Here is a 120897-nt window from a genome sequence, read left to right on the forward strand (position 1 = left end):
CCGGGCCTCAAAGGCAGCCTGGAGGGGGCCCTACCGCCCGCTGGGACGACTGCTCCCCAGATGGCCTCTGAGGCCGGAGCTCAGCACACAAAGCCCAGGCAGCCCGTGGCGAATGAGTTTGTTGCCGCGCACGCGCCTTTTGTGCAGAATGAATGTCCGCAGAGGGGGGTGGATGTGGGAACCCACCCGGAGCGGGCTCCAGCCCAAATGCCCCTCCAGGCAGGGGAGGTAGGCGGGTGCCTGGGGCAGCACACAGCCTCGGTGCCAGCCCCGAGCCCTGACACAGGCAACCAGTGCCGGGCACCCCCTCCCCCACCTCACGCAGACGCTACAGGCGAGGGAGGGCTGAGGGTGGCTCCAGGGTTGGGGAGCTGCCTGATGGGGCTGGAGCCCAGTGGGCTGAGGGCTACTGAGCAGGAGGCTGAACACATTCCCAGGGGCTCCTGGGGCTGGGTCGGGGTGTTGGGGGGAAGCAGGACCTTCTGGAAACTGCCCTGGGCACCTTCAAGTCCAGAGGGTGACTGCCCTCCAGAAGCCAGAGTCTCCCCTGGTTGAAGCCAGGATGCATCTCAGTCCTGAGGGTGGGGACAAGAGGCTGAAGGTCTCTGCCAGACCTAGGAGGCAACTAAAGGAGGAAGCGCAGACTCCCAGAGCCCCCTCCCGTTCCTCCTCTCTCACCGCGGGACCAGCAGAATTCTCGGCCCTGTACCCGGCACAGCACACGGAGCTCACTTAATGAAAAATAGAGGTTCCTGCCCTGCTGGGCTGGCAGCCTGACCTCTCCTCTGCCTAAGCTGGCCAGGCCTCCCCCTCCCTTCCCTCCATCTGTAACAGGGGTGCCATATCCACTGTGCTGCAGCAGGTCCCGGGAGACCCCCATCCGTGGCTGTGGGGGGTGCCCCAGGCATGGGTCCTCCCCGCTGGTCACTGCCGAGGGTCCCCACGCTGGGCTGGAAGCCCCTGCCTGAGACAGCTGGCCCATCGTAATGGGGGTGGTGGTGGGGATGGGAGCCCCACTCGGTACCACACCCCAAATAGAGTGCTGATAAGGGCCAGCATCTCCTGGAAGAGTTGGGGTAGGGGCACAGGGTGAGGGGCACGTCAAGGGAAGGGCTGGGATCCAAGGCTCAGAGAGAAGTGATCACTGGGTCCTGGGGCTTGAGCCCCACATCTGTGGTCTCCCTGGTCCCCCCACACGTGGATGACAGAGGCTCATAGACGGAGGGTCCCCCCACCCTGGCCAGATAGTGCTCGCAGAGCTAGGGCACCAGATGGGGGGTGCTGGCACAGGGGCAGTGCAACAAAGCCAGGGCCACAGGAAGGGCCAAACACCTGCAGGCCAGTGGGACAAGAGAATGGACTTCCAGACCCAGAGTCCCAGAGCTGCCAGACCCCACCCAGGGCTTCCCAGGTAACTGACAACAAGCAGCCCCCCGCCGCCCCCCAGCAGTATGGCCCAGACCCCAGCCCTTCACAGGGCCTAATCTGCTTCAGGAGCAAGCGAGCCCAGGCCGCTGCTCCCCCTGGACTCTGCCCCCCCGCGGAAGACATGTTGACCCCACCCTGTGTCCGTTTGTGGAGACCCAAAGATCAGCCAGGCTACCCTGTCAATAATCAGTTGGGGAAAAAGGCAAAAAGTCAGCCCAGTACCCCAGCGAGTCATGTGGAGTTGCCAGTCTAGCCGGGAGGGGAGCTGGGACGCTTTTCAGTGCAAAGTAGGTCTTTCCCAGTGGTGGAAGAGCAGACCCATGTGCGTGCTCTGCAGCAGGGACCTGAGGAAGTGCCTGTGGCCAGCGTGAGGGCCACATGAGCAAAGCAGGAGCCCGACCCGGGTGGGTGAGGCTGCCCCCCTGCCCTAGCCCAGGATTCTCTCTGGCCTTGGCCTCCACCTGGCAGCTGGGCCCTGGATTTACACGGGCCTCAGTTTGCCACCCTGTCCAATGGGCACGATGACGAAGCCTCAGGATGGTGTGGCCACACTCGAGTGCACACTCACTCAGTCCCCTCCTGAGGCTCCCACATCAGCCCCAGAAGTGAGAGGAATGGGGCACTCCCCTGGGGGCGGTGAGGACAGCGATTGTGGGAGGCTCGGCCTGGCGCAGGTAGTCCTTCACTGTGGGTGGGGCCAGTGCTTATGAAGAGGGCCCAGCAGTAACCACTGCAGGCCACGTGGCCAGGTGTCTGTCCTCCCACGCCACTGGCGTTGCGCCAGGAGGTGGCCTTCCTGGATAGCAGCGGGTGTGGCGCCCGGCTGTGTCTCCGTACAATGTTATTTATGGACGCTGAAACTGGAATTTAATCTTTTTCACAGGTAGTGAAACATCCTTCTTCTCTATTTATTTGTTTCAGCCGGTGCTGAGACTGGGGACCTGTAATCCCAGCTACTCAGGAGGCCAAGGCAGGAGGATCGCTTGAGCCCTGGAGTTCAAGACCAGCCTGGACAACATAGAGAGACTCTGTCTCAAAAAAAAAAAAAAAAAAAAAAGGTAAAAAACACTCTTGGGTGGGGGGTGGGGGGTAGGGGATGGTACAAAATCAGTGAAAGGCCCAGACGCTCACCTCTTTTCTAAAAGTTTTACAAATATTAACGCGTCTGATCCTCCCAAAACCTAGTGAGGGGGCCCTATCACTGTCCCCATTTAACAGAGGAGGAAACTGAGGCACGGGTAGGGTTAAGTGCCCTGCCCGAGGTCCCACAGCTGGGACCCTGGGATTCCTTCCTGCTCCCGCCTCCCCAGCCTCTAAGAACCAGGGATTGTGGGGCTGGGGACAGCCTCCTGAGCATTCCCTTAGCCCCTAACTCGAGAGCCCTCCCGGCCCAGGCGAGCTGGGACGCAGCCCTCCCCACCCCTCCCCACCCCTCCCCACCCCTCCCCAGCTCTCCCCACCCCTCCCCACCCCTCCCCAGCTCTCCGATGCGCGGGTTTCCAAGCCCCTCCCTCCGCCGGGCTGTGGGTTCGGGCTCGCCGGCGGTTCCCACACTGCGCGGGCGGGCGGCGAGGGAAGCGTGCCTGGGCCCCCCCGCGGCATTAGTGCCGGGGTCTGACTCTGAATGAATGAGGGCGGCGGCGGGGGGCGCGGGGGGGCAACTCCCAAAAGACCATCTGGCTCCGCGTTATAATAGAGCAATAAAGGGCTTGTCTGCCTTTCAGAGGTTGGGAACGAGCTGCTCTCTGACACCGCGGGGTTTTTAACCAGCTTGGGACGGCGACCCGGCCCTGCCCCGGGGCGCACGGGGGGTGGGAGGAGACGGGCGGGGCGGGGCGCGCGGCCACGTGGGCCCGGGCGGCCCCTAATCCCCGCGCCCGTGAGACCACGGGCCGCGGGCTTTCCCACCGCCCACCCCTGCGCGCCGGGGGAGTCAACCCCGCAGGTGTCCCCATGGCCTCCACAGCAGTCTGGTTTTACACTAGGGAAACTGAGGCCCAGAAAGCTGGGCAGGGGGAGCCTGAGGTTGTGCCCATGCCCTCTGGGGTGTGGACTCCAGTCCCTTGGAGAAGGTGGGGACTGGAATGGTGCACAATGCTGGGGCCTCAAGCCTGGCCTGGGACTTGGGAAGGCTGCAGTCTGTGGGGGGTGCCCTCATGGGCTACAGGAGTCCCCTCGGCTTCAGGAACACCCACCCCATCTCCACAGATGCCCAGGTGCCCTAGGAGCAGCTGGTGTGCCCTGCGCAGGGGTGTGGGCTGCTGTCTCAGTGGGGGCCCCAGTGGCCTCTCAGGTGTCAGCCCCACCCCAGCAGCCCTGGAGAACTCAGGCCTAAGCCAGGGCACCAAAGGGCTTCAGCTCGGTGGGCCTGGTGCACCCCCAATTCTCCAGCAAGGGCCTTTCCCCCTGAGGTTCTTGGGTCAGGGCTGCGGTGGGGAGCCCACCCACAGGTTCCGGTGGAGGGATGGAGCCTTCCCTTAGTCAGATGAGAAATGGTACCTCCACAGCCCAGCCTAGCCCACCTATAGTGCTCTCACGCAAGGCCTTAGGCCTGCCTTCCCTGTTCAGACCCCACGGGTCCCCGTGTGGCCAGGTTGGTGTGAGATCGGGAGATGGGTAGAGGGCCCTGCCCCTTGACTTGGTGCCCCTGGCCAGGTGCAGTGTGCAGTGCAGGGACTGGGACACCTGTTTGGGCCCACAAGCCATATTACAGGTGAGGATCAGACAGCAGGTGGCCAGCCCCAGCACAGAGTCTCCTGGGCTGGGGCTAACTGGGTATGGGGGTGGTGGGCGCTACTCTGCAGTGCCCCAGCTCTTTCCCCACCATCCTGAGGGTATGTCTCACTTCCAGCAACCTGGAGCCAGGCCTCCCAAGACCAAGATGAGCTTGACAGGGAAAGCCCATTTTATAGACCCCTAAGCTGAGGCTCAGAGAGGAGTGGGGTGTGTCCAACAGTCTCTGAGTGAGAAAGACAAGGGCAGAGCCCAGCCTTGGCCTGGACCTTCTGCTTTCACCAAGCCACTCAGTGCCTGCCCCAGGGCCTCTCGGAAGGAAACACGCTCCCGGGGGACCCCTGCAGGTTCAAGCCGCTCCCAGACTCTGCACCCCAGCTCTGCACCTCAGCGCACCACTGAAATGCTGCAGGAGACTGGGCAGTCTGTCTCCACAGGCACGGAAAGAGCAGGTGTCTGTGTTCCCAGCCTGGGGAGTTGCTGCAGAGTAGGAGCTGAGAGGCTGACCGCCGTGAGAGCCCCAGGAGCACACCTGGGCAGGCCAGTCCCCTCACCTTGTGAAGCCTCAGTTTCTTCATCTGTGCAATGAACTTGATCATCATAATCCAAAATCACAGAGTTGCTGTGCAGATGCGAAGCCCTTCTGGGCTCTGCACACAGGGGATGCTCATTTGGAGGTCAGGCTGTAGAGGCTGCAAGCCCTGTCCCACCGCAGCCCAGCTTCTCAGCTGGGTATCTCACTGGCTGTGACACCCCTGGGTGCTGCCAACAGGTGTTACTCAAGGCAGACTCTCTAACCCACTTGGGATGCTCAGGCCCCCAGGTAGAACTCAGGCCCAAGGGGTGACTGGGGACGGGGGTCTGATGTCCTGACCTCAGCAAATGGGAATACTTCAAGCCCAGGGGAGGCTCCACATACTGGGGGGCTCAGCACACAGAGGATGATCTGCACACAGGAAGGGCTCTGCACATAAGAGGTATCCACACACAGGCATGCTCTCTACACAGTGGGGGCTCTGCACACAGGAGGGGCTCTGCACACAGAGGGGACTCTGCACACATGAGGGACTCTGCACACAGAGGGGACTCTGCACACATGAGGGACTCTCCACACAGAGGGGACTCTGCACACAGGAGGGGCTCTGCACACAGAGGGGACTCTGCACACAGGAGGGACTCTGCACACAGAGGGGACTCTGCACACAGGAGGGGCTCTGCATACAGAGGGGACTCTGCACACAGGAGGGGCTCTGCATACAGAGGGGACTCTGCACACATGAGGGACTCTGCACACAGAGGGGACTCTGCACTCAGGAGGGGCTCTGCACACAGGAGGGGCTCTGCACACAGGAGGGACTGCACACAGGAGGGACTCTGCACACAGGAGGGACTCTCCACACAGGAGGGGCTCTGCACACAGAGGGGACTCTGCACACAGGACGGGCTCTGCACACAGGAGGGACTCAGAAACTGCTATTTACTTTAGCACAGTGTGAACAGGGAGGCCTATCCAGCTTCCACCTTGGATGATGAGAGAGTTCTCAGCCCACCCTCTGACCGAGGTCACTCCACGTCAGGGGTGCAGAGACAGGCCCAGCAGCTCCCAAGGACGTCAGATCCCCCTTCCCCAATCACCCCTTGGGCCTGAATTCTACCCTGGGGCTTGAGCATCCCAAGCGGGTTACAGAGTCTGCCTCATAACACCTGTTGGCATCACCCGGGGGTGTCACAGCCGGTGGGAGACCCAACTGAGAAGCCGGGCTGTGGTGGGACAGGGCTAGCAGTGTCTGCAGCCTGACCTCCACCCCAGGAGAAGGCTCTGACCCTTGCCCACCTTTCCTCGGGCCTCGGCTTCCCGAGTGGACTCTGCATGCCCTGACCCCCCCTGCTGGGTCTGAGCAGCTCACAGCAGCGCCTCCTGTGGGAAGCCAGCGTCAAGGGGAGGAGCAGCTGGTCCTAAGCACTGAGGGCCACACCCTGAGCTCTGTCCCTTCTTGGTTCTGCTGCCAACTGACTGGCAGCATGTCCCTCACCAAGGCCTGCCCCCAGGCATGGTGGTGGGGGGCATGACCGTGAGACCTGGGCAAGTTATTTTGCCCCTCAGCACCTCTGTCCCTCACCTGCAGATAGGGACGCACTTACCTGCCTCGGAGGGCCGCCAGGGGCCTGGATGAGCACGGTTCCTACTGGGCAGGGCGGGGCAGAGGCACTCCTGTCAGGGTTTTTCCCCACAGTCACCCCAGGGCCCAGGGCTCACGTGGCACAGAGCAGTGCTTGGCCAATGCAGGCACTCTGGGAGTTAGGGCAGCGGGGCAGGGTGGGGACGGGTGGCCCAGCTGAGGACATCTGAGCAGGCGTGAGCATTCCGGGCACATGCACGCAGATGCATGCATAGACACACATGGGCACACATGCACACACACACACACTGGTACACACAGACACATGGGCACACACATGTATACAAGCGCACACACTGGTACACGGACACACGGGCGCACGCACACACTGGCACACACAGACACATGGGCACACACACGTACACAAGCGTACACACTGGTACAGGGACACACGGGCGCACGCACACACTGGGACACACAGGCACACGCACACACTCGTACAGACACATGGGCACGCACACACACAGACACAGACACAGGCACACACACGTACTGAAGTGCGCACACGTATACAAGTGCACACACACAAGTACATGCATACAGGCGCACACACACACACGCACAGGTGTATACACAGGAGCCTCCTGGGCTGGGCATGGTGGCTCACGCCTGTAATCCCAGCACTTCGGGAGGCTGAGGCGGGTGGATCACCTGAGGTCAGGAGTTCAAGACCAGCCTGGCCAACATGATAAAACCCTGTCTCTACTAAAAGTACAAAAATTAGCCGGGAGTGGTGGCGCGTGCCTGTAATCCCAGCTACTCAGGAGGCTGAGGCAGGAGAATTGCTTGAACCCAGGAGGCGGAGCTTGCAGTGAGCCCAGATCACACCTTTGCACACCAGCCTGGGCAACAAGCACGAGACTCCATCTCAAAAACAAACAAACAAACAAACAAACAAACAAAAAACCACAGGAGCATCCTTCCAGACTTGGAGATGTCAGTCCTGCTCACCTGGTCTCTCTTGCCCCAAGCTGGTGTCCCTGTAGTGCCCTCTGCCTGGAAGGTGCTTCCCAGAACTCCTCAACCAGAACTCGCCAACACCCTCCTCAGTCACCGTTCCCTCTGGAAGCCCCTCTTGGTCACTCACCTTCCCCTTTGTCCCCACCTCAGGGATTCTTTCTCGCCTCTCTGAAGATGCAATGACTTCCTCCCATAGGAACCTATGCATGTGGATGCACGTATGTGTGTATGTGGGCGTGTGTGTGTCTGTGTGTGCGTGTGTCTGTGTGTGCGTGTGTCTGTGTGTGGAGAAGCCCTTTCAAAAACTGCACAAGTAATAAATGCTCATTCAAGAAAACACAGACTGAAAAATTAACCAAATCTATGCCCCCAAAACTGTGTTGGCTCTGCTGGGGGGCGTGTGGCTGCCCGACTCTGCCACCAGTGTCAGACAGGCTCCAGCTCAGCTGTTGTGCCTGGCTTCACCGCAGGTCCATGCCGGGTCCAGTCTACACCCTCAAGGCATCTCCCACAGGTAAGAGTGTCCCCCACCCCCAGTGCAGGAGCCTCAGTCCCAGCTCAGCATGTGTGCTCAAGCATCTGCTGACCAAGGAAAGAGAAGCTGCCCACCGAGGGGGGCTGGCTGTGGGGAGGAGCTGGAACCAGCCCCATTTCTGGACCCAGGTCTTTGGTCCAGTTCTTCATTTAGGAGGGGAGGGGTGCAAGGAACTGAGGCCACAGGGAGGCCACCACCGGCCTAGCAGAGGGGCCAGGGCGTGGAAAGGGCCGAGGATTTCCTCTTGGCCTCATGGTGGTGCGCCACCCCCACAGAGCACCCCTAAAGACGAGAGCCAAGAGGAGCCGTGCAGCCGGTGGCTCCCACACTCCGCACTCCTGGCGGCCTTCCCTGGCGACAAAGGGCATCGCGCGTGCCTCGCTGGCCGCCTTCATGCTGCAGCCTCCCTTTGTCCGCGCGTCCGTGCAGGCCACCCACCATCTGGAGCTCCAGCTCCCAGCACTGATCGGATCGATGCGCTCTGCCCTCGCCAGAGGGTGGAGGGCTGCAGGGAGCGGGGGAAGCCACACTGTCCCTCACCAATGCCCCCCTCCCCGCCAGAGGGCTCCCCGCACGTGAGCGCCCCAGGCTCCCTCCCCCAGCTCCGCACACTCCTCCCTTCCCACCACCCCACCTCCCTCAGCTCCTCAGGAAGAAGACGGGGCGCACCACCACATATCCCCGTCTCACGTCAGACCCTCACCAGCTGTGTGGTGTGAGCACCTCTCTGCGCTGCAGACTCAGTGTAAACAGAAAATAAACAGTGCCTACCTCCTGGCTTCGTAGTCAAGTCTAAACTGGCAAGTACACATGAAGTGCATAATAAGTACTCGAGTGCTGACTCTTCCTGTTAGCTGACCCAGAGTACATGTGACCTTGGGCACGTCACTTAACCTCTGTGATCCTCTTGCCCCCAGCCCCCCAGCTGGAGACTGAGCACAGGGCCACGCACTTTGCAGGGAGGGCTGTTGTAGGAAGTCAGATTTCCATGTTCCATACCTGCCTGGTGCTTCACAGATGCTCAGCGCCTGGGGACTCTTCCTCCCTCCCCCACCGCAGCTCCTGCCTGGAGCCCCAAGAAGAGATCTCAACCCTCTCCCAGCCACTCTGCCTCCCGTGAACAGGTGTCCTCCCTGGCCGAGGGTGGAGACTCGGAGCCACACCTGGTCCGGCTGCATCTGTTCACAGCTGGGGAAACAAGCTGGGTGCCTCCTTGCAGCAGGTGGACTGGCTGCTGATGCGGGGGGCGGCCTGGCTCCAGGGCAGAGCCCTATGCGTGGATGGGCCCAGGGCAATGGCAGGCAGTGCTGGCCACCGTTCAGGCAGGGGTCCTGGATGTGGGGGAGGCCGCTGTCTCTGAAATCCGGAACGGGGCCATCTTCCTGAACTGACTTCCCAGGCAGCAGGGCGTTTTGCAGACTTCGAGTAGAGTTTCCACCCAGAGGCCCCCAAGCAAGGGCTTCAGGGGCTGGAAGAGGGAAAAGCTGGGAGCTATGGTTACCCTGACCCGCCTTCCCCAGGTCAGCCTGGCTCCTGGCCCCTGCCAGCCCGCCTGCTCCCCACACCCCAAGCTGGAAACCCTTGGGGACAGGAACACCAGGTCGGGGGTGCCCGGCACCACACCTAGTTCCTCTGCTGGAGGCAGGGGTGTGGCCATAAGGAGGCAGGGCCTGGGAGGCATTGGGGGCTGCGACTGCCTGGGTGGGGAGGGGGAAGCAGGAGGGAGTTTGTGGTTCTTCTCCAAAAAAGCTCCTCCTTTTTGTTTTCTCCAGTTGTGGCAAAATATATATAACATAAAACAACCATCTTAGCCATTTCTCAATGTAGAGTTCCATGCCATGAAGAGCATTCGTGATGTGCCACCGTCACCACTGTCCACCTCCAGAAAATGTCCATCTCCCAAGCCGAACCTCTGTCCCCAGGAACGCTTACTGCCTACTCCCTCCCCAGCCCCTGGCACCCACAATTCCACTTTCTGTCTGTGAATCTGACGACTCTAGGGGCCTCCTACAATGGCATCACCTGGGATGGGCCCTTTTGTGACTGCTTTATGTCACTGAGCACAGTGTCCTCAAGGTGCAGGCCTGCTGTGGCCTGCGTCACAACCTCCTTTTCTTCTGAGGCTGAAGAACGGTCCACTGTGTGGAAGGACCACATTTGTTTGTTCACAGACACTGGGGCGGCGACCGCCTCTTGGGCTTGGGAACCGCGCTGCTCTGAAGACAGGGCCCAAATAACTCCCCCAGGTCCTGCTTTCCATTTTCTTGTGCATGGACCTAGAAGTGGAGCTGCTGGGTCCTATGGTTGTTCTGTGCTTCATTTTGGGGGGAACTGCCAAGCTGTTTTCTAGTGTTTGTGCCTTTGACCTTCCCAGCACTACGTCCTGCTTTGGAGCTGGGAGCAAATGCCCCTGGAGCTTCCCACTGCCCCCCACCCCCACAGGCCCCTCCCCTCCGAGGATCTCTTCACTTTGCTGTCAGCCCTGGAGGGAGTGGTGCTGGGCGTGTGGATTATTTAGAAATGGGTCATGGTTCTAGACGCGTGCATTCTAGCTTAATCATGCCCAACTTGTAGGTTTTGCCTGAAGGCCCCCTGCCTCAACAGTTGCTGAGCTGCGGAGGAGAAGAGAGAGTCCATGTTTCGTGGGGACAGAGGTTCGGCTTGGAGAGAAGGACATTTTCTGGAGATGGACAGTGGTGATGGTGGCACAGCATCGTGAATGGAGACAGCAAAGTGCCCTGCCTCAGTGGCTGTGTATGTGGAGGCAGGAGTATTGGCAACTCTAGATGCACCAAACCCACCCCAACTATCAAGCCCCTCAGACTTACTGAGCCCTCCAGGGTTGGGGGCTCAGAGAGGTGCAGGCGGGACAAACTCCCTCTCTCCTCAAAGCCTGGCTGGGGCAAGAACACCCCCATCCCACACTGAGCTGCTGGGGGCAGCCAAGGTGGAGGATCCCAGCCCCCCAACACTTCACAGCGTGTCTGTGTAGCAGAGCCTGCCAGCCTGGAGCAGCCTCCAGCCCTCCCTCCTCCAGCCCCCTCCGCAGCCCACCGTGGATGGTGTGAGCCGGGAGCCTAGTGAGTTTCCCACACTTTGGCCCCATTCACAGTGTTAAACGGCCCACAAAGGCCAGGCGTGTGCCTCGGAGGCCGCCAGAGCTGCCATCTGGCCCGAACTCAGGGAGGGAACCAGCCTTTCATCCGGCCAGGATTCAACACCATTCATTTCATATTTCCCACAACTGAAAATTGGATCAAAGCTGCTCCAGTCCGGGGGGAGGGAGGAAGAGGCGGGAGGCGGCAGCCCCCACACAGCCCACCCACCACCCTCACCTCCGGCAGGCCGCCATCCTGGCCCACTGCGGGTGGGCGGGCCGTGGGGGTGGGGAGGTTGGACCACATCTCTCGGCGGCACGTGTCTCCTGTGGGCTGAGGAGCTGACTCAGGGGAAGGGACCAGGACAGGACACAAGCCCCAGCCACCTGCCCCTCCAAAGCCTGGGGGAGCAGGGCCTGGCCTCAGTGCCACCCCCACATCTGGGCACAGGCCCTGTCCCCGCTGCCAGCAGCCGGGTGGTCAGGGCACACGTGGCTCAGGTTCCGTTTCCTGCTGGCGGAGGTGGTGGCCAGGGCCTGCCTGCGCTGGGGCCGCCTGCCCATGCTCCTGCACTCTAGCCCCTGGCTAAGCACCTCCTTGGTATGGCCGCTGGACCAGCAGGGTATAGGTCCCGGGCACATGGGTGACTTCCTCGTCCTGCCCTCCCCACCCCCAGTCCAACCCCAGGGAGCCCACAGCCAGGCGAGGGACATGCCACAATGTGACTGCCGCCAGCATGAACCCCACTTCGGCTGCGAAATAGCTCCACTGAACACTACCAGATCCCCTGTGTAGCCGGGAGTCCGCAGCCCATAGCCAGTGCCAGCCGCCATCAATGCCCAGAGCTGTGGGAGCCATGGCATGAGCGTGTGGCCTGGACACCCCCACACGGGTTGCCCTCCTGCATCCATCAAAGGCCAGAGTGTTGTGGTGGGACCCCACCTGCTCAGAGATGAGCCCCCAGCAGTCCCAGCCCCCAGTGTCACCGCCTCCCTCTGATAGCCTGGGGCATGAGTCCCCTTCAAGGGAGGTGTTGTGCGAGTCCAGCGGGGGTATGAGGGTGAATAGGGGCTCCCTTCCTGCCACCTCCAAAGTCACCTGATGTTTCCGCCTGGGAGCCTCCCAGCCTAACCCTTCACAATGGCGTCCAGCTGGCCTGTGGGAGGGCCACCCTGCATTGGCTTGAAGTCCTGTCTTCCCCTGCTGTCCCGGCATTGTCCTGGCTGCCCCCTGGACCGTCCATCCTTGTGCTGAGGGCCTCCTGGAGCTAGGCCTACCAAGCGGGTCACTCAGAGCCGGGGGTCACTGCCAAGAGCCTCAGGGTAAGGCTCCTCATTGGACCCTGCCAGCTGGCCAGGGAACCCCACTCCTGGATTCAAACTCTGCCTAACCAGCCCTGATGCCAGCCCCAGCTCTGGGGGCTAAGGCCCTTCCGCTAGGACCCGGCAGGGTCCCAACCTGTCCCTAGGAGCCAGCCCAGCCCCGAATCCTCTCCTAGTCTCTGCTGCAGAGCATCAGAGGAACTGTGACCACAGGCTAGGGGGTGGGGGTCTCCGAAGGGACCCTCCCCTAAGGACCCAGGGTGGGATTCATTGCCCCAAAGTGGCTGCGGGTGCTCAGCTCAGCTGGCCAGGTACCAGGGTTATTAGCTCATCCCGTGGACCGGTGGTGGGGAGGGGGGAGCTAGGGCTGGCATGGCCTCTGATCCTCAAGTCTGCCACCTGGCACCCACTCCCTACCCACTGGCAAAATGCCGGAGGGAAGCAAGCCCTACAAGTGCCCTGGCTGCCAGAGAGACTAGGTGGAGCTGTGGCATGCATAAACAGTGGCCACAGCAAGCATGCCAAGAGCCGAGGCCTCCCGAGCTGCGTGGACGCTGTGGTCAGATCCCTGGCCAGATAGGGGTGGGGAGAGGCCCCTGAGGGACATCTGCCAGCTCGTGGAGCAGCCCCAGTGCTGCTGTGGGTTACAGTGCTCCTGGGAGGACAGGGTGAAGGAAGCGGGGAGAGCTGCTGGGTGCCGGGCTCCACGTGGAGCACGGGCCCCAGCTTCCTGGAGCTGCCCAGAGCCCGGCCAGGAAGGCACAAGGCCCATTTTCTAGGTCTAGAGAAGTCAGGAGTCCCAGGTGACAGTCAGGGGGCTTGTAATATAGGCACGTAGGACTGATCCTAAGAGCGTGGCCCCCTCTGTCCCCCTCCCCTGGAGGGGCAGCAGGTCCCAATCAAGGAAGGTGCCCATCCCCCAGGAAGCCGTGGCACTTGTTCATTCTACAGCTTTTCCCTTATCTGTACCTACGGCCTCTGCCAGCCGGCAGTGGGGAGCCGCTGGGGAGAGGCAGGGGAGGGGAGCGGAGGGGAGGGCGGGGGAGGGGGCCCTCCTTCCTGCCGCCCTCCCCGCTTGGCGGCCTGGGAAAAGGCAGCATATTGAGGCGCGGGGCTCCCGGCATCAGGCCCCGGGATGCTAATGAGGGCGAGCGCGTTCCCACAGCCCGGACATTGTGCCGCGCGGCCCACCTGCTCCTTGGGGAGCGCCCATTGTGCCCGCGCCAATTCACAGGCAATTTAGCGTGCGCTAATGGGCCGGCGCCTTTGTGCGGCCCGCGCGGCCATTGGCCGCGGAGTGTGGGAACGGCCGCGGCGCCCGGACTCCAGGCGCCAGGCCGCCGCCCGCGCCTATATAGGGCGCCGGCGCGCGGGGCCGGTGTCCGCGCCAGCCCGGGACGCGCTCGGCCCTGCTCGCGCCCGCTCGCCTCGTCTCGCCCGGCCTCCCCACGTCGCCTCCTCGCCTGTTCCGCGCCAGGCATGGCCCCCAGCACCGTGGCCGTGGAGCTGCTCAGCCCCAAAGAGAAAAACCGAGTAAGTATCAGGCTCGCCCGGCGCGCTGTCCCCGCGGCCTCCGGTCCTCGGGGGTTCCCGCGCCGTGCCGGGCCAGCCTGACGCCCCCTCCTCCCGCAGCTGCGGAAACCGGTGGTGGAGAAGATGCGCCGCGACCGCATCAACAGCAGCATCGAGCAGCTGAAGCTGCTGCTGGAGCAGGAGTTCGCGCGGCACCAGCCCAACTCCAAGCTGGAGAAGGCCGACATCCTGGAGATGGCTGTCAGCTACCTGAAGCACAGCAAAGGTGAGCGCGCCCGGGCCCCCCGCGCCCCGAGTTCCCACCGCGCCCCGCCGCCCGCTCACCGCCGCCGCGTCTCCCCGCAGCCTTCGTCGCCGCCGCCGGCCCCAAGAGCCTGCACCAGGACTACAGCGAAGGCTACTCGTGGTGCCTGCAGGAGGCCGTGCAGTTCCTGACGCTCCACGCCGCCAGCGACACCCAGATGAAGCTGCTGTACCACTTCCAGCGGCCCCCGGTCGCGCCCGCCGCGCCCGCCAAGGAGCCCAAGGCGCCGGGAGCCGCGCCCCCGCCCGCGCTGTCTGCCAAGGCCACCGCCGCCGCCGCCGCCGCCGCCGCCGCCGCGCGCCAGCCCGCCTGCGGCCTCTGGCGGCCCTGGTGACCCGGCGGGACGTGCGGGCGCGCGGCCCGAGGACCAGAGGGAGAGCCTGCTCCTCTCGCCCGTAGGGAAGCGCCTTACCGCCGTCGTCCGCCCCGGGCTTGGACGCGCCCTCTTCCGGAAGGCTCCGGCCCCAAGCTGGCCGGCCCGCAGGAGCCCCATTCTCAGAGAATGTGTGTGCAGAGTCCCTGCCGTTTTAGGACAATCAGGGCCCATCTTCTGCCGAGTGTCTGACCCCATGGGGTTGTTCTGTGTTTGCATTTAAGCAAGTGACTTCTGGGAAGTCCCCGGCCGCCCGGGGTTCTATGATATTTGTAGTGCCGGGGCTCGCACACTGGTGCCCCCAGCCTGTAGAGGACTTTCTTCAGGGCCCGTAGCTGCTGGGCGCACCCCTGGCAGGCGGGCTGTGCCGCGGGCACATTTGCCTTTTGTGAAGGCCGAACTCGAGCTGTATCCTCATAGGAAACAGTGATCACCCCGGACGGGCGTCCAGGACCCTGAGGGCCATGGCCAAAAGGCTCCGAGTGTGCCCGGTGGTCTGGCTGGGGCTCACGGTGGGCTGTCTGGGGAGGGTGGGTGCCTCCACTATGATCCTTAAAGGATTCCTCTGTGTGGGTGGATGCGTGTGGGCACGACTTTGTACTCAGAAATTGAACTCTCGGTCACGTGGAAGCCACGGGACCGCTCTGAAGCCGCTAATAAAATCTGACTGTTCAGCCCCCGCCAAGGTCTGTCTTCTGCTGTGCCTCACACCTGTCCTTGGCAGCCACAGAGCGGGTCTGCATGGGTAAAGGGGAATGGGCAGGGCCATGGTAGCAGTTAAGCAGGGAGGGACCCCTGCCAGTGGCCCCCTGGACCCAGGAAGAAGGGTGGGGTCCTTGCTCCGGAAGAACAGCGGGAGGGACAGAGAGATGGAGGGAAAGCAGGTGAGGGGCAGGGGGAGGTGGGCTGGAGGGGTGGACATGGTCGGAGCCCTGGGTCTCCCCCCCAGGCCTTTCACTAGCTTCCGGAAGGTAGGGGTGGGGCAAAGTGACAGCGCAGGACCTTAGGCTGTGTCCACTGAGAGGCGACCCAGGGCCACAGCCCGCACTAGACCTCTCGCTACAGCAAAGGGGCTTGGCCGTGGGCCAAACAGGAGAAAACATTTGCCCCTAGTTGCTGCTGCACACTCCCACGGCCTGCAGCGCCAGTCCTGGCATGGGCTCCGGGGACACCTGCCCGCTGGCCACTGTGCCAGGGCAGGATCTGGCAGTCCTGGCAGGAGCCTGCGCAGGGCCATCCCTTGCCTCAGAAAGGGCATGTATTTTTAGGCAGGCCATAGGGTGTTGGCTGAGTCTGCAATAATTGAGGCCTACGGCTCCCAGGGACAAGCTCCCAAGGGGCAAAATCCATCCAGCGAGGATTGGGCCGGAGTGGGCCACGTTCCCACCCCCGCTGAATGGCAGCTGCAGGTGTGGGCCTGCCCTGCCTGCTCCTTCCTGCTCAGCCCCTCTCACTCCGCTCAGCCTTCAGCCCCTTTCTGGCTACTCCACAGGCAATGTCTAGACAGGGTCCCCCCACCAGGCCAACCCAGTGCCTGCCAGTGGCCTCCTGAGGTCCCTACCGAGCCCCCGGCTATGATGGGCAGAGCACTGGGAGGGCCCCCATTCGCCTGCATGTTTCCCGCATGTTCAGTGGGCACACAGGTGGGCGTCCCTCATGGAGGGCACCTCCTGCCAGGCTGGCCCATGGCACACCATGCTGCCAGGGGTCTGAGCTGCCAGAGGTCTAAGCCGCCTGGGGTGTGCTCCACTCTTCCACCCAGGCCTCCCTGGGGCAGGCTCCCCCTCCAGAGCCACACACCCACCCCCTTGGAAAACACAGGCAAGGATGCCTCCTCCCTGAAGCCTTGCCCCGTGCACACAGATGCACTATCCCTGGAGTTTGTGCTGCCCCACAGGCCTGTGCTCCCAGGAGCCCTGCCAGGCAGCTGGTGGCATTCTCCACGTGCAGACAGAGGCTGAGGGCCAGAGACGTGCAGTAATGACCCCGGGTTACCCGGGAGGGGCTGATCTGTCTGCTTCCAACACTGGGCTCTTTCCCAAGGCGCCCAGAGCCTCTGGAGAAGATGCATCTCTTCATGCCAGCAGGGCTTCCCAACCACTCACCCTGGAACCCTGGCCTGCCCCACCTATACCCCTGTCCTGGCTCCAGCTGCTTCCGAGGCTTGTTCCTGCAGCCTCCCAGGCACCTGTCTTGCCCGCAGGCAGTCTGCCTGGCTTTCCCCGACCACAGCACTTTCCACGGATCGCCATTACAGCACACGTCTTCCCTACCCGCAGGTGCATGCCAGGCTGGGGCTCCTCCCAGGCGGGGCAGGGTTCCCCACTCCTCTGGTTTGCATGGGACTTTTAACATTGAAAGTCCCACGCCCCTGGGAAGCCAGGATTGAGTCACCCTAGCAAAGACCGCATCACATTCGCCCTGGCGTGCAGGGCCAAGCTTACAGCAGGCACTCGCTGAAGGGCAGGGCTCTCTGACAGTCTGCAGACCCACGTGCCCCCTTAGAAGCAGGTGGGCGGCCTCTGCGGCCTCCCTCAGCAGGGCTCAGAGCACTTGAGTTAAGCCTGTGGACAGCGCGGTAAAAGAACATCAATCCAGATGTTCTGTGCTGATGCGCGATCTCTGGAGGATAACCACCCGCCCGCCCGCAGTCCGGGGCCTCTCGGACCCCTGCCCAGCGCTGGCCCTAGCCCGCCCTGTAGCGGCCGAGACCTCAGAGGCCGGGGGTGAGGGAGGGAAGGGGCGGGGCCGGCGCCTCATTAACATAATCTATGCGAGGGGGCGTTTGGCAGTCAAATATATGCGCATATATCTCCATGGCTGATGAGCTGGCCGGGCACTTTCAAAATGGCGGAGTGTGGAGCGAGCGGCAGCGGGAGCAGCGGGGACAGTCTGGACAAGAGCATCACGCTGCCCCCCGACGAGATCTTCCGCAACCTGGAGAACGCCAAGCGCTTCGCCATCGACATAGGTAGCCGCAGGCCAGGCGCCGGGAGCGGGCTGCGGGGGCGGGCGGGGCGCCGGCGGTGGGCCGGCGAGCGGGGGCGGCGGGAAGGACGAAGGGCGGGGGCGCGGGCCTCGCGCACAGCCTCACGGGCCTTGTAGTCCGCGGGCCCGCGCACAGCCTCACGGGCCTTGTAGTCCGCAGGGGCGCCAATGCGCGGGCTCGGAGCGACGGCCGGACTACAGCTACCGGCAGGCGCCGCAGGGACCAGAGCGGGGCCTGCCGGGCCTGGTAGTTCGCGCGGCCGCCTGGGAGGCTGTGGGCCGGGGTCCAGCGTTACCCGCCGGAAGGTGGGAGGGTCGGCGGCCAGCCCGGCCCTGGAGCAGACGGAATTTTATGTCTTCGGCCGCATCGGCAGCTTGGCGTCCCGGCTGCGCCGCTTGGCTGGTGGCTGCCCTGAGATTTGGGGTCCTTAGTTCTGGTCGAGGCGAGGACGAGCTCGGCGGGAAGCCCTTGGCAGAGTGGCCCCGAAAAGGCCGCGCGTTCCCGAGGCCTGGCCAGCTGTGGCCCGCGGGCCGGACAGTCCGTGCACAGGCCCCGCTCTCTGGAGAGTGGAGGCCGGGCGTGAGTTTAGGCGGCCGTGGACGTGGGACCTGGGAACTCGTGCCTCTGGTTTAAAAGCCACCCGTGCCTTCCGTGGCCTTTGAGGTGGCCTGCACTTCTGCCCTGGCCTCTCCAGGGTCCGCTGCAGACCCTCCTGCCTGATGGCTGTTTTCTCAGTAATGACGGCGGGCCAGGCTCTGTTCTAGACCCTTTTCCCACGCTCCTGACTCCCGGACACCTCCCAGCCACCCCTAGAGGAGGAACGCATATTACTTCCTTTTCGCAGATGAGGATACTAAGGCCCAGAAAGGTGAACTAAATTGCCCAGGGTCATCGGGCTAGAAAGTGGCAGAACCAGGATTTGAACCAGCCACTCCCTGCTCTCCTACTCTGCCCATGTTTCAGGCATGAGGGCTTCCTGGGGGCAGCTTCACCGGGAGAAACCCCCCTTGAATAGCCGCTGCGGCTTCGCATACCTCTCCCTCTTAGCACTCATCTGGGCTGTAGGCTGAGTCCGCTTGTGTGTGAATCCCACAAGAGCAGCGGTGTGTCTTGTAGCCCCAGCCCCCAAAAGGATGCCTAACCTGTCTTTGCCGCCCAGTAAATACTGGGATGAATGGGCCTGCCGCTGACTGCTTCCCACCTCCCTGGAAAAGTTGGGACTCAGAGAGACCCAGGCCATTCCCTCTGAGCTGTGTGCTCCTGGTGCATCTGACATGTTTGCTGCTGTGGTGTCCTCGGGGTTGTTGGTGTCACCATCTCTCTGAGATGCCCAGCCAGGGAAGGGTGTCCTCTAGGGAAGTGGGGGGCGATGAGAATGGAAGCAGCTGTAGGTCCTGGTTCCCACCTTGCAGTGAGCTTATGAGAGGCAGTGCTTCTTAGGGGGTGTGGCGTGGTGCCAGGTATGAGGACATGTGGGTAGCATCTTTAGGGACCCCTGATAGGACTTGGGACTGACTGGTTATTGGGCTGCAGGTGCTGAGCTTGCAGCCCTAGCCTAGGGGATTGTCTACCGCAGGCTTCGCCAGAGGCTTCCCAGCCATGCTCCTCAGCCTTCTGAGACCTTCAGGCCTGGTAGAGCGTGTGCTCTGCAGGGTTCTGCTGCCCTTACACTGGGGGATTCTGTTACTGGGAACAAGTCGGGACTAAATGTTTCTGAAATGCAATTGCAGTTGACCTGCGTAAGTCACTTGGGGAATGGCCAGGAGAACAGGGCTCACCGTGGATGTTCTATGTGGCCCCGAGAGGCCAGTGAAGCCGCAGAGCTGGGGCTGTCCAGGAAGGGCTGTCGCAGCCCTGGAGGGCCCTGGAGCACCAGCCTGTTCTCCAGGCTGAGCCCAGGGGGTTTCTTGGTAGAAGGACACTCTAAGAGGTCTGTTTAGTGCTGGTATTTATTTCCCCTCTTCACAGTTTCTCCTTGCATCTGGGTCCTGTGTCTCTGGTTCTTAAGAGGACCTGTTGACTGATACTGAGAGAAGACCTTTTGTTTGTTACTCCTGACTGAGCTGCTGGGAGGCCACGGCTCAGGGTGGAGTGTCTTCAACCCAGGAACCTTCAAAGCCAAAGTGCTTGTCAACAGTATTGTTTAAAAGCAGGCTTCTCCCGTTTCCTCTTCCCTTGCCCATGTCTCCGGATCCAGGAAAGCTCACCTGCCCTGTGTTTTGGCAAGCGGTTTTCCTCTCGATGGGACGCTGATGTCTGCTGAGCAGATTCACCTCTTTGAAAGCAGCAGGGACGTTGTATTTCTCAAAACATAACTGCAGCTTTGATCTGATTTTAGGTTTCTGCGGGCCGTGGGGAGGGTTCCTCAGAGGCATGTGAGACAGGAAGGGGCCACGGGGCCGTGGTGTCTGCTGGGCTGTCCTGCCCTCCATTGGTGCCCAAAGAGGGAACACAGGACCAGAGATAATGGCAGAGGGGATGGGGCCTGTGGGACAGGGAGAACTGGAAGGCCATGGCTCAAGTGTGAAGAGCACAGGTGACCAAACCTCTGGGAAGCCCCCTTCCCCCACCAGCTGTTGGCCTCAGGGCAGAGCGCGGGCAGCCTGGAGAGCCGCCAGGGGGCACTCCTGTCACTCCTTGCCAGGCGCAGTTTGCTGTGATTCCAAGGGGTTCCTGAGCTCAGCCCGGAAGGGTCCCCGCCCGCAGATGGTTCCCTCTGCTCTAACAGATCTCCCTGCTGTGTGTGCCGCTCGCGCCCTGGGTGTGGGGAGTAGGAAGATAGAACACTGGCCTTGCTGGGCTTCTCCGTGTAGGGGTCTTGGGGAGGGAGGATGCGTATCTTGGAGAAACCAACCCACCCCCACCGCTGTCCCCACCCCAGTACATCCTGTTTGGGCGTGTATTTAACACAAAGAACCCAGGTCCTGAAACTGGATTTCTGTGACCTGAGAGTTTGTTTATAGTGACTTTTGATGAGTTCTCTTAAAATAGATCTTCATCGTTTTGCATCATCTGTCGTTTTGGAAAACGATTTATTTGCTGAGGTGAGTCGACAGACAACGTGGTGCGTTTTAGTGAGACTTTCCGGGCCTGGCCGGGACTGGGGGCAGGGGAAGGGATAAGGAGGCTTAAAGCCACAGGCCAGGGGATCAGATTGAGCCTGTGACTCGTCCACCAGACTGTACGCCGGCCCTCGGGGAGCCTGCCCTCACCACCAGGCAGGCGGTGCCATGGGACGGCTGTTGTGGGGCCTGGACACGGTGGGTTTTGTTACATGAACAGCATTGGCTGTTTTCTTGGTGTTTCCAAATCTATTTACTGACTTGAGTGTTTTTTCTCAGACATCCTTATAGTATTTTGTCAAAAAACAATAATTTGAAAATAACTTTAGCCTCCTTACTCTCGTGATGTGGGATTTTTGCCTTTTTTTGTCAGGCCCTGTAAGAAATGCACTGTGTTAAATCACTATAGTACCGCGCAGTGCCCTCCGTTAAGTCACCGTAGCACCGCGCGGTGCCCTCCGTTAAGTCACCGTAGCACCGCGAAATGCACTTAAAGTCACACATTTTGTTTCTTTTTCTATTTGTCATTCGTGGAGCTTCAAATCTATGAATACAACTGTAGCCTCAACAATGTCCGTGTTTTTTTTTTTAACTTAGAAGAATTTGTCCTTGAAAAGGCCTTCTCCAAGAATCTTTTCACTTTTCCGTGAACCTGGTTCAGGTGCATAGAGCCCCTTCCATTTCCTGATATTTATTCAACCTTTGATCACAGGCAGCATCCTGGAAGCCCCAGGGCTTCTCGAGAACATCAGAGAGACTTTGGCCTGTGGGGAAAGAGACTTTGGTGGCCTCTGACTTCTGGCTACTTTTGGGGCTGGGGCTGCATTTTCTGCCTGGAGCCTCTCAAGAGTAGCCAGCGGCACCGTTTGCCTCTCCAGGGTAGGGGAGCTGCTCAGGCCCCGTTACTGCTCTGGGCTGTGAGAAGAGCCTCCTTTGTGAGCAGGGACGGTTGAGGGTGTACTTCTTAAAACGAAAACAGCCTGGATTTGTCAGCTTATCGCTTTGGGTTATTAGCAAGATCACTTGAAACTGAATTTTCTTAAAGCAGTGAGGTTAACCAAGGTTACCCAAAGCAAGACAGCTCTCCTTTTCCTCTGCAGGCCTTGGTGCCAAGGGGAAGCAGGACCTCTTGAGCTCAGTTTGGTCAGGGAGCTGAGGAGGAGCAGAATTTGAAAAAGAAAAGCGTACATTTGATTGTTCGTTTTCCCGTCCTCTCTTTTGTGCCCACAGGGTTTTTAAGTTCCAGTAGCCCCAAACCCCTCATCCACAGAGATTTTAGTCTCCAGGACACCCAGAGAGTGTGGGGGATGGACCCCCAGGCCCCGCTGTGACCTGGTCCTGAATCCTGCCCGGTTTGTGTCTCCCCTGCAGGCGGGTCGTTGACCAAGCTGGCCTACTATTCAACGGTACAGCACAAAGTCGCCAAGGTGCGGTCTTTCGACCACTCCGGAAAGGTGAGCCTGCGCGGTGGCCACCCGGGGCGGGGCAGCTGCTTCGCTGTCGTCTTGGACCTGGCGCTTGTCTCTCAGTCATCCCTCTGCTGCAGCAGACCTCGACTTCAATGTCCTGGGAGTTTCTAGCACCGACAGCCTCTCCTGCCTCCCGCCGTGTCCCTTCAAGATCCTTTGGCAGAAACCTGCACCGGCCTGTGCTCCTCCGGGGGAGGCTTCTGCTCCTGCTGGGTGGCCCTGAGGTCGCCGCGGTCCTGGGCTCCTCCCTCTTGCCCAGGATTCTGCCTCAGAGCCCCTCCTGGTTGAAGGCTGGCGTGAACGGCCAGCTCCACTAGGGCAGGGTGTGCACAGCCCGGCCCGGCGCGGTGCCCCACACACATGCGGCCTCCCCTGCTCTCTTTTCTAGGACACAGAACGTGATCATGAGCCGCCCTACGAGATTTCAGTTCAAGAAGAGATCACTGCTCGACTGCACTTCATTAAGTTTGAGAATACCTACATCGAAGCCTGCCTGGACTTCATTAAAGACCATCTCGTCAACACAGAGACCAAGGTCATCCAGGCGACCGGGGGCGGGGCCTACAAGTTCAAGGACCTCATCGAAGAGAAGCTGCGGCTGAAGTGAGTGGGGACCTCAAGGGCGAGAAAGGAACATGTGTCTGCCCCCGAGTCCCTGGGTGTCCCAGAGCCGCGTCCCTGGCGCTCGTGTGTCGGATCGCGCATGGGGCATGGCTGCCCCTTGGGACCAGGCAGGCTTGCATGGTTGCACCTGTCTGCGGCCCAGACTCTTTAAGGGGTTGGCGCTTCCTTTTCAGAGTCGACAAGGAGGACGTGATGACGTGCCTCATTAAGGGGTGCAACTTCGTGCTCAAGAACATCCCCCATGAGGCGTTCGTGTACCAGAAGGATTCCGACCCTGAGTTCCGGTTCCAGACCAACCACCCCCACATTTTCCCCTATCTTCTTGTCAATATCGGCTCTGGAGTCTCCATCGTGAAGGTAAGACCCGGCTTCATGAATGAATGAGTGGATGGTTTAGCCATAGTTTGTTAAGCCCTCGCTGTGTGCGGGAGCCAGGGCTGGGCACATGGACGGGGCCCAGTGGGCGGGGGGCGAGTCCGTGAGCTCAGAGCCGCTGTGGGAGGGGCATCAGCGCCCCCAGGCTTGGCCGTGCGAGTCCTCCCACTGGCGGTTCCAGGGTGGGGGCGGGGCTCACCCCATTGCAGCACACGGGGCGGGGTCGGGGGAGCCTGTGTGGCTGAGGCCCACTGAGCACGCACCTGCACTGGCTCCGCTGCAGGTGGAGACGGAGGACAGGTTCGAGTGGGTCGGTGGCAGCTCCATTGGAGGCGGCACCTTCTGGGGGCTCGGCGCTCTGCTCACCAAAACGAAGGTACGCGGCAGCTGCCAGAGGCCCTCCAGGGTCTGCGGAGATGTCCGCTTCCTTCCCCCCGAAGGCCTGCGGCTGGGAGGTGCAAAAGCTGCTTCCGGGCCTCCCTCCTGACTCGCGTTGGTGGGTCTCTGGCCTCTGCAGCTTCGCTCTTTGCGCCCTGAGGGATGGGTGTCCCAGCAGCCAGAGCTTCTCCTGGCTGGATGGCCCGAGGGTCCCGCTTGCCGCCTCCTGCCTTTGGTCGTACGCGATGAGGGCCCATTCACCCCCTGCCCGCGCGTGCCTCCTGCTGTGGGCTTGGTTTCTGGGGTCGTGGGGATTCCAGCAGCTCCTGGCACCTCACCCGCCCCCTCGCCATGTACCGCAGAAGTTTGACGAGCTCCTGCACCTGGCCTCGAGGGGCCAGCACAGCAATGTGGACATGCTGGTGCGGGACGTCTACGGCGGCGCCCACCAGACGCTCGGGCTGAGCGGGAACCTCATCGCCAGCAGCTTCGGGAAGTCGGCCACCGCCGACCAAGGTGCCCGCCCCGGCCTCTGCCGCCAGAGAGCAGGGTGGTAGGGACACTTGGGGTCTCGCGGACAGGAGCTTCCCCCACCATTGCTTTCCCACACCCGCTCCCTGGAGAGTCGGGGTCTTGGGAGTTAGCCCTGTGACCTCTTCCTGCCGAGTCGCTGCAGCGCAGGCCCAGTGCTCAGGACGTCGTCAAATAAATGCCACGGTCTTGGTTTTGGAAGAAAAAACAGTTTCCCGAGTTAGGAAAAGCAGTTTGGGTTTTTTCCTCCTTGAAAACAAAGCCTAATCCGTCCAGGAATGATTCACACATCACACGCGGCCTCCCGCACTTGGGCTTCAGTTCCCCCACTCAGCTCTCTCTCCCACTCTCCTCCCACTCAGCTCTCTCCCCCTTCCCTCCCGTGCTTGGGCTCCAGTTCCCCCACTCAGCTCTCTCTCCCGCTCCTCTCCTGCTCGCTCTCCCGTCATGCGCTTGCTGTACTTGGAGATGAGTGCCTTTTCCTTTGCTTCCGCAGAGTTTTCCAAAGAAGACATGGCCAAGAGCCTGCTGCACATGATCAGCAATGACATTGGGCAGCTGGCCTGCCTCCATGCGCGGCTGCACAGCCTGGACCGCGTGTACTTTGGAGGCTTCTTTATCCGGGGCCACCCCGTGACCATGCGCACCATCACCTATAGCATCAACTTCTTCTCCAAGGTAACGGACGCGCCACCCTCCCCAGCCTCTAACGCGGACCCCCAGGATCTTCACAATCAGTCATGCTGGTTAGACACCACAGCACCCCCAGGGAGGCCTGGAGGGTGGGGGCCAAGTAGCCCAGCACACCTCCCTTCTGGCAGATTCTGGGCAGCCTACATTTTGTGGCACCGTGGCCACCTGAGTCTGAGCACATCACCAGTGATGAGCATTCTAGAGAGCTCCAGGCGGGCCTGCTGATCTGCGCTGGGGTCAGGGTGCCCCTCCCCCGCAGAGGCGCACCCACCCACGTGCCTGACGCAGAGACTTGTGGGCCAGGGACTCGCTGCATGGGAGAAGCTGTCTCACCCTTAGCTTCCTTCAAACAGCAGCCCACCCTCTGGCGCCAGGCGCGATTCCACTGGCAAGTATGCCGTGGGTGCCGTGGTGCCTCTTCGAGGGTTTGGGCTGCGCAGTGCGAGGCCCGCGCACGTTGAGCTGGTTTGCGGAGGCACCGGGTGTCGTGTGGGGCCGACAGCAGCACGTGTGCTTTGGCCGCGTCAGGGAGAAGTGCAGGCGCTGTTTCTGAGGCACGAAGGCTACCTGGGAGCCATCGGAGCGTTCCTGAAAGGAGCCGAGCAGGACAGTGAGTCGCGGTGCTGGCACCCCCGAGCGGCATGGGGCCTCAGCTGTGGCCTGAGCCTGTGCTCCAGGCCAGGGCAGCCCAGGGTGGAGGTGGGGTTAGGGAGCGTGAGTCCTCAGAAAGTGACAGCAGCGGGCGTGTCTAACATATAACCAATTTAGTTAATAAGCGATTTTATACCCTTTCCTCCTCCACTCTCTTGCTTTTGAATCGAGGGCAAGGTTAACGCAAGTGACCTGGCTTCTTGCTTTCCAGATCCTAACCAGTACAGCTGGGGAGAGAACTATGCAGGCAGCTCCGGGCTGATGAGCACATCACCCGAGCTTGGCCCGGCGCAGCGGGCGCGGAGTGGCACCGTGAGTAGTGGGCTCTGGCCGCCCCAGGCCCCAGGGGAGCAGCCTGTGCTGCACTCACCTCCCCTGCCCCTGAGCGAAGCCTCTCGTGGCTGTCCCGGCTGAAAGGCGCCTCTGCCCATGGCGAATCCTCCCATGGACCTGGGGTATAACTAGGGGCAAGAGAAGGACGCTGTGGCTTGTTTTGCTGTCTCCCTCATTGGGTGCTTTCGTGTTTTGGAAACATTCAGCAGGAATTATGGAGTCTGTGTGATCCGGCCTTGGCAGAGAGATTGCTAAAGTTCAGGGGTGACAGGGGCCTCTCCCCACGCCAGAAGGCCTGTCCACTTTGGAGTTGAAACCCGAAACCGCAGGAGCCACCCAGGGCCCTGCCTAGGACTGTGCGCCCTGCCGCGCGCTCTGGCTGATGGTTACAGTCTGCTTTCCTCGGGGTGTCCTGGCTCATTCCTTGGATCCCCAGTGGGTTTGCCCTGGCCTGAGCTGGGTGGCACTGGCGGGCTAGGAGAAGCACTCCATGTCTGCTGAGTTGGAGCTGCTCCAGAAGGGTCGCCCGCCAGGACCTGCGTCAGCCACATGGGATGCCCCCAGCACAGCCCCACGTGGCAGGAACTGCCCCATGTCACAGGCTGTCAGGGTCCTCGACCGTACCCCCCGCGGGGCTCGTTCCTTTTGTAGCTGTGAGCAGTTAACCTGAGGTCACGCACAAAGCTAGGCGGACCCCTCAGGACAGGCTGCTGGCATTGTTGGCGAGAAGTTGCTTGTCATTTGTAGACATGGGGTTCAGCGTCAGTATTTTCAAGACCGCAACTTGTTGAGTTTTGGCTTCTCAGGAGGGCGCCTCCCTTTTGTGTGGTCCTGCAGTTCACACCAGGCCACAGCCCCGCACGGATGCACCACACTGGCCACAGCCCTGGTCTGCCTTTCCCACTGCCCGCACTAGGCGGGGGAGTGGGGGCGAGGCTCTGGGGGCCTGGCAGAGCCCCAGGCTCTCAGCTTTTGCCCTGGTGTTGGGCAGAGGGGCTTGGTGTCTTCCAGCCTCAGTTTCTGATTTGCCAAGTGTGCATAATTTGCCAAATGTCCTGGACTGTAACCTGGAATGACTGCGTGGGCGGCCACAGTGCTTCGGAGGCCCCGTTCAGGAGGCGCTTGTTACCTATTTGGTTCCCCACCAGTGGCACAGCCCTGCCAGGCAGGAGGGGCCCCCGCCTTACTGAGGATCAAACTGACATGCAGAGAGATGGAGTCATTTATTTCAGTTTCTATTGTCCAAAAAAGTCAAAGCGAAGATTTGAACCCGTTTGTCAGGATAGAAGGAGCCTGCGACCTGGCAAGGCAGCACCAGGCGATCCTGGCTGTGGTCCGTGGTAGTTAACGTGGGGCTCCTGCCACCTTCTGCACTGGCTTTGGGAAGTCACTGGCTTTTTCCACGTGGAGCTTCTGCCCGGCGTGGGCTTCCCACCTGGAAGGCGTCCCCTTTGCTCTGGAGGTCCCTGCCCACCCGGAGGCTGCTTCTCCAGCCCCAGGAGTTGCCGGCAGGGGTGCCCCAGTGGAGAAGGGCAGAGGGCCAGCGTGTGACCTGTGGGGTAGCCACCAGAGGGTGGGAAGAGGCGGCCAGCTACACGGTTCCCCTCATAGCCCCTCTGGTCCCAGAGCAGCGGCTGCTGCAGTGAGCGTGCAGAGAGCCGAGTACTGGTGTGTGCGTCGGCTCAGCTCAGTTCAGTTCCTCCCGGCATGAGGTAGAAAAAGCCAGCAGGGCCCGTGAGCGCGCCTGTGCTGGGTGCAGGTGGCCCCTGGGTGCCCTGGTTGCATAGTGGCCTGGCCTTGCCATAGCCCTTCACAGACGGAACATGCTGGGAGGCCCGGCAGCCGTGGAGGAAGAAGGGTGGGTGCATGTGGGGTGTGGGGGCTGCCTGCCCCGCACGAGGTGGAACACTGCCTGGCGCTTAGGAAAGAACCCCAAACCTCTGTGTGTAGACACGGCCACCTGGAGGACCAGAGGTGGGAACGGCGTGACTGCGGGGGTGACGGGAGGAGGTGAAACTGTAGGGGTGACAGGGAGGGGTGACTGCAGGGAGTTGGTGATGGGGGAGGGAGTTACTATAGGGATGGTGGGGGAGGGGTGATGGGAGGGTGACTGCAGCGGTGATTGGGGAGGCGTGGCTGCAGCGGGGAGGTGATGGGGGCAGGGGGCGTGTGGTGGGAGCAGACGCAACCCCAGTGTCAAACCAGGCCAGGGGGTAAGCCAAGGTATCCGGCTCAGGCCGCTGGGCAGCTGAGAGGGCCCGGTGGGGGTCTCGTCTGTGGCCCAGAGACGTGGCGGAAGAAGGCAGTCCATCTCCCTTCTTAGAGAGAGAGTGGAGCTTCTGAGCGTGGCTTAGGTCGTTCTGAACCATGGTGATGTTTCTACCCTACCACTGCTTGTCTTCCAGTTTGACTTGCTGGAAATGGACCGGCTGGAGAGGCCACTGGTTAACCTGCCGCTCCTCCTGGACCCGCCCTCCTACGTGCCCGACACGGTGGACCTCACTGATGATGCTCTGGCCCGAAAATACTGGCTCACCTGCTTTGAGGAGGCCCTGGATGGGGTGAGGGCTCCGGGTGCCATCTAGACGATTCCAAGGCCATGGCCGGGTTAACCTTCCAAGGCTCCGGGGGCAAAGCCAAGGTGGCGAAGGGGGACAGGCCAGTGTTTTCCAGAAACCCCTCGATCTGCGTCTGAGTGTGAGAGGGGTGATTTCTGTTTCTCAGGCAAAAATACCGCTCCTGGTCACTTGGTGGGTCAGTGAGGACGTGACGTCTTCGAGGCACGTTTCTTTTAAGGGCAGCTGATACTTTTGCTAGCTAGTACAGTCCTTCAAAAAGCAATTTAGTAGACTTTTCTGCTCTTTTGAGGTGTGACTGAGGTGCGGGAGGCATTGTGGGACCCTGACTCTGAGGATGGGGTGAGGCTCAGCCCCAGCAAGCTCCCAGTGAGGCCACCTTGGGGCTCCTGCGTCCCACCTTCTCCAAGGCCGGGCTGGTCCTGTGGAGCAAATGCCAGGCCCTGGGCCACGCTGCCCCTCAGGAGCTCAACTCGGGGCCAGGGAGCCCCAGTAGCAACATGCACTCTTCATGAAGCCCTCGGAGAGGCTGGGTCGTGCCAGGGTTTGTCCTGAGGGAGGAGTCCCAGCCCTGCCCAGGACCCGGAGTGAGCTCTGAGTGTCCAGAGCCCCTTGTCCCCGGCACAGGATGGGGGCTCGAGTGTGAGGACATGGGTCTCGGCCTCGGGTTTCCTGGGTGGTGAGGGACCAAGGTCACTCCTGCTCCTGCCTCCCAGGGCAACTGGGAGGGGCGAATGGCAAAGGGAAGCCTCGGGTGACCGTGAACTGTCAGCGTCAGCCTTTCCTGTTCCAGTAGAAGCTGCCCTGACCACAGCCCAGGCAGCCCCCACCCTGCCCCAGGAAGCCCCCCATAGCTAGCCCCCACCCTGCCCCAAACAGCCCCTGACAGCCGGCTCCCACCCTGTGCCAGGCCTCCTACAGCCGCCCCAACCCTGCCCTGGGCAGCCCCCCATGGGCAGCCCCCACCCTGCCCCAGACAGCCCCCCACAGCTGGCCCCCACCCTGTCCGAGCCTCCCGCTGTCACATGTGGGGACTTCCCAAGCAGCAGGGCCAGCGCTTGACTGATCCCCTCCTTCTGTCGCTGGCAGGTAGTGAAGCGCGCAGTGGCGAGCCAGCCAGACTCTGTGGATGCAGCCGAGAGGGCGGAGAAGTTCCGGCAGAAGTATTGGAACAAGCTTCAGACCCTGAGGCAGCAGCCCTTGTAAGTGCCCAGCACCCCGGTGCGTGGCCACCTCTTCCATCCAGAGGGCCCCTGCACCTCTGAGAAAGTGTCGTGATGTTGGCATTCGGACCCCAGCTCGCTGGGGGTGGGTGTGGGCCCTGGTGGCACAGCCCCCTTGGGCCCCACCTCAAGTGGCGTTTGCACTGCCGGGCTCACGAGGACGTCCGTGGCACAGCCGAGGATGGCAGACGGGCGGGTGTTCGGCCTGCCCTGCTCAGCGCCCTCCGCCGTGTCTGTCCCCAGCGCCTATGGGACCCTGACTGTGCGCAGCCTGCTGGACACCAGGGAGCACTGTCTGAACGAGTTCAACTTCCCGGATCCCTACTCCAAAGTAAGTGCAGTGTGCCCTGGCCTTCCGCTCGCTCCTGTCCCCGTCCCGCTGGCACCGCACGTGCTGTCTCTGTCCCACTGGCTCGGGGCATCCTGTCCTGTCTGAGGCCATGCAGGTTTGGTAGCGGCCCCAACTCCAGCCCTGGCACCACAATAGCCAGGGCCTCTGTTGGCAGCATCTGCTGAGGAGCTGTGTTACCCCCACAGACGCTGGGGCCACTTAGGGGTGGGGACTGCTGTGACTAGAGAAGAAGGGTGTGAACCCCAGTTTGGATGTGTTCCTGAGAGACGCAGGCTGCCTGCCTGCAGGAGCCAAGGGCCTCCCAGCTTCTGCGAGAGTGGGCGATTGTGGTTGGGGACTGCTTTCCCCTCATGGGGAGGGGCTGGACCTCTGGACCACCTCCGTTCCCTCCTAGGAGGCTGGACAATTAAGGAGGCCTCCTATCCCGGCAACGTGCAGGGCCGTGGGAGCCCTCTGAGGTGGGCCTTTCCAGGCGTCCATTTTGCTTCCCCAAGTCTGGCGGCCAGAGCCCTCCTTGGCCCCTTCTGCCAGGAGGCAGCGGGCAGCCGCGGAGGCATGGACTCCTCCTACCTCTTCTGGGAAGGGCCAGCGCCATGCCTCCCTCCCCTCACACACCGAGCCTCGTGACAGGGGAAGTCTGGGTGTTGAGGGTTTTGAGGCCAGGGCTGTGGGTACCTGTGGGGGCCGTGTCCTCCACTCTTGTCCTTCCCTTCACCCACTGCTCAGTCACATGGGGGCTGAAGCTGTCCTGGGCCTCATCCTCAGAGCCCCGTGCAGCTGCGCGCTGGCCGCTGTCCCGGAGCCGATAGGCTTGTGCCTGGTGGGGTCCCGTGGGCCTGGGTCTTTGATCCCGAGGGGTGTGATCTGGAACGGGCTGGGCCTGGCAGGTGTCCAGGGTGGTCTCTGCCGAGGGCCTGTAGAGACGCAGCCTGGCGGAAAGCCAGGAGCAGCCCTGTGGGCTGAGGCCACGTCTCCACTCAGGCCTGGCATCTGGCACTCTCCACAGGTGAAGCAGCGGGAGAACGGCGTGGCGCTGAGGTGCTTCCCCGGGGTCGTGCGCTCCCTGGACGCTCTGGGCTGGGAGGAGCGGCAGCTGGCGCTGGTGAAAGGCCTCCTGGCGGGAAACGTCTTCGACTGGGGGGCCAAAGCCGTGTCTGAGTAGGTGTCTGCGGGCTCGGGGCAGGCTCTGCAGCCTGTGGGTCCCTGTCCTGCCCCAGGCTTGTGTGCAAGGAGGCGGAGCAGGTCCCTCGGGGGTCATGTGGCACTTGGTGGCTTGATGGCTCGGGGCTTTGGGGCCCAGGGGCTGTGCAGAGCCCGGCGCCCTTGTCTGTCCCCTCAGGCTCTGAGGAGGCCCCTTCCTTAAGCACGGGTGCCGCGGAGGCCTAGGGGTGTGGATTTGAAAATCGGGGCTGGCATTTTCTATTGTTGGAATCCAAATTCATGTTTCCTATGCGTGGTAGGAATTAAACATTTCTGATGTGATGATCAAAGGGTGCTTTGCAAAGGAGTCCCCTAGACTGGCCTGTGGGACACGCAGGTGTCTAGCACATGGCGCCGTCTCCTGGGGCTCTGAATCTTGAAAATGAACCATCCCTACCATAATTTACCTTCACTCCCAAAGAAGCTGCTTCCAGTCTCTGGGCCTCCCCAGGCAGCCGCACCACCTCTCGTGGTCCCTGCTTTTTTTCATGTGGGGCTGGAGGGAAATGCCTGGGTTCTCCGCCCTCCCTGGGTCCCACTCGTATCTCCAGACATAGACGAGAACGCCGCCTCCAACCATGGCTGCCCCTCTGGGACACAGGCCCCTCCCGCAACCTGTCAGGAGCGTTGGAGGAGGGTCCTGATGCATGGGATTGGCCTTGTGGCTGGGGTCTCCCCACACCGCCTGCATGGGTGCCGAGCACAGGGACCATACTGCGGTTGCCAGTCACCGATAGGCTTCCCTGGCCCGGTGGCTCCGAGTCCACCTTGAGAAACAGCCTGTGCTCTCTCAGACCTTCGCTTGGTGGCCCCCTGAGCCTTCTGCTGATCACAGCATGTCAAGAACGCTGTATCTGTTCTGCCTGGGAGGGATTTGGGGTCTTCACGTTGAGCAGCTGCCTCTGTCCCGCCTGGGAGGGATTTGGGGTCTTCACGCTGAGCAGCTGCCCCTGTCCCGCCTGGGAGTGATTTGGGGTCTTCACGTTGAGCACTGTAGCTGAAGATTTTCGTTCTGTTGTTTTAATTTTCTTTTCTCCTTCTCCATGCAGTGTCCTTGAATCCGACCCCTGCTTTGGGTTTGAAGAAGCAAAGAGGAAGTTACAAGGTACGGATGGCCAAGTAACCTGGGGCCGTGCCTTGTGCTGGGGCCGCGCCTGGGCGTTCTCTGCAACAGCGAATGCAGTCGCGGTCGGGGTCCAGGCACCTCCCCTGCTCAAGGCCCTGTCAGCTGGGCTTCGGGGGCGGGGAGAACTTGCTTCCTGGAGAGACGAACACCTGAAGATGCATCTCCCTGACCCCTGACCTGGAGCACCGGGCTAATCGTGTGTCCCTCTCTCTGTCTCAGAAAGACCCTGGCTTGTGGATTCCTACAGCGAGTGGCTTCAGAGATTAAAGGTATGTGGAGGGGCCTCCCGCCTCTGCTGCTGGGGACACAGTGGGGCCCAGGGGGGGTGGTCACTGGAAGGAGGTGGGCATGGGCTGCCTCGGGTGGCCCTCCCCTCCTGTTAGAGTCTCACCATCCTGCGAGCCAAGGGTCTTAGCATCCCCTGCTCCACACTTGCCCTCCTGTCGTGACTGCTTCTTAGGTCACCTGCTCTAGGCACAAAGCCTTGCCAGAAGAGACAGGCACTGGCCTCTGCAGGCCAATCCGTCCCTGGCGCCTCTGGGGTCCTGAAGCCCCAGTCTCAGCCCCTGCAGGCTGGCCCGTCCCGGTGCCTCTGGGGTACTGAAGTCCCGGTCTCAGCCCCTGCAGCCCGGCCCAGTCCCGGCACCTCTGGGGCCCTGAAGCCCCTGGTCTCGGCTCCTGTAGGACAGCCCATCCCTGGCACCTCTGGGGCCCTGAAGCCCCCAGTCTCGGCCCCTGCAGGGCAGCATGACGGGTGGTAGGGGTGGGGTCTGACTCGCTTGGATGCGCCTGTTCCCAACTGAACGTCCTGGTTTTGTCTTACAGGGGCCCCCTCATAAATGTGCCTTAATTTTCGCAGATAACAGTGGAATAGACATCATTTTGGGAGTCTTCCCCTTTGTCAGGGAGCTACTCCTTAGAGGGACAGAGGTGAGTGCTGAGGTGGTGGGTGGGGCCCTTCCCCTGGGCTTCTCTGCTCTTGGTGGGGTTGGCGCCGCTGTGGGCCTCTGGCAGTGGTCGGGGCTCCTCCAGACGCAGCAGGTAGGTGCAGGCGGCAGCACGGGGGAGGTGGCCCAGAGCCCTCATCTGATGGGGTGGAGGCTCCCAGCCCCCCCGGGCTCAGGCTGAGGGTCCATGTGCTGAAGCCCAGGGCTGATGCCAGGCTCCTGGAAGGAGCTCACAGCAAGGAGGCTTTGGGGCTGTGACTTCATGCCCATAGGAGACAGGCAGGTCCCAAGGGCAGGTTCTAAACTCGGCTCTGCCCCTTGGCTCAGCTCCCTCCCAGGGGCCACAGAGTGGCAAGGTCAAGCGAGGTCCCTGCTCCTCAGCGGCAGGTGGCTGGCCAGGCCTTCTGGGCACAGCACCCTCACCCAGTCCAGCCACTCGAAGGCCGGGGTGCACGCAGGTGCCATGCTGGGCCAGCACAGGTTCCTAAAGAGCCTGGGCCCTCCTCCTGCAGGTCATCCTGGCGTGCAACTCAGGCCCCGCCCTGAACGACGTGACCCACAGCGAGTCCCTCATCGTGGCAGAGCGCATTGCAGGCATGGACCCTGTCGTGCAGTGAGTGTTGGCGGGCAGTGCTGGGGGGGGCCTTGATGGGGAGGGGCACCAGCTGGGCAGAGTAGGCCATGGGGATTGTCACTGAACTGGGAGCTCCCGGGGGCCACCCTCCTGGGGGCGCTGACCACCTTGTGTCTGGCAGCTCCGCGCTCCGGGAAGAGAGGCTGCTGCTGGTGCAGACGGGCTCCAGCTCCCCATGCCTCGACCTCAGGTAACCCCGCACCCTGCACCTGCTCTCTCCCTCCTGGGCTCTGTGCCCTCTGTGCCATGCACCTGCATCCAGGTGCATGCAGCACACCAACCTCAGGACTGCCCCTGCGGCCTCTCCTGACCCCAGGCCTGGATTGACCTCAGGAGGGGACAGATAAGCCATCCCTGAAAGTGGCCTGGGGAGGGTGAATGGATTCAGGGTCTGAGGTGGCTACACATGGGCTGGTTTGGGGGACTTGGGGCAAGAGGGGCCAGTGTCCCTGTGGCCACTCAGCTGAGGCTGAGGGCGACCTGGGCAGCTGCCTGGTGTCTGTCACCTCCGTGTCCCACATAGATGCCAGGCTCTGTGGTTCTGGAGGTCATTAGTCAATTGTATGTGGTGCTGTCTGTCCTCCTGATTGCAGAGGAGGAAGGAACCCCTTAAATGAGCAGGTTCTGAGTGCCGGGGCCGCTGGTGTGCTCTGCCTGGTGGGATTCTCCAATGCTGGCTTCATCTGTGTCCCAGCCCCACTCTCACCAACAAGGAGGGCGTGAAAATGACAAGGAATCCATCCCTAGAGTTCGCGGGAGATCTAGGGCAGAGTTTCCAAGCTGCAGCTGCTCTGGCCCTGCGTGAGCTGCTGCTCTGAGGAGGCCCCGGGCTGAGGCAGCTACCAGGCGGAGGCTGGGTTTGGAGGCCTCCACATCAGGGAATTGAGTGGTGGGGGTTTCAGCCTTCACGTTGGTCGCTGCGCTGTATGGGAAGTGGGGTCTGGGGTCTGCTTGCCCAGTCTCACTGTCCTCTTCCTCCCCAAAGCCGCCTGGATAAGGGGCTGGCCGCACTGGTGCGGGAGCGTGGCGCGGACCTGGTGGTCATCGAGGGCATGGGCCGTGCCGTCCACACCAACTACCATGCGGCCCTGCGCTGCGAGAGTCTCAAGCTGGCCGTCATCAAGAACGCGTGGCTGGCCGAGCGGCTGGGCGGCCGGCTCTTCAGCGTCATCTTCAAGTACGAGGTCCCGGCCGAGTGAGGCACTGCGGCTGCCGGACTGTTCCGCTTGTCACTTGTCAGGAATGTGTTTTTACCACCACAGGGAAACTGCGTTCAAATCGACATATTTATATTGTGCTACCGTGACACGGCACATACGCCCCAGCCCGCACAGATGCGTGTGGTCGAGAGGCAAGACGCAGCTTTGTCCTGGGGGACATTCGTATAGGAATCTATTTAACTGCTAAAGAACCTTTTATATATATATATATAAATAGAGAGATCTATACAGGTATGCTTGACGGGACGCAGCGCCGTGGGCACGCACCAAATAGAGTTTTTAAAAGAGGCCGGAGCCATCTGCACTGTTTTATTTTGGAGCAGGGGCCCCTCCCGACTCCTCCCATGGTGGGAGCCCAGAGCGGGAGCCCTTCCCTGCACTGCTTCTGGACCTCGTGGGCAACGAGCACCAGCCGCCCCACAGACCCCCTGGCCCCGGGCCCCTGCGTCTCTCACCACTCCGGGCCAGAAGAACCAACTCGGCCACCCTCGTCCCTCCAGCACCCTCCCCCTGCGCCTGCGGGATGTGTGGGTGCTGAGCAGCATTCCTGACTCGAGAGCCTGGGAAAGGAGCCCTCGGCATCGATCACCCTCGAGGGCTCTCAGGCAGCCAGGCGCTGACGTGGACCCGGCTAGGAACTGTGCGGACCGCGTGGGTTTTGTTGCTATGGCCTTGGGACCAGGCTCCCGGGGCCCTGTGCTGTGGCTAGGGTGGGCGTGGCTGGGGGGAGCTGGCAGCAGGGAGGCCGGCTGGGCCTGGCCCCTGGGAGCTCCGAGGCGCCTGGGGGTCCTCCCCCTGAGCCCAGGCGTGGGATTGAGACCACACAGCCTCGTAGAGAGAACAGGAGGGCGCAGAGCTTGCGGAGGCCCTGCTGGGGTGGGCTGGCTGCAGGCCCCCAGCTTTGACTTCATGTGGCGGGAGCTGTTCCTGGTGCTGAGCTGCTGGGCAGGCCCTGAGGAGGCTGAGCTGCTACCTTGCCTCACCACCCCCACCCCTGCTAGGGTCCCCCCCATCTAGAAGCTTCACTGAGCCCCAAGCACAGGCTGTCCTAGGCCGAGGAGGTGGGGTGGCATGGATCAGCTTCCAGACAGCTTTGCTTGGTGGTGTGGAACCTGCAGAGGCTAAGACCCCTCCCTCATGGAGACCTGGCCTGCCCAGAGGTGCCCAGTGGCCATTTCTGGCCCCCACTGTGGTATGTCTTCATGACCTGCCCTTGGAGTCTGCGTGGAGCCTGAGTTCCAACCCTCGTGCAGCGGCCATCAAGGGGGCTCCTGTCGCAGCTGGGCTGTCCTGAGGTTGACTGTCCCCCTGGCTCCAGCTTCTCCCTCCTGTGGGTCCCCAGGGCAGAGGCCCAGTCCCCGGAACCCCATGGGCCCTCACCACTTTCCGGCCCTCTCGGGCCCAGCTCTCTGATGGGGAAGCCCTCCCAGCCTGCATCTCTGTGGCCTTCCCTGGCCCCACTCAGCCCTCCAGCTCTTGCTCCCATACTGGCCTCACCCTCACTGGTGGTGGGTGGCAGCAGTGCCCTGGCCGCTCTGGGCACCCAGGTGTGTGAATGCCTGGCCTGACACCCACAGGGCTTGACCCCAGGGTTGGAGAGTCCATCTGTGCTGGGGACGCACCCACTACAGAGGTTTGGCCTGAGCCTGGCCCAGACAGGATGCGGAGGAGGAGGTGGGGGATGCATAGAGGCCTGGAAGGACAGAGCCAGGACAAGGACATCAGGGCCCAGCCCAGGCTCTCTATGAGCCAGGCACCCCTGTGCCTCCGGGCAACCCCAGCCTCTGTGACTCCAGCCCTTTTCCAGCCTTTTCCCAGCCTTTTCCCAGCCCTTCCCCAGCCCTTTTCCAGCCTTTTCCCTGCCTTTCCCCAGCCCTTTTCCAGCCTTTTCCCAGCCTTTTCCCAGCCCTTCCCCAGCCCTTTTCCAGCCTTTTCCCTGCCTTTCCCCAGCCGTTTTCCAGCCTTTTCCCAGCCCTTCCCCAGCCCTTTTCCAGCCTTTTCCCTGCCCTTTCCCAGCCACAGCCAGAGTAGGAGGGCTCTGGCCTCTGCCTTGTTCCCTTGATGTGGCCATTTCAATGGCGCTTTCCTCAAGACACGATCTGGCCCCAGGCCCTCAGCCCCTCAACTCCCGCAGACCCCCAGCTGGCTCCCCCAGCCCTGCCCTGCCCACAGCCCACTTGGGGGCTCACCAGGAGGCCTCAGTCACCGGGCTGCTGTCAGTGTCACTGCTGGGGGCTCTGTGAGTCCCCTGTCCCAGAGCTGAGAATCCTCAGGCTCAGGTGCTGCCCCGGGCCCCAGGCAACCAGCTCACCACACCCCTGCTCTCGGTGGGGCCGCAGCTGCCCACACGCAAATGTTCTGGGGCTCGAGGATGACGAAGTCTTGCCAGGCTCTCTCTCAGGGGCCTGGTGGGGCTGGGGGAAGGGCGGCACCAGTGGCTCCCCTGCCTGGCTGAGCTGGAGAAGTGGTGACAGCAGTTCCCGTGGCCGCCCACGATCCCCGTCAGTGCAGGAACATGGTGAGGGCAGAGCAGCCCCCCTAGAGCTCCCCCAGCACCCCAGGATCCAGGCCTCATGCCCGCCTTCCCAAGGGCCCTGCCTGGGTGCAACGCAGCCAGGGGTGAGACGGGGTACCCCGACAGAGCAGCACTCATCCGGGTGGTGCGCCCAGCAGGCCCCTTGGGCAGCGGCAGGTGGCAGAGCCTCATGGGGCAGGACATCCCCTGATTTCCCTGGCCACAGGGTGGGCCACACCCACTCCCACTGTTGGGGCAGCAGAGGACGGGCTGCAGCACAGGCTTCCAGAGGCCCGACCAGCACCCCAGCTTTTCTAGGGTAGGGGCCTTTCTGGAACCACCATGCTCTGCAGGCAGAGCAGTCCCCAGGATTGGGGGGCCTGTGGCTCCGGGTTAGGGCCTGCGGCTTTGCAGCCTACCCTGGGAGCCTGTCCAGCTCAGCCCTCTGAGGAGGGGCCGGGTCTTTTCTTGGGGTGTCCTTTGGGCCCGGCGCAGGCTCCGACGGGCACCTGATGAGTGGCACAGGAGGCTGAGCGAACAGGAAGCCTATGCGTGCTGGTGAGCACATTTATCGGAACCACATTTGGGAGCTGACAGAGGCTTAGGCATGATGCAGAGGGTGGCGTGGTTGGAGCAAGGCAGATACAGGCTTCAGGGCGAGGCCCAGACGGCGTCCTGAGCAGCCCTGGTGCCTCACAAGCACCCCAGCCTGTGCCGTGGCCAGGTCAGCCGCGCCTCCCAGGGCAGGCTCAGGACGGGTGCGCACAGATGCACACCACACACACCCGGAGCGAAAAACCAAGTAAAAATGGAAAGGGATTTGGTATCATTTTAATGTCGTATAAGTTTTGCTTCTAAAAATTTAAATATTTCTCTATGTATAGATCCTAAAACGCTGGGAAGACTGCCTGGCGGGGCCAGCCTCGAAGCCCCTCCTGTGGGCCCCGGGCCAGCAGCTTTAGCCTTTCCTCCCTGGGAGCGGGGCAGGAGGGGGGCAGGGGCCGAGGGGACACAGGGCAGCCAGGGACACACAGTTTTGGGGGCCTGGCTGCCCTGTTTCCTGAGCAAACACAACACGCCCACCCCTGCCCTGGGCCTCCAGAGCCGCCCAGGTTCCCACCACTGACAGGGTCAGAGGCGGAGCAGGACCAGGGTTTCAGCGGCCGCGGATGCTGGCCCCGGGGCTCCCTTGGAGGGTGCTGGCGCATCCACACTGCCCTCGTGGCCCACGGAGCAGGCGCCCTCGGGGGTGCCCCGCTCCTCTTCTGGGGGTCCCTGCCGTCCCAGGCCCTGCAGTCTCTGCTGCCGCTCCTGGGCCTGGCGGGCCCGGCTGGCAATGGCACGCACGCGGCTCTGGCTGCGGGAGGAGGAGCGCCGCAGAAAACCAGGACCCCCTGCCACCCCCTCCCCAGCCGGGCCCAGGCTGGTGGGTGACGTGATGTCTCCTGCCTGCTGGAAGACTGTGAGCCAGCGCAGCTGCTCTGTCAGGGCGTCCCGTCTCACCCCCGGCCCCGACACCCGCCGTGTCCCTCCCGGGAGGCCCAGGCTGTGGCTAAGGCTGCGGGAGCCGCCCTCAAAGCTAGGGGCAAAGTCATCAGCAGTGAGGTCCCCCAGGCTCTTGGACTTGGCAGCCACTGGGCAGTCCTGCAGGCCCACCAGGGAAAGGCAGCCCCAGGGAGGCCGGAGAGGGAGGCCAGGCATCCGTGGGGCCAGGGGCCTGGGCCGCAGTTCATCAGGCATGGGAGGCCGCTGACCCGTAGCCCGCAGGTTGGGGTTGGATTTGCTCTTGGTCACAGGTGGCAGGTCTGGGCGGGCGGCTGAAGCCGAGTGGGGCCTGGGAGGCAGGCGTCCCATGTGGGCTCCTGCGAGGCTCTCACGGCTGCGGCCCAGGCCCAGGCTGGGCAGGGAGAGGTCAATGACAGTGTCACTGGATGACATGCTGGAGGAGGAGGAAATGCTGTCTCGGGGGCCACATGGCTCCAGCCGCTGCCACAGCCGGTCACTGCCCGTGGCGTCGGAGTACACAGCAGGGGCTGGGAAGGGACTGGCCAGGGGCCGCCATCCTCCCAGGGGCTCCGTGGGCACCTGCCCCTCACTCTTCACCCTTCTAATCACGGGCAGGTGGCCCGGGGTCCGGGGCTGGCTCCTGCCGTCCGTCTGGCTGCCAGGAGCCCCCTCGTATGCCCCACCGGGGCCCTTGCCGTTGCACGGCCGAGGCCCACTGTCTCGGGGTTCCTCGGTGTCTTCTGGGGGGCTTGCCACATTGGCTCCGGGTCCTGTGAGGTATGGGGGCCGTCCCTGAGAAGAGCTGGTGGGGACGGCCGCTAGTGGCGGGGGGCCAGGGCCTGGGGCGGGCTCCTCAGCAATGGTTTCCAGGCTGCACAGTGCGGGGAGCGGCCGCTGCGTGGAGAGGGGGCGGGTGTCTGTGGGGAGGTGGAGGAGTCAGAGAGAGAGAGAGCCAGAGGGAGAAGCAGAAGAGGGAAAGAGAGGGAGGCAGGGAGAGAGGCGGAGAGGAGTTGGATCAGGGTGGTGTCCCCGGTGCCCTGTGCCGAGGGTCGCCAGGCCCAGCTCCCACCCCGAGGCATCCCCCGGGCGTGGCGGCACACTCAGTGTCCCCACCCTGCTGCTGCTGGGGCCCAGTGCACGCCCTGTGCCGCACACGGGGCCCTCCTTGGGCTGGGACAGTACGGGACACCAGGGCTGGGCCCCGTTACCTGTCACTCGCCGCTCTCAGTTCCTAACTACGGAGGCAGCGTGGGTGGGGGCAGAAAGGAAAGCTCGGTCAGGGGGGTCTGGAGGGGCAGGGTGGTGTGGGGAGGGCTCCGTGTATATCCCTCCCTCCAGGCTAAGGAGACATCCTCCTAGTGGGGCGCTTCAGCCCAAAGCAGCGAAGCCCCGGGGCCCAGGGAATCTACTCCACGCAGTACTCGGCAGGCTCCAGGCATCCTGGGGGCGCAGGAGACGCCCAGCAGCTGCACTGCCTGCCCACATCAGACTTCCCAGTAGGGACCCCCAGAGCCTGCCCTAGAGGGAGGTGGGAATGGGATGGGATGTGGCCCCCAGTCCCAGGAAAGGCATCAGGGGCCATGCAGGTTGCCAGCCGCCCAGGAGGTGAGTTTGGGGAAGCGCTCAGCCGGAGGGGCCCAGCATGTCAGGCCATAGTCCCGGCCCCGGACCCTCAGCAAGAGCAGCTGATTCTTCCCAGCCTGTCGGGCCTCAAACCAGCTCCACCCAAGTCCCAGGGCCTCAGGGTCAGACAGGAGGGCTGGGGCTATGGGCCACAGGCAAGCCAAGGGAGCAGAGTGCCACGGAGACAGTGCCACGGAGACAGAGCCACGAGCACGAGCACACGAGGCGACGCCGTCCACGAAGCAGCAGCAGCAGCAGGTGACCCAGGGCCCAGCCATGCCAGGGGTGTGCGGGAGGACCACGCGGGGCAAGAGGGGCTTACCGGCGGAGAACATGGGGGATTTACTCCTGATCTCCTCCAGCTTTTGAGCAAACAAGGCACTCATTTCTCCCTGCAGGGCCCCCGGTTGCCTGCAGGCACCCTCAGGCCAGCGGGGGGACCTTTCGGGGATGCCTGGGCTGTCTGGGCTGCTGGAGTCCGAGGACATGGAGCCGCCACCGCCTGGACCCTGCCTCCAGGCCCCGGGACCGTTGGGGGCCTCTCTGCTTCTCCCCGGGATAGCTTGAGGGTCCAGGCCATAGCAGGGGGCCCCCAGCGAGTCAGCCCAGGCCCGGGGCTGCTGGCGAATGGCTGCCTGCCTGCTCGCAGGCCCCGGGCTGGGTGGCCGCTCCCTCTGCAGGCCCTCGGTGTTCACGCCGGCGCAGGATCCCACCACACACTTTGTGCATGTGGCGGCCACCCCAGCAGGCCCGGGGCCATCCAGGACACGCGGGGGCCGCACTCGCACAGGGCTCTTCTCTGCCACCGCAGCCGGCGCCTTACCTCGGGGGCTGCCGCTGCCGGGCCCCTCCTGGGCTGGGGCTTCCGGAGCAGGTCCGGGCCCGGGGGGCACCACGTCGTCTGCCACCCCCTTGGAGCCTGCGTCCTGTGCGCCCAGGACCAGCTCCGGGAAGCCCTTGCGGCCTGGCTTCTGGCTCTTGGTCGGGGCGCTGGCCGTGCGCCGCAGGAGCCGCTGGCTAACGGAGGGCCGGGCCAGGGGCCGCCCAGCAGCATGACTGTCCAGTGAGCCGGGCTTTGGGCCTCGGAGGAAGAGGCCTTTTAGGCCCAGAGCCTGCTTGACCTACAAGAGAAGGAGCCCACATAGCTGTTGCCAGGGGTCCCAGCCCAGCTGCACCTGCACCCCTGGGGCCAGCTCTCCAGACTGTGCCACGGACGTGCCGTGCGTGTCTCAGTCCGAGGGACCAGGCCACCTCAGGCTGGGGGCGTGTGGACACACCAGGGCCTTCAGGAGCAGGGTCCCTAGGGCAGCTCTGCCTGGGACAGTGGCTGCTACAGATCTAAGTACAGATGGCCCACCCCACCCTTCCGGCAGAAACTGCCCTCGCCCGAGCTGTCCCGGGCATGTGGGGCCCGTGAGGGGCATGGAGAGAAGGTCCTTCCCTCCGGAGGAGAGACCTCGAGTCCCAGCCTGGCCCACCACAGCCTGCACCTGCTCAGAGGCCCGCAGCCCCCGGCGCTGGCAGGGGACACTGGTGTGGCACTCCCTGGTTGTGTGCGCCCCACCCTCAGGCAGGAGTAGCTGGTCCACAGCAGGAGTAGTCAGGTGCAGCGGGAGGCCCACTTGCCCAGCCCCTGTCCCGCCCACTCCCATGGTGATACTCCTGCCCTAGGAAGTACCACCTCTTCCAGGAAGCCTTCCTGAATTCCCCCAGGCAGCCTTTTCTGGTCTTGCCCTGCCCTCCAGTCGTGTGAGCCCCCAAGGCCCACAGCTGGCTTGCTGCCCCCTGAACCCTGCCAAGATGGGCTCAGGCTCCCAGCCCACCAGCACCTGGCCACAGCCAATCTTCCTGGACAGCTGGGCCCAGGAGGTCCCTGCCTGAGCAGAACAGCTGCTGAGAGGGAGGCAGCCGCATCTCCAGGGCGCAGAGGCCAGAGGGGCCCTCACATGCCAGATGCCCCCGAGACCGGCAGCACCCACTGCGCCCCCATGACGAGCCGTGCTCGTGCAGAGAGTGGCCCAGGCCCAGCAGGTGGGTCACCCCCCCGCAGGGGCGCCTCTGGGCAGATGCGTTCAGATGGCCAGCACTTGAATCAGCTTCCTGATTCAAGATCCCAAATCTACGCATTTGGTCCGTGGCTGGGAAGCCATTTAGAAGCAGATCCGGGATTCTGGCTCGGAGCACCGGCCTCAGGGGTGCCCTCATCCCAGGCACTGGGCATGGTTGGCAAGGACAGGGAGGGAGCGGGAGGGGAACTCAGAACCAACAGCCTGAGGGTCCGAGATGGGGGCAGGAGAGAGAAGGAGGGGGATTAGGAGGGCACAGCGGGGGCTCCAGCGGGCTCCCCGCCAGGGAAGGGGCTGAGGGAGGGGAGGGAGGACTGAGGGAGGGGAGGAGAGGGGAGGCCAGTGAGAAGGCGGCCACCCAGCTGAACCCTGGATCTGCCTCGTAAATGCCACTATGGCTGGGGATGGCCAGGGCCCCCGGAGCCATGTCATGATCCACGTCACATGAGCGACAGTCTCCAAATGCTACCAGGAATCACGGATGCTAATGGGGTGCGGCCTGGCATGCAGGTGCAGCGGGCCACACTGTCCCGCGCACCGGGTACCTTCAAGGCTCCTAACAGAGCTGCGCTTCTAAAAGTAGACTGTGGCCATAGAGAAGCCAACTGCAAGACCAAAGAGACAGAGGGAGCAGGTGAGGCGGCCACAGCAGTGGCGTGGGGAGCCCCGCGGCCTGGGGGACGAGGAACAGATGGGTGGATAGACGGCAGGGGCTGGATGGCACCTCTGGGCCCGAGAGCATGGCAGGAGAGAGTCAGCACTGGGCCTGGGCAGGCCCCTCGTGCTGTGTGTGCGGGGTTCCCCGAGGGCCAGCTGCAGCCAGCAGGACCCAGAAGGCACTGGGCCCCAGCTCAAAGCCAGGGCAACAGGGTTGGCACCAAGACCCCTTCCTGTGGAAGCCGAGGCCCCACCCTGACCTGGGGTAGGGGACAGACATGCTGGGTGTGGAGTCACAGGCAAACCTGGGCAGCTGCCTTCCACGTGACACCAGGAAGTAAGAGGGGTGGGGGGTAGGAGAGGGGAGAGGGGCATCACTCGGTCCTTGCTGAGAAGCCAGATGGCAGCACTGTGGGGGTGGAGGCTGCGAGGCCCCCAAGAGTCTGAGACAGGCATGGGTGACACAGGGCGGGGCAAGGCCCAGAGCACTCGAGACCTGTCCTGCCCGAGATGCCCACAGCCATCCCTGAGATCAGAGGTGGGCACTGGTGGCTCAGGAGCCAGGCCCCCACAGCAGCCCCTGTTGAGATAGAGGAGCAGAGGCCCGGGGAGGGGACCCTAGCCCTCACTGCCTGAGTTCAGGACCCAGCACTGGGGACACATGGGGGGGCATGGGACAAGGGGCTGGTGTGGCCCCCCCCATGATGGCCGGTGGCAGAGGGTGACACTCACCTTACCGCTGACGTCACTGACAGCCACATGTACAAAGATGGAGGCCTCTTCCATCCCCTCCAGGTACACGTGCCTGTAGCCTGGAGCAGTGTGGGTCAGCGGGGTCATGAGGTCACAGCCTCCCAGGGCCCCCACCCGCTCTGCCCCCCACTCTACTTAAAGGTCCCAAGACCCCAGATACAGCCAACAAGCCCAGGCCTGGGGCCTCTGCCTCCTGTGGGCCCAGCACTACACCACCTCCTCCAGGAAGCCCACTGGCATTGCACCAGCCTGCAGGGACCTCTTCCTGGCCCCTCCCCCACAGGCTGTGCCCCTGCCTGACCCGCAGATCCCCAGGCTGGCTGTCGTCCTGTCCTCAGCCCTCTTCCTGGGGGTGACCTCTCCCACACAGGCTGTGTCCCTGTCTGACCCACAGAGCTCCAGGCCGGCTCTCCTTCCGTCCTCAGCTCCTGTGTCTTTGGTGCCAGGTGCAGGCCCACCCACACAGGCACTGACTCGCAGGGGAAAGAGTGCCTGCCCTGCCCTGGGCCCCTCGGCCAGTGTGGGAGGCACCATGTCCACCCCTGCCCACCTGGCATCATGCTGCTGAAGGCCAGCGTCCTCTGGCCAATGAAGTCACGCCCGATGGGATCGTGGTCCCAGATGAGGAAGCGGACCAGCGCGATCTCCGGCATGTGCACCGTGAACACCAGGGTCTCCTCCCAGGTGGGGTTGAACCCTGGGGAAGCAGCGCCAGGAGGAGTGTCCCATGGGGAGGGCCCGGCCCAGCACCGCTCCAGCCTGGAGCCCCCGGCACACACCACTCCCAGTGCCATTCCCGGTGCCGCTTCTGGGACTGCCCACCCAGAGGGGCGCGGCGCCCAGGACTGTCACCGAGGGAGGCCTGGGCAGAGCACCCGGGCACACCAGGTAGCCCCAACCCTCCCCCCTCAGACTTCCATCACAGGTGTGACGGAGCCACTGCCAAGCCTCACCGTTGTCGTCCACCACGCGGGTCTGCTCCCGGCTACAGTCCACGGGGAGCCCGATGATCTCCACCTCCACAAAGGGGTCGATGATCTGCGACACAGGAGTGGGGGTGGCATCGGGGTCCATCGTGATGCCCGGCCCGCCCCCGACTCCCACCCCACCTGCCTGTGCGGGGCTGGCCCCCACCTCCCCGCGGTCCCCCAGCATGGAGTCGCGCGGCTTCGGAAGCTGTTGGCCACTGATGATCCGGAGCACCAGCTGCTTCTTGAGCTGCCCGGGCAGGGGGTCCTCCGAGTTGGGGTTGAACACGCCTGAGGGGATGCCGGGCAGGTGGTCAGTGGCCCAGCCCTCAGCAAGCCCCCTACTTGCTGGGGCATGGCTGCCAACAGCCCCCTCTCGGCCCCCACATAGGAGACTGGAGCCGGTGCCAGGTGGAGGGAGGGAGGCAGTGGTCCAGGGGGGCACCTCGGGGGGCAGGTGCACCTGGCCCAGTATGGATCACCTTTATGGCCACCGCAGCACGTGGGACAGAGCCCGTGCCTCCCACGGCTGAGCCGAGGAGGTCACATGGCTTCCGGGGGTGGGTCTAGGTCCCTGGGGGTATGAGGGGTGGGGTCTCTGGTGACAGTGCCCCCAGGGCCCTAGGGGCTGAGTTCAGGCTGAGAACTCCGAGGAGGGCAAGCCAAGGGCAGAGGTGCAAGCAGCTGGTCCACAGCAGTAGTAGCCTGGTCCAGCGGGAGGCCTGCTCGCCCAGCCTCTGTCCTGCCCTCTCCCATGGTGATAACTCCTGCCAGGGCCACAGGGGGACCAAGCTGGAAGTCATCCACAGCAGACAAAACAGAGGTGTCTGAGAGCCGGGAGGAGGTTCCTCCAAACACCCAGCCCAGACCCAGGTCCTGAGACCCACAGAGGGACCAGGCACAGGGGGCTGGGTCGCTGGCACTGGGGCCCCTCAGACAAGTCCTGCCATGAATCTCATGTGGGGCCCAGGCTCCCCAGTTCTCCATCCCTGGATTCCTGGTGGAACTGGGCCCTTCTTTGCAATGCTAGCAAGGAGGGTTCCCCCACCCACCTCTCCAGCATCCTGGGAGCTTTGTCCCAACCTGACCTTCCAAGGGACTCTGCCAAAGCCGCCCCCAACCCCTTGCTAGCCTGTGGGGCTCCGATCTCTGTTCTGGGAACACCCAGGAGGCCCATCTGAGCCCTGAGCATCCGAGCCCTGAGCGTCCGAGCGCCTCACCCTGGCACATGCACCCAGGCTTGAGTACGTAGCCGCAGCCACCGTTGGCGCTGAACTTGGCTCGGTTCAGCTGCAGCATCCGCCCCTCTGACTGGTAGTTCAGGGCAACTGTGAGGGGGACACAAGGCTGCCCTGGTCAGCATCTGACCTTCCAGGTGTGTGCCCCGCCCACCCACCACCACACGCTAGCCTCCCCTGCACAGCTGCTGTGGATCTGCCATCTGCCCCTCGTTCACCCAATATGAATGGGACTCCAAGTTTCGCACCTGTGCAGGACTGAGGCCAGCACATCCTGGAGGGATGTCCCCGGAGCTGGCGCAGCCAGCCTCGCAGGCAGGTATCCCTGGGGGTACGTGGACAGGCCTGCACCATCGCTCCCACATCCTCCCAAGGCCTGAAGGACCCTGGCCCAGTGCTAGCCTGGTGTCAGTGGCAGCCTGGTGTCAGCAGCGTGCCACAAAGGTGTGGAGGCTCCAAGGGCAATAGAGCCCAGGACAGAACCGAGGCCCCAGTGGGTCCTCACCCCTTGGGCTTCAGGGACCGTCTGAGCCGAGCCCTCCCCACCACACCCAGCACACCATGCCCACACCCACCCATTTGGCAGCCGGCGTTCCAGAAGGGCTGCGGGTTGTAGTTGCTGGAGTCCACGCGGTAGGAGGAGGGGTAGATGCGGGAGAGCTGGTGCTGGTTGAAGCGCAGGTACTGCGCTGGCTTCTGCTGCAGAATCTGGTGGGCCTTGGTCTCGCTGAAGGACGACACCTGCCAGCTGGACGCTGCTGTGGCATGGGTGACCAGGCATCAGACTGCGAGTCCTCGACCTCGCCTGGCGCCCAGCAGCATAGCAGGGTTGGGGGACAGGGAGGCCTCCGCCCGTGGGCCCAGGTCCCCGAGCCGCTCACCCTCCATCTCTATGTTGTGGGTGGCCACGGACTTGGTGTACTTCACCAGGTCAGAGAGGGCCCGGGACAGCTTCATGGTCTTCTTCTGCCGGGTCGCCCTGTGGCAGGTGCAGGGGGTCAGAACCCCTCCCATCCAGGGCCAGCCTGGCACCCAGCTCCGTGAGACGGGCTCCAGGGCTCAGGCAGGTTCATTAATTCACACAGCAGGCCCTGAACCCTCAGAGACGGACGCCAGACTGGGCCACGGGCTGCGGAAACCTGAGTGCCGGGCAGGATGTGGGCTGGCTCGGAGCTACCAGCAGGTGCAAAGGCCCCAGGTACTGTGTGCGGTGGAGGATGATGTGGCCTGCCAAGCGTGGCAGGTGTGGGGGCTTCTGGAAGGTTCTCTCTCTTCAGGGGAGAGCTGGGGTCGGGGCCTGGGTCTGGCCTAGAATCACTATGTGGAGAGGAGGCCGGGGTCCAAGGGGGCCTCCGTGTCGCTCAGGTGGCAGCAACACATGTGGATCAGATGTGTGCTAAGGGCAGAGCCCGGCTGGCATGTGGGACGGGACGGGACAGGAGGGGGCTGTGCCCAGGCGAGGGGCGTGGAGGAACCATTGGGGGACGGAAGTAAGGGGAGACGGCAATAGGAGGGAGTGGGCAGCACGGGGGAGCCCAGGGTCCAGGAGGGGCGGGAGCTCCTTCTGGGCCTGTAGGTTTGAGACCCCGAAGAGACCCCAGACAGTGCTGAGGGAGGCCTCAGACACGGGGGCCTGGACCTTGAATTCAGCCTGACTGGGCGGGAAGTGGGGGGGCCACTTCATGGCAGGCATTTGATGCCCCCTGGGGAGGGCATGAGGCTGGGGGCCTCATAGGAGGAGGCGGCGAGGACTGAGAGCCGACAGCCCAGCAGCATCCAGGCCCGTGGGGACCTGGGCCCTCCAACCACCTGCTCAGCCGCCCCTGCCCCCACTGCCCGCAGCCACCAGCCTGCCCTGCACGCCACACTCCCCACCACTTCCCACTGCTTCCAGGGGCCAAGAAGGGGGTGGGACCTGCCCTGCTCAGGGACGGTCCTGGTGGGGTCACCGCAGAGAAGGGCCCAGCTGGGCCAGGCTCCCAGGAGTGTGCAGGGCCTCCCCATGGGGCAGGGCACGTACCCTCGGCTCTGGCCTCCCGGGGAGTCCTGACCCTCATCTCCCTCCTCCACGCTGGCCGCCTTCTTCAGCTTGCTGCCCTTCTTCTGTGCGGGGGGCAGAGGTGTGAGCTGTAGGGCCCCTGGCCCGGGCCAGGCCTTGGCGAAGGCTGGGGGGTTGGGGAGGGCCTGTCCTCCGGGGTCCCCAGCGGCCCACGCAGCCTCCCGTGTCCATCCTGCCTGGCTGGGCCTGCCAAAGCCTCCTCGGTGCCCTCTCGATCTGGGCTCTGGCAGACTCTCAGGGCAGCCACAAGGCACCTGAGCTTGGGGCGAGGGCCAGCGTGGGCCAGAGAAGGGATGTGAGCCAGCAAGGCACCTGTTCCCAACAGCTCCGAGCCCAGGCTTCTGGCCCAGTCCCTGGCACCTGCAGCCGATAGCTCAGCCTGACTCAGAGGGGATCCTGCGAGCCAGGCTGGGAACCCTGGGGGCTGGAGAAGACCCCCATCTGCTCTGGCTGGGGCAGGGCCCACTGGGGCACTGGGAGCAGGGAGGACGCTGGGCCCAGACCGGGACCCTGGCCTGGGAGCTGCGCCGGACCTTGCGCCTGGAGAAGCTTCCCACGACGAGGCGGCCATTGCGTCTGCTGGCCCCGGCATCCTCCCCAGACTCCACGTCCTCTTCAGCCTTGCTCTGAGTCCAAAGGAGAGACAGGGACAAGGTGAGCCCAGCCTTGAACCAGGCAGGGAGGCCGGGACAGCTCCCTGGTGGCCCCAGAAGGCCTTCCTGGAAGAGGTGGGCTTGAGCCAGCTCTGGAGTAAGGCAGATGGGAGAGGAGGGCAGGGCGGGGACAGGTTGGGGAGCCCCCATGGCCGCCGTTCCCAGTCCACCCTGGGGCAGAGGCAGCTGCCGAGGAGAAGCGGCCTGAAAGGCAGGCCCCAGTGGAAACATTCGCTCACACCTGCCTCAGCATCTCTCATGTGTTGTTTTATACTCATTAAGTTCTGAATCTTTTTTCCCCACCAGTGGTGACTACATAATAACTGCATTTGTGTGCCTGGAATATTGCTCGGCCAGGCCTGCTTGCGCAACACTTTTACTAGCGTTCCGCAGCCCTGCTGCCCTGACCTGTTCCCGCAGTGCGCAGGTATCACCTAATCAGACAAACAGCTCCAGGTGGGCGCTCCCTGAGGCGGGTTCTGAGCTGGGGAACCCCAGGAAGCCACTGTGAGCCTTCCTACCACTGTATAAGCAGCAGACACATCCGGGGCTCCCCTACCTGCCCCCCGCCAAACCCAGGGCAGCATCACAAACTGCTCATTCATCCCAAAGCTCATTCCCAATGGAACCAGCAGAGCCTGTGCCACCACCTGACCCCTGCAGCCCCTTCCACAGACAGCTCCAAAACATGGCCCAGCTGTGCTCAGGAGGGGCTCCCATACCACATCCTGCCCCCACCAAGGGTGGGGGCTACTTTCTTTGAAACACAGCGAAGCAGTGGGCCTGCAGCAGGGGTCCCTGTTAGAGAGGGGCTTCCGCCAGAAGCGGACACATCACCCACCCCTGCACACACACCTTCCCACACCCCCGGATGCTCCCACACTGCTGCAAAGAGGCTACTGCAGCTCTCACGACCACAGACACTCGGCGCTCAGCCACGCCACAGCAAACCGCTCTGACTGCTCCCCGCTCTCCCCAGCCTGGACCTGTGCCTGCCTGGACACTGCCTCACTGGACGCATTGGAAATCAGGGCACATCGTGTCCGCAGGCCCCATGCCAGACGGGCCTCTCAGTCCTCTTGACACGGCCGGGGAGCTCCCGCCACCCTCCCCGTGCTCTGGGTACCATCGCCCAGAGGTCTGCCCTGCTCCTCCTTCACCCTCAGAGGGAGCCAGGATGGGATTGGACGGCCCTTCCCACGGCCCAGAGTGGCCAAGGGGCCTTCCCGTCACCAGGCTGCACTGGCCGGAGCCCGAGGCCCCGCGTGCACCGCAGCAGGAGGCTCCCAGGTTGTCCGGGTCCACATGGCTCTCAGACATACTCGTCTCTCTCCACCTCCAGAAAAGCCAGCCCCGATTTCCTCTTAATTTATTGATGCCACGGCTCCCGGGAGAGGCACTAGGAGCCAGATTCACAGTGCGCCAGGAGCCAGATTCACAGTGCGCCTGGAGCCAGTCGGGGCCTCCACACTTCACAGCTCCTTAAACATCCCCAAAATGCTGCAGTGACCCAGAGCCACGAGCGACTGTAAATCCAGGCATGACCGAGGAGAGGCACACGCTGACCCAGGAGACGGACGGCCAGACACAGCCCGTGCTGCATGGCCAGACCCGCTGTCACCCCTGGGACTCCCAAACAGAGGAGACAGCAAGATCCAACCATGCTCCAAGGGGCTGCGGGCAGCAGAAGGCCCAGGCGAGGAGGCCTGGATGGTGGTGGAGGGTCTCAGCCAGCAGCAGGCCCCCCAGCCCTGCCTCTGTCAGGGAGGCTGGGTGCTGGGCCCCGAGGGGGTGCTCAGGGAAGGGTCCTCATGGGGCGAGGCTGTTGGCAGCACAAGCACTCACTGGGTTGTGCCCAGCTCTCTGGCGGTGGGTCCCCTCCTTACCCATCCGGCTTCTCTCCCCAAGATACCCGTTCCTGCTGCCCCCGGGCCTCGGGGACCCGTGAGTAGAGGCCACACGTCCTCAAGGTTCATGAGCAGAGGGGACACCGGCTAGCCCAGGGGGACAGAGAGGCACAAGTGTCCCTCAGTGGAATTTGCCATCCCCACGACCCCCAGCGCACAGACACCCCCTTTACCTGGGCCACACCCCCCAGTGAGCTCCAGGGCTGAATGCGTCCCAGCCTGGCCTTGGGATCAGCTCCGCCCCTCGCCTGTACCAAAGACTCTGGGACCCTTCTGGGGTGTGTGTCCGCACCAGGCAAGGAGTGCATCTCATCAGGGCGGGATTCCCGCTCCTCCCCCAACCTTAGTGGCTGTGCCTGAGCCCCTCCTCCTCCTGCAGGAAGCCTTCCCTGAGCACAGAACCCCCAGCAGCCGCTCAGACATGAGGTCTGCAGGGGACCACTCTCCTGGACCCGCAGATGCATCTCCAGGTTTTGCACAGGCCCAGCTGGCTGTCCAGCAGAGCCACAGATGGCCACTCTCCCCCACCTAGACACCTTGGGATAAAAATAAAGGAGCGCCTCTCAGCTCGGGCCCCGCGAGAGCCACCTGCACAGGGCATGTTCCTCGAGCTCTCCTGCGGTGTCAGCTGTGCCGAGTGCTCCGAGACCCGTGGGCGGAAACGCAAACACCTGAGTCTAAAAATACTGGTCCTGGAAGGGGACACAGCACCCCCACTTGGCCAGGGAGAAGTCACCTTCCCACCCTCCCCAAGGGTTAGGAAAACAGCAAGGTCCCTGCAGGGACAGGCAGAACGAGCCGGTGCCACAGGGCACGGTAGGGCTCTCCAGGCACCAGGAGACCGTGTCCCCAGCATGGGCAGCCACCAGCACTGTCACCCTGTGGAGGGTCTGTAGGGCTCACCCACACTCCCCACTTGGCCCCACCCACAGCAGGACTGCGGGATCCACCGGCCACAGCTCATGGCTCCTTCGAGGTCTGCAAGGAGGCTCTGTGACTGCAGGACCCAGCCCACCCTGCCTGTCATCTCTCACCTCACACACACTCCATTGTGTCTACCATGCCAGCCCCCGAGGGCCATTCGCTCCACGTGGAAACTTCCCCACGTGGCCACAGGCAGCTCTAGGCGGGGGCGCTGGGCAGGGAAGGCAGTCACGTCCCCCCAGCTGGGCAGCTCCCACGACTGGCTGGGCTTTGAGACCCCGCTGGTAGGTGGGTATGGATCATGCAGGTGTGTGTGCAGAGGTGTGTACAGAGGTATGCTTGTGTGCAGATTTGTGTGTGCACAGGTGTGAGTGCGCACAGACCATACGTTCGGGGGCCCTGGCTGGCCCACAGGCTGGCTGTCGGGGGGTCCTGTCGGCATCAGGGGTGTCACCTTTTTGGCCTCTACCTTGCGTCCGAGTTTTCCAGATGGGGACAGTGTGGAGACGGAGAAGTCGTTGGGGTCCTCACAGTCCCGAATCTTCGACTCCTTGATGAGAGAATCCAGTTTCCTCTTAGCAATGTTTTCTACATGCTTTCGATTGGTGGATGCCTGCAGGAGCCAGAGGTCGGCCTGTTGGCCTCTGTCCCCAGCCCTGCGAGCAGTGGCAATGACAACCCCCGAGTCACAGCATTCTGCCCACCCCAGGCTCAGGGAAGGCGTGTGATTCACCTCAGGGCCTGCAGGCAGCCACAGGCAGAACGGGAACGCAGGCCCACTTGACTCCTCCAGCAGCACGAGGCTGCCCAGGGGCCCCCAGCAGAGCCTGTGCGGCTTCTGGCCCTGTGGCCTGGGAGGTCAGTGCGCCAGCAGGCAGCACAGGGTCTGGAGTCCCACCACTGGCCGCCATGTGCCTCAGGAGATGGCAGGGCCAGGGGCAGACTTCAGGGCAGCCTCTGAGCTGGGTTGGACGCCCTTCCCTGCCAGTGCAGCCCCTCGGGTGCCCCTGATGAACTTGGAATCCTTGAGGGCAGGGTCTGGGACTTGGGTGTCAGATGCCTCTGGTGCCAGGTTGGAGTGGGCACAAAGCCAGGAGCACCGTGGAGCTGCCTTTGTCATCACGTGGCCACACAGAGGCGTGTGCCGCACACCCCAGGCAGGAAGAGTGCTGCTGCCTCAGGAGTTTCTAAAATGGTTGGCCGCATGGCCAGGAGCACGCTGCACAATTATCTCCCCATGCATGGCCCCTCTGGAAGCAACCGCCTTCTCTGCCTCGCAGCAGCGGCCCCAGAGCAGTGTCCAGAGGAGAGGAGACCGGCGCCCCTGAGCCCAACACCTCACAGGACCCTCCTGACTCTGCAGCCCCCCGCCCCAGCCCTGGCGGGGACACAGTGACAGCACTCTGTGGAGGTGACTGCTGGTGGGACCCCCACATCAGAGTTGACCTTAGAGATGGCACTGCTTGGAGATGAGGCCAGCACTGGCCACGGGGGTGGCTGGGCAGGACTACCAGCCACCCAGCGTCCAGCCAGACTTGGTGAGGAAAAGGGCAGGAAGTTGGGAAATCCTGTGCCAGGGCCTGGGTGGGCCAGGTGCTTGTGGGAATGGGGTGGAGTCTGGCGTGGGATCCGGCCCCCAGTGCTGCCCCCACTTACTGAGGGGCCAAGAGGACAGGGCAGGGGGAGTGGATGGTACCCCAAGAGTCAGCTCAAATGTGGGAGCTGAAACTGGGAAGAGGCAGGCCTGCAGCTGTCATGCAGAGGGGTGGGTGGGCAGGGAGGACCCCCCAGGCCCTGGGCCGCTGTGCAAATCTGCCCCAATGTCCCTCTCTCCTGGATGCCTCCCTTTCTAACTCACCCCAACAGCAAGGACGGACAGCTGTTCTTGGGAACTGCAGGCTCCACCTGCCCCCCCACCCCCAGCCCGACTCACATCCCCATTGAGGAGCTTGCAGTCATCGTCAATCTCATCAGCGCTGTCCTCATCAGACACCTCGCCTTCCTCCGCATCCTCGCTGATGTTGGCTGGGAGCTTCTTCCCCTGGGGGAGGAGGTACACGATGGGAGGGGCCCTGGAGAAAATGCTGGGAAGCCAGTACCTGGCACCCACAAAGAGCCGCTGGCCAAGGAGAGGGGCCTTTTCTCAAGCTCAGTTTTGGAATCTCAGCCATAGGGCAGGGGCCAGACTGGCCAGTTCCCTGTGGCTGCAGCAGCATGAAGGGAAAGGCCTGGATGTGCAAGAGGAGGTCCTGAGCCAGAGTGACCACCATGGGGAAATGGAGGCCAGGTCAGGAGCATGGCCAGCCCTCAGCCCCCCAGATATGCCCACAGATGGCATGATGCCCCTGCCTGTCTGGAGCAGGGCACTGCCGCAGGCCCGAGACTCTGTGTGAGCTGGTCCCAGGAGGGCAGGGGGTCACTCACCTTCACGAGGATCTTGCCCTTGAGCATCTGTGGAGAGGGGAGTGTGGTGGCATCTTCACTGCTCACTGATGACAGGTCCAGCTTGTCCCCAAGGATGTCGGTCAGATACTGGGCCATTTTCTTCTGCTGGATGACACTGCAGTGGTTCTCGATGGACAGGATCACTGGGTACCTGTGGCCCCAAGGCAGAAGGAGCAGGATGAGGCCAGGGCCTCAGAGGATGGGTAGGCCCCACCTCCGCAAGAACCCAGGTCATCTAAACCATTGAATGAGGAGGGGTCTTCACCAGGAACCAAGGATAGCTAGGATTATCAGCAGCTCTGGGAGGTGGCCCACCCATCAATGGCTTTGAAAAGCAACAGAGTGGATGGGAAAGGAGCTGGGAGAATCTTAGGGACTGGTAAAGACAGCATGAGCTTATTTCCCCAATAAGAAAAAAAAAACAAAGGCAACGAGAAACTCCAGGAAAACAAAAGTAACGTTGGAAGAAGTCACGGTTTTAGAACGATGTGGACAAAACCAAGGTACAGTGTGAAGCTATAGATAGACTGGGAAATAGAATCCCTTTGACCTAGATACTGGGGACACTGTCCTCTGAATGGCCCTGGGGTCCTGACATTGGTCCCATAAAGGAGACATAAGCCTGGCACACACCATCTGGTGGAACATGGTTATTACCTGCACAGTGCAGAATGGGGAGTATAGCAGGGACTTTTAATTATAAGCTTTTCAGCTTCATTTTTAACTATGTGTATGTTTTACTTGGATTTTTACCAAAAGGCAGCCATGATTCTTTTAGAAAATGTAAGTGACTCAGAACAAGAGGGCATAAACCAGGGCAAGAGATGAGCAAGTCCTGTGATGTGGAGTGGGCAGGAAGGGCACAGGGGCTCATTCCCCTACTTCTCAGGCAAGAAACTGAGGCCTGAAGCCCAGGGCCTGCAGGAGAACATTGTGCCTGCACAGATTACACTGGTCATAGGTGCAACCCTGTCCTGAGATCCCAGCAGGCCCCTGGCTCCTCCCAGCTCATCTCTCCTCCCCCCATCCCCACCCCTGTGCCCTGCAATGCTCTTCTCACCTACAGTCCCAGGGATGGGGCCAGCTGGAGACTGTGACAGCAAGGACCAGCTCTTCCAGGAGAGGCCCATCTACTTCTGTTTCCTAAATCAATCTTGCTTCTCCTCTCTTCCTTCATGCAATTAGCTCCTTGCCCACCTGCGAGCCTCATGTAGCCAAGACTCGAAGGTAACTCAAACCACACGGGGAGGCGGTCTTCTAATTCCAGAAACTAAATTGGATTTTCTTCAATAGTGTCTACAGCCACAGCTGAGTGACAGCAAATTGAGTCTGGACACAGAGTGGCTTCTCAGGGGTGATGAGTGTGGGAGCCACAGCTGCTGTGGGCACTGACACCGGGAGGTGCCACCAGGCGTGTGGACGAGCTGCTCCTGTGAGGCCCCTGCCTAGACCGGCAGCCACACGATCTCCCTGCCCCTCTCTCCTTGACCAGAGATGCCAGAATGAAACCAGCCCCCTGGTCGCCACAGTTACTGCTCCCAAAGAAAGGACATGTGGGTGTGGCAGGAAGAGCTAGAGCCTGGAGACCCTACGCTGCCCACCTCTGGGGCCAGCCCCCGAGGCCCAGCCACTCACTCGTTCTTGATGAAGGCATATTTGTTGATGGTTTCAATGACGTCTTTGAAGAGGATCTTGGAGGTCAGAGTGTAGCCATGGTGCACGATGGGCTCCCCGTCGGGCCCATCCCAGCAGTCCACTGCAGGCGGGCAGGCCTTAGTCAGCCCCAGGGGCCTAGCCACAGTGAGCCCAGGCAGGCTGAGCTTCGACCAAAAGAGGGCCTGTCCCATTGCTCAGTGAAGGACACAGAAGAGGCCTTCCCAACCCCTGCCCAGAGATCCCCCCAGGGGGCTCCTCAGGTGCAGCCCGTCTCCCACAGCAGATACCAGCCCACGACTGCCACCCAAGGTCCAGGGCTCACCCTCCACGCAGCGGCAGCCAGCCTGCAGGACCCAAGCGTACATGTCCGCCCGTGACTGGGACATGAGCTGGTCACCCACGAGGTAGGTGTTGTGGGACGAGGTGATGAAGTAGTGACTCAGTGGCTGCGTCATGTCCTGGTGCACGTGGTGGTGCTCAGGGTTGAAGATGTCACCAGCAGGGCTCCTGGTGTAGTTGGTGAAGCCTGTAGGACGGCGTGGCATAGGGGCCATGTCAGCCCACCACCAGCCTCATCTCATGACCACCTGCCCCCATGCCACACAGAACACAGAGCACCTGTCCCGGCCCACAGGTTGGGCCCTCATTGCCCCTCCAGCATCCCAGGACAGCTGGGCTGAGGGCAGCGCCCCACTCACCATCAATGCCCAGCAGCCCCTTACTCTTGTTTTCTGGGCATGGCTCAAACTGCTCGATGATGTCCTGGCAGCTCTCGAGGGTCACACCCGTCATCTAGGCCAGAGCAGGGGCATGAGCCCAGGTAGCCCATCCCTGGCCTGGGATAGCCTCAGGCAGCTCCCCCATCACCACTGTCCCCCTGCCTGTCTCTGATTACACCAGGGATGACCATGGCGCCCGGGGGCACTGGCCAGCCAGCCTGTGTCACATGACTTGGGACTACCGTGGATCACGTGGCTTTTGGATGGCTTGCTCTGACTGTGAACTCTGACGGCATGGGAGGGGCCTCTGACCTCATCAGCTGGACCACCCCACACCAGTGCGAGAGCTGTGGCCCAGTGGGCCTGGCACGGAGCAAAGGCCATGTGTAGGTGGGTGCAGGAGAGCAAGAATCTTCATGCCCCCTTGGCAGAGCCAGGCAGGCACAGGCACCCCCCTTATCCAGCCCTTCCCACTGTCTGCCCAAGCCCCCACACACTAGCCCTCCCAAGAGATCTGAGCACCACAGTCCGGCCCAGCCCAGGCCGCCCCAGGCATCACAGGCCGAGGGACCTCCAGGGCGCTATGGTGCAGCTGCGCCAGAAGCTGCCCAGCCCACTGACACGGCTTCCTGGAGGTCCCTGGGAACATGGTGAGGTAACGGGTGGGGGAGCCCAGAGCCAGCTGTGGGCCCCTGGGGAGGCCCAGCAACCAGGAGGCCAGGCAAAGGGCACCAGTTGCCGGCTGGAGGACTGTCTGGCTCCTGAGTGCAGGGAGGGTTCCAGAAGGCTTGGAGCAAAGGTCAGGGAGGGAAGGGTCACTTCTGCCTGTCAATCCCCCATCCAGGCCCCGTTCCCACCTCTGCCTTTACTGGGACAGAGGACCTACTGTCTGCAGCCAGGTCACCCACAGACACATGCTGGTGCCGCCCCTGGTGGCCAGGGCACAGGGCATCCGAGACAGTGGGGTCCAGCCAACTGGTGCTAGCTTCCCCTGCCTGGGCCATGCCTCCCGGGCGTCATGCCTGCAGGACTGGAGAAGCGGCTGCCACGGGATGGAGCCTGGCAAGCTGCGCCGGCCAGGTGGGGGCATCCCGGGAGCTCAGGCCCAGGGACAGCCCCAAAGGCCAGCTCTGGGTTTGTGGTAAGCTTGGGGGTGGGGTACTGCTGGGAAATCCTGGGTAAAACCCACCCAGACCCTACCTGGGATTCCCAAGGCTCCTCCCGCCACTCCCATCCTCCCCCTCAGACCATCACCGAGAGACTGACGCAGCGCAGGTGGCCAGTAGAGTGGAGGTCCCTGAGCAGCACCCCCAGGCCAAGGCATCTTGGTCCCCTAAGGCTTGCCCTGTCCCTGCTCTCCTCCCTGAGGAGGGTCCAGGGTCCTCACCTGCACTCCTACGAGGCTGGAGGGTGGCCACACACAGTCTGAGCCCCTCCCACGGATCCCTGTCCCCACTGGGGCTCTGGCCTTCCCCTCCACTGCCTGGCTGGACCTGCAACTCCTGCCACCAGGGCATGCAGTACCCCGTCCCTGCCCAGGCCTGATACAAGATGGCCGGAGCCCTGAACCTCTGGACATGAGGTCCCTGGTCAGTGGGGCAGCGTCCAGAGAGCACCTGGCCTTGGCATTGGTCTCTAAGGATGGCCAGGACTTCTTGGGGTCTAGATAAAGGGCTGAGCATGCCCCTCTGGACTCCAGGAGGCATCTGAGCGTCTGCTGGACAAACAGGTGAGTGGATATTGTGGCGGGCCTGGCGCCCTAGGGGAGCGAGTCAGCCAGACCCGTGTGGCTGGAACACAGGGGCAGGTCTCAAAGGCTGGGCCACAGAACCCTAGTCCACAAGATGCTCAACACCAAGGCAGGAGGCATGGTCAAGCTGTGGGAGGCGCAGGGTGTCCACAGCCAGGACCTAGCCATTCAGAGGCCCCTGGAGGAGAAACCACAAACTTTCCCTACCTGCTTGGCTGCCCCATAGGGCGCACCCTGTAATATCAAAACTAAAGCCAACTTGGGGGGCTCTCAAATGCCAGGCTGTGACCTGCCCCACCCTAATCTCTCCATCTCAGAGCAGGGGCATGAGCCCAGGTAGCCCATCCCTGGCCTGGGATAGCCTCAGGCAGCTCCCCCATCACCACTGTCCCCTGACTGAAGCTCAAAGCTCAGAACAGAAGGTGAGGCCTGATGTCTGGCCTCCCAACACCTGCCCAGGCAGCGCACCTTCTGCTCCACCTGCAGGAAGCGCTGCAGGCTGGCGGCATCCAGGTGGTCCTTGTGGTTGCTGTAGGTCAGCATGAGCAGGTAGAGGTCCCGGCGGGTGGATATCATCTTGTAGAAGGCACAGAACTCTTCAAAACCCAGCGTCCCTTGGTGGTCATCCGTGTCCGCTTCCTGCAATGCAAGGCCTTGGGTCCCCATTGGCACCTTGACCAGGGCTGCATGCACAGGGGTCCTTCAGGACCACCCCGATCCCCAGTCAAGACCAACACACAAGCCCACCCTCCTCTACTCCACTGCCCTTGTCACAGCCTCCAATCACTCCCCAGGGCACGGGCCGACCCACCAAGAGGACTGCCCCAGGAAAATGCAGAACTGACTCACCTGCCTGAAGCCATATGCTTTTCACCTTCAGCCCACAGCCAACTCCATATACTCACCCCACACAGCAGTTAACACCACCCACACGGAAGCCAACACCACCCCACATGGGAGTCAACACCACCCACACAGGTCAACACCCCCTACACAGGTCAACACCCCCTACACGGGTCAACACCCCCCACACGGGAGCCAACACCCCCCACATGGGAGTCAACACCCCTCCACACGGGAGTCAACACCCCTCCACACAGCAGTCAACACCCCCGACACAGGAGTCAACACCCCTCCACACAGCAGTCAACACCACCCACAAGGGAGTCAACACCCCCCACACGGGAGCCAACGCCCCCCACATGGGAGCCAGCGCCCCCCACACGGGAGTCAGCGCCATCCACATGGGAGCCAACACCCACACAGGTTAACACCACCCACACGGAAGCCAACACCACCCACACGGGAGCCAACACCCCCCACACAGCAGCCAACGCCCCCCACATGGGAGCCAACACCCACACAGGTTAACACCACCCACACGGGAGCCAACACCACCCACACGGGAGCCGACGCCCCCACACAGCAGCCAACGCCCCCCACATGGGAGCCAGCGCCCCCCGCACGGGAGCCAGCACCCCCCGCAGAGGAGCCAACGCCACCCACATGGGGGTCAACAACACACCCTGGGCTGGAGGCTGGGCAGCCCAGCAGAAACCCAAGGTGCTGCAGGGGCCATGGGAATCCCATGGCAGCAATAAAGTCCCCGTGGAAGGGGATGCTTGAAATTCTTGAGCCCTAAGGATTGAGGACTTTGCCTCACAAGGGTATGGGAGCTCAGGGCTGGGTAGGGCAGGGTGAGAGCATGACCTGCTTGGAGGTGACATGGCCCCAGTGTGACACCCCAGCTTAGCCCCCACTCACGAGGAACACCAGGCCCAAAGGGACACAGTGCCTAGCCCTGCTCTTCAAGGGGTTCCAGAGTTCAACATTTCAGGCAGGGGCAGCCCTGACAGCTCATTTCACACCTGCCCAGCTGCTCAGCATCTTGAGGGGTCCTACGCTCCCAGTGAGCCGCCTGCTGTCACTTCGGCCCTGGCCCCCCACTGAGGATGTGGCCAGAGATGGGACGGGCTGATCAGATATGCCTTGAAGGCAGGGTTCCGCCCTGTGCCTGCTCACCCCAGGCCTGGCCACACCGACACCCAGCCAGCAGGTGTCCACCTACACTGGCTGAGTCCTCAGGCCTCCACGGAAGCCCCAGACTGGGTGCCCTGAGAAGCAGGAAATACCTCCAAAAGTCGAGGAGGTGGTGCATCCACCACAGCAGTAGTCTAGAGGCTTCGTGATTTGGGCTTCCAGACAAGCCCCACCGGGTCCTCTTCCCAGAGCCCACACAGGCTAAGGACGGCATGCTCTCAGCAGCCCACCCAGGGGCTCCAAGGGGGCCTGCGAGGAGCCCAGAGTGGGGTCGAGGAAGCAGGCTGCAAAGGGCCACCTGCACGCTGGCCATGGCTCTCAGGACAGCTTAATGTCCTGGTCCACATGGGAGGACCCAGGGCCCCACCTCGGCCTGCAGATGTGCCTCAGCTGAGCAGGAACCAGGGCCGGCTCAGCACCATGGACAGCAGCAGCTACCAGCCTGCCCACTGGGGACCAGCCTTGCCTCCTCCCGTGGCCACGATCTGGGGTGGCCAGGGGTGGTGGTGCCAGCTCCCCTAGGATCCCCTCTGAACCAGGGGAGTCACCAGTCAGGTGGCCCCATCAGCCCCTTTGTCCCTGTCCCCAGGGCAGAACCCTGGCTGCCACACGCCCTACACCCACGGCTTGGCATGAAGGTGGGTCAGGACCCCAGGGACAGGCTGTGTGCCCACACCAAGGCAGGGATGAGGCCAGCGTGGCATGAAGGGCCCAGCTAAAGCCACATGCACTGGGGCCCAGCACACACCAGATGAAGCCCCGGGGTGCCTGGTGCGAGGTGTGAGGGTAGCCCCAAGTCTGGGGGTGCCCACTCACTGCACCCAGGACAGCCATGAGGGGAGACACTGCAGCTCAAAGGGCCCCCGTGGGACAGAGCCTGGGCTGATGGCCCTCCCAGGGGCCATGGGACAAAGCCCGGGCCCGAGGCCCTCCCAGGGCCTGTGGCTGAGCTGGGCAGAGATGCGGTCCCCTCCACAGAGTGGCTGTGTGCCAGGTTGAGCCACTCACCACTGAGCAGGAACAAAAATGCTCGGACAGTGAGGCCCTCAGGGGGCCTGAGCCCAACCCTAGAACGCCCCTGACACAGTCACGCGGCATCTTTTCTTTCCACAAAGGGAAGCCACTGCTGTTGAACGTGCACCTTGGCTGAGCCTGCCTCGGTGCCCACCCAGCACACTCTTTGGCAATTAGGCCTCACTGGGTCCAGCCCACTTCCAGCCTTATCTTAAGTTTGATGAAATTAGCCTCAAACCAAGTGTTTATCCACCATGCAGGTCTCTCTGATTAGGCCGTGCCAGGCAATGGGAGCCGTCTCCGGATTTCTCTACAGCGAAGCTGATGCCACTTCTCAGAGCCCCTCCAGCCTGGCTGCAGGCTCCTTCCCTCGGCTCTGCAGGGCCCAGAGAGGATGCAGTACAGATGGGAGGGGAGGCCCAGCACTCTGAAACTGGGGCCGTCTCCAGCTGTCTTGACTACCAAAGACCAGGGCCACTGGGCCTCCACTGCACAGGGCTGGAGTGCCAGGCCGGTGACTTGACAGCAACAGCTACCCTGCCATTCCTCTCCAGAGCCAGCCCTGCAGACTGTCCCTGCCTCCGCCTGCCTGGGTTTCCCTTAGGGAGGTCTGGTTGGACCTTCAGGCCCCAGAAGCCACGCACCCTCGTGCTGGATTCAGTGAGGGGCATCTGTCTCCTCCCACACAGAGGCCACTCTGGAGCCTGTACCCTAAGCCAGCCTGCTGCCTGGGCCCTGGCACAGCCTCAACTCTGTGGAGGGACCTGCTGGCCCCAGAGCTGCCCCTGAGCCCGAAATGTGGCTGGGGATGGCCCCAAGCAGGCAGGGAGAAGGGGCGCAGACGTGCAGACTCAGCCACCTGCCAGCCCCCACAGCCCAGGCAGACTGTGTCCCCACTGGGGCCTTCACGAGCCCCGGGCAGTCCCCAGAGTGTCTGTGAGCACCCAGCCCCTAACTCACGCACACACCCTGTGCTGTGAGCAGGCCAGGCTCCCTTGCTCCAGCCAGGCATGACCAGCCATCTACAGTGAGAACAGGCAGCAGCTGGCAGCAGCTGGCAGGAGCTGGCAGGAGCTGGCAGGAGCTGGCAGGGGCTGGACACGGCGGAGCTGTCAGGCTGTGAGCGTGTGTGTGCGTGTGTGTGTGTGCACGCGTATGTGTGTGTGTGCACGTATGTGCGTGTCAGAGACCCTAGGGCCTGGCACTTGCGCCCACAGAACCCGCTTTCCAAGCTGCAGCAAAGCAGCAAGGCCCCAGGGCCTGGTTTGCTGGCTCAGCCAGCACCATCCGGAACCAGGACCTGCTGACGGGCAGAGTTTCTCTCCCCCAGCCCAGCAGGCTTTCCGGAAACAGAAACTAATTACAGACAATAAAGGCCGCAGCTCAGCTGAAGGCTGCATTTTCATAACTCCTAACATCAGGGTGGTTGGGCAAGGGCGGCATGGGAAGAGTAACAAGAGCTGCTGCGCATCAAACTGGGCCCTGCCAGGGCCGGTGTGCCCCCCTCGAGGCTGCGGGGCTGGGGCCTGGGAAGGGGGTGCAGCTTCATTTGAGCACCTGCCCTGAATGCTCAGTCCACTCACCTGGCAGGGCCTGTGCCAGGTGCCCTGACCACTTTCCCCAGAGCTGGCAGAGCAGCCCCCGGCCTAGCTGCAAAGAGGCGTCACCCGGGCACCCACCTGCCTGCCTGCCATAGGCTGTGGGGTGGCTGGGCAGGCGGCCCCATCCTCAGCAGCCAGCTACCCTGTGCAGCTTGAGGGCACTGCCAGGGTCCCCTCCAGCTCAGTCAGGGCTGGCAGGCTCCCAGCCACACAAGCACAGCCCCCGTGCAGCCCTGGCTCTGAAGCCCAGGTAGGGCTCCCCACAGCTCACCCTGAACATCTGCTTCACCCTCTGCCGGGGCAGGTTCACGTTGAGCTTGTGCAGCAGCTGCAGGACCTCGCCGATGCTCAGGCTGCCGTCCCCATTCTTGTCGGCCTCGTCAAATGTCTGCTTCAGCCACTTTGGTGCCGAGTTAAGGGCCAACGGGATCCACGGGCCCAGCCCTGACACCCCCACCCTCTGGCCTAGGGAGGAAGGAATAGGGGACCCCAGCCTACCAGCCACTTCCCCAGCGTGTGGCCCGGCAAAGGGCAGGGCCCCCCCAGGGTGAGCAGCCAAGGGGCCGGTCCCCGGGTCTGCCCTGCCCGATAGGTGCCCAAGGATATTGGTCCCTGGTGCGCTGGCGGCGAGCCAGGCTGTCCTCGTCGCTGATGCCGGCCATGAGGTAGCGCAGGCCAGTGACCCAGGTGCGTGCCACCTCGCTGCTGGTGGAGACCAGGTCCAGCGACTCGCGGTGGCTGCCGTGGTAGATGCTGAAGCAGCAGTTGGGGTCGAAGCTGCCGTCAGGGTAGCGCTGGAAGACCTCCGACTGCCGCCCCTCACTCACCTCCTGGATGGAGTCGATGGAGACTGCGGGGCGGGGAGGGAGCATGGGTTAGGCTTCCGGGGGCCCAGCGTCCCCTGCTGGCAGCCCCAACACAGCGGAGACCAAGCAGCCGGGAGCTCCTTGCCCACCTATGCGGGACCCTTGGCAGGGCTCAGGGTCCAGAGTTCAAGAACCAAGGGTGAAGATCTGCGAGACTGCACAGCCCCCCACTGCTGACCCGTGTCCCTCCCCCTTTCCCTTTCCTGTGGAAAAGACACGCCCCCACGAGGGAGAGCATTCACCTCCCTCCACCTGCAGTCCCCAGTGCCCGGCTGGCCCAGGGCTCCACGTTTAACCAGCACGTCTCCACGTTCCAAGGAAGCCCCTGGCCACCTCCAGGGCTCCAGCGCCGCAGGTGGGGACAGCGGCTCCAGGGACCTCCAGCTCCACACTCAGGTGCATCGAGGCTTTCGTGACCTCAGGTCCCCCTGGGGGCTCTGCAGCGCGACTCTCTCCAGGGGACCAAAGTGGCTACACGCTTGGCAACTGCTGGGCTGAGGCCTTGCCTGGCATGCCTGGGTCCTGACCGTCAGCAAAGCCAGCGGAGACCCTGGCCACGCCCTGATCCCAGACCTTGAGGACTGACATGTCTCTCCCCAAACTGTGGGACCCTACCCGTTCCCTGTGTGCCTCAACCCTGCCCGCCCACCCCCTGCACAGAGCCTCCATCTCGGGTGGCCCCTGCTCCCTCCAGCGGCCCTGCCCAGTGGCTGCCTGAGCCACTGTTTGCACCCATGCCCATCCATCAGCATACCTCTGTGGGGGTTGTTTCTGTTTATGGGGAGCTGTGACCTCCCCAGCTAGATGGACTATGCTGTGCTCCTCCTTCCAGCCCAGCACTCAGCACAGGGCTGGGCACAGTGCTACTCAGTCCTCACTGAGTCCCAGAGAGCTCTGCCAGGCGGGCAGGGGGCCTGGATCCCTCCCACCCCACAGCCCGAGGTCACTGAGGATCCCCAAGGCCACTGAGTCCAGAGGTGTCCAGGCCTAGGGTCTCGCTGCTCCTCAGCCATCAGTGGCTGCCCTGGGAGGGTCCCTACCCTCGTGTCCCCCCAGGGATGCTGACTTGTCCCCACCCCAGGGCTCCCACTCACTCTTGGCCTTCTCGTTCTTGCGTGAGGGCCTCCAGCGGATGCAGGAGCGGTGCTCGTCCAGGTAGTAGAAGCGGACCAGGCCCTTGGAGCCACCACGCAGCTTCACCATCTGCATCCCCTCTTGCATGGCACCCATGCACCGCTCCACTGGACACGGGAGAGACACGGCTGTCAGCGGAGGCACAGCCACTCCTCGCGGGAGAGACACGGCCGTCAGCGGAGGCACAGCCACTCCTCAAGGGAGAGACACGGCTGTCGGCGGAGGCACAGCCACTCCTCAAGGGAGAGACACAGCCGTCAGCGGAGGCACAGCCACTCCTCAAGGGAGAGACATGGCTGTCGGCGGAGGCACAGCCACTCCTCAAGGGAGAGACACGGCCGTCAGCGGAGGCACAGCCACTCCTCACGGGACAGACATGGCTGTCAGTGGAGGCACGGCCACTCCTCACCTCGCCCAGCCCCGCCAACACCGCCCTGCCAGTGACAGGGCAAAGGCCAGAGCCCAGGGCCACCTCCACCCCAGGTGCCGGCTGGCCTGGGTCACACAGCTCAGCTGGGCCCTGCCACTCCTCCCCAGATGGTCCTGGGAACTGAGGGCCCTGCTCCCCACCCTGCTCGGCCACCTGCCACTCCCACCACCTCCTGGACCAGTCCTAGCAGCCCTGGGAACCGGCGCTGGGCCTGGGGCCCTGACAACCACCACTTAGACGGAGCCAGCACTGAACTCAGCAGTGGGAAGGCCGGGCGCGAGGCAAGACAGATGAGGTGGCTGGGCTGGCTGTCTGGGGCCATAGTGCAGTGGAGGCCCCTTGCCAGGGGCGGGGTGGGCCTAGCAGGCAGCAACCCCATGCCCCTGCCCTGACCCCTGGCCATAGGCGGCTCCTGCCAGCGGTCGCATTCCTGAGTCACATTCCCGAGTACCTGTGCCTCTGCCTGGGGCATCTCCAGGAAAGCTCCCACCCCTCATGTGCAGCAAGGGCCATGAATGGTGCCACGAATGTCCGCGTCCCAGGCCCTGCACAGCAGTATGGACTTGGGAGGCTGTGGTGCTGGATCCAAGCTTCACAACCCCTCCCCTCCCCTCCCCCAGGCCGCCTGCCTTGCTCCTTCTCTCCCCTCCTCTCTCCATTCAGCCTCCTGCTGTAGCTTGTCCTAGGTGAGGGGGCTGCAGGCTCCAGGGAGTCCAGGCCAGAGTCAGCAGTCCCAGCCCAGGAACAGACGGGTCCCACCCGCTCGGTTCCTGCACACCTGCTCACAGAAAGCCCGGGTCCCAGAGGTACCATCTGCTAAAGCACAGAGACGTTAATCCCTACCCCAGGTCTGCACGCTGAGGGACCCTAGCGGGGGCGTTGTGGAAGACCAAGGGCAGTACTGGCCAGGCCTTCTTGGGAAAGCTACTACGTGATCACGAGCAGAGGGGAATTGAAGGGATGGAAGGCATGGCATAGGGGGCTGGGCTCTCCAGGGCACACGGGAGGTAAAGACGCAGGTATGGCTGCAGGGATTTAGGAGAGGGGTGAGGCAGGACACAGGGGCAGGGGGCAGGCAGAGGCCTGCAACAGGGCAGCCTGGACAGGACCCTGTCTGCCGCTGGAGCAGAGAGCCAGCAGGCCAGCCCAGAGCAGGGCCCTCCACAGGCTACCACAAGACACACACTCCACCCTCCCAGCCATGCCCAGCCAGTCTTCTCTGCAGAGTCTCCTAACGGCAAGGGCCCCTATGTCCAGCACCAAGATGCCAGCCCAGCCGCCTGGGCTGCAAGCACCACTGACCCCCAGAGGACAAGGGACCCCTTCAATGAGAGCATTGGAGCCACCTGAGATCCCCCGTCACCCCCTTGGGTTCAGCCCCCAGGCCCTGCAGGTGCCTGGGAGACCGAGGTGTGCTGAGCGCTCCTCTGAGCAGCTGAGGGGCAGGGCCGGCCAACGCTGCTGGACCCACATGATCCCTAGAGCACCCGGGGGGACAGGGGAGGCGAGTGCAGGATGGGATGGAGGCCCAGGCTTCCCCCATCTCCAGGAGCAGCCCCCACCCTCCAGGCACCTGGACAGGGCCAGCACTCAGCCCGGGCCACTCCCCTGCCCCTTCTTACCCAGGGGGCCGAGCTGCCACTCTGAAGACAGCACCACACTCCCTCCAACCCAGAGGAGTACCTCTGCCAGCCAGGCCACCGTTCCCTTGGTCCGGCTGTCGGGGGAGGGCCAGGGGCCAGACATGGCCTGACAACAGCCGGGCCTGCTTCACGGAGGCCCCAGAGGCCCCAGAGGCCCCACCGGCCTTCAGGCAGCAGAGGTCAGGCAGCGGCAGTGCTGGCAGCAGGACCTCCGTGGGGCCTTCTCTCCTCTGCCTCTTCCTCCTCCTCCTCAGGGCCCCCGAAGCCCCCACAGGGCTGTGCCCGGGCCCGGCTGGCATTGGCCTGACCGTCACCTGCTGTCCTGATGGCCCCCAGCCCAGCCTATCCACCCTCCAGGGCCACCAAGGAGTCCCTGACACAGCCACCTCCCCAGGCTGGGGGAGCAAAGGACCTCAGCCCCGCCCAGCCCTGGACCCAATCCCTGTGCTAATCCCAGCTCCAGCCCAGCTGGCGGAGGATTTAGGCCGAGGGAACTCCCAGCTGGGGACCGGAGGGCACTGGGGAGGCAACAGTGTTTCCCAAGGCCCCAGGCCACCAGACCCAGGTCAGGGCTGCGGGACAAGAGCAGGACCAACGGTGGGAGGCCCTCCTGGGACCCAGAGAACGCAACTGGAAGGCCTGCAGGATACTGTCCTCAGAGGACCCTGTGTGGGGTGGGCCTCCCCGCCATGCGCCCACCACAGATGCCGAGGCTGGGCCTGGAGTGGTCCCTGCCCTCACCCCGCATCCCTACTTATGGGGACCTCTGAGTGGATCCCCAAAGTCCAGAGGCAGGTGGCCCAGAGTAGGGGCAGAAGCTCACCTCATCCCCGCAGCGCCCAGCCCCTGTGGCTGGAGAGGGGAGCTGAGCCGGAGCCCTTACAGCGACAACTCCCAGCCCAGGCCCAGGATGTGGGTCCCCGAGCCCGGGTTGGGGATGTGGGTCCCTGAGCCTGGATTGGGGTCTCCATGTCTCCCTCATGCAGCTGCAGCCCCAGCCTGACCTTTCTCCACGGTCACCGAGCTGTGGCAGAGGAGGTGGCCCCATGCCCAGGGCACGTTTGTCCCCACATTCTGCCCTGCAGGGATGACAGCCGTCTGACCTGGAGAGGGGCCACGCCCAAGGAGGACCCACCCCACCGTCTCAGCTCCCACTGAGGTAAGGACTCCAGGTCCCACTGCCACCAGGACCACACAGCCCACCCTGTGTACTGGCCCTGCACTGCAGGACAGCACAGGCTCTCCCATCCCCAAGTCCAGGCCAGGACACCAGGGGCAGCTGTGGGAATGGGAGGTGGGCAGACCCCGGCTGAACACCAGCCACCTGTGTCCTGGCCATGCCCATGCTTCGTGACCACGCTGGGGGGAACCCCGCCCTTCTTCCCACCCACTGCCCAGGCTCTACTGGCTCCAGCAACAAGGACTGGAAGGTCCCGGGCAGCTGCTCGCCTCCCCCCGTACCAGGGGAAGAGTTTGGCCTGCAGAGCCCAGGACAGGGAGGTGCCAGGGCTGGGCATCCTGGCAGAGCCCCGGGGCCAAGGTCAGGCGTGGGAGGTGGCAGTCCCTGAGGAGATGGCCACGCATCTCCAGCTGACCACTGACGACCAGGGCCACACCCAGCCAGATCAGATGCAATCAGCACAGAGCCAACCCAGGCCCCCACCAGGGGCCCCGTCACAGGCTCTGCTGCTCTTGGCGGAAGCAGGTCAGCAGGCGTTTCTGGGCTCTGCCGTGGAATTAGATTAGGGAGCCATGAGCTGCAGGGAGAGGAGAGGGGCTGGAGTCCTGGGCGTCCTCAGGAAGACAGGGCCTCGGCGAAGGCCACCGTGAACGGGGCAGCACAGGGGCCAGGAGGTGGCCTGAGGGCCTGGAGACAGACCAGACGGCCATAGCCCTGGCCCAGGGCCCCTGCTCACCTCACAGCAGGCTGCTGCGGGCTTCCACTCTGACCCAGGGGGTCCAGTTCTCCTTCCTGCACCTCAGAGGCCTCCTGACCTGGGACACACCTGCTCTTCCCTCACCCTGGGCCTGGCCCCAGCTGGGGGTGCTCCCGTCTCTCACCCATCCCTCCTCGAAGCTCCCCAAGGCTGGGCCTCTGCCCCCTCCCTCCCTCCCTTGAGCTCTCAGGCACTAGCTGATCCCCCATCAGCTAAGGTTAGGGCTTGGAGGCCGCCATCTGCCTGGGCAGGGGTTCTGAGAGGGGCCACACGTAGAGTGCCTGGCCCCAGCCCCACAACGTGGGGCCCAGGCTCCTGCACCCCAGGCCCCCTGACCTCCTCAGCAGCAGAGCCGGAATCCTCAACTGTCCAGGCGGGTGGAGGCCTGGGTAATCCTTCCTGACACAGGCCTCTGCCGGGGGCTGCCCTGCTTGCTCTGAGGACCAAAGGGACCGCCCACTCCCCTCCAAAACTCAGGCACACACAGAACCGCAGCTGCAGAGCGAAGCCGGGGGTGCCCCAGGCCAAGAGACGTGGCAGGGGCCCAGGCCCAGGAACTTAAGAACCCCTCCCCACGTGCTGCCTGTGAGCCGGCCCAGGGCCCAGCCCAGCCCCCACACAAGGTCACGGAGGGGGTTGCCCCACCCCCATGCCGGCAGGCGAGCCCAGCCCCACGGCCTGCACTGACCGGCCCTCATGCTCACCCTGCCTGCCCTGAGCCAGGGCCCCGCCATCCCGAAAGTCCACAGGGAGGCTGAAGAAGCCACGCTCTGCTCTGCGGTTCCACACAGGGGCCCAGCCCCCAGCCATGGTCCACACCCATCCCCAGGCCGCCTCAGCCCCTCTCGTGAGCCTGAGCCAGGACACCTGATGTGGGAGCTCAGGTGGGATTGTAGCAACGCACCTGGCTGTGGGCCCACACCGGAGGCCAGACTGGGAGGGGCCGGCAGTCCTGGTCGGGCAGATACAGGCTCCATCGGGGAGAGGAGGGCCCTGGCTCACCTGCTGCTCCCCCAGGTCCCTGCACAGCACAGTGGGGCTCCCTAGTCCTCAGAGCACTGCCTGACCCTGGGACATCCCTGGGGCAGGGACCTCGAAGTGCTCCTCCCTGCTCTGTCCCTGTGAGGCCATGATCCAACACATAGCAGGCGCTGGTTAGACACAGGTGGACAGGGAGGGATGGGCAGGACAGAGGCGGCTAAGGCCACCAGGCCTGCTCTGAGGAGGTGACGGGAGCCGGTATCCACACGGGTGTCCAGGGTCCAGCTCTCAAGGGTCTGGCCAGCTTCAGCCCTGGGCCTGGAGAAGCCTCCCACACAGATGCACCCAGACGGGCAGAAGGGCAGACGGACGGACGGACGGGTAGACGGGACCGCACCCCAGTCGGGGAGAGTGCATGGGAGGGCTCTGCGGGCCCCACGGTGACACGCAGAGGAAGGCACCCGTGATCCCCTGGGCTCGGCCCCCGCACCTGGGCTGCACCGGCCCACCCTGACTGCCTGGCCCTGGTGGCTGCTGGGAAGCAGGGATCCTGGGCCTGCCCCCGACCTTGGGTTGTCCTCCCTGTCTCAGTGCCTCAGTTTCCCCACTGTGAGAAGTTTGCTCCTGCAGCCCCTTCCTTTCTTCCCAAGGCTGGAACCGGGCGGGTGGCAGCTGATTAGAGGAAGAGCGCGTGCTGTCAGAAGCCAGGGCGGTGTTGGCTTAATTTTGTTTTTATGGCGGAGATCGATCTTGTCCTAACACAGCAGGCAGCATGGGCCTCGCGGCTGTCATCAACAAGGGGCCGGCAGTGGCTCAGCATCTCCGCCTCTCCCCTGAGGAAGGCTGGAAAATAATTGACTCTTCCAACAAAACCCACAAATCACACCCACAGGCCTCCCAGCGTGTACACACACACCCGGGGCAGCTTCGGGTACCGCAGCCCCTCCCACGACAGGGGCATGGGGACTACACACGCCCCTCCACCAACCTCTTCCCTTCACAAGCGTGTATGGGACGGGCAGGGGCCCCGCCTCTTCCAGGCCTGTCCAGAGGTGGCCCTGGCTGCCTCTAAGCCTCCTCCTCTCCCGACGCTTGCTGCCTTTCAGCAGGACTTTTCAAAGGACCTCCCTGGGCCCACCCGTGTCTCCCTCCGAAGCCCCCACAGGGCTGTGCCTGGGCCCGGCTGGCATTGGCCTGACCGTCACCTGCTGTCCTGATGGCCCCCAGGCCAGCCTACCCACTCTCCAGGGCCACCAAGAGTCCCTGAGGCAGCCGCATCCCAGGGCTAGGAGAGTAAAGGACCTCAGCAGCAGTGAGGCATGAGGGCCGGATGCTCCTGCAGCCCTTCCTGGCCCTGTCTCTTCCGCGCCCCCCTGCCCTTCGCAGCCCCAGCATCCCCCTCCCTGTGCTGCCCCCAAGGGCCAGCCCAGCATGCAGGAGGGGCTGAGGCTGTGCTTGGGTGGACGGGAGGGAGGAGGAAGTGGCCACCTTGCCCCAGCCACAGTGCCCACTGGAGATCAGCCGGGCCCCTGGACTGGTGCCGCACGGGAGGGAGGGCCGGGCCCACACACATATGGCGGAGATTATTTAAACGTCTGAGAGAAGCGACTTGTCCCCCCGCACGTCTGGGAGCCTCCTCCCCAACTATTTTTATTTTATCAGGAGTGTGAGTCGGTGCCTCGAGCCCTCCCCGCAGGCAGGACCCCAGCGTGGTCGTGCTAGGAGCCCAGGGATCCCAGACCCAGGCTGGGCCTGAGGGGTCCCAGCAAGGGCAGGGGAACCAAGGGCAAGTGCCCGGGGCCCTAGGGGCTGGGGCCACCCTAGACACACCCGGAGGGCACCGCAGGGACAGACGCTCTGCCCTCTCCTCTAGCAGCGCCCTCCCTGTGGCAGCCACTCCAGCTGTCTGCAGGAGGTGGGGGTGTTGTGGAGGGAAGGGCCTGACCCCATGGCAGTACCCAGCTCGGCAGGGGAGCAGGCCAGAGGGGGCCCTGGGGCCTGACTTTGTTCTGCCCCCTTGGGTGGCTCCTGGTCCGTGTGCACAGAGCCCTGGGGGAGCTGGAATGGCCAGTGCCCTGGAGGGTGGGGACAGATTCTCGATGGCCAGCCGTACTCCATCGGCCGCGCCGCCTGACGTGCCCTCCACCTTCCACCGGCCGCAGAGCAGGGGGAGGACAGCAGCCAGGCTCATGCTCCCTGGTGGTCATGCTGCTGCTGAAGGATCCGGCTCCCACAGGGCCCAGAGGGAGGGCCAACAGACACCTTTCCTCTGTCTTCCGGCCACCCAGGGTGCAGGGATGGGCAGGAGGACTTGTGATGGTCACAGGTGTCCAAAGCAGTCCCAGTTGCACAGAAAGGCGCCCCTCGTCAGGAACTTGAGGCCACCGGACCCTCCAAGCAGCCGGAAGTGGCAAGTGGACAGGATGGCCTCTGAGGCCAGGTGACCCGTGCCCCGTACCTTCCCCCAGTGCAGCCCCTTCTTGTGCAGGTGGGCGCCTGCCCAGCCCAGGCCTCCACGCTCTCCAGCTGGCCCGCTATGGCCAAGGGGGCCCCAACATCTGGCCTTTCTCTGGCCTCTTCAGGACAGCCAGGGCCAGGTCCCCATCTCAGTGAGGGTCCCTCCCAGAGTGGGCTCCCCTTCCTGCCCCCTCGCCGTCCCCAGCCGTCCGCAGCTGGTGGCAGCCCAGCTCACAGCAGCGGTATTAATCGCACTTGACAGCCCCGTCAGGAAGGGGACCCTATTAATAGCCCATTTCATAGCTTTCCCCCCAACGCAAGTGTCCCCCATTGGGTGTCCCTGGAGGCTCCTGTCCCTGCCACAAGCCACCGGCCTCTCTGAGGCCCTGGCTGCCTCTCTGCCCTCACTGAGCAGGGCATGGCCAGCAGGGGCATTGCACCCACCTGGCCTGGGGCTCTCTGAAGGCGGGTGCACGGCCTTGCCCCCAGCCACTGTCCAGGACACCCCAGAGGAGCTGCAGAGGGAGCCAGGCTTGTGGCAGCCATGGTGGGGGAGCCTTTCCTGAAAAGTCACCAGATGGAGCCTGGCCTGCCAGCTGGGAGAGAGGGAGCTCCTGCCGAGTGAGGGGAGGGGGCTGCAGCTCCAAGGGGAGGGTCCTCGGGCCAAGTGGGCGGAGCCAGCCCTGCCCCCAGCCCAGAGCCAGGCGCGGGAGGGAGGGTGGCAGCTGGGCCGCTGCCAGGCAGAGCAGGCACGGAGCCCTGGAGGGGCGAGGAAACGGGAGGCTGAGCCCGCCACATCCATCCCGGCACGGGGCTGCTCTTCCCGGCCAGAGCACCCCAGGTCACTGCCAGGCCAGGGAGCAGCTTCCTCGAGCAGCCCCATGAATGCTCTGCCAGAGAGTCTTAGACAGAGAGGGTGTCCTGGAGATGGAGCTGGCCCTCCGAGCTTCCCTGCCTGAAGTTTCTGGCATCTTGTATAGTCGTTCCGTCCCTGTCTGGACCTCCCTGCTCAAGCTGGCCCTGGGGCTGGGCTGGCTGCCCTGTCTCCCACTCCTGCCTTTTGGGAGCCAGTGAGGTGCTCCCTGGGTCGGCCCCCACCCACACACCAGCTGACCCAGGAAGGGCACAGGGCTGCCCCTGAGAACTGGGCCGCCCGAAACCCAGCCCTTGGTCAGCTCCACAACAGGGGCCTGAAAGTCGGAGCAGCCAGGGGCCTGATCAATGTGAAATCAAGACCACTCAAGTCCCTCAGAGGTGTGTTCCTGGGTCGCCAGGTCTGAGCGGTGGAAGGGACCTACTCCCAGGACAGTGTGGCCACCGTCCCCAAGTCAGGGCTGCATCATGGTGCCTGGGACCTGCCTGCTGAAAGAGCCCCCTGTGGCCCTCACCCAGGTGCTGCTCTCTGGGGCAGAGCTGGAGGGGGTTCCACAGTCCCACCAGAGTGGCTCACTTTTGTCTCCAGTGACCGTCAACCACAAGGCCCCCTCTTGGGGTCTTCACCCAGCTAGGATGGAGGCCCCCATGCCTGGGGCCACCGCGGTGAGTGACTTCTCAGGAGCCAGAGGAAACGTCCTGTCCTGGGGATGGTGTCCACCAACTCCACCCTGCCCCCACGCGGGAGGCCCGCGCCCACTCGCCTTTCCCACACAGGAAGTCCGTCCAGCCGGCGGGAGCCCACGTACGCAGTGCTGGGAGCAAAATCCCGGGAAGAAACAGGCACGTTGGATTACTCATCCCCTTCCCCAACTCCTCCCCCAGCCCACCCTCAATGAAGGTGGAACCACTGGGCCTGGGTCCCCGAGAGGGCCCCAGGCACCCCACACACACCTGCCCCAGCAAAGGGCACTGCCTGGGCAGGGCTGGCCCATGGCTTCTCCAGGAGAAGGTGCCAGGAACTGGGACGCCATCGTCATCAGCTCATTAGCTGTGCAGATGGAGGGCTGGACCCAGGACACTGGCCCATCTGCTCCGTCCTTGGCGGCACGTGGAGTCTGTAAGGACCGTTCTGCTGGCTCCCCTCCCTCTGCCCAGAGGACACAGGCACGGAGGGTGGGCTCAGAGCCACTCCCACCACTGCCCCCTCCTAAGACTAGGCCCTTCCCCGGCCAGCTGCAGACCCCAAGTGTGCTGGGTCTCCTGGAACCTGGGGCTTTGGGGCCACCTGGCAGCAGCCAGCCCCTGTCCACAGCAGGCAGGCATCCTGAGCCCAGTGGCCAGCGCAGGGCGGTGACTCCAGGGAGCTCTCTGCAGGCCAGACAGGCAGGAACCAGGGACAATGTGCCCAGGAGAGCCCTGGGATGGGGGCTGCGGTCAGCGAGTGGGTGCACCTGGAGTGACCTGAATATACAGCCCATCCTACAAACTGTCTGCCCAGCAGCCCTGGTTACACCTGCCACTCTATCCTCCATTCAGAGAGGGCACCTCCACTGGGGGTGGGACAGAGGAGGGGACAGGCACCCTGGAGCAGCTGCACAGGCCAGGCACTGCATGACCACTCTGCAGACACGTTTGCTCTGAATGCTCACAGCCACCCTGTGAAAGCACCCCGTGCTATCCCTTTCACCCGTGGAGGCTCAGAGAGGCTCAGTCCCTTGTATGAGATCACACGGTTTATCAGAGACAAAAACTAGCAACCTGTCCCCAGTCTGCCCAGCAGCAATGCCATGTCCCACCCCACGTGTCCATGCCAATCAGAGGGCAGAACAAGCAGGTTCCAAAACACCAGGAGGCAAGCTCCTACTGTCCCTGGAAACCCAGGAAGTTCCTCCTGGTGTCTGGCCTGAGCCACTTCTTCTGCAGCCGTGGCCACTGTCCCCCTTCACGTTTTCCTCTCCCCGCCCCTGGCCCAGAGCTAGCGCTGTGTTTGGGGAGCTGGAGACCCTGCCCCAGCCAGTGCTGAAGGGGCCTGCCCAGGATGCCCTTCGGAAGCTCCCGCTGTGAACAGCCCCGGGGCTCCTGCCACCCCTGCTGCTCTGCTCTGTCTGCGCAGGGCAATGCCCGGCTCCCAGGTCAGGAAAGCGTGACAGACCACAGCAAGAAATCTCCAACCCGGAGTGGAGCGGGATGGGCCAGACCAGAGTGTAACTCCAGGGAACCCTGAGGACGCACAGCAACTGCAGGCACCCAGAGAAAGCAGCAGCTGCCCCTGTCCATGGTGCTGACTGCAGCTCAGGGCCACCTCTGCCAACCTGGATCAGGGGCCGGGGTGGGGTTGGGCCGGGAGAGCCCCCAGAGCCAAAAGCCAGAGCCTACCAGCCCCTGGCACCCCCAGACCTGCCCCCCCACCCGAGCAGTGTGCATCCGCTGGGATCAAGCTGGAGGTCAGGACCCGTGTTGGCATGGCTGAGGGCGCCTCCCCCACCGCCCACCTGGGCTGTGTTGGACCCCTTGCAGGGAGCAGGCCCTCTCGCTTCCAGGTGTCAGCACAGGGGCAGATGAGGCAGGGTGGGGGCGCCAAGGGGTGGGGGCAGCATCCCTCCTCTGGGGCCGAGTCTGAGGGATGTGCAGGTAATGGGGTCACTGGGCCGTGCTCCCGGAGACCCTGCTGGGAGGAGCTCTGCACTGCTCACGAGGGGTCAGTGGGTCACCAGTGAACAGGTCCGGTCCTGGGTGGGTCACCAGTGAACAGGTCCGGTCCTGGGCTCCCCACGGGGACCATCACAGCCCCCTTCTGGGACCCCACCTGCCCCCTTACCTTGGTCCTGGCTGAGCCCACCTGGGGGCCCAGGCTCTTCCATGGCCAGCAGGTGCCAATCCCAGTTACCGGCACGGCCTGAGGGACACCGGGCCCTGTGCTGGCCCCCGGCGTCCCCTGAGCCCCAGCCCGAGCAGGGGCACCCCGCACGCAGAGCCCATGCCGATAGCAGCCCCACACGCTGCCGTGCCTGTGAGGAAGGCGAGGGGAGGGCGGGACGGGGCCGCCACTGGGACCGCCCCTCCCGTGGGAGCCCCGCCCACTTAACCCTTGGCTGCCCAGCCCGGGCCCAGCAGCCTCTGCTGGAGTGGGGAGGGAGGGCACCTGGGCCGGGGTCTCTGGTGGGAGCTGAGCTGGCTCCGCTGAGAGGCCAGAAGGGGAGGCGGGTTGGCTGCTGGCTCTTCCCATAGCAGCTTGAGCGACCACCCACCGTCCATCCGGTCCTCCCTCCCGGCGGGGCTCCTCCTACTGAGGGGTGGCTGCACCCCCAGGACCAGAGCCAAATGCTCCCTGGCTGGCTGCCCCTCCACCACAGGGACCCTCTGGTCATTACACCCCAGGCCCCGCAGGCTGCAGCCAAGAAGAGCCACTCACCCCAGGAGGGCCTCTGGGAAGGGCTGAGCACTGCCAAGGGTCATTGAGGTGACATTTCACTGGCTGCCCTGGGGGGCGTCCAGCGTTGGGGGAGGCTGAGTCCCAGCAGTAGCTCCTGGTGATGGTGACGGTGACGGCTGCAGCCCTGCGTGCTGCTACACCCCTTCCTGTGCTCTCCCAGCCCCTCGCCTCCCCGCCCTGTCTGTCCAGTGCTGAGCTGCCCGCACCGGGGTCCTCTCCCTCGCCGAGCCAGCATTCTGCCTCCCGCTGCACGCACTGCTCCCAGCATCTGAGGGACGTAACATTTTCCAGACAAAAGAGACATCCACCCATGAGGGGTGTTCTGAAAGGTACCACCTCTGCCCCAAAGGGCCTTGAGCCCCCATCCCAGAGCGCGGCCTGGGAGGCTTGTGTGGACGCTGAGCCCCGGATGTGGGCAGGGCAGGCAGGCACGCAGGCCCGAGCAGGAGGATGTGGGGCCGCCTCTGGGCTCTCTGAGCCGCTGCCACCTCAAGGTGTGACCACCTCCTGCCATGTGGAGCCCCAGGTGTGGAGGGGGAGGGGAGCCACCAGCAGCTGCAGTCACCACCTGGGTCCTGCCAGGGAAGGCCCCTGGGCGCAGCTGCCTGGCACCCTTAAAGGAGCTGCCTCCTGCCTTCACCACCACTTAGGGTGGCCTAGGGCCCTCGGCTGGACCAGCCCCTGCTCTGAGCTCTTGGGACCTGCCCTCGTGAATGAATAGTCTCTCATGACCCATTCGGCACAGCCAGGGTCCCAGGGCCTGTGTCCACCTGGCTGGGCACAGCTGCAAGAAGGGAGGGGCGGCCCCCTCCCTCTGGGCCCCAGGTCTCAGTGGGTCCCAGTGCTGAGCTGAGTGGCAGGGCTGAGGGGAGGCCAGGCCACAATGTGGGTTGTCCAGGCAATGACACTGCAGTGCGTGTGTGCCAGAGGCAGCCAGTGGCCCAGGAGCAACTGGTGTCCCAGCATCCCCCACACCTGGGCTCTGCATGTCCCCTGGGATAGTCCACTCAGGAGAGGGCCAGCAGCCCCAAGTCTCAGAAGGGAGAAACTGAGGTGGGGAGAGGAGACAGAAGGCGAAAGCCACAGACACGCCCGAGGGTGGGAAGGAGGGAGAGAGGTGTGAGGGCTGCAGGTCTCGACCCAGCCACGCCTCCTTGGAGTGGACAGAGGCCCCTGAGCCCCCTTCCAGAGGCCAGTGAAACCCAGGTTCAGGTTCTAATGAATAATCCATCCTCAGGGCCAGCCCCGCCCGCCACTCAGCCAGGAGATGATTTCCGTCACCGCGGCCTGCGATTAAAGGCGGTGATTAAAAGCCGCCCGCTGCACATGTTAATTTGCTTAAGATTCTGATCTCCTAAATCTCTTTTCTGGGCATTTAAGCAGAATTCTGTCTTTGAGAGCATTTGGCCCAGCAGGTGGCAGGTGGCAGGCGGCAGGCGGCGGGCGGCAGGCGAGGAGGCACCATGGTGGCAGGGGAGCCAGGTCCCTGGGAGTTTAATTTTCTCGTTTGAAGAAGGCGACTGGAAGGAACAAACGCATCCAGGGACGCAGAGCCAGCTGTGAGCCCGCCAGAGCCCCTGCCCATGGGCCGGCACAACTGGGAGGACCAGACCCAGCTCCTGCCTTGGCCGGGGGGTGGAGGGCAGAGGGCAGAGGGTCCCCACCCTGTGGGCCCAGAGCTGTGTCTCCTCAGCCCCGCTTTCTGGGACTGGTCCTTGCCTTCCAGGTCTGAGAGGCTGCCCCAGTCCCCACAGTCTAATGCTGGATCTGGCCGTGAGCCCTGGCTGGATCTGTCCTTGGGTTCACAGGCATTGCCAGGACAGAGGCCGGAGGACGCCACACCCTGAGACAGGGCGAGCCCAGGCCTTGGCCGGCAGCCCTAGGTTCTCAACTAGGCCTGTAGTGGGCAGAGCTGATCCCCCTTCCCCTGTGCCTCAGTTTCCTTGATGTGCAATGGAAACACTGCACACCTGCTCCCCGGGCCCTGGCTCTGCACACAAAGGCAGCCACTTCCCCTGCCCTCTTGGGCTTCAGTGACACCAAGCCCAGCCTCAGGGCCTGCTGAGCCCCTAACGCCTCCTGCAGAGCCCAGCCTGAGGGTCCCATCTTCAGTCTGTGTGAGCTGACCGAGAGCCCGAGGCCACCTGCACCAGGTGCTGCCCTGACCTGCACGCTGCCCACTCCAGAGTCCGCAGTGTCTCCATCTCATCTCCTTCAGCTGGAGGGGCTTTCTTGCCCTGCAGGCTGGACAGAGGCCCCGAGCAGGCAGGGCACCACCCAGCATCTCACAGTGGTAGGGGTGGGAGGTAGCTGAGTCCGGACAGAGCCCAGGCCCCGGCTTCCCTGCAGTGCACCTTCCATTCCTGCTTTCTCCATTGGCTTGGGGGAGCAGGAGGTGGCCCCTCTCCTCAGCCATGCTGCAGCCAAAGTTCCTTCACCTCTCATCTCCAAAGAAAACCATTTAGGTGGCCCCTGCCCCAGGGCACAGGTTCAGGAAGACACGGCCAGCCCAAAGGCAGGGGCCACTGTAGGCCAGGGTTGCTCCAGGCTCCCAGGCACCCCTGAGGGCCTGTGTGCACTCACGTGCATGCCCAGGGGCCAGGCAAGCGCTCCATGCACCAGCCTGCGTCAGGATTGCCAATTCTGAGCCCGCAGGTGACCCTGTGTTTGAGCAGAAACAGCCCCAGAGAAGGCAGGGATGGAAAGATGGAGATGCACATCGGGAAGACCAGAGTAAGGGCAGAGTGGGGAGGGGAGAAGCTCGTGAAGCCCCCCTGCCAACACTCGAACCCCATGGAAAGAGACTCCACCCTCAGGACTTCCCACAGCCCAGCTGCTCCTGAGCCCCAGAGCCCTCTCCTGGACAGTGGGCAGTACTCTGTGCAGCCAGGGAGGCCAGTGGCCTGGTCACACCCGCAACCAGCTGCCGAGCGATCCCACTGTGCGGGAGCCCAGCACCATGTCCTCTGGGGCTGCTGGCCAGCGAGGGGTGCCCTGAGTGTGTTCCAGAAAATGCCACTGAGCCGGGAAGGGCAGTGCTCCGGCCAGCTCAGGAGACCCCAGTTCACACCCTGGCTCTGCCTGACTCTCTGTGCCCCACGGGAGTTCACTGCCCCTCTGGCTTCAGTTTCCCCGTGTTGAACCAGGGAGGACCAGCAGTTCTCCAAGGGCCTGGCCAGCTGGTGCCTTGGCTCAGGCCGTGGGGGAGGAGGGTTCCCAGAGGAGGGCAGTGGGCACCTTCAGTGGGGTCTGGCGGGGGACATTCTTGCACCAAAGGTCCAAGTGTGATATCCCCCGGGGTGGCCACTGCTGTGAGGAGGGGCTAGGAGCCCTGTTCTCGGGTCGCGGGCTCTGACCAGTCTCCGGGCGGCAGCTGTCTCCCAGCAGCCTCCAGGAGCAGAGCCCTGAGAAACCACCTCCCGCCAGCGGTGTGGGGCCTTCGTGGGGCGCCTCGGTTTCAGCTTCCGAGTTCTGTCCTACATATGTCTCCAAGGAAACGCTTCCCGATGACCTGCTGCAGTAAACAGATTCTCGGCTGCAGCCCCGTTCAGCAAACTTCAGCAGGCAGGGGCTCTGCAGCCTGCCCACCAGCACCAGGGCGACCCGGGGACATCGCGAGGTCCCCCATGTGTCCCTGATTCTGCTCCTCCACCACCTTGGAATGTCTGAGTTAGATGGGCCCCCAGAAACCCCTGGATCCAACCTCTTCACTTTTCAGACAGGGAAACTGAGGCAGGGGAATCTTGCCCGGGGTCTCACAGCCCTGCTGACCCTGCAGCTCCCCCTCCAGGGTGGGCTGGTCCACAACAGTCGCACTGGCCCTGCAGCCCCCTGGAGGTGAGCACCCCAGCCTCCTCATCGTGCACAGAACGTCCTAATTACCTCTCAGAGGTGCCAAGCGCACATTTAAAGACAGAAATGCAGGCCCCTCCAATGACGAGACGGTGCTGACAGCTCTGCGGCTGGGAGAGACACAGCCCAGAAGCCTGTACCTCAGACATTTCATTAATTATTCAACATCAAAGCGAATTCCGTGTTGCTTTCTCGCCTGGTTTAAGAGTTCTGTGGATGTTACAGCTTCGGTTAGGAAACTAAGCCCACTGTGGGGGCCTCGAAGGGCCAGACCCACCCCCACCACCCCGACACACATCTTGGCACTAGGACGGGATGAGCAACCTCCCATCCTGGGCAGTGGCTACGGTGTGGGAGCACAGAGTAAGGCAAGGGATGCCCCTCTAAGGCCCTGCCGTGTCCCCAGCACAAAGATCCCCCTACTGCCTCAGCCCCCAGGGCCCCATGTGAAACCACCCCAGCGATGCCCAGAGCACAGAGCTCGGTTCTGGGGCTCTAAGGTCACAGAGGAGCACGTAGCCTGGCTAAGGAGGAAGACAGACCAGTGAGGACCTGGCCAGACTGACCACGGGCCACCCAGACTGACCACAGTTGCCCCGGATGGACCAAGATGCCTTGGGGTGACCACCTGACAGCAGGTCATGGGGACAAGACCACGCATCAGATGGAGGGGGTGTCAGGCGGAGGGGTGTCAGGCAGGGGGTGTCAGGTGGAGGGGGTATCAGGCAGAGGGGTGTCAGGCAGACGGGGTGTCACAGGAGGTGTCAGGCAGGGGGTGTCAGGCGGAGAGGGTACCAGGTAGAGGGGGTGTCAGGCGGAGGGGGTATCAGGTGGAGGGGGTGTCAGGTGGAGGGGGTGTCAGGCAGAGGGGTGTCAGGCAGAGGGGGTGTCAGGCAGAGGGGGTGTCAGGCAGAGGGGTTGTCAGGTGGAGGGGGTGTTAGAGGGGGCGTCAGGCAGAGGGGTGTCAGGTGGAGCGGTGTCAGGCAGATGGGGTCTCAGGCGGAGGGGTGTCGGGTGTCAGGTGGAGGGTTGTCAGGCGGAGGGGTGTCAGGTGGAGGAGGTGTCGGGCAGAGGTGGTGTCAGGCAGAGGGGCTGCCAAGTGGCACAGCCAGTGCAGGCAGAGTTACGGAGAGGGGGTGCCAGGGGAGGCAGCACTGAGAAAGTGGGACTCAAGCAAACACAAGCTGACGGGACAGGGGGTCCCGGGTGGATGGCCAGGGAAGGCCAGATGCAGAGGCCCTGGGTGGGGATGAGTCTAGTATCCCCAGCTGCCCTTCCCACCTTCCATGGTGCGGTTCCCCAAACAAAGTCCCCAGCCCTGCTCCTGGTCCCCCCAAGGTGGAGGGGAGTTGGCAGACAGGTTCAAAGGGAACGTTGTTAATGCCAAGGCAGAGGCGCAGAAGAAACAAAGAAGACAGAGCAAGAAACAGCTGGATTTGAGGCCCACAGAGGCGGGAGGCATGGGGATGGGGTGTCCAGTAGGCGTCACTGTCCCCACAGTGTTCCCTGTTGTGGGCTGGAGGGGAGCCGAGGCCCCGAGGCTGGGTAACCCAGCAGGGAGCGAAAGCTGGGCCAGCCACAGGGACCAGAGCTTCGGGAAGGCTCCGCCCTGAATCATCTCAGCAGGGCCCACACACCCTGGCCTCCCAGTGCCCAGGGGCCAGGTCCCACGTGGACCGAGCTAAGCCCGCCCTGCTAGCAGCATCCGCAGTCACGGCAGGTGCCCACATGCCTCCCTCCTCCCTGCTGCAGGACAGCCTTGCCAGGGGGTTCAGGCACCACCAGAGGGCCCCGGCCGAGGTCGGTGGGTCAGGTGTCCAGCCCTGGGCTGCAGAGCCCCACTGGACCGTGAGGGAGCAGGCACTGCCCTGGCTGCCCAGCCCTACCCCCCGCACCAGCCTGACCTAGATTCTGTGCCCGCGTGCAGCAGCCATGCAGAGCCTTGGCCAGCCTGGCACGGAGTCCAGTGAGCAGGATTCCAGGACGAACACTGCCGCATGGCCACCAATGCAGCCACGTCCCAGGACACACACCCTCAGCAGGGTCTGTCAGGAGCTGCTGGCCACCTGGCCCCACCCAGGCCCTCCGCATGTGGGGATGTGAGATCCGGCCCCAGAGAGGGGCACTGGGCAGACTCCTGAGCCCCCACCCCACCAGGCTGGCACCCAGCCTCAAGGGCCTGCTGAAGCAAGGGCTGAGAGAGAAGAGGCAAACCCGTGGCTGCTGCCCTGCAGGTGGGGAGTGTCACCCCTGCACTGAGGGGTCTGAGGCTCAGAGAAGCTGCGAGACCTGCTAAGTCCACACAGCCAGTCACTGTGAAACCTGAGCTCGGGTCAGCGCCGTCAGCCCCTGGCTGCTGCTCAAAGGCCCCCACAGCCTTGGCCTCACAGGCAGGCCGGTCCCCACCCCCAGGACCAGGCGCACCTTCAGCCTCACCAGCCTCCACCAGGGTCATCAGGCCCAAGCAGCCCAGCTTACACCTGGGTGCCGCCCCAGGCCTCCCAGCTGCTTGCATCGTTAAAAATATGAAAATCCTTGAAAAAGAAGCAGTGTCCCTTTTATGCCACTAAGCCCCTGCCTTTGGCTCCCAGGATCCCAGTCCTCAGACTCGGTTCTCAGGCCAGAGGGAGCCCACACGGCCCATGTCCCGGGGCCAGGACCTGCCACCCTCTGCGTCCTTCTTTGCCTGTCTCCAGCCCACCTGTTCCATATCCCTAGCCATCAGCCAGGGTTTATTAAGCACCTCCTGTGTGCTGGGCATGGCTTAGAGCTGGGGAGGAAGTGAGGAAACCAGAGGTAGGCCCCGCACCCAGAGGGCTTCTGGTCTGGGAGACACAGAGCAGTGGTCAGTGGTCCTAGCTCTTGGGGGAACCCGGCCTGGGACCCCGGGGCAGCACGGCCTTAGAAAAGCCCTGGAGAGAATGAGCTGCTTTCCTAGACAGCAGGGCCCCTGGGGGCATGAAGGGCCAGTCCCATGGGGGCGCAGGCCCCTCCCTCAGGCCAGGCTAGAGCAGCAAGGGGAGGAAGCGGAGGGCAGAAAGGGCCTGGGCAGGGCTGGACGGCGCCAGCTGGAGCACAGTCACTGCCAGAGCAGAAGAGCGCTTGGCCCAGGTCCCGGCTCAGGGTGCTCGCTTGGAGCCAAACAGGCCAGAGGGGAGCGAACAGAGTGCTGAGGGGCCGATGGACCCCTCCCCTGGCCGCCTGGACCGGCCCCACACTGTGCGAAGAAAACAGCCCCACCATGAGGCGCTGAGCGGAAACTGGCCTCCAAACGCTGCCCACTGTCCACGGCCGGCCGGTCCTGCGTGTGAATGACTCAGGAGCATATTCCCCAGGGCTTTTCTAAGGCAGTGCCCCGGGGTCCCCGCACTGCATTCAGATAAGCGCTGGCTCAGTGTCAGCCCAAGAAAGACAGACCACCGGCCAGGAGGACCACCAGCAAGGAAGATCACTGGGAAGGAGGACCACCAGCAAGGAGGACCACCAGCAAGGAGGACCACCAGCAAGGAAGACCACCGGCGAGGAAGATCACCGGCAAGGAAGACCACTGGCAAGCCTGCAAGGGGCACGTGCATCTCCAACAAGACAAAATAAACAAGCCAGAGAGGGCTTGTCACCAGCGTGGCATTTGTCACCATGTCCTACGCAGGGCCAACAGGAGGCCCTGGGTGGACGCCGAGGGTGCATGGTTTTAGCCCCAGTGAAGCTCCTGGCGGGTGGCAAGAACCCACTGACCACCTGGCATCGCCAAGGCCGCCTCCTGAGCCCCACCTCCAGATGGGGGCAACCCGGCCACCAGGGAGCAGGAATAGGGGCTGAGTCTGCAATGAAGGGGCCAGGTCACTACGAGGCAGTGGCTCAAGAGTGCCCAGGAGCAGCCCCGCTGCAAGACCGGTGTGGCCCAGGCTGCTGAGAAGCAGCACCAGCCCCTCGGGCCGCCATTTGCAAAGACGGCCAAGCACACATCACAGCGCACGGGGACATCCCCAGATGTAGTCACTTTTTACCATGTTGCATAAGCGCAGATTAGAAGCCAGTGAGACTCGGGAGTACAGGAGGCTGATGCGGGAATGAAACGTGGCCTCGAGATCATCCCTGTGCAGATGGGTCTTTGGGGGACTGCCCGTATTGGGGGTGGGCTGCCTGTATGGGCGCGGTCTGGGCGGGAGCTTCCCTGAGGGCGGAGCCAGAGCCTCCTCAGGCATCTCCCTCCGCCACTCAGCCACTGCCTGCTCCAGGGGCACAGATGGAGCCCAGCTTCTCCCCAGGCCCAGGAAGCAGGGGTCACACCGACCTTGTTGGTCCCACTGGGTCCACCCGGCCTGCCAGTTCCTGTGAAAGCAGGAAGGCCACTCAGGCCAGCCTGGCGCCCGTTCCCCGGCCACTCGGCATGTCCAGGTCAAGCCAGGCCAGTGCCCAAGGGGGCCTGTCCAGCCCAGCCTCCAGCCCTTCCTGTGTCATGGGTCCCAGCTGACGGCCCCTGCTGCAGGTGCCCAGCCCCCTGCTAGTGCCCTGCTCCAGGGTCTCTGCCGTCTGCTCCAAGGCAGCCGGATGCCTGCACAAGGTCCCGGTGTCTGGACGGCAGGACACACCGTTGTCCCGTCCTCAGCCTCACGGGGGCTGGGCACTGAGCAGGGCCTTACAGGGACTGATAGGAGTCCCCCCGCCCCAGGCAGCCCGGTGTCCTGCCCTGAGTCCCCACCCAGCCGGCCACCTTCCCTGTGTTGTCAGAGCTCCCGAGGACAGGCCTGGGTGCCCAGAGTGACGGCGTGGCCCACCCCCACTCACACACACAGGCTGGGGCCAGTCAGCCCTGCAGGAATGCACCGGGGAGCCCAGTGCCCACCAGCCCCATGCCTGTGCAGCCTCCTTGGTGCCTGAGGCCCACACGCCACTCTCTGCCCTCCGTACCAGCTGCCCGGTGGACAGCATGGGCCGGGTGGCCATCAGTGCTATGCAGGCTGCAGGCAAATGCTTTTTTTTTTTTTTTTCAGGTCAAAAACAGAAAAGAAGGCAGCCTGCCTATTAGGCGAGAGGAAAGATCATCCAAGGACTGGGAGCCGCTCCCAGCATGCGCCTCCTGGGACCGGGATGGTTCACGTTCCGCGCGAGGCTGTGGGTACCAGGGTGCAGCCAGGACTCGGGGTGAGCCACCTTCGCCTTTGGGGAACTTGTGACTGCCCTGTGGTCAGACACTGAGGAAACCACTTCCTTCAGGGAGTCCTCCCTGACTGCCTGCAGGTCGCTGTTGGACCCCTCAGAGGCAGGAGGCCATCTAGCGGCTCAGCCGCTCCCCCAGGGTGGGTGTGGCCCCGTCCCGCCACACACAGCCCCCATCTCAGCAGATCTCAGAACCCGAGGAGCATCCTGGGAGGAAGGCCAGGAGACACTGGGGAGCAGCGGCTGGGGAACCCTGGTGAGAAGCTGCAGTGGCAGGAAGCTGAGGCAGAGAGCACTCAGCCCCTTGTGATCACAGCCACGAGGCTGCTGGGAGCATGCGGCCCCCAGCCCCTGGCCACTCACAGGTCCCAGCCATGGCTGGAAAGGCCCCTGAAGCCCAGCAGGGAGGGTAGGAGAGGTCCCCACTGAGTGGAGGACGGGCCAGCCCAGCGTGGCCAGGCAGGCCCGGGTCTCATTCCTGTCCTTGCTGATGGATGGAGCTGCCAGCCGGTCAGTTCACATCTCAGCCCACCTGAGAGAGCCCTGGGTCCCCCCCAGCCCCAGGCCATCCTGCACAAGGGCTGATCAGTGTGAGGTGACCACCAGGGCCAGACCCAAAGCCACCACCGCCACACCAGGCGCCTGAGGACTGGAGCCCCAGGGGGTTCTGGAGGTGGGTGGCTCTTGCCCCTTAGAAAATGGAGATGACAGGCAGGGGCCCTGGCTGGACAGAGAGGACCTGCCCAAGGCCTAGAGGAGGCAAGGATCACCCCTCACAGTGCCAGAGTCATAGTGTGAACCTGGGGTCCCTTCCCACCTGGGAGCCCCTCGTGGCTGTGAGACCTGCTCTCCGCAGACCCAGCACAGGCCCCTCCGCTGGCCCTAGAAGGGGCAAAAAAAGGTCCTACCAAGTGGGCCCATTCTCTCAGGAAGGGTGGGCTCCTCCCACCAAGACCCCTGGACAAACCAAGGCCAGAGGAAGGCCCAGCTTCCTGGCTTCAGAGGGGGAAACTGAGGCCCAGGGAGGGAGGCTCCCTCAAGTTACAGCCATGGCAGGAAGCCGACAGAGCCGCGTCTCACCAGCTCCAGCAGCTCCCCCATGTCCCCCAACCGCAAGGGGTCGACGGGTCTGCTGGGGGCGGGGGCTGCACAGGATGAGCCACCCTGGTGACCTCATGCGTTCCCAGAAGCAGTGGCAGCGGTGACGGTGACGGTGACAACTGAGTCACCACCCGCAGCTTTTTAAGGCACAGCTGAGAGCAAGGGGCAATTTAAGTCTTTTTGACAAGCCCCAGAGCGCGTGGCTAGAGCGCCACCCACTCCTCAGCGCCACCCTGCCTCCCAAGCCGGGCTGGAGCCCCTCCAAGACCCTGCGGGGCTCAGCGGCCACGAGGTCAGGTAGGAGCCAGCGCCCAGGGGACAAACTGGGGGCGTTGCGCTCGGAAGCCAGGGGAGGCCTAAATCCGACAAAGGCCCAGGAGAAACTGCCTGCCGGGTGATCTGGTGCTGGCGGCTTCGTGACCCTGATGACCCCGTGACAGGCCCAAGGGACACACTGGACCTCCCCTCTGGGCTCCAAGTCCCAAACGGCATCAACACCCTCACCCACAGCCAATGCTGCCCCAGGCGACACCGTTTCCTTACAAACACGGAATCTAATAATTGCAATATTGCCAAGCCCAAAATAACCCACAGTGCGCCGCTTGCCGAGCTCCTAGCAGAGAATGGAAGTGAGTCAAACACAGCTGCAAAGCCGCTTTAAAAATACACTTAAACACACGAGCACACGGGCACACACACGCACACAGCCCGCCCGCGGGATGCTCGCCTCCACCCACGGCGCGGCTCAACAGGTATGGAGGGTGAAGACGGGGGCACAGCCGGGGAGGGAGGCCCTGCAGGGGGGTGGAGGGGCCGAGGGGCTCCCGGTGGCCATACTCCCCGAACTGGGCACTCTCACATCTGCAGCAGGTCCCCTTTGCCACCTGGGAGCCTCCCGCCTCCATCTGCAGCGAAGGCCCTGGGGCCACCTCCTCTGAAGGTTCTGACTGCCCCTGCCCCCGCCTGACCCCCAGGACCACAGGGAACAAGCGTTGGCACCCCCCACAGGCAGCTGCTCCAGCTATGGTGGCCACAGAGCGTCCTTCACACTCACTGAGTCTAACTCCATCTGCAAGAAGGCGGGCTGCCAGCCTCCCTGCGCCCCCAGTAGGCCCTTCTCTGGGGACCCTGTGCCCCTACGTCCTCTCCCTGAGGGGTGTCTCCCAACCTAGCACAGGCCCTGGGAACAGGGGGTGAACCGCCAAATTTGGGGACCCACACTGAGGGACGCAGAGGGGGCCTGGCAGGGCCGAGGGTCCTCCTGCCCCGACACCTTGGCACTCAGGCCAGGCCAGGGAACAGGGACCTGCCGGGCCTCTGGGCAGCACCCAGCCTAGACTGGCCATCATGCAGCCAACGTCCAGTTCCAGGTGCCCGCCTGTCCTAGCTCCCACAGCTGAGGGTCCCGTGCCCGGGCTAAGCCTGCAGATGGGTCCGCTGAGTTCCTATCTCAGAAAAGAGCATGGTCTCAAGGGTAAGGGGAGAGCCAGGTCCCGGCCCTGCTGGGGGCTCAGCATCATGGGGATCTGGCCCATGGAGGCTGCAGGGAGGAGCAGAGCCTCCTGGAGCAGGTGGGGGTCAGGGCACAGCTGGGCGCATGTGCTCAGGCCACACGGGGGGCCGAGGCCTGGCTGCCCCCAGGCAGGGAGGGTCTAGCCTGGACAACAGGTTTCTGGGGGTGACGCACACTCCGCTGGTGACAGTGAGAGGACTCCAAGGGGTTCCTGAGCTGTGAGCCACCTGCTCTGTCTCACCCACGCTGCCACTGAGCCCCAAACCTAGCCAAGGACATAGTGCACAGACCTTCGGAGACAGGCCCTGCCCCAACAGCCCCGCAAGGGCCAGGACACCGAGGGGCCGAGCCAGGGCGCTGCTCTCAGGGAAGCCACCATTCCCGGTTTATCCCAGACCCTGGGGGCCCCTGGGGAAGCCACTGGGGCTCAGGTCCTGGCCCCTCCCAACTCGGAGGCCTCACCTGGGAGGGGGCTCCAGAGGCCCTGCAGGGTCCCGGGCAGGAAGGCCTGGGGTCCGCCATCAGGCCACCCCTACCAAGTAAAGGGACACGGTCCACTCAGGGCATTGCTGGTTCAGCCCCTGGGGAGTAGCAGGTCCGTGGCCTTGAGCCTCCACAGACCATCCTCCCAGAGGGGACCACACCACATCCTGTCACATCAAGCATGTCACGTGGTGCCGCCTCCTGCCATACCACACCATCAACCCCTTCCTGAGCAAGGGCCTGCGCTTCCAAGGGTCCTGCAGAGGCGGCCCTAAGACCCTGTCTCGGGGCTGCTTGGGGATCCCCACGTGTCAGGGTGAGTCGGGCATGGTAGGCGGGGCACTGGCCAGCGGGGAACTGGAGGGCCCAGGCCCAGGCCACCTCCAATGCTGCAGGGCAGGAAGGGAACACGCAGTGCCTGCCCTAGGAGCTCAGCCAGGTGAGCCAGGACATGCCCCGGGGAGGCCGAGCACCCAGCCCGGACTGCTGGAGAGGCCAGGTGGCCCTCATGGCTATGCCCACAGTGGGCACCTATAGGTGGGTGACAGACTGGGGGTGGGGCTGGCTTGCGGCACTCCCAGAACCCCACTACCAGCTTTGGCTCTCAGAGGCCCCCACACAATCGGCTCTCAGAGGCCCCCACACTGGCTGGGGCCTGCCCTCTTTCCCCCACCCCACTTGGCAGGCACAGGCCAGGCCCCTCCAGCAGTCCCCGCCACCATTGCCCGAAGTCCTGGGGACCCTGGAAGCCATAGCAGCCCTCCCGACTGGGAGACGGGGTCAGGCACCAGGCTGGACCCAGGGCTGGCATCTGCTGGAGTCAGGAGAGGGTGTCCAGGGGCTGCACACAGGAACAAGGACCCCAGAAAGAGGCAGCAGAGAGCAGGCACTGGTGTGCACTTTCCTCTGCTGGGAGGATGGGGCTCTGCCCCACAGGGGGTGGAAGGAAGGGGTAGTGGAGGGTCCTGCCCCTGCCAGAGGAGGTGGCCCTGGGCAACGGGGAGGGCAAAGGCCACAGGGTCCTGGGAGGACGCTGGCCCTGGACACGTGAAGGAGGTCCTGTGAGCCCCGTGTCTCAGCCCAGATCACTGTCAGCATGCCGGGGCCAGTGGCCCCCTCCTCCAGGCTGGGGAGGGCCTGCGGTGTGCACAGATGCTCCTGGTGAGCTCTCCAGATAGGACAAGGGTCTCGCCTGCACCGCCTGCCATCCCCAGCCTCAATGTCCTCATCTTTGCAATGGGCGATAACAGGGTGGATCGGAAACATATGCCTCAGGGGTCTTCACCTCCCAAGCAGCACCACACAGAGAAGGGCCCCCGGGAGCACGGCACCCGCAAGCCACGTCCCAAGCACAGTGGGGGCACTGGCGCTGTCGGGGGGCAGACTTGCGTTTTGGCAAATTGTTCCGGCTGCCCCACTGGAAGATCAGGGGACAGGCAGGAGGCTGGTAGCACGGTGGGGGACGGGCGGCCCAGGCCTGGGTGGAGGTGGTGAGGAGTCCCAGCTCTGAGAGCACTGAGGGGGCACCCCGACCGGGAATGGATCCATGGGAAGGGGTGGGGTGAGCCGGGACTTCCCGCCTGAGAAGCCAGGACCAGGTGCCAGCAGGCGTCCCTTCCTCCAGGCTGTCCTCCTCTAGGCTCTGCTGAGCTCCGGGCAGCAAAGGCGCTGTCCTGATTGTGTACTTGCTGCACCCGGGGCCAGGCCCAGCGGCGGTCAGCTGAGGACAGCGACTGGCCAGGCTCCAGGCCCTCCCAGGACCAAGGCTGACCGGGTGGCCAGGTGCCCCAGAAGGGAGATTCATGCTCAGCCTCTGATTGGGGAGCCCTAGGCCAGCATCCCCTGTCCCCGGGGCCCGTGAATTATTTAAGCCCCTCCCTGGGCCCATCTGCTGCTCTCTGGGGCGGCTTGGGGTGGAGTGAACGGTGCATTTGCTCCCCGCATGCCTGCGAGGCGCCGCTGGAGGGAGGTGGACCCCACCCCAGCACCAGCCCTCATCTCCTGCTGCTCACGGTGGCCGCTCCCAAAGGCCAGAGGGGCTGGGGCAGGGGATAGGCAGGGAGCGCCAGGGCAGGAGGGAGAGGAGGAGGCAGGATCAAGGGCTCCCATCCCCACCACAGAGGTCCCCCTCCATGGGGCTCACTCCAGGACGGCAGCTGCTGCCTTTGAGCCAAGATGAAATACTTCCGCGGGGCTGCTACCCGCCAGGCAGGGCCGGGGGATGGGGGGCGGCAGGGGGACCCAGGCCTTAGCGGCTTCTGGAGAACCTCCGGATTGCTCCCTGAAGCTCCACTGTCCTGGGTCGTGCGGCCCAGCTGCACTCAGCCTCCACCGTCCTTCTGCACACCAGGCTGCACACGGCGCCCACCGTGGTTCCAGGCTCAGCAGTGCAGTGGGGGCTGCCTGCTGCCCCTACCAGCAAGGGAGCCTCGGGCCGAAGGGAGGGGGCGCCTTCCCGTGCACTGCCGAGGCTCGGGGCCCAGACGGAAGTCTCCGCTCAGCCTCCTCCGACAGGCCCGCAGCGGAGCAGACCTCACTTCACAGGGTTGGCATTTCTGAAGGATGACAAAGATCCCGGGGCTCAGAACGTGTTTTCTGTGTGAACAGACACTTCCCCACCAGCATGCCGATGACAGGCATCCGTGACAGCTCAGCCTGAATCACAGTCCCCCCACCACCACCCACCGCCCCCCAGCAGCCCCGACGCAGTGGGGGCAGGGCTGGGGCCGAGAGCACGTTAGATTCCAGGCCGGTGGGGCCAACTCGCTGCCCAGCCCCCAGGGAGGGGTCCAATTGGCCTGTCCTGCCCCCGTTACCGGGGCTGTGGTCTGGGGGAAGGGCTCCTTGCTGCAACAGTGGCTGACCCTCTGAGGGGTCAGAGCCCCCGAGAGCCTCCAGCCCACCCATGGCGCAGACCCCCACAGGGCTGCCCTCCACGGTGATAGGACATGTTGGTGGGTCGCGGCTCTCTGGCCTAACGGTGGCCCTTGGAGCCAGTTCCTGGGGCTGGAGTAGAGGGGCTTCCTCCAGAAGTGGGGGTATGCCCTACTGTGATGCCCTACTGTATGCCCTACTGTGATGCCTCCAGAAGTGGTGATGCCCTACTGGGGCTGCCAGGGGTTAGCCGGGCAGCACTGATCAGTCCAGAGGGCTGGCACTGATCTGTACAGCCCAGAAACGCACCTCCATCAGCCACGTTCTCGGCGACAATCTCTGCCTGTCACTGCTAGTGGCGTCCCTCGGAGACGCTACTGTGTATGATCGTCGGGGGCCGGGGAGGCATACACATCTCTGGCCCCAGACCCCACAATCAGGACATGAGGCAGGCCCACCACCGCCTGCCTTGGCTGGGAGCGGGAGGGCCCTGGGGAGTGGAGAGGCGCCCGACACCTTGTTGAAGTGGACACCAGCAACAGGCCTCCCTCCTGGAGCGTACTCGGCCCAGCTGCTGGCCTGGACCCCGGGCCCTGTCCCAAATTGCACCTCGAGTCCTATTTCCAGACAGCGTGTGCTGGGTGGCCAAGCCACAGCCCCTGTGGCAGGGCCAGGGCCAGAGCCACGGCCGTGTCCTGGGAGCCGACATCCCTAGCACGGGCAGGGGTCCCCCTGCCGGGCTGTCCCTCCTTCTCTGCAAGTCACCTGCTCACCCTCACAACCACTGTCACCCCCTTTTCACAGATGAGGAAACTGAGACCAGAGGCACAGGTGTGTCCCCAAAACCCACAGTCCAGGAACTGGTGGGCAGACAGGTGGGGATTTGAGCCCAGGCTGGGGGCCCACGTGCTTGGCCTTGAATGCGCCTGGTCCAAGGATCTGGAGCCTGGGATGCAACAGTCAGCAGGCAGGGAGCGGCGGGCAGGCAGCAGGGAGTTGGGGGGCAGGCGGGGAGTGGGGGGGGCAGGTGGGGAGTTGGGGGGCAGGTGGGGAGTTGGGGGGCAGGTGGGGAGTTGGGGGGCAGGTGGGGAGTGGGGCCAGTGGGGAGTGGGGCCAGTGGGGAGTGGGGGGCAGGCGGGGAGTTGGAGTTGGGGGGCAGGCCGAGTGGGGGGCAGGTGGGGAGTTGGGGGCAGGCGGGGAATTGGGGGGTGAGCTGGGAGTGGGGGCAGGCGGGGAGTTGGGGCAGGCGGGGAGTTGGGGGCAGGCAGGGAGTTGGGGGCAGGCTGTATAGGGCGCAGGCTGAATAGGGAGGCAGGCCGAGTTGGGGGCACTTGGTAACGAGCTCCTTTTCTGTGTTCTGAATGCCGCGGGAAACATCCCAGACGGCCCAGCCCATCTTCACTTCGTGTGGAGCAGAGGCTCTGAAAAGTGGGGCATGTCCTGGTGAGCTAACGAGTCACCCAGAGGACCGGCTGCCTGTGCTGGAGGCCCCCGAGGAGGGAGGAAATGGCTGGGCGTTTGAACCAGCTCTCGAAGGATCGCATTTTGCAGACAAAAACCAAACTCCCTCCTGGGAGGAGGTGCCCGATATCTGCCCCCCGCCGATGCCCAGTCAAGAAGGGGACAGCAACGGATGAAGCCACCTCTGCCCAGGGCGCCTGTTCCTGGACAAGCCTCAGGGGACGGGCCCAGCTGGGAGGGGCCGGGGCTCCTTGAGGTGGCTCAGGAGACCCCAGGGGAGCCAGGGAGATGCTGTGTGCAGAGAAACAGCCTCATTCACCCACTTCCCCAGGGTTGAGCTTGGCGGCGGCAGCCCAGTCCGAGGCCAGCCTCCCACTTATGCATCAAAGACGACTGCAGCCATAGCTGCAACTCAGTTCTGAGGGCTGTTGGTTCCCCAGAGAATGGCTGAGTTCCAGGGAGCGTCAGGGAGCAGGGGCAGGAGGGGGCGAGGCTGGGGCAGCCACTGTCCTTGAGAGGTGGCGAGGCAGAGCTTACAGGCAGCCATGCAGTCCTGCCCATAACATACTACTGCTGGCTCATCTCAGCAGTGAGTCCATTGCGCAAGGCCACACAGTTGCAGATTTGGGATCCAAGTCCACCCAGCTCCAGAGCCATGTCCTCCACCCCAGTGACACCACCTGGGCAGAGCCGCCCCACCCAGGCCAGGCAGAGGCTGCTGCAGACCTGGTCCCCCACCTCACCTGACACCACTCCCTCAAGTGTGGGCCTTGACACCCTGGTTTGTTTGTTTGTTTGTTCTGTTGAGACAGAGTCTCACTATGTCACCCAGGCTGGAGTGCAGTGGCACCATCTTGGCTCATTGCAACCTCTGCCACCTGCCAGGTTCAAGCGATTCTCCTGCCTCAGCCTCCCAAGTAACTGGGATTGCAGGTGCTTGCCACCACACACAGATAAATTTTTGTATTTTTAGTAGAGACAGGGTTTCACCATGTTGCCCAGGCTGGTCTCAAACCCCTGATCTCAGGCGATCCACCCGCCTCAGCCTCCCGAAGTGCTGGGATTACAGGAATGAGCCACCGTAGCTGGCCAGATGCTCCAGTTTAAAACATGTATTTCTACTGAAATAGCTCCAACCTCTGGGTGGCGGGGGGCAGGAGTGCTGAATCTGCATTTTCCTCCGTCCAGGGGGATGTGAAGCTGCTACAGCTCCAACCAGGACTCTCAGCCCCATCTGAGCCTCCTCAGAGCAGCTGGTGGGGCCCGGAGCCTGCAGAGCCACTGATCCTGGGATGCGTTCCAGGGCCCAAGCCCATGGCCCTTTCCCCGCGCCAGGAAAGGAGCCACGTACAACAGTTTGACGAAACAAGCGTTCTGGAGGCCCCAGCTGCCTTCTGGGGCAGCAGTGATGTGACTTGTGGTTGGGAACCAGGAGCAGCCGCTCTCTGAGAATGGAGTGAGGCCCGTCCAGGCCTCCAGCACCTCTCTTGGTCGCCTGTGGAGCTAGGACCCCACCCAGGGAGAGACTGGATGGTGGGGAGCCAGGAGGCTGCGCTAGAGGGGATGGTGGGGAGCCAGGAGGCTGCGCTAGGGGGCCTGTGGGACCCCAGCAGCGTGAGGTCCAGGGCCTGCCTCGGGTGGGGGTGCTAGGGGTGGAGCACACGGCCACAGTAGGGGGCTGAAGGGCGACCCCCGACAAAAAACACATCCACATCCCAGAGCCTGTGAATTTGGCCTTATTTGGAAAAAAGGTCTCTGAGGATGTGCTTCAGTGAAGGGCCCGGCGCCGAGGAGATCGTCCTGAATGACCCAGGCAGGCCCCAAATCCTTACAGGAGAAAGAAGACTCGAGGCGCAAGAGAAGATGGAGAGAAGGGTGAGGGAAGACAGGCAGAAGCAGGAGGCGGCCACAACCCAAGGGACGCCAGAGCCACCAGAAGCCGGAGGCGGCCAGGAAGGTCCTCCCTGGGAGCCTGCAGAGGGAGCGCGGCCCCACCCACACCCTGACCTCAGACTTCTGGCCTCCAGGACTGCGAGAGAATAAGTGTGCGGCGTTTTCAGTGGCCAGTGCACGGCAGCGGGTCCCAGCAGCCGCAGGAAACACCCGCCCCCATGTCATGGTGCTCCAGACACCCGGGGCACCTGGCGCTCCAGGAGGGCAAGGGCAGCCCGGCTGTCAGCAAAGCCTTCCTGACAAGGGTCACCTTTGCCTGGGTTTGGCTGCCTGAAGGCTGCCACCAGGGAAAAAGGACCACAGCATCCGGGGGCACCATGCCCTCCGCCCGCAGGCACTGCGGCACGGCCCGGTCTGAACGATGTCACTGGCTTTCCTGGTACTGCAGGGGAGGGAGGGATAAGCAGGGGCCGAGTGCCCTGCCAAGGTCCCGAAGCCAGGCAGGGACGGAAAGACCTCAGGCCTTGCCGCGGGGCACATGCATCCTCGGGGAATACATCCTCTGTATTCCCCAGTTCCCGGTCGGCTGGTCCCCGGTGGGCTGAGGGAAAGACCCCAAAGACTCACAGAGCAGCTGCCCCAAAGTGGGCAGACCGGGCCACATCAGGGAGGAGTGAGGCCAGGTTACCACCGCTGAAGCTCCGGTCAGGCGTCTCCCTGGGCCCAACCTGAGAGATCAAGCTGGGGACATTTCAGCAACTTGCCCCCACCCCCCAAGCCCTTCCTGCCTTCCAGTCTCTCCAGGGTCAGCAGCTCAGTCACAGTCAAGGGTCACAGTGGAGCTCCGGGTCAGCAGCCCCTCCCTGGAGCTGCAGGCCCTCAACACCGGCGGCTGTCTCTGGAAGTCTCTGGAATCTCCACCCACTATGCATGTCCCTCCTTGCTCCTCAGTGGGAGGGCACCCTGTGAGCACAGCAGAACCTGGGGGAGGGGAGGGGGAGCCCTGAGAAGGCTGGCTTAGCCCCTTCCGCCGTCTTGGGAGTGACTGTGCAGCTGTGTGCAGGTGTGTGCGGAACACAGGTCCAGCGATCCGGGAGAAGGAGCTGAAGGCAGAGTGGTCCTGGAGGATGCGGGTGAGGTGAGCAAATGGGCCTCCCTCCACAGACTTGGGGCCCCACCCCGCAGCCACCCTAGCCCTGGAACCCCCTTGGGTCCCTCATTTCTGCCATCAAGCCTGGCTCCTCGTGGAGCCTCACCCACAGGGTCTGATCTGCACTGGGAGCTCAGAAGGCAGGTGTGAGGAGCCTGCTCCCATCTGCGTGGGTGGAGACCCCGGAATCGACACCCAAAGGCTGCTGGGAGCACATGAAGGGGTGGGAGAGGAAGGCAGGAAGAGGAGACCTGAGGGCGGCTCTGAGGCTGGGGTGGGTACCCTCCACCACCTCCACCTCGGCCAGGCCACCGTGCTGCCTGAAGCTGGCCCCGGAGAGGTGCTCGTGCACGGGCACACAGGTGTGCACGCACACATGAAGCTGCAGGGGCAGGAGGAGGAAGAAGCCCCAGCCCAGACACAGCCCAGCCCTGGGGAGCATGAGGCAGTGAAGGGACGCTCGCATTCCTGCCGGCTCTGACCCCTCTGCAGGCCCTGACCCCTCTGCCGGCTCTGACCCCTCTGCAGGCCCTGACCCCTCTGCATGGGCCCAGGTTGGCCAGCTCTCAGCTGGGCTGGGCAGCCGAGGCAGCCGCCTTTGTCCCTTTGTGCTGGGCGAGTGGAAAGGACAAAAGCTGTTCTCCCGGCTGGCTAGCTGCTGCCGCCGGAGATGTCTCCAGGAGCCCTTCCTCCCTCTGCCTCCAATGTGCGCCTGTTACACAACAGACCTAAGAATAATCCGGAGGGCGGTCAGAGTCGGAGCTGCCCCGCCTCCTGGGACCCCTGCAGCTGGGGGGAGGGAGGAGCCCGAGGCCCCTGCTTCTGCCTGGGGCCCCAGTCTGTCAAGGGCCACCCCACCCCCAGCTCCGGGAGACCTGGCTGCAGAGTCTTAACTCCAGCCTCAACCCCCAACTCGCAGGCAGGGCTGAGCCACAAGTGAATGGAGGGCAGGTGGCAGTGGAACCCCAGAATCCAGTGTCCCAGTGGAGCCTGTGACAACCCCAGAGCGGGCAGCAGCGGGGAAGCTGGGCCTTCAGTGGGTGCACTGATGTCCAAGCCCCCAGTGGCCACCCCTTCCTGGCAGCCAGGGGCAGCACCCAGGCTAGGACTGCAGTGGACAGGGAAGCAGGACGGGGGTGGGAAGGCCAGCCAGGCAGCGGGAGGGACCCTCTGGGCTGGTCCTCAGCCCCCCTCCTGTCGGTGTGCCCATCACTGGAGCAGGTGGCAGGCAGCTCTTGGGGCTCTGGCATGGGGCTCGGGCCAGGCTCCCTCCGTTCCTGGACAGACGGCACTGTGGGTGCGACAGTTAGCAGCTAATGAAGTGGTCCTATTAGGCGCAGAGTAACAGAAGATACACAAATTGGTCCGAAGCTCTTCATGTGTTGTGGACATTAAAAATTAAAATCCAATTACAACTTGTATTGTCAGACCTGGCTGCTGCGGCTTACGGCAATCCGTGTGTGCGGTGCAGATTATGTAACCTGAACTCCAGCAGCAGGAGTGAGGGCCTCGGGAACCGGGCTGCCAGGCCCCCACCACCACCTAGGAGGGTCTGTAGGGGGTCTCTCCTGCCTACCAGCTCCTCTGCCTCCCCCCTCTGGGCAGGGTCCCTACTTGGTCACCCACAGGAGGGGCCGCTGCCAACCTGTCCCCACCCTCCCCCGTACCCCCAGCTGTTCCCCACCCACAGCCAGCTCTGCCAGAGGCTGGACATCAGGCCTGACCTTAGCCTCATGCTCAGGGATCTGAGGCCAATGCCACCAGACCGAGCCCCGAGCCCCGAGTCTTTCACACACTGTCCAGCAGACACACTCCCACCAATTCCCCAGCCACTGCCTAGGCCTGTTCCAGCCTCTTCTCTCACTGCCCTGGGTTCCCTGGGGACATGCCAAACAGGCGCCAGTCTCCCTCCCTGCCTCGTCCAGACGAGGCTGCAGGCTCAGCTCTCTCACCTCCCAGAGGGCAGGGCCATCAGTCGTTCAGCCTCAGGGAAGGGGCCTGTGGGGACCCTCAGCACAGCCACAGGTACCCACTTGCCCAGTGCACACCTGCCTCCCTCATCCTTTCCAGACCCCAGACCCTCCCCTAGGGCAGTGCAGAGAATGTGGCCCTGGCTTAAGTGCAGAGGGAACGTGGTGGGGGCCAATTTAGAGCCGACTTCTCCCATCAGCTCAGGGTACTAGGGGAGACCAACAGGCTGGCTTCTGTCCCCACCAACCAAGCAGGAGGTAGGACAGTGGACTCTGCTCTCTGACTTGCCCCTCCCCGGCCTCCCACGGTGCCTGAATCCCCTCTGAGGCTGCATCTCGCTGAAGGAGTCTCTAGGATCAGACACCCAGGCAGGCAGACACCATGGGCTCCCCAAGACAGGGGTGTTGGGGCACCGTGACCCTGCCTCAACAGACCAAAGTATCAGGGGACGAAGGGGACGCCGATCGGGTCCATTCTCATGGAGGGAGAAGGCCATGGGGGAAGGGCAGTTCCAGTGGTTTCAGTGGGGATCAGTGGCCACCTTGGCTGTCTCCAGTGTCACCAACAGTGTGGGAGGCGGAGAGCGGAGGGGAGGGGAAGCCTCTTATCTCCTTGGCATCTTCCTCCACCAGCTCCAGCAGAGCCCATCTCCTCTAAAGAACACCCTGTAGCTCTGCCGGCAGGTCCAGAGCCCAGGAGGCCCCTCAGCAGTGGACACTCAGACACTTCCCCCTCCCGTGTCCTACAGACCATCCAGCAGGGCCGCCCCAGGGCCTCCTGAGCTCCCGCCTGCCCTGGCAGTGCCCGCTGCACCCCACCTGCTAGTGTGGGGAGAGGCCGGCTCCCCCCAGATGCGCACCTGCAGCCCAGGCAGATGTGCCATGCGGCAAGTCCACGCAGCACCTCCCTGACCGACACAGGGTGCCCTGCAGCACCATCCGGCAGGGATCGGGGTGCCCGGCCTGGGCTCAGCAGGGGTCATTCTCAGCACGGTCACAGCCCCAGTGCGACCTCCGCGGAAGCCCGGGGAAGGAAAGTTTGCCGAGGGGCAGCCCCCAGATCTCCCACCCCGCACCTGAGGCCGCCGGGAGAGCTCAAGACGGCTCCGCCCATCCCGCCCACAGTCCCGCGCCCGCACCCCTGCCCGTGCCACCGCGATCCGAGCCTCCGCTCCCGAGTCTGAAGCCCAGGCAGCTCAGCCCCGACCCGCACCGGGGCTGCGGCGCCCCCGCGCGTCCACCCGCGCATCCCGGTTGGCAGCGGCGCAGCGGCAGGAGCGGCACCTACTGTGCTTCTGCGGGGCGGCTCCCGCGTCCATTGTCTCCGTGGCGGCGGCAGCGAGGGCAGCGAGGGCGGGGGCTGCGGGCCGGGAGGCGCAGTCAGCGGCCGGGCTCGGGCTTGGGCTGGGGCTCGGGCTCCCGCGGCATCGCCCCGCCAGCTCGGGCGGCCCGCGGCGGGCTGTGCGCGGTGACACTGCGCCCCGTGGAGGCGCCGCGCGAGGAGCGCGCTGTCACTCGTGCCGCCCGCACCACACCCCCTGCCCGCCCCGCGCCGGGAGGGGGCCGGGGGCGCGGGCTCCGCGGCGGGCACCGGGCGAGGGGCAGATCGGGCGCAACCGGGCGAGCGCGGCGCACAGAACAGGTGGGGCGCGGGGCGCACGGCGGGGCCAGCCGGCCCGCCCTGCGCCCGCCGCAGCCAAAGTACTTTCTCCGCAAAGATGCTCCCGCGGACTTCCGCTCCCCACACCTCCCCCTCCGCCTCCCTCCGGCTCCCCGTGGCCCCAGCCGGCGGGACCGGGAAGGGGGCGGGGCCGAGAGCGCTTCCCATCTCCAGGCTGGGCGTTTGCCCAGGCGCTGGGAGAAGCCAAGACAGGAGCCTCGGCGACATTAGAACCCACCCCCCACCCCCATCACCCTGGCGTTTGAGGACTGGGGACTGGGCCACCCCTTCCCCATTTGAGGACTGGGGCCTGGGCCACCCCTCCCCCAACTAAGATGTCAGGGGCACATGCAGACCCTTGCAGAAGTGCCTGGGACTGCTGAGGAGGGGGTATGGCCCAGCCCCAAGAGGGTGGCAGGGCACCCTTAGCTCCCATCGGGCGGCCAGCCCACCCACCTCTTGGGGGAGGGAGCTTGGTGCTGCCTCCTGTGCCCCCAGGGAGAACCAGGATGACCATTCCCCTGGGCAGATCCCCAGCCCCACACCAATCAACTCTTCCACTGTTCCAGACCCCGGAGGCCCAAAGCAGCCACAGAAACAGGCCCTAGACCCTGGGGACCCACCCTGCCCACCAGGCTTCTCTGCTTCCAGGCACTTCGTCCCTTCCCCACTCTGCTGCAGACAGCCATGAAGCAGGAGGCAGGAGACAAGTCAAGAGAGACTGCCCAGCTCTGGCCTGTGTCCAGAGAGGCCTCAGCTCCCCCAGGTCTGCCTTGGCCACAGAGCCGAGAGGCAGAACTTTCCCAACAGACCCTCCTGGCAGACTCTGGAACAAGAAGGGCTCCTGCACTCAGAGCCCCCCCAGTTTACCCACAAGGCCAGCCTCCAGCCTTAGAGGGAAGCCACAGCATTCACCCTAGGGCAGCCCCGTGCACCCATACCATGCTGCTTCTGCACCCAAGGGTCCCTGGACTTTGTTCTCTTGGTCTAATATGAGTGGTTCAGACTGAGAGGGGGTCTTCACCAGAGCTGAGAAAGGGGCACAGGCCACTAAGGACACACACGTCCCTGAGCCCGTCAGCTCTGCCTGCCAGGGAGAGGAAAGGCTGAGTCTGAGATGAGGCCCGAGATGGGCGCCAAGCTGGGAGCCAGGGAGGAGGCCGGGGTGGGGTAGGGGTGCGTGGGAGCGTGTCACTTGGGACCAGTGTTGCCAGAGTTTCTATTTTGCTCTCCAAAGCAGACCCGGCCCACCATCTGGCCCTGGCACAGTGGCTGAAGAGGAGACAGAAGACACAGGTGCACGTCCTGGATCCTCACAGATTCACGAGAGGCCTCAGTCTCCCCTCCAGGCCTCAGTTTCCCCAGGAATAGACCTGCTGGTGTCTGTGGTTCTTTCCCGATTGCTGAAGCCCAGGAGGTTTCTGACTCCCCCAAGCCATCTATTGCTTGGCTGTGCCCCAGAGCCTGGGGCATGGTCAGGATTCCTTCTGGTGCAAAGCTCACCGTGGAGAGACTGCGTCCTGCCGCCTGCAGGGCCAGCTCCGCTCCCGAGGCTTTCTGCTTTCCAGGAGCACCAGGCAGTGCCATCTCCACACAGCCCTGGAGACTCTGTGCTGGGTGTGTGTTCCCAGATGTTTCACCTGGCTGAGGCTGGGCGGGCTCTAGCGGCCTCTGCCCAGGACCATGAGCCTGCAGTGAAGCCTCTGTCATCACTACCCTGAGGGGCTGACAGAGCCCTGCACCCTGAGGTGTGGCTGCCTTAATGGGGGCTGTGGATGGAAGGCGAAGAGAGCCGCTCCTCCCCCGGTGAACCGTGCGGCAGCTCCTGGGCTTCTCCTCCAAGGAAAGGCTGGCTCCTGGCTGCCCTGGCCACACCGGCACACGGGACTCCCAGACTCCACCCTGGCTTCCTCTCCTGGGGTGCTGGCTCCTGCAGCTTCTCTGCTTACCCCTACACCAGGGACCTCATGCCCAGGCCAGGGCAGAGCTGCCGCTCCTCCCTCTCCTTCGCAGGAGGAAACCCCGCCGTGACAGCATCAGCTGGTCTGGGATCCCAAAGAGAGAGTGGACTCAGCAGATGAGTGGAGGACGGACGTGCCAGTCGACGCTCAGAAACGTGCAGGAGGAATAAATGAGGTGTGGGTGAATGAAAGAGTACCCACAGAGCTCTGTGCTGTGAATGAACGTGCCCAGGCTCCTGCCCACCCCATGCCTCCACGCTCAGCACCCCCCAGCGCAGGCCCAGGAGCTGGCAGAAGCCAAGCCCAGGCCGGATGAGACGCCTGCTTGGAGCTGGGAGTCGCTCTGGGACCATACCTGTGGTGCCAGCGCCTCTTGGCTTCTGAGGCTTCACAGCAGGGGCTGGCAGGGGGGCTGGCAGGGGGGCTCTCTCCTCCACTTTTCCCATCCCCCGGCCCTCTAAGGGCTTTTCTCAGATGAAAGCCTGAGCACCCCCTTCACTACCTGGCTTAGAGACCACCTGGAGCCGGGTGCAGTCAGGATGGGAACCCACCCCCTCCACTTCCTGGGCACCTGGAGCGGGCAGTGCCCGCTGAACCATGCTCATCTGTACCCCTTTTCCCAGACAGCATGGTCACGGGCAGTTTCCTGCGGGCAGGACCACCTGGGCACAGCCAGATCTTGGCAGTTGTGGAGCTCAGTGGCCTCAGATGAGACCCCAGGAGGAAAGACCCACAGCCTTCCATTCCCAGGGGGACGTGGCCAAGCACCAGGGACCCAGGGACAGAGGCAGAGAGACGACACCAACAGCAATGAGACAGAAACCTGGCCTCTTGCATGAAGCCAAAACTGAAATGCACATTGGAAACCATGAAAGAAATCTCCATCCAGAGCCAGAGGCTCAAGAATCCCTGGTCGAAGCATGCAAGATCCCTGGGCAGGTCGGGCAAGGCCAGCGACAGACATGGAGAGAGGCCGCCTGCTCACGGCGGACTGTGTGGAGACACCCACCACCATCACCGGGTGCTCCTGGGGGCAACTCCAGCAGCCAGGGCACACCGCCTGCCCCCCACCCGAGAGCCTCCCCAGCTCCAACCCTCCCAGCCAGTCTTCCTTCCCAGGCGCTCCCAGATGGGCCACTTCCTGGGCCGTACCCACAGACCCCATCTGGCCTGCAGGCCTCACTCCAATACACCCACCCCTGCAGCTGGACCGCAGGCTACATCGGACCCCTCAGCCTGGCACCCAGGGCCCTGTGGACTGGCTGCAGCTGCCTTCTCTACCCTGTTTTGCCCTTCCCTCATAGACACTCCACCAAGACTGACTCCCCCTTCTCCACAGGCCCCCTGCCCACCCCTGCCTGGTTTCCAAGGTCAGGAACAAGGCACCTCCTCTGGGAAGCCTCCCTGGTTGCCTTGTCCGCCGCAGTGTCCCGGACATGACCTTGCCCTGATTTTGAGTCTGCCCTTCACATTAAGATCGTGAGGTCCCTGCAGGCAGGGAGCCGCGTGCCCGCTGCCCTCGAACACTCTGGCGAGGCCTGGCTGCGGTGTCTCTCAAGCAATGCCTTTCCTCAGTGGAGAAGAATCCAGCCGGACTCTGACGGGCTCTCCCCATGGACCCCGGGACTCTCCCCCGAGGGCGACAGTGTCAGCCCCAGGTAAACAGATGGCTCAGGGCCAGAGACCTGGGCGGGAGGTCTCAGAGGCCCTTCTGCAGCCTGAGGTCACCGTGGAGGACAGACAGCCCAGAGAGGCACAGCTGAGCACTGCAGAGAGAGCAAGTGCACGCAACTCAATCAATGGGCTTAATTGGGTAAACGTGCAATCCTCAGCAGCTAAATTTAGAAAGTGTGTGTTTCATTTTCCACCAGCATCTGGTCTGAAGACATCCCGTTCTCAATCAGAACTCAAGACAGCGAACGGGTGGGATGGGATCAGCTGCCCCTGGCTCAGCTTCCCATGAACAGGGCCCAGAACCCGGGGGCAGCCCTGGGGTCGGGAACCAGGTCTGGCCAGCACTGGGGTGGGTGGGAGCCCACAGGGCAGGGCTGAGCCTCCTGCTCCGAGACCCCCAGGCACCTTGCTGCATGGGCTGGTGCCAGCGAGAAGGGTGAGGACACTCTCAGGGGGCCAAAGGTCTTTATAGGCACTGCCTGCCCTTAGGAATCTTTGAGGCCTGACACACCCTTTTCTCTGAGGGGGACACTGAGGCACACAGAGAGAAAGGCACCTGCCCAGGGTCCCCAGAGACATGGTATCCTGCCTTGAAACAGCCTCTCTCATTGGCAAGGGAGATATTTCTGTCCAGGTCTAGCAAGACAGGGACCCTGGGAGCTGGGTCAGGGCTGGGAGGGCATAGTCAAAGCCACTTCTACCTGGAGCCACCCATGTGGCCAGAGTTGGGCTCCATCGGCCCATCCAGATCCCTGGGCAGGGCAGCCCACGCCAGCGGAGTGGGGCAAAACACTCAATGCTGCCGTGAACTGCCCTGGTTCCCCCCTGCACATGCGGCGCCCCCTGAAGGCCCCCAGATCTGCAGGGAAGTTGCCCATGGGACCAGAGGCCCCTCTGGCACACAGGGAGGGTGGCAGACTGGTGGGCAGGCAGCGGGACGGGGGCTGCTCCCAGCTGGAATGATCTGAGCCAATTTGGAGGAAAATAGACCTCCAGGCTGTGGGGAGCAGGTGTTGGGAGGCGGGGGCAAGAAGGGACCTTCACCTGCCCTAGCCGCAGTGGCCAGGGGTGCTCTATCCTGGGCAATCGGCAAGGACGATGTGGAGAAGCATTGGCCCCCTCCCCTTCCTGTGGGCACCCACACCCAGAGCCCTCACGCTGCCCTCTCTGATGGAGCCCGGGGTCACGTGTGCACACCCTTGCCGGAGGTGAGCTGGAGGGGACATGGCAGGGACATGGGAGACAGTACAGGAGGGAGTGCCTCCTGGACAGACCCTCCCCTAGGCCTCCTGCTGACCTGGGCTGACCCTGGGCCCCTCGGCCTCACAGTCATGCCCCAGGGGTGCCAGGGGGCAGAGACTGGTGGGACCCAGGGACACTGGGCCCTGCCCTTTCTTCTTACCCCACGCCAGCCGGGCCTACTGCATGCTTCCTTGTAAACCAACTGTCGCCTGCACAGGGCCGGGCGCCAGCGCACACCGTCTGCTGAGCGCCGTTCGTCTCCGCGCTTGCTCATTTCCGCAGCTGCCAACAGGCACGCTGTGAGCCTCCCCAGGGCTCTGAGCCAGGTGGCTGGGAGCGCAGTATGACCCTGCCCTGGGGGAGGCCTCAGGCCAGGGACCTGCAAAGCCGGCACACAACCAAGTTGCCAAGAACTTTACTAACGCTGAGGCAGCAAGTGCCAGGCGGGCCTGGAGGGACCTTGGTGGCCGCTCAGTTGGGGTGGGGTGGCAGAGGCAGGCAGGGGCCAGATCGTGGAAGGCCTTCGAGGCCAAAGAGGAGGCGGTGAGAGGCGAGTTCCGGAAGACCACTGAGATGGACGGCCGTGTGTGGGTGCATGGGTGTATGTATTGTGTGTGCACGTGTGTGGTTTGGAGGCATGTGAACATGTGTTGTATGTACACGTGTTTCCCTACGTGTGTGTGTGGGGGTGGGTATACATATGTGTGTGCACGTATGTGTGTGGTGTGCACACGTGTATGTGCATGTCTGCACAAATGTGTGTGCCTTCGTGTGTGCGTGTGCGTGTGTGTATTGCCTGTCCCTAGAGGGAGAGGCAGGGAGCAGGCCACCTGGCTATGGCCCCTGCTTAGCCAGGTGTGACTTGAGGGTGGTTCTGAAGGGGTGGGGGCTGCAGGGGTGGAACAAAGAGGGGGACGTGGGACAGGAGAGAAATCCCCAGGGTGAGTCGGATGGTGGGTGGGAGGGTGTTCCCAGGATCTGGACCCCCCAGTTGCGGTGGGTGCTATTTGCCCAGCAGGGAGGCCTGGAGTCGGGGTCTGAGGTTGAGTCTTCAGGGATGATGAATTTGAGATTTCAGTTGGGTAGAGCTGTCCAGCTGGCCAGAGGAGGTCTAAGTCAGTCTTGGACAGGAGTAGGGGCTGCGCACTGCGTGGAGCAACCCTAGAGAATGTGGGGAGCTCTGGAACAGGAGTCTGTGCTCGGAGAGAAGGGGCTCGCAGCCCACCAAGGCACCGAAATTGGCAGAGTGACCCCGGGCCATAACCCAAGCCTGCTCCCTCCCAGCCAAGCCCTCCATGACCCGGGGCCCTGCTCTGGCCTTGCTGCTCCCTCATCTGCCCGCTGGGCCCCGGGGCAACACTGAGCACCTGACCCATGGGGTCTGCCCTGCTCCGCAGAAGGCGAGAGGCCTGGTGGCCCTGTCTGGGCTGAGGACTGTGGGAGGGTCTTGGGAGCAAAGCCCCGGGGAGGGGCCCCAGCAGCACCTCAGGTCCCCATGCTCACTCCCACCCAAGGTGCACCCTGGCCCCAGAGCTCCCCACGAGGCCTCAGCTGGGTGGTCTCTTGGGACGCTCTAACCAGATGGGCCATGCTGCCCACACCCTCCCCTGCCTGCAGGTCACCCACCCTGGCCCAGGAAGACCAGCCCTGCCCTCTTCACCAGACTCCAGGAGCCACTGTGCCTGGGACAAGGCTGCATGTGCCCACTCAGTGCCAGTTTCCAGGGCACTAGGAGAAGGGACTAGCCTGACCCTCGGGCCATGCCTGCCAGCACAGCCTGCACAGCCACCCATCCCTGCCTCTCCAGGCCTCCCAGGAGACAGAGCCACAGGTGACAGCCAAGCCCTGGGGAGCCACCACTGACCTTGGAGGGAGGAGGGAGGAGGGAGGAGGGAGGAAGGAGGAAAGGTGGAGGGAGGAAGGAGGAAAGGAGGAGGGATGAAGGGAGGAGGGAGGAAGGGAGGAGGGAGGAAGGGAGGAGGGAAGAAGGAGGAGAGGAGGAGGGAGGAAGGAGGAGAGGAGGAGGGAGGAAGGAGGAGAGGAGGAGGGAGGAAGGAGGAGAGGAGGAGGGAGGAAGGAGGAGAGGAGGAGGGAGGAAGGAGGAGAGGAGGAGGGAGGAGGAGAGGAGGGAGGAGGGAGGAGGAGAGGGAGGAGGAGAGGAGGGAGGAGGGAGGAGGAGAGGAGGGAGGAGGGAGGAGGAGAGGAGGGAGGAGGGAGGAGGAGAGGAGGGAGGAGGGAGCAGGGAGGAAGAGAGGAGGGGAAGAGGGAGGAAGGGAGGAGTGGAGGAGGGAGGGAGGAGGGGAAGAGGGAGGAGAGAGGAAGGGAGGAGGGGAGGAGGGAGGGAGGAGGGGAAGAGGGAGGAGAGAGGAAGGGAGGAGGGGAGGAGGGAAGAAGGGAGGAGGGAGGAGAGAGGAGGGAAGCGGGAGGAAGGGAGGAGGGGAGGAGGGAGAAGGGAAGAAGGGAGGAGGGAGGAGGAGAGGAGGGAGGAAAGGAGGAGGGGCCATCACTCTTTTCCTGGCCAGAGGGAGAGAGATGATGAGAGCCCAAGTCTCAGCAGCAAATTCAACCCCACACTGGGCAGAGCAGGTGTCCCCAGATGAGCCCCCCAGGTGTGGGGCCACTCACTCCAGGCTGAGCTGAGCCTCCCGTCGCAGGGGCTCTGGACCCCAGCTGCCCACAGTTCATCATCTTCTCCACCCTGGCTGTATTCCACAGCCATCAAAGGACCCTGGAAACCCAGTCTCCCCTCCTGGAGATCACAGCTGGCCAGGCGTGCTGTGGGCTCTGAGAGCCGTGTCACGCTGCACTCGGGCCCTGCCAGCCAGCAACTATTCCCACCTCTGTCCTCCCCAGGGACCCCATTGAGGTCCCCAGCCCCTTCCCCAGTCCCTGCAAAGAGAGGCCCCCACGCCTGCTATCCCCGCCTCACTAACACGTGCATCCAGCCTCCAGCCATTTGGAACCTAAAACAGCTTTGCTGGTGCCCTCTGACTACCCAGGGTGGTGTGAGATCACCTGTCAGCCCAGAGCCCGGGGACCCTGGGCATGAGCCTCACTCCCCTATCCTCTGTGAGGAAACACCCCGAGCCCAGGTGCCCTCCCTGCAAGAGGCAGCACCCAGGCCCCACCCCCCACGGCCCCTGCCCAGCCTCTGGCCTGCTCACTGTCCGCAGGTGACAGGGTTTCCTGGAAGAAAGGTCTTCACCCCCGGGACCATCTTCCACATGCTCTCCTTCATCCTGGTGAGCTCCACCCCTCCTCCCAGCAGAGCTCCTGGACTGCCCACTTCTCTGCAGCCCAGGCAGGACCACCCGGGTCAATGCACCTGCCTCCTACTGCTGACAAAGCCAGGTCCCTGAACCCCGGTGTTCTGCCCGGCCTGCTGTGTGCTGAGGCTCGCAGGCCACGGACTTCTCAGAACAAATCCTCCCTGAGAAGCCAGCTCTGGGCCACGGGGACACACTTCTAGGGGCCTGCCTTCCCGTGCAGGCTCAGCTCTCATGGGCAGCCTGGGCACAGCATGGGCGCCCAAGGACATACACAACCCACAGCTGATCCTGTCCGGGGGTGGTTTCCACAGGGAGCCTCGATTTCCAGGTGAAGCACATCATCAGTGCACGTGGCACCAGGGAGAGGAGCTTGCATGGCCCGAGTGGGGACACAACTGGCGAGGCTCTCCCCACCTTTCATGCGGCTGGCAGCCCGGGCAGCCTGGGGCTCCTCTGCTGGCTGTGGGGGGAAAGGGGTTGCTGGAAGCCAGGCCCTTGCCACACTTGGCCCTTCCAGGACTGGAGGGTCCCACGGCCCAGTGTCCAGGGTTCTGCATCTCAAAGGAGAGTCAGGGCCCCCGAGGCCAGTGACGGAGCTTGTGCCGCCCAGACCTGGCGGCAGCTGCTTTGTCTACAGAGGCAGCGTTTAATTTTGCTTTCCACAACCAGACTGCATTCTGGATACAGCTGCGGAGACAGATAAGGAACCTGTGCATGAGGGAAATACACCCCTGCCAGAGCCCCTGTGGGTGCCCGGGAGAGAAGGGGCCCCACGGCACAAGGAGCCGGGGCCACTTTCCCAGGTCGTAGATGGCTGTGAAGGTGAGTCCGTGTGTCCTGCCTCCTTCTAGAAAAGCCTCTGACCTGGCTTCAGGCAGGGACTGACCCGGGGAAGGCGCGGTGCCCCCTGCACAGATGCCCAGGCGAGGCCCCCGCCGGCCCCTGACACACCCAGCCACCTCCCTTTGTTGCTCAGTAAGAAGCTGAAGGTGGGAGCCTCAAAGAGCTCGGTGCACACACATCAAACGCCACCCAGGGAGACCCGCAGCCTCCAAGGAAACAACGGGAGACCCGCCACGAAGCCGGATGCGCAATGCCTGTGAAAGAACCTCATGCGACATTGATGGCAGCAGCGCATCGAGTTTCCTGGGTGCCCGGGGGAGACTGCACTGCTGCCCCCTCGGAGCATGAGGCAGACACTCAAAGCCGGGCTCCAGGGGAAAATTCAAAGGTTCGAAGGGACCAAACGGCCAACATCATCCAGGACCCCCAGCGTGGGCGCATCTGGGGAGGGAGTCGATGGCTCTGAGGAGGTTGGGGAGCAGGCAGGGGCTCTGCCTCACCCAGGCACACAAAGGCACGAAGGAGCAGGGAGAGGTGGATGGCAATGGCTGGTCTGATTTTCTCCCTTGTCTTTTTCTGTATTTTCCAAAGCATCTCCTCTGAGTGAGTCTTGCTTTCATGATCAGGGAAAAAAGAAACATACAAGAGCCGCCAACATAAGAGCCGGTGTAGAGTCAGAGGGAAAACGCAGATCTGAGTGAACTTTGAAGTCAGAAAGCCCCCGGGGAGGCTCCTGCTGTGCAGACACACCGTTCCCACCTGTGCCAGCCTCAAGGCGCCCAGACTGAGCCGCTCCAGCTCCAGCTCAGTGAGAATGGGGGGACACATACTCCAGCAGCCCTGAGCCCCAAGAGTCACAGCCTCCCACTGAAGTACTCCAGGGGACAGGAGCACACCGGCCCGGATGGGCCTCAGCAGCCCCCGGCCAAGTAGGGTCATGCTGCCAGCCTCATCCACATATCCACATGGAGATGCCAGGGAGGCCAGGCCACCAGCAGCCCCAGGTGCACACGCAGTCAGCCCCACAAAACCTGCCTGCCTCTGCTCCCAGCACCACCACCCACACCACAACACACTGGTCCTCCCCGGACACCTGAGCACATACACAGTGGGCACCGGGAGCCAATCTGGAAGGGGAACAGTGGAAGGAGGACCCCCCTTTACCCTTGCTGGCTCAGTATTAGGGGGCAGCCCGAAGAAGGCTCCCACCTCTGAGTTCAGTGGGGCCCTACCTCCAAGCTGTCCAGTCCTCCCAGAGGGAAACACGGCCCCAACCTCAGGGATGGGAGGGGGAAAGGGCTAGGTACTTGAAGCCCAGCCATGGGCACTGGTGGGTAACAGGCAGGCAGGGTGCCCAGGTTCTTCTGCCCAGCCCGTGTGTGCACTGGGAAGAGAAGGGAGCACTGCCACAGACCCCTCCCCACCTGACCAACGGGAAAGACCTCCAGGCACCTCCCAGGGGCAGCTCCTGTGACAGCCCCTTCAGACGGGGGAGCTGGGGACCCTCCCTGCTGTGGGAGGGCGGCAGTGTGCATCTAGGCAAGCTTGCACAGTGGGCTCTGACCCTCCACCTCTGGCATCTAGCCCCAGGCACTGAGAGGCTCAGGGATCAGGAGTGAGGGCTCCCAGAGCCTGGAGGGTGCACTGTCTGGGCAGCTCAGACCCTTGTCATGCCCAGCAGGGGCCCCCGGGCCCAGGGCACTGAGTGTGGGGGCCGGGTGCACACCCCAGCCTGCGCCATGGGCCCGGCCACGTGCCCAGCAGTCATTTGCATTCTCCCCCACCCGTTAGCCCCGGGAGCTGGATCAAGCTGCTCTAAATGAAAGCCCGTTACCACGGATACACGAGAACTGGGGTAAGGCAAATTGCACAGGGGACGAGGTGTGCCATCAGCCATGAGGGGCCAGCAGGGCAGGGAGCTGGCCCCAGTGCTGTCCCACGGCCCCCAACCTGGGCCCCCTGCTGTCCACCTGCCCCAGTCCCAGCCGGAGTGCTCAGTTATTCACCCTCAAGCTGCACTCCCAAGCGGACCCGACCCCCATCCCCATCACTGCCCACCGCTTCAGGGCTGAGGGTGTGAGCCAGGAGGATGAGACAGTCGCCAGCCAGGTGCCAGCCCCAGCACTGTGGGGTCCTCACCGCCTCATCTGCAGAGTGGGGCCTGGCCTCACTGTGGGCAGCCATGGCCGTGAGTCCCAGAGGAGGCAGCACAAAGCTGATGCCTGGTAAATGCAAGAGGCTCCATGCAAGCCCCCCAACCTGGGACCCTGAAACCCAACAGGCAGAGCCGAGCCTGTCCTGGAGCAGGCCAGAGGCTGACACCACCCGGGGCACCTTGCCAACCACCACCCTAATGTGCACAGGTAACTGAGCTGGCATCAGTGGGGGCAGGCAACGACTCAAGGGAAAGGGACACGATTCAGGCTCAACCAAGGAGCCTCCCAGAAAGGCCCCAGGATGAGGGTAGGCCCAGCACCCAGCACAAGACTGCCCTCCCTCAGCATCCACCACCCAGGCATGGGGCAGGGACAGTAACAAGGGGTAGGGACGGAGAGGCAGGGACTGTGATGAGGGGCAGGGCCAGCAGCAGACGGGTACGCAGCAGGAGTCCCCTATCCTGGGAACCGTTGCCCCTGGACCTGATACTGTTTCTGCATATAGGACCGCTGGCTCCTCCCGCCCCCAGGCCCTGCCAGAGTTGGAAGCTCTCCAGGACTCTGGAAGCTCTGGAGGAGGGGGCGCAGCTTGCTTCCCTCCCTCATCCCATCTCCCCTTTCCCTGGTGTCCATTCCAGACAGCGCTGAAAGCCAGGGCCCCAAGCCTGGCAGGGGCTGTGTGCAGCTCCACAGGCACAGCTCCACCCTCAGATGGTGAAGACCTGTCTGGGCACATCTGGAGAATGTGGGATTAACAAGCCGGAGCCACCCCTGCAAGGTACAGGCATGCACGGACCATGAGCACACACACACACGCACTTGGGCACACACCATGTAGGCACAGGTGCAGACTCTTACGAGTGCAGGCAGACACACGCACACACGCTCACCACTGCCATGGTTCTTGCCTGGGAGCAGCCGCCCAGAGAGCAGCAGGGGCCCCCAGGGGGAGCAGAAGCGGCAGATAGTGATGTGCACACACATACACACGTACACGCAGGGCAGCCAGCCACAGGCCTGCCACTCCAGGGCATCCCAGCAGAAGCTCAGGAGCTCAGGGTACCAGCTCCACACCCCAAAGTCTCCACACTAGACCCCAGAGCTATCCGCCACATCGAGAGACCTTCGCCCTTCTGACGGTGACAACATGACCAAGAAGGAAGCATCACGAGCTGCAGGGGTACCTCTCCCAGACCCCGCAGTGCAGCAGGTGGGCAGAGAGCCATCCCCCGAGAATGAACCCATCCCCTCTCTGCCCACACGAAGGGACACACACTGAGAGCTCTTGAATTGCATGCCAGGCTCCTCTGCACGTGGCAGCCCCACCTGTCCTGGGGTGCTAGCAGAGCCCCAGTTCTCCCCAGGTGACATCACGGGACATCACGGTCACTGAACTGAACCCTGAACCATATTGTCCCTGGGCTCCAGGAAACAGAGACGCACTCAGCAGGAAAAGAACAATGTTCTCTGGCTTGGTGTGGGTAGCCAGGGCCTCACTCACCCACGGGCAGAATGTTGGCGCTCAGGAAAAGCCACCTGCTCTCCAGATCCGGCCCTGGGTCCTCAGGCGGAAGAGCTGGGCCAGGAAGGGGGCCGGCTGTCGGGGGAACCATCATGGTAGGACTGAGGACCGTCGGTGCGGGCAGCAACTGAAAGCTGGGACTGGCTGGGATCACCAGCTGGGGCCGGCCATCCACAGGAGGCAGGAGGAGGCTGCTCCCAGGTCCCTCTGCTCCCAGGGCCCCTGATGTCCCTTGTCGGGGTGTAGCCTGGGCCAGCAGCTCATCACACACCTAGAGAGAGCAAGAAGGCCAGAGGGAGTTGGTGGGTGAGGTCTGTCTAGGCAGGTGCATAACTCGGGGGAGGGAGCACAGTGTGTGCCCAGTGACCCCTGCTGGCAAGCACTGCATTGCAGCCCAGCTTCACTGCACCTTACAGGTAAATAGGCCAGCGCGGTGAGGCTGGGGAGCTGTGTCTGAAGAGTCAGGTGGGAATGACCAAAGGGCAGGGGGGGAGAGCCACAGGACTCTGCCCTGAAACCCCAAGTCTCTGGGGCAGTCACAGAGGAAGCCAGAAGACCAGGGACCCGAGGCCACAGCTTCCTCCATGCTCCAGCTGTTTCTCTGTGCTGACACTTTCCCCACAGCTTGATGAAATTCAAAGGCAAAACAGGAGTCACTTTACAGAAACCAGCCAGTCTCCCAGGAACACATTTGCAAAGCAAGAGATGCCTGGGGTGTCTCTGAGGCCAGCCCCCCCAGGCCCTCCTGCTGTGCTGGGTACAGGAGGTACTTGCCAGCCCTCATGGCACACTGGGGCCCCACGGCCCCAAGGAGGAGCCCCAGGCATGGCGGGCAGCCCTTTCTCCTTTCTCCAGCCCTATGGTCTCACCAGTGTCACTCCTGAGGCCAGGGTCTCAAGCCCTTTCAGTCACCATGCAGTCCATGCAGTGAATCAAGTCCCCTCTGGTCTCCCTGGTTACGTCTGCTAAGGGCAGCTCTGCTTGGCTGAGCTCCAAACCCCTAACTCTCATTGCTCCCCCAGAAGGGGCCCCAGGCTCCAAACAGCTTCCTCATCCTGGCCCAGGCGTTCCGTCCCACCAGCCTCTGCTCAGCCTCCCTGCCCATAACACACCACCCGCCAGCTCCTCACTCTCAGGCCAGCTCCTTTCAGAGCCTTTCTGGCCACCTTTTCCTTGATGCCCACCCCTCAGAGAGGTGAGTGCCCTCCCTGGGGAGGGGATTAACAGGGGCCAGGTGGAGGCCTTGGCCATTAGGCCTGGATTCTTCCCAGCCTGCCCAGCACAGATGGACATCAGGAGTCCTGGGCCCTCAGACACCCAGAGCCATGCCCTGCCAGGTAGTAAGAACAGCCAGGGCTGGGAGGGCCAGGCTCCTGGCGGCCTGTCTCTCTCCCCAGGGCCCTAGAAGCAGCCCTGGCAGCTAGGACCCCCAGCCTTGACCTCGCCTCCCTCCTCACACCCAATCCTCAGGAAGGAGGGCCCCTTGGCCACCTGTCCCCCCACCCCACACACCCCAGGCCCTGGCCCTCCAGCCTCACCCACCCCCTCCAATCGGCACAGACCTAGACTTGGCTGGCCCGGCACCTCTGGCATCCCTGGCCCCAGAAGATGGCAGGGAGAGGGCATTGGGCCGCCACCCACCCCGGGGCCCCCAGGACTCTCAGCTCACTCTTGACCGGAGGCCTCCCTCCTCACCCAAGCCTGGTGGTGCCCAGCCCTCTCTCTGGAGCCTCTCACCGCACTGCCCTGGCTCCAGGCTCACCCCCAGTCATGGGGTCTCCCAGCCCAGGTTCCCCGAGGCAGCTGGAATGAGCACTCAGCCCCTCAGCCACAGGGCCCTGGAGGCTTGAGCTGATCCAGCCACCGTCCCAGCCGGAGACCGGCAGGTTCCTGAGCAGTTCCTGAGGCAGCAGGAGTGCAGGAGCTGTGCCCCGACACGTCTGCCGGCGCGAGGGCCGGGCGTGGGCTCCGCTGGGGCTGGCACAGTCCAACCTAATTAGGCAACAATGCCACGTCGGCGGCCGCAAGCCTAGGCGAGGCCACGGAGGACCATGAGGTCAGCCATTGGCGTGGGCCCCACAGCACGGCACCGGGCGAGCCAGAGTCCCCGTGCAGGACAGACGCAGTCCACGCTTGCCCACCCAGTCCTGCCCTGAGAGCCACGGTGGCCCCAGAGTGGTGCCCTTACTTCCAGCCACACTGGTCTCTGCGGTTCCTGGAGAGCTGGAGAGGGCCTACAGGTCAGAGGAGCACCGGCTGGTCTTGTCATGGGGCCATCCCCAGCGAGACCTGCTGCTCCCCGCCCTGGCCGTGGGGTGCTGGCCGATCCCCAGGAGCCCAGACCCTGGCCTAAGAAGGGGACATTGCCGGTGCCAGGCATTCAGCCTCTGCTCAGACCCTGGACGTGCTGCCATGGGCAACTCTCACTGACAACGTCACTCGGGGCCAGGCTGGACCGGGCCATGTGGGGGACAGGGTGGAGAGGTCCCCTGGACCCTGTCCCCATTGAATCAGGAAGCACAGCCCAGGCCCAGGCCCAGGCCCAGCTCCAGACCGAGTGCCCAGGGTGCAACAACCACACGCAGATCAGCAGATCTTCCTCTAGGCAGGGACCTCTGCCCTCGAAGCCCCTGGAGGATGAAGTGGCACCCACTCAGCAGGTCCTGCAGCACTAAGTTCCCAGCCTGCCCACCCGCTGCTCTCACCCACGGGGAGAGCCCAGGTGCCTGCTCAGGGCCAGCGAGTCCAAGCTGGCTCCCACCCCCCGAGGGCTCCCACCCCTGGAGGGTTCCCACCCCGGGAGGGCTCCCACCTCTGGAGGGTTCCCACCCCGGGAGGGCTCCCACCTCTGGAGGGTTCCCGCCCCCGGAGGGCTCCCACCTCTGGAGGGCTCGCCGGCTGCTTCTGTTTCAATACCTGCGGTGGCCTCTCCCGCTGTGTCCCTTGGATTGCGAGCTCCCAGCAGAGGTACCGGAGGCCCCCACAAGCCCCGGCCTGCTCCTCTGACATCCTCCCATCCTCCCTCCCACCTTCTGCGGCAGTGCCCAGGAAGTGGGGTGCCACACCCTTGGCTGGCATCCTCTGGCTCAGGAAGCCCCCTGAGGGCAGGTAGAAGCGGGAGCCTCAGCCTCTCCAGGAAAGATGTCACAGAGGGGCGCCCTCACCCTCCTGGCCTGAGGCCCCACTGGCCACCCAGCCCACGAGAGAGTCCACTCTCTGGAGGGAGAGATTGAGGCCCAGAGAGGGCAGGACCCTATCCCAGAGAAACCACCAGCAGGGGCGGCTGAGCTGGGGCGGGTTCGGCTGCCCCCAGCACCTGACTCCTTCCAGACCTGCTGCCCTAGGCCCCCACGAGAGACCCAGAGGGTGAGGGGACAGCCTGCCTGCCCCAGTTGCCCTCCTGGCCCCAGGGCACCCCACTGCAGCCCACTGCCCAGCTCCTCAATGCCCCCAGGAGCTCCACCCGGTGGGCCCCTCGCCACCAGCACCCGCTGTCACACAGAGGCCACCTCCTGCTACATCCCTGCTACCCTGACTTCCATCTCCAGGCTGAACGTGGGTCCCAGGCATGGAAACCCCCGGCCAAGACGTCCTGGGCATAGGAGGCAGACCAGCCCCCATGCCAGTGAGCCTACGGCTGGGCCTCTGCCAGGGGCCACTGGCTGCCCACAGTCCTCCCCAGTCTCCCAGCCCCAGGCCCCTCTGTGAGGCCCTGCTCCCACCCCTGGACTTAGCGGATGCAGGGAACACAGACCTAAGGCCCCGGAGAAGCCACAGGCCCCAGCAAGCTCAGCCGCTGCCCCCAAGCTGTTGGGGCTGCTGGAGCCCGCCTAGCTACACCCACCTGCCGGCCTGGCCGCACAGGGAGACAAAGAACCCAGCAGCCCCGACCCCACAACCGTGTCAGGAAGTGCCGGGCCAAGGCCAGGCCCCTCCATGCTCACAGCGGGCAGGAATGCCAGCCTGCACATCTGCGCTCAGGGGCAGGCTTCACGGAGGGAGTGGAGCCCGCCTGGCTCGCCGGCGCTCTGGAGACAGAGGGAGGGGTGTTTGACAAGGGAAGGGAAGACTGCGAGGGGCCAGCCCTAGGTCAGTGTGGGGGCACTGGGCCGAGCTCGTGTGTGTAGGCTGGGGACTCCGCCACTCTGCCCCGGAGGGAAAGGCCCCCAGGACCCCATGGGGACTCAGGAGGATGCTCACAGCAGCCCGGAACCAGGGACTTTGGGAGGCCGTGGGGTGGGGGACACCCCGGACCCCACTCAGTGTTAGAAGCAAGAAGAGAAAGCTTAGCACTGGGTGGAGAAAGTAAAGATCAGAACGGGGGGCTTGGCCAAACACAGGGCCATAGACACTGCTCCCCAGAGTGTGGCCCACATAACCCTGGGGTCCTCAGAACCTTCCAGGAGCCTGCAAGGTCTAAGCCGTTTTTATGTGAAGGAGGTGTCCCTTCCCCGTGCTGACATCTGCACAGATGATGAAAGGCTCTGATGGGTGACACCCTGGGCCTCGGCTCAGATATAGTGTCCTTCACCAGTGCGTGCTCAGAATTAAAGCAGAGAAGAGGCCATTTCCCTAAGAAGGTCTTTGTTGAAGCAGCACAAATGATGAACTGTACCGAAGCTCAGTTCCATGCATGGAACCAGGGAAAACAGAAAGCTGCTGCAGCAAAGGGCGTTTTCCTGGGAGGAGGCTCTCGAGCGACGGGGACTCCAGCTGAATTAGCCGGGGGACCCACTGCATAGTGGGGAGCAGGACTTTCCTGGAAGGACAACTGAGACACTGTGGTGTTGCTGGCTGTGTGCTGCGCAGGTGTTTCCTCAAAAATGCATGAACCCAGCGCAGTGGCTCACTCCTGTCATCCCAGAACTGGGAGACCGAGGCAGGTGGATTGCTCGACTGAGGAGTTTCAGACCAGCCTGGGCAACATGGTGAAACTCCATCTCTACCAAAAAAACACCAAAATTAGCCGGGCGTGGTGGTACGTGCCTGTAATCCTGGCTACTTGGGGGTCTGAGGCAGGAGAATCGCTTGAGCACAGAAGGCAGAGATTGCAGTCAGCCAAGATCACACCACTGCACTCCAGCCTTGGCAACAGAGGCAGACCCTATCTAAAGCCTTCCACCTAAAAACCAACAGAGCAGATCCAGTAACCCCACTCCTGCGTATATTTCCAAAGGAAATGAAATCAACGTGTTGAAGAGACACCTGCGTTTCCATGTTCATTGCCACACTGTTCGCAACAGCCGAGTTACAGAATCAACCTGAGTGTCCATCAGTGGATGAGTGGATACAGAAAATGTGTGGGGGGGTGATGTGTGTGTATATGTGTGTATGTATATGTCTATGTGTACGTATGCATATATGTGTGTGTCTATGTGTGTGTGTATATATGTGTGTATGTGTGTGTCTATGTGTGTGTTACATATGTCTGTGTATATATGTGTATGTGTGTATATATGTGTATGTCTGTGTATATATGTGTATGTGTGGGTATATATGTGTATGTCTGTGTATATATGTGTGTGTGAGTATATATGTGTATGTCTGTGTATATATGTGTGTGTGAGTATATATGTGTGTGTAAATATGTGTGTGTGTGCATGCGCCCAAGCAATGAAATACTATTCAGCCTTTTTTTTTTTTTTTTGAGACGGAGTCTCACACTCTATCGCCCAGGCTGGAGTGCAGTGGCGTGATCTCAGCTCACTGCAGCCTCCACCTCCTGGGTTCAAGTGATTCTCCTGCCTCAGCCTCCTGAGTAGCTGGGATTACAGGTGGCCACCACCACGCACGTCTAATTATGTGTTTTTTGTTTTTTGTTTTTTTGAGACGGAGTCTTGCTCTGTTGCCCAGGATGGAGTGCAGTGGAGCAATCTCGGCCCACTGCAACCTCCGCCTCCCGGGTCCACACCATTCTCCTGCCTCAGCCTCCTGAGTAGCTGGGACTACAGGCGCCCGCCACCATGCCCAGCTAATTTTTTGTATTTTTAGTAGAGACAGGGTTTCACTGTGTTAGCCAGGATGGTCTCGATCTCCTGACCTTGTGATCCGCCCGCCTCGGCCTCCCAAAGTGCTGGGATTACAGGCGTGAGCCACCGCGCCCGGCCTAATTTTGTGTATTTTTAGTAGAGATGGGGTTTTGCCATGTTGGCCAGGCTGGTCTCAAACTCCTGACCTCAAGTGATCTGCCTGCCTCAGCCTCCCAAAGTGCTGGGATTACAGCCGTGAGCCACCGCACCCAGCCTCAGCCTTTAAAAAGGAAGAAATTCTGTCATTTTCAACAACATGGATGGAACTGGAGAACATCACGCTAGTGATATAAGCCAAACCACAGAAGACAAATACCACATCTTCTCACTTATAGGTAGAATCTAAAACACCTGAGCTCACAGAAGCAGGGCAGAAAGCTGGTCCCTAGAGGCCAGGGTTTGCGGAATGAGGAGATGATGGCCAAAGGGTGCCAGGCCTCAGTCAGACAGGAAGGGTATGATTTGTGGTTTGGGGGGATTTTTTAGTTCTATTGTGCAGCATAATATAATTAAATAGAGTTTTGTGCATTTCAAAATTGCTAAGAGTACATGTCAAATGTTCTCACCACAAAAGATGGTAAATATCTGAGGTGATGGTTATGTTAATTAGCTTGATTTAAACTGAAATGATTGTATTTAAAAATCATAACATCACTATCTACCTCATAAATATATACAACTATAATCTGTCAAATATATACTTTTAAAAATGAAATTTAAAAATAAACAGGCCGGGCACAGAGGCTCATGCTGGGAGGCCAGGGTGGGACCACCACTTGAAGACAGGGTTTGAGGCTGAAATCATCCCTGTAAACTTTATAAAATTATTCAGAGGAGAAGGGAGGGGGAGAAGGGGAAATGAACTAAGCTGGCGGTGCAGGCAGCGTCACGACGAGGTGGGCTGGCTCTCTGACCTCTCCTCATAACTGTCGCTGCCTACTGCCCCAGAATCACACAGACCCTGTCCCAAAATCATAGTTCCTCTAACTACCATAGAGAGAACAACTTAAACATTGTAAAAGGTTGATTTCCATCTGAGATACTCTTTCAGGTCCTGCATAACAGTAAAATTACTGATGCCAGCTGGTGGGAAGGACCTCACAGGAGCTGACTCACCAGCAAATGCATTTTCCACCTCCTGATTTCATCCCCCTTATCCCAACCAATCAGTGACCCCAGCTTTGCCAGCCCCTCACCCTCCATAATCTCTTTAAGAACCCCAGCCCAGAACTCCAGGGGAGGTGGATTTGAGGGTCTCCTCCCACCTCTTTGCTTGGCACCTGCAATCATTAAGCTTTCTCTGCTGCAAACCCTGCTGTCTCCATGTATTGGTTGGTTACTGTGCAGAAGGCACACCAACCTGGTGGCCTTGTAACAAGAACAGCAGTGACAACATAGCAAGATCCCATCTCTTTAAAAAAAATAGCTGGGTGTCGGGGGATGTGCCTGTGGTCCCAGCTACTCAAGAAGCTGAGGCAGGAGGATCGCTTCAGCCCAGGAGTTCAAGGTTACAGTGAACTGTGATGATGCCACTGCATTCCAGCGTGGGGGACAGAGCAAGACCTTGTCTCTAAAACAAACAAACAACACACAAACAAAAAAACTAAATAAAACCCTCTCCAAAACAACACAAAACAGCAAATTGCAGGATCTGTTGCCAATAATAAAATTCAGGCTTAGGTAAAAATCAGCATTTTGGAAAACTTGTATTCATCACTGTGAGTCTATCAGCTTCCAAATATCTAAAGGCTTTTATCATGAGATCAGGGTGATAGTAATGTGATTTTGGGATAATATTTAATAAAATGTGTGAAGATTTGAAAAATCTGGGTAACTCAGTAAACCAATATTTTTCAAATTATTAATACCAAAACATGGTCTTCCAAAATTATGCATAGGTAAATTTCCACTCAAAGTGAAAAACAGGGCCAAGTACAGTGGCTCATGCCTGTAATCCCAACATTTTAGGAGGCTAAGGTGGGAGGACTGCTTGAGGCCAGGGGTTTGAGGCCACAGTGAGCTATGATGGTGCCACTGCACTCCAGCCTGGGCAACAGAGCAAGACCCTTTCTCAAAACATAACAAAAACAAAAAACAAAGTAAAAACAGACCAACAGATGATAATGTAACAATACCAAAAGTCCATCGGCACAGTTTCAGATTCTGTTATCACAACAACCTGTAAGAAACTCTACCATTCATCCAGTCCGGGTGTACCATCAGAGAAGAGTGTCCATGATTACCTGAAAAGGCGGCTCAGCCCTGTGAGGCCAGATCTCTTCATTGATTTCAACCAAAACACACTGCCACAGATGCAACGCAGATGCAGACAAACATTCAAGAGACTGCAAAACTGCAAAGCCACGTCCCTCTTCTCACTGGAT

The 120897-nt window shown here is 63.0% G+C and overlaps 3 protein-coding genes across 9 annotated transcripts; 2 read left to right on the forward strand and 1 right to left on the reverse strand.

The window, feature by feature from the left end:
* Window positions 1–13636: 13636 nt before the first annotated feature.
* On the forward strand, window positions 13637–15151 carry HES5 (hes family bHLH transcription factor 5). Its single transcript, XM_024232946.2, has 3 exons — window positions 13637–13789; window positions 13889–14054; window positions 14135–15151. Exons 1-3 carry the CDS (start codon window positions 13736–13738, stop codon window positions 14425–14427), a joined length of 513 nt encoding a protein of 170 aa, XP_024088714.1. The 5' UTR covers window positions 13637–13735; the 3' UTR covers window positions 14428–15151.
* Window positions 15152–17300: 2149 nt separating this feature from the next.
* Window positions 17301–35143, forward strand: PANK4 (pantothenate kinase 4 (inactive); the record flags this gene model as incomplete). The annotated part of the gene is given in 19 exon segments (NM_001134147.1): window positions 17301–17437; window positions 21889–21971; window positions 22375–22589; window positions 22784–22967; window positions 23269–23361; window positions 23726–23879; window positions 24391–24572; window positions 25116–25197; window positions 25450–25550; window positions 27977–28132; window positions 29237–29349; window positions 29614–29701; window positions 30729–30880; window positions 31972–32027; window positions 32268–32317; window positions 32874–32978; window positions 33508–33608; window positions 33751–33819; window positions 34615–35143. Coding segments are annotated over 19 exon segments (2322 nt in total). The 3' UTR covers window positions 34829–35143.
* A 3032-nt stretch (window positions 35144–38175) lies between these two features.
* PLCH2 (phospholipase C eta 2) lies at window positions 38176–114373 on the reverse strand. 7 transcript variants are annotated; one of them, XM_063715732.1, is made up of 23 exons: window positions 114222–114373; window positions 112464–112755; window positions 64904–65050; window positions 63550–63793; window positions 63215–63344; window positions 58757–58927; window positions 56518–56611; window positions 56142–56345; window positions 55799–55919; window positions 54143–54314; window positions 53652–53759; window positions 52188–52331; window positions 48768–48860; window positions 48196–48278; window positions 47057–47154; window positions 46751–46933; window positions 46158–46265; window positions 45104–45228; window positions 44923–45007; window positions 44520–44666; window positions 43949–44028; window positions 40816–41614; window positions 38176–39787 (listed from the first exon to the last, which is right to left on the reverse strand). In XM_063715732.1, exons 2-23 carry the CDS (start codon window positions 112576–112578, stop codon window positions 38496–38498), a joined length of 4743 nt encoding a protein of 1580 aa, XP_063571802.1. In that variant the 5' UTR covers window positions 112579–112755; window positions 114222–114373; the 3' UTR covers window positions 38176–38495. The 7 variants fall into 7 exon arrangements, 6 of the variants coding, with proteins under 6 accessions (XP_063571802.1, XP_054413311.1, XP_054413303.1 ...); XM_054557336.2 differs by lacking the exons at window positions 112464–112755; window positions 114222–114373 and adding an exon at window positions 99446–99694; XM_054557328.2 differs by lacking the exons at window positions 112464–112755; window positions 114222–114373 and adding an exon at window positions 76086–76252 and having other exon boundaries at window positions 46751–46930.
* Window positions 114374–120897: the final 6524 nt, after the last annotated feature.

Source organism: Pongo abelii, chromosome 1, assembly GCF_028885655.2.
Source record: "Pongo abelii isolate AG06213 chromosome 1, NHGRI_mPonAbe1-v2.0_pri, whole genome shotgun sequence".
Lineage (NCBI taxonomy): Eukaryota > Metazoa > Chordata > Mammalia > Primates > Hominidae > Pongo > Pongo abelii.

Coding starts and splice junctions, on each gene's coding strand:
- HES5 (XM_024232946.2), top strand. CDS start 13,736: ATGGCCCCCAGCACCGTGGCCGTGGAGCTGCTCAGCCCCAAAGAGAAA. Junction 13,790..13,888: donor GCCCCAAAGAGAAAAACCGA/GTAAGTATCAGG, acceptor CTCCTCCCGCAG/CTGCGGAAACCGGTGGTGGA. Junction 14,055..14,134: donor CTACCTGAAGCACAGCAAAG/GTGAGCGCGCCC, acceptor GTCTCCCCGCAG/CCTTCGTCGCCGCCGCCGGC.
- PLCH2 (XM_063715732.1), bottom strand. CDS start 112,578: ATGATGGTTCCCCCGACAGCCGGCCCCCTTCCTGGCCCAGCTCTTCCG. Junction 44,667..44,922: donor CCGCGTGGTGGACGACAACG/GTGAGGCTTGGC, acceptor CTGCTTCCCCAG/GGTTCAACCCCACCTGGGAG. Junction 44,029..44,519: donor CTTCAGCAGCATGATGCCAG/GTGGGCAGGGGT, acceptor ACACTGCTCCAG/GCTACAGGCACGTGTACCTG.